The 144,179-nt window shown below is 37.3% G+C and overlaps 2 protein-coding genes across 5 annotated transcripts; both read left to right on the forward strand.

Annotated features, from left to right (window-relative positions):
* The first annotated feature begins 16,594 nt into the window (after nucleotides 1–16,594).
* Nucleotides 16,595–31,600, forward strand: NDUFA5 (NADH:ubiquinone oxidoreductase subunit A5). Its single transcript, XM_006189159.3, has 5 exons — nucleotides 16,595–16,702; nucleotides 17,002–17,046; nucleotides 20,311–20,427; nucleotides 25,185–25,250; nucleotides 27,927–31,600. Exons 1-5 carry the CDS (start codon nucleotides 16,682–16,684, stop codon nucleotides 28,026–28,028), a joined length of 351 nt encoding a protein of 116 aa, XP_006189221.1. The 5' UTR covers nucleotides 16,595–16,681; the 3' UTR covers nucleotides 28,029–31,600.
* Nucleotides 31,601–34,391: 2,791 nt separating this feature from the next.
* IQUB (IQ motif and ubiquitin domain containing) lies at nucleotides 34,392–99,375 on the forward strand. 4 transcript variants are annotated; one of them, XR_004321353.1, is made up of 14 exons: nucleotides 34,394–35,092; nucleotides 40,404–40,819; nucleotides 43,275–43,409; nucleotides 46,418–46,579; nucleotides 46,664–46,836; nucleotides 47,048–47,203; nucleotides 56,177–56,387; nucleotides 65,142–65,317; nucleotides 73,029–73,199; nucleotides 75,510–75,686; nucleotides 81,565–81,813; nucleotides 82,731–82,916; nucleotides 87,350–87,595; nucleotides 99,365–99,375. XR_004321353.1 is itself a non-coding variant. In XM_006189162.3 (13 exons), exons 2-13 carry the CDS (start codon nucleotides 40,408–40,410, stop codon nucleotides 87,530–87,532), a joined length of 2,391 nt encoding a protein of 796 aa, XP_006189224.2. In that variant the 5' UTR covers nucleotides 34,394–35,092; nucleotides 40,404–40,407; the 3' UTR covers nucleotides 87,533–90,880. The 4 variants fall into 4 exon arrangements, 3 of the variants coding, with proteins under 3 accessions (XP_032339483.1, XP_006189224.2, XP_032339484.1); XM_006189162.3 differs by lacking the exon at nucleotides 99,365–99,375 and having other exon boundaries at nucleotides 87,350–90,880; XM_032483592.1 differs by lacking the exons at nucleotides 87,350–87,595; nucleotides 99,365–99,375 and having other exon boundaries at nucleotides 34,392–35,092; nucleotides 82,731–86,947.
* The last annotated feature ends 44,804 nt before the right edge of the window (nucleotides 99,376–144,179 follow it).

The following is a 144,179-nucleotide window of genomic DNA, read 5'->3' on the forward strand; positions in this document are numbered from 1 at the left end:
AATTTTCACATTTCCTTCATTTGGGCTATAACTCAAAAACGGTAAAATCAAGTTGAATTTTGAGGTTTTCTTACAGCATTTTGATGCAACTTGGAACGTCTGGGTGATTTTCTGATCCTGAAGATCTGGACCACCCAGTGCCAGTGAATACTTTCACGAGGGCTTTCTTTTCTGGGTACTAGGGTTACAGCAATGAGTACAACATATCACCAAGTAACTAGCAGATTTGAAGGTAAAATTTACAGAGTTTGCCTTAGATTCGATGTTGGGTATGTGAGAGGGAAGACCAGGGTGGAGACTGAGCAACCAGAAGGACGGAGTTGCCATGAACTAAGATGGAAAAGGTTCCAGAGGGAGCAGGTGTAAGAGAGGAGGAAGAGGAGCTCAGTTTAGAGCGTGGAGAGCTTGAAACACCTGTTAAAGTCCAAGAGGAAAGGTTAAATAAGCAAGTGAATGTGAGTCCATGTCTGGGGGGATGTCTGCGCTAGAAAAACAAGTCAGTGATATGGAAAGCCATGAGGGTAGATGAGCTCACCAAACAAGTACACATAGATATAAAAATAAAGGCATTCAAGGCATGGGCCCCGGGGCTACCCAAAGCTATGAGACAGAGTGCAGCAGGAAGGATCGACTGTATCAAATTCTGCTGCTCGCTCAAGTAAGATGAGGACTAAGAACTCACCGTGGGACTCAGCAACCTTTCAGTCTGTCTTCTGTTCCAGAGTCATCTCACTGACTGCCCAGACTTCAGAGATTTCCCATCTGTGTCCCCCCGCCATGCTTCCCAGTATGAAGGAGAGAGACACAGCGCTCTTACGTTTAGGGGCGTGAAAGCCCATGTACAGCTCCCCTGAATTGAGGAAAGGGACTACCTTTTCCTATGCCTTTTCTCTCTGAAAAGAATCCTTCTCCGCTCATTTGCTTGCCTCATGTTATGAATCAGGGCTGTCAGTGTATAAAAATCAGTGCTTTTAAAGTTTCTATTAGCAACTGCTTTAGAATAAGAAGAATGTCATATAACAGAAACGTAAGTAGAATTGAAAGCTGTCGTATTACAATTTCCTAGAAAATTGTTGAGACCAGGAGGAGCAAGCGGTCAAGGTGGAGGGCAGGACCGTGGTGAGATGACCACAGTCTGGGAGAAATTTGGAGGCTGCTTAGAATTTTGCTGCACTTTATGGTCCTCAATTCCAGCTTCCCCTTAGAGCCCACTTCCCAGGATATCTGCTCCTGTGACAGAAGACCATCAGAAAGGAAAGTCCTGAGATATTCTGAAATGGCTCAGTCTCTTACCGCTCTGGTTCCTTTCTTTCTCAGCTGAAATACTGAATTAGGCCTGGAATTGGATGAGCTTGAATTTCTCTTTTAATATGAAGAATCTATAATGCTATCATTTTATCTTCTATAGCCTGAACATTCCTTACTGTTAAAGCTTCAGATTCTGCTAAAGTGTTTTTGTTTGTGATGCTTACCATAGCTTTGCCTTCTATCTGAATTAGATTCTACAACAGGGGCTAGTCAATTAATTCTTAAATAAGATTTACACTGGTTTCTTTCACGGTCCTGAGTTATCATTTCAGAGCAACCTAGATGAGGTGTATCCCCTCTGAATAGCACTGCCTTCACTCATTTGCGAGGCCTGGGTTTACTTGTTATTATGTGCCTGGTACAATGATAATATTACACTTGGGAGTTCTTACTCTCAATTGATGGAGGAGGAGATGAAGCGATGACCAAAAGAAGGTGACAGTTAGCTTCCAGGAGAAAACAAGAGTGTGTCACTGAGAAGATAAAGGCTTGGGCTAAAACTTGAAGAGTGAGAAAGATTTTTTTTTTATATGTATAATCTGAAAAGGGGAAAAGCATTCCAGGCAGAAAAAAATGCAAATAGGTCTGAGGGGAAATGGCATATGTGGGGGGATCATGAACACTTACTCGAGCTGGTCACAGAATGCACTGCGGAGCCTGTAGTAAAGGAGCAGGGGATTTAGGCAGGAGTTAGAATGTGTAGGGCGTTATGTACTGAACTAGGGAATTCAGGATTCTATTTCTTTCTCGAGGGCAGTGGAGGTGAGAAAGGGCTTTCTCCCTGGGCGAACTGGATGAGCGGTATTCCTCACATGAGTCTCTAAGGGCTGTGTACGTGGTCTGAACATTGTGAACACCCTTTGGATGTTCTGCTATCACCACACCTCACATTCTCACACAGCCTTCCTTCTACAAAGATGTAACCTTCAAACACTTGGAATAAGTCTGGAATAAGTCTGCCCTGCAAGTGTGCTGAGAGTTTGAGAACCGCCGTGGCAAGAGGAAGCCCCGGGAGCACTGTAGGCAAGAAGATGTTGTGATCTGATTTAATAATTTCTACTCCCTCTCCTCATTTCTCAGATGTTTTATCATGAAAAAACATCTGTTCACAGAAGGACACACAGCAATGCCTACCCCAGCACTGCCCAGAATGCTCAGCTGGAGCAGTCAAACGGCTTTTACAGTTTATTCAACATAAATGTCTATCGACAAATGATTGGATAAAGAAGTTGTGGTGTCTATATACAATAGAATACTACTCAGCCATAAAAATATAAAATAATGCCATTTGCAGCAACATGGAGGGGCCTAGAGATTATCATTACTAAGTGACCTAAGTCAGACAGAGATAAATACCATGTATCACTTATATGTGGAATCCAAAAAAAAAATGACAGAGATGAACATCTTTACAAAATAGAAACAGACTCACAGACATAGAAAACAAACTTACAGTTACCAAAGGGGAAAAGGGAGGGGAGGGATAAATTGGAAGTTTGGGATTAGCAGATACAAACTACTGTATATAGAATAGATAAACAAGAAGTTCTTACTATATAGCACAGGGAACTATAGTCAATAGCTTGCAATAGCCTATACTGAAAAAGAATATAAAAATATATATGTATACACACATATATGTATAGGTGAATCACTACGCTGAACACCAGAAACTAACAACATTGTAAATCAACTATACTTCAATAAAAAAGGTTCTTACAGTTTATTAATTTGCATTTGCTTTACCTAAAAAGTTCATTCACATTGTCTTAAATGGTTTGCAGAAATCTTTTGAAAAAAATATCCTTGAAGTTTCATAAATTCTTAAAATCTGTCAGACTTGGGAGTGGCAAAAAGGGAAAAACTAGGCCAACATACATGGTACATTCCCAACTGGACTTAAATAGCAATAAGAGAAATTTTTCATTTTACAAAGGAATTTATTAAATAAGTTCTTGAGTAGCAAGTTATCCTCAAGCAACATGGTTAATTGATGTTAACAACTTTAGCTAATAGATTGCTCAGAAACGTATTTCTCTTTTGTGTAGTGAAGCTCACAGGTTATTTAGAACCAGATAAATAAAAAACGATAAAGATAAAAAATGACAAAAATGTAGTCATGGGACTTAAGTTGGGCAGGAACCCTTCCTTTGGCATGGAGACTAGGTGTCTGGAAAAGAACTTTATTACATGACACAGTTGATGCCAAAGGTATCAAATAGCAAAGTGGTGCTGGTATTTGGCAAATTAATTATTGACAACATTCTGGTTTTAAATTCGAAGCATTAGAAAGTTAATGGAGTTTCTTTGTAGCAGCGGACAGCCCATTAACAGCGTTCTACCACCTAGAATCATGTCCTTGGGGCAGTGTTTAAGTATGCTGTGGAACACTCGTGCTCTGAGACAGAAGCAACACCTCCTCCTCCATGAAGAGCAGAAGGGAGCCTATAGGACAGATACTACCTGGCCATTCATTGATTGGTAAGTAAAGACAATTTCTTTTTTTTTTTATTTAATTTTATTTTACTTTTTATTGAAGTATAGTTGATTTGCAATGTTAGTTTCAGGTGTACAGCAAAGTGATTCAGTTATACAGATATATATATATATATATTTTTTTTTTTTCAGATTCTTTTCCGTTACAGCTTACTGTAAGAAATTGAATACAGTTCCCCGTGCTGTACAGTAGGTCCTTGTTGTTTATCTATTTTTTATATATAGTGCTGTGTATCTGTTAATCCCAGACTCCTAATTTATTCCTCATCCCCCCTTCCCCTTTGGTAACCACAGTTTGTTTTCTACGTCCATGAGTAGCAAAAGCCACTTTTAAACGGAGGTCAGTTCCACTGAAGCAAGCGGAAGCCCTGCCTGCATGAACGACAGCACCACCTAGTGGGCGAACAGTCACACAACCGTAGATGTCTACTGGTTTGCTTTCCACGTTCGTATTTTCAACTACTTTTTTAAGACTTAGGTGTCCATTGTGAATGCATCATTCTCTTCATAGACAGCTTAACCAGATGGCCTTCGACTGAGCCTCAACTCCATGTTTTGGAGTGGTTTGCTGTCTGATGACGGTCAATACTTATTGAGTTCTTATTATAACCAAGCGTCACGCTAAGATCTTTCCTCAGGATTTCTATGTACCCTGCACAAGGATGTTTGAATGAAGGGACCAGGGGACCAAAACTCATCTTCATCTTTACTCATTAATACTGGTGCCCTGGAGGAGGATTTTACCTACCTAAAGAGAGAGTTGAAATTTCCTAGATTGCACGAAGGTGCTGTGTGATGCAGTCCTGGTCCTGTATATGCATTAACTCCCATTTAAACCTCACAACATTCCTGCAAAGTAAGTATTATACTACCATGGTGATGTTCCAAGGAAGAAGTAAGGCTTAGGGGGTTAAGTTAAGTTTGCATGGCTAGTAGGGGCAGAGCTCGGATTTTTACAGTCTTGCCCACATGCTGGAGGCCTCTCAGAAGTGTGAGTGTGAGTGTGTGTGCGCACAGGTGCTTACATGTAGAATCACTGCCCTCCCCATTCCCATACTGGAGCGAGAGATGTTGTGCAGTGTCTTTCCACTACAGAGAAGCCCCTGCTCAATTGGCCCCAAGCAGAGGCAAGCTCAGAGCTGCCCCTGTGCCTGGCAAGTGGGACTGTAACAGTTCCTTTTTCAATGACTCAAGCATCTGAACAAGTAGCCAAACCACAGACACCAATACGGACCCAGGGGCTGCCATGCACCTCAAGACTTCACCTGCTACCTTAGTCTGTTTGCTGTCTGATCAGGCTATGCATGTTTTTCCCTCTGTGTCCTGTTCACACTGTCACCTGTCTCATACCGCATTGCCACTCCCCATTTCTGCCTGTAGAGGTCCTTCTGCTCCTCTAAGACCCAGCTTAAATCTTCCTTCTCCATCTCTAAGAAGTTCTTCCAGTCCTATCAGAGCCCATCTCTTTTTCTCCTTTATTTCCTGATTATGGTGTTTTTTTGTTTGTTTGTTTGTTTGCCTCGAACTGTAATCATGTATGTACATTTCTTACATCAGGTTTTTATTTGTAACCTTTGAGGACACGCGGTGTACCACATGGGATTTGCACAACGTTGCATTCAATAAATGTGAATTGAATTGAAGGCCTGGGGACCTAAACAACAGAAAGAGAGACCTGCAGCTTCACCATATGTTTAAGGTCCTCACCTAAACTAAACATCTAAGTAGGAATTTCAGAATACACGGAAAGACAAGCTGGAAGTCTTAAGGCAAATTTGCAATGCATTCTAAAACATAATAGATTTGTTTTTAATAAAGAACTATTAAATAATTTAATTAGTGTGATTTGCCATAATTAACTCAGCTCTCAAGAGCCGAATGAGTTATAGATTTGCAAACCCCTTGGTACCAGGCAGGTTGGAAACTAGTTCTCAGTTATTTTTAAACTCTCATTTTGGACTATGATTATCTATTAGATTCTCAGGCTAAAGTTAGGCAGTAATTAAGTAGAAGGGAAAAAAACAGAAAGGTCACTCAGGATATTTCTGAGAATATTTATGGCGAATTTATTTTTCATTGACATGAATTGGTGATAAAAAAAAGATTTCAGAGAACCTAACTATTATAACCTCTGTGGTGAATATACAGCAATGCAGAAATTTAACACCAGATATTCATTTAAAAAATAAATCTAAGATCCTTGTTCTTAATCTTAACCAAGAAGATATTTTCATCTAAGATTTTCTTCAGTTAAGCTTTGGAATTATCAAGGAAAACATGCTGTTACTATGAAATCAATGTATTCCAATATAATTGGTAAAATAAATATGACCCACATTTTTCTGTATTGGATAACACCTACTGTAAATACTGTTACTTGATTCTTAACCTTTGGCATATAAAATATCTTACATATTAATTGTGTTATTATAGATTTAGATAAATTAAGAAAAACAAAACTGGATATTTCAGACAGGAAGTAGGAGAAATACGACTTCATAAGTTTCCAGAAAGCAAGGATTCAGTTGCCTGACTGTCTACAAGAGGGAGGGTAGATTATAGCACAGAAAATTCTTACCACGCACACACACATTTCACTGAGAAAGAAAAAGGGTGAGGCATTGAACGAAATTATTGTGGTTCACAGCAGTCTCTCGCATTAGCTCAGATGCTAAAAGAGTGTATATGAAAGATGGCAAAGATTCCTATAATATGGATAAATATAAAGACTGGGTGGTGGTTCCTGCGTCTGGGTCTTTCTCCCCATGCTGTACTTGCAGTAGTCTAGTTAATATACTTCCTGGCTCAGAGCAGGTCCTGCACAATCATTTTGAGTGAATCAATGTACAGTCAACAGCAATATTAAAATTCATATGGAAAATGAAGCTGTTAGATCTTGACCTCAGAAACTGCTGACATGTATAACAAGTCAGCATAAATTCAGATGAGATTTGATACTCACCTATATGAAAAAAAAAAAAGCTGCTAGAGGATTAATTCAGCCAATAAATGACTCGGGTAACTATGACATACGGATTAGCAGTGATGGAGTTCAGGGCAGGAAGCCCCCACTTTGGCATATTGATTATTTTGAATTAAAGTTACATATGAACCAGCTGGTGCAAGAAGGACACGCAAACCCTTCTGTGCTCTCCTGAAAGCAGGAAATGAATCTCCCACGTGAAAGGCGCCCTCCCTGTGCCAGGAGGCGGAGAGACATCCTTATCACCAGCGATATGAAGTTCAGGGCCAAGAAAGCTGTAATAAACAAAACTTGTTACTTCTTTATGCATTTACTACACCAAGTCCAAACCTCTTCGTTTTGTCAATTCTTCACAAATTTATTATTTCTTTGTCCAAAAGGTATAAAAGCTGCCTGCTTTGGTTACTTCTTTGGGCCTCATACTTCTACAACCTCCTGTACATACGAAATTAAATTTTTTTTCCCCTTCTGTTAATCCTCCTTGGTTCAATTTAATTATTAGACCAGCCAAAATAATTAAGAGGCTAGGGAAATTGTTCCCATCTTTGAAAGTAGACAATATATATATTTACTGTAGAGCTAATAATAAAAGAGATGTAGAAATTAGGGTTATAGAACAGAATGTTTATGTTATATGCCCTGATAACATACATATGAGACAATTAACATAAATTTGGGAAAGAAAGGAAAAGAAGGTAAGTGGTATTGATTGCTGTATCTGGTGTAGCTGGGGGTAAAATGATAAAAAGCAAATCTGACATGTTAGATAATGGAAGTATAAAAATGTTTAACATATGAAGGTGGACACTGAGAAAAGTAGTATTTTTTACTAAAATTGGGTGGGAGAGGGAATGTGGAGGAAGCAAGGAAAAAGGAAAAGGGAACATGATAATTTAATCAATTTTTCCTAGTGGGAAACCAACAGGTGCTGTCTAGGAAAATTGGAAACCAAGAGAGTTTTATAATATTGTAGATATAAAGTTAGCCATGAAACAAAAAATAAAGTCGTTTTAAATGTCTGAAGAACTACATAAAAAATAAAAACGGACTGACTAGGAAAAGGTACTTTTAAAAACTACAAAACCCAGAGCAACCATATCTGTCATATTAATAAATGAAAATGAGCTCGCTGTTGATTAAGGGAAAGGATCAATTTGATATATTTATGGTGGATTCTTACCTTTCTTTCCATATTTTTCTCCCTTGTGTGTCTTAAATAGAGCCCAAGGGAGCTGGGAGTTAATAGAGAAGGATGTAAATCCAATAAAGTCTTCAAGACTGAAATAGAAAAATAAAATAAGTCTTGTGGAGGAAAATGAGACTGGAAGTACTTAAGCACATTATAAACTGCCTGTTACTGGATAAGAAATGAATCCATTCTTCAAGGAAAAAATACTGATACAAGGTCTTTTGAACAAAACGCAGTAGGTTAAAGAACTAACTGCCCAGCTATAAGAATGAATTGGTAAATAGAGATTACTAAAAATAAAGGCATAAAAAATAGTGTAGCTTCAAATCGAAGGTGAAAATATGCTTGTGAAAAATAGAGAATAGCTAATGCTCAAGCTCATGAATACTTCTTAGAGCCTGGTTGACTATTTTCCTTCAGTGATCTTTCAGTCTGAAATACTGAAGGTAAAAACAAAATATTGGGGTTTTAAAAAAAAGTTTTATGGTTCTCAAATCCAAGTTTCTTCCATCGCTTGCAATCGCTGATGATTCCCTCATTGCCTTAACAATCTATCAATTGATTTAGGTTTACTTGCAATCAATACCACTTAGGTACACCTACTTTCTGGCTGTCTCTGCAGAAAATGCCATGGGAAAGTAGAATAAATAAAAATCATGTTTTCATGCTCTCAGAATTAGCAAGGAGAAGCAGAAATCAAACTATTTCTTGTTTGAAATAAGAAATGGGTGGACTAAAGTTAGTGGTGGACAATCTGGATGTCCTTTGACAGGTAAATCATTAAACAAACAGTGGTATATCTGTAACATGGAATACTACTCAGCAGTATAAAGGAATGAACTGATACATCCAACAGTCTAGATGAATCTTCAGAGAGTTATGCTGAGTGAGAAAAAGTGAATCCCAAATGGTGCATACTGTATTTATTCATTTATAGAACATTCTCGAAATGGAGAACAGGTTAGTGTTTGCCAGGGGCAAAAGGGGGAGTGAATGTGATGGCAGTGGGGGTCGCTATAAAAAGGCAACATGAGAGATCCTTATGGCTGTGGAAGTGTTCTGTATATTGACCGTATAAATGTTAATATCCTGTATAAATGTTAATATCCCTTCAAAAATTAAAAACCAATGCTAAGTCAAAACTGTTTAGGCTTTCTTTGTATAAATGTAATGAATTGCTCCCAATCTTACTTGACCTTCACTAACCACAGCACATTTTCACCAGCTGTGCTATCGGAGTGGACAGTCCCTTAAGGTCTATGACAATAGTTTAAGCTTTCAGCATGGTCGACAAGGATTTAATTATACCCCATGATAACACACTTTTTCTTAGAGAAAAGCATAATAATAGCAATCATTACTTATTCCTAATTTCTAATTGTCCTAGTTACCCATAGTAAGGCATGTCCATCACATGCTAGTTCTCGTCTGCATCCTCTTGCTTGTAATTTACCAGAGAAATCAATTATACTTAATATGCTTGCCTCTCAGTTTCCTCAAGAGTCTCCCCACCATGTTCCCTACAACCATCTCAGCCACACTGTGCTTGTAAGATATTATGTGAATTCCACTTAGCTTCCCTTTACCACCTTGTTTACTGGCCTCGCGCTACTGTGGGTGCTGATTCCATGTCTTGTTCAGCTGGCTTTTTAATAACGGTGTCCACCTTGCTTCAGCCTGTTCCTTTTCCCTGCTACCCTCCTTCCGCCAGGCATTGCCAGTGACATACTGACTCCCTGTCTCCTTCCTTCTTTTACTGCCCCTTAAGTCGGCCTCATACGTCCTCCAACTATTAAAGATGCATGTGATAATGTTTTAATGTCATGTAAGGTCACATAATCAAGGCCCCCTTATTCTGCTATTTACTGTTGTTAGCAATGACTTTTTAAATGGCAGGTTGGTTCTTTTGGGGTCTTAGCTATTCCTGGGCTAGATTTTTTTTCCTGCTGTCTACATGTATTTGAGGTATTTCAGACCAAACTCTTTTGTGTTGTACTGTTTATTAGGTTTCCTACCAAATGAATTTGCCAGAACACCTAAAAGAAATAAAGTTCTTCATCCCCTCAATGGTATAAGGTTGCCAATATTGTCATTAATATTATCTCTCTATCACCACCTCCTGGCAAACTGCCTGCATGGTTTACGAAGTCATCTTAACTGGCTTTCTATGGAAAACAAAGGCAATTTTAGATACTTTATAATATCTTTATATTATAGGATTATGTTGTAATGGGGAAAGGACAAGTTGCCTGAGTATATGATAAGATCCCTGAGACTTTTTTTTTTACTACATTATATATTACGTATTATATATTTTATAATATTGCAAATAAAATTGAACTTTTCTCAAGAACTCTCAGGAATGAAAGCTATGCTGACCCTGAAATTCAGATTGAAGGTTTCCATGATTAAAGTATTTACTCAGCTTTTCAGAGCACCTGAATTCATAAGCAGGACCCCAACAGAATATTTAAAGGAAGGTTTGAAATTTATACATTAGAAGATATTTTAAAAATTCCACTGTGATGCCTTTATAATATCTTCTGTAGTTTTAATCAGAATTTTTGGAGGCTCCTGTCAATTTTTCTTTATCTTTTGTCATCACTGCAGTAATTCATGTCCATTCCCCCTTCAGTCAGTCCCTAGCATCTTTAAATTTATTCTTTCATTATTCTCTGTTATTACTCTCCAACAGTCTTGCCCAGGGCTACCAGTAAAACGTGACTTTTTTCCAGTTTGCTTTCCTCTGTGGGACTCTTTGGAGTAAGTGGGCTTTGCTGTATTTGAGGGCGAGAGGAAAAGGCAGCTGGAATCACCTAGCAGTCTTTTGTCTTATGAATACTAAAAAAAAAAAAAAAAAAAAAAATCCCCCTCTGGCCCAATGGTTTTGGTCCTGAAATTTACCAAGGACCTTAGGCTCCCATGCGACTTAATACAGTGAACTGCAGTCTTTGGGAAGATGACACGTGGAGTGTCTGTTCGGTACTGGTAGCTGCCGTAGCCCAAAGGTCTTTGCTTTGCTTTGTGTGAGGGTGTTAAACATTGGGTCCTATGACTTTAAATATTCCTTTTTGTTAAACTCATTTGTTTGGTTTTGCTATCTTATTCTTTAGTCTGTAATTTGGCTAATATTTATTTGTTGATGCTAAACTTCTGAAACTCATTTTTTTTTTCTTTAAAAACATTCTTCTGTATGAATTTTCACTTGCCGTGTTGCTAAAGCCAGAACCCTAGAAGCCATTCTTTCATTCGGTCCTTTCCTTTACCTCTCACGTCCGATCTAGTAGTAGAGCTCTTCGGTTTCATTTTCAGATTTTACAATGCATCGGCCCTCTTCCGCTCCCAGCAGGCTTGTTCAAGCCATTATCACTCTTGCTCGGGCTACTGCAATCCTCTCCTAACCATTTCTTTGCTCTGTTCTTTCTCTGCTGCATCCCATCCCTCCACCAGTATCAACTGGAGTTGTCTTTTCAAAGTGTCGATCAGATCTCCTCACAGTTTAAACGTATTTAAACATTCCCATGGAACCATCTTTTCAACTCAGTCCCTGCCACCCTGTTATTCACGCTTCTAACTCCAGTAATAACTCTGGGCAGGCACTTTCCCTCCTCATACTTTCGTGCCTACTGCTCCCTCTTCCTGGATGCTCTAGCTAGTTTTTGTGTGACTCGATCCTTCTCTTCCTTCCTGTCTCAGAACAAATGTCTTCTTCTCAGAAAGGTCTTCTTGCATCCTTTACTAGGTACCCATCTATCATAGTGCAGTGTTCATTCCCTTTGGAGAACAACATTTGGTCATTTTATTTATTCATTGGTTTACTTATTTACTATGTGTCCAACCACTAGAATGCAGCTCTTTGGTGACTGAGACCTGTCAGTCTGCTTCACTTATAGACCCCTAGCATCTACTGCAGCTTCTCATACAAAGTGCATAATCCACATGCATTTGCTTAACAAATGATTATTCCAGTTTTTCTGCTGTTTATCCAGTTTTCAAAAGTGATTATCTGCTTCATCTCCCATGCTGAAGTTCCTTCTCTGCTTTAGCTATGTTGTCTCCCTGCACCCTCATTTTGTCTTGGTTATTTTGTTTCAGTTAATGTGTCATTTTACATTGGATGAGACTAATTAAAAATATAATATTGACATTTATGATATATTTTGACCCTTTTCAATTTGTTTCTTATTTTTAATTGTATCTCCCTATTTCTAAACTCTATTTAGGTACTCATTTTTTAAAATAATTATTGTTTTATTACCATTTTACTCACATATTCTTATTACATGTATGTTAATAAATATTCATTTTAGTCTCATAAAAGTTTCATCTCCTTAAACAAACTTCCTGCCTTTCATCACTTCTTTTCTTGCTTGCTTTTGAATGGGGAGCAGCAGCGTCTGGTACTGGGAAATCCAGCTCGACATGCCCCCATCGACATTGTTAGTGTTCAATTCTCCCAGAGGTTCTGCTTTTCAATAGGGATATTTGTATTTAACCTCAACATTAAACTTAGTCCAAACCTGGATGCGAGTGTCGGATAGCCCCCATTTTCACACATTAGGAAAGTCAAATATGTGGAAGCTGATAGGCACTCTGATAAAACTGAGTAATGGCTTTTTTTTCATCTGAGTTCAGCCCAATTTAGAATGATTTTCTAAAAACCACCATATCAAAAACACTCAATTATCTGGCTAGGCATGTTTTAGAAGTATCCATAACCTAGAGAGAGAAGAAGACAGGAAAAAAATCCAAGTTGTTTTGACCAGGCCTGATATGAATGGAGGCACAAGAGTTGGGTAATATCTGAACGATTAGAATTTTAATATGTCAGTTTGTTCTAAGAATTAACTTGAGTAAAATGATTTTCTTTGTTGCCAAACTGGGAGAGGAAAGAACACTCCTTGAGTAGAGATTACTTTCACCTCTTCTCCCCAACCGTAACAGCTAAGGGGAAACTGACCAAGGCAGTCCGTGTCCCCTCTAGATTTTCAGGAGTGAGCCCTTTCTGTCCCCAAAACTGAGATGCTTTCTTCTTTTTCAGTCATTTGGTCTCATGCCTCCTTCAGGTGAAATTTCCCTCAGCAGAGCTCAAGAGCCTTACATTCTAGGCAAATATCCTAACTGCATACATTTGGTAAGATCCAGCCCTTCAGAAAAGACTCTGTGTCATTAAGAAGCAGTACAGGAGGTCCTAACTCTTCCAGTTAATTAACTGGAGAAAAAAAGACTTCCCTTACTAGATAGGCTGGAGGTCCTACAGATTAAATTGTGTAACACACAAGCTCCAGATTTTAGCTCTAAGTTACCTGGCCTGCTAACTTCATTTGCAGAAGAACTTCCCAACATCTGTCTCCTTCCTGAGAGGATTCCAACAAGGACCCCTTGGGGAACTCTCACCCAACTGAGAATACAGGGCATTTGGTGCCCTGTTACTCACGTTAGGATATTCCCAAATCCCTTTCTGATATCACAGATGCCAGTGTTGATTTCCCTTTGCAGCTAATTCTACTGTCACCAGCCACAGGACACCACTGTCGATCCCACTCCACACAGAGCCCTGCATCTCTGAAAAGGGACTGGCTCAGAAACCCTGCACATTTTCCCACCACAGAGGACTCATTAGCTATGCAGTACCTTAGCCAGGATCAGTTAGGTCTTTTTAGCCATGGTGTCTTTAGTAAATGTGGTAGGGCAGAAGCCTGAACCCAAAGTTACAACCAATGAAAACACATGCATCTTTTATAATCACATGACTCCATGTTCTGGAACACACTCTACAATGACGAAAATTCTTAGAATCTGGAGAGGCAGGGAACGAAGACTGTGACCTCATAAACTTCCATTCATCTAAGTTCCAGTGACTATTTCAGCATTATCTAGTTTGAAAAACAAGGATATTTCCTCCCAGGCCTAATGTAATTTCCTGAATCTAATCTAGTGTTTCTAAGTATATATGTCACCTTTGTAGGAGCAAATGGGTGCATCAGATGGTTTGCTTCAAATCAGTAGTTTCTTTGTATTTATATCTGTGTGCACATCCATGCACGGGTGTCTGTGTATTTTTAAAATGCCATTAACACATGCATATTTGTTACTATTACATTTCCTTTGTCCTGAATTGTAATTGTGGAAGATTTCAATACTAGAAGTTGGAAATTATGATGGAAGTTATGGTAAAGCCTAATTCTTGGGTAATCTCAGCTGGAAAGATTATATCCCCATGGCTCATGTTTCCAGGGGCGGCTATCCTAAGAGAAGAGAGGAGCATTTAATCAAACTCATGTAACACTCAGTGTTACTTTATAGGGTTGCTGTAACAAAATACCACCAACTGAGTGGCTGAAACAGCATAAATAGTATTAGCTCACCCATCTGGAGGCTAGAAGTCCAAGATCAAGGAGGCAGCAGTGTTGATTTCTCCCAAGGGCTAAGAGAGAGAATCCATTCCATGCCTCTCCCCTAACTTCTAGTGGTTTTCTGGAAATCTTTGGTGTTTTTTGGCTTGTGGAAACATCATCCCAATCTTTGTGGGCTTCATCTTTGCTTGACATTCTCCCTGTGTGCATCTCTTTGTGTCCAAATTTCCCCTTTTAATAAGGACACCAGTCATATTGGACAAAGTCTCACTCCAATGACCTCATCTTAACTAATTACATCTTCAATAACCCTATTTCCATATGTGGCCACATTCTGCTGTAGTGGGGGTTAGGACTTCAACATAGGAATTTTGAGGGGGCACAATTCAACCCATCACCCTCAATCACAGGTTTGCATATCTTCAACTAACTATTGTAAAATAATTCCCTGAAGTGATTATACCAATTCACTCTCACCAGCAGTGTATGAGTATTCCTGTTGCTCCACCTCCTTGCTAACACTTGGAACTGTCGGTCCCTAATTTTTGTCCATAAGATGGCAGTAAAATTATAGTTAATTTGCATTTCCTTGTTTAATAGGAGGGGGTGTTGAGTTCTTTTCATGTTTATTTACTGTCTCTGTTTCCATTTCTGTCAATTATCGATTCATTTCTTTTGACTATTTTTGTGTTGTACTCACTGGAAATATATTAACTGGGTGCCCAGTTATGTACCAGGTACTATTTGAGGCACTTGAGATATGGTAAGAAAACATTTCCATCCATATATGGCTTATATTCTAGAAAGGATGATACACAAAAACGATATAAATAAGATAATTAGATAGTATATTAGAAGGTAATAAGGGCTATGAAGAAAATTGAAGCAGAGAAGAGGGTAAGGAGTGTTTTCATGGTGATTTGCAGTTTTAAATCTCGTGGCCAGGGCGGCCCACATTAAGAAGGTAGTATTGTGCAAAGATTTGAAAAAGGTGGGGGAGAGAGCCATCTGCCTGCCTGGTGGAAGGTTTTCCAAGAAAAGGATTAAAAGAGCAGCAACCTGAGTAGGGAGAGGGAACAGGATGTTAGGTCTGGTCTGAGAGGTGAGGGGCAGAGGGGCAGCTTTATAGGACACTGTATGCAGATGGAAGGACTTGGGCTTTTACACCTCGAGTGAAAAATCACAAAAGAACTTTGAGCAAAATATTTTCTAAAAGGATTATTATAGCTACTGGGTTGAGAAAATTAATAGCAAGATAAAAATTAATAACAAAATCCCTTGTGTGGTGCTGTGTTCCATGCACTGAGCTGGGCACTAGACATACATTAACTCATTTACAATATTCCAGAGAGAGAGGCAAGAATGGAAGCAGGAAGATCTGTCCTGGTTATTAGTTCTTCTTTTTACTGATTTATGGAAGTTCCTTTTATATTCTAGGCACCACTTATCTTTTGGTGACTATAAGCAGTTGCAAATATCTTCTCCCATTCTGTAGGTTATTTTAATATTAAGTTATGCCTTTTTCTATTCATATATATATATATTCTCAATTGTGCTCTTTTCCCATTGACTTTTTAAGCAAATGCCCTTTTTAACTCGTCACCCCTCAATTTTTGGTTATATCCTCTTCCCTGCTACCACTGCACTTGGCACAAACCTCTTTTGGAACACTTACCAAATTACCTATTCATGCACGTCTTTGTCATTGGTTCTGTGAAATTCCGGGCTGCAAGATCCTGTCTTACAAATTATGTCCCAGAAACTAATACATAATGGGTGTTCAGGAAATTGTTTAAGAGGTTAAGTGGGAAAAAGCGGTGTGGTCTGGTATCGCTTCGCCTGGGAAAATGAGAAAATGGATGATGTGCTTCAGTGAGTGAAATGAAATACTGAACACCGAACTAACCTTTGCACCTCAGAGATCACTCAGATGAATGCTCCACGACCACCCTCATTTTACTGCAGACTACGCTGTGGCAGGGAGGAATTCGCCAAAGATTAAGCCGAATGCAGGTTCCTAGAGCGACTATATCGGAGATTTTTTGTAATTTGGAGTGTTCCCTTCAACCTTTGGGCAAGTGGTCGGCGTGAGAGGGACAGGAACTGAGATGTAAGACCCTAAGGGAATCCTTTCCCCAAGCGCCGGGTTCAGACACTTGTGCACTCACTACGCATGCGTCAACTTTCCCGGAAGGAATGGGCGGGGCAGAGCCTTGGCCCGGGTGGCGAGCCTCAGGAGGCGGGGCCAAACGTGTTTCCAAGGTGACGGAGAGGCGGCCTCGGCGGTGGATTGAGCGGGTCTGATCGAGGTTCCCAGAGGGCTGCGCGCCCCGGCTGCTCGGTGCTGTCATGGCGGGCGTGCTGAAGAAGGTGAGCCGGGTGGAGGTCACTGACGGAACTTTTCAGATCGTGGGGATGGAGTCAGCGGGTGGGGGGCGCGGGCTTGGCGGCGCTTTTGCGGGACTCATTTTGCTCTGCCATTAGAGGTAACCAGTTTAGTGGCTCCAATCGGAGAGGCTGGAAAAAAGCTCCGAACGAGAGGCGTTGAGAGACCGGTAGCTGGTTTTCGGCCCAGTTTTAGCCAGGACAGTGGTGATTTTGCTTTTCCTTAGCGTGGCGACGCCTGGAATTATAGTAAACAGTGTGAATCGTGTTTTGTTTTTGAACAGACTACTGGCCTTATGGGATTGGCTGTATGTGAGAGTCCACACGAGGTATGTACCTCTTTTTTTTTTCATTCCTGAGTTCCCAAGGAAGGCTAGAACCTTCAGACCTTGTTTCTTGAGAGGTTAACGGGATACGGATAGTTTAATCCAAAATTACAACTCAGCTTGAGCTCTTGAGACAGGAGCGGTATTTAGTCCTTCGTTTATCCGATGCTACTTTTTTTTCCCCTCTATGGTCTCTTTTTCGAACCACTTTTCTTGTTGATTTTTTCCGTGGCATTTTCGTGGCGTCACATTTAGTTTTGTGAGTGCCCTCCCAAATCTATATCTTCATTTTCCACCCTTTCCTCCCTCCTCATCCTTTTCTTAGGTGCTCTAGATTCTATACACTTCCCATTACCGAAGATACCGCTTTAGCGGTTGCTCCCTTTTGTAATCAGTTTTCCCTTCTGGTAGATCTTTCCTGTCAGTATTCAGGCATGCTTGCATCTAAAAAACAAAGTAAACAAAACTTCCCTTGATCCTTCTCCCTCCAATAGTCACGCTATTTCCGTGCTTCCCTTTACAGGTAACTTCAAAGTTATCAATACTTTACCATTCCCTGTTTCTGTTATTCCGCTTTGAAGGCTCTCCAGTCAGGCTTGGCCAGAACTGCTCTTTTCAAGGTCACCATGCTGCTAAATCCAATGGTCATCTCACGTTTCTCATCTTAATTGACTCAGTAGCAGCATTTGACTCATTTGGCACTATATCCATCAAGCACTTTAATTCCTGTACTTCAGGAGTTTTCAGTCTCCTGGTGTTTTTTTCCTGCTTTTTTTTTTTTTTTTTTTTTTTTGCCACATCTTTTTTCTGGCTTATCACTCATATTCCTACTTCTAAATGTTGGAGTTCTAAGACTTTATTCCTGGGTCTTTTCTCTACTTATACTTGCCCTCTCTTGGTGTCTGGACCCAATCTAATGGTTTTAAATACCACCTATTCACTGATAACTCTTGGGTTTCCTTATCAAGCACTGACCTCTCCCTTTATGAAAGTCTTGCATATTTAATTGCTTAGTGGACATCTCCACTTGGATGTCAGCAACCCAAACTTAATATCCAAGTTTGAATTCATGATCTTCTCCCTAAAATCTGCTCTTTGTTCAGGCTTGCTCATGTCAGTTCCATCCTTCTATTCACTCATGTCACAGACCTTGATATCTTTTATTCCTTTCTATTTCTCAGACCCCACATTTAATACTTCAGTAAATTGTCTGGGTTCTACCTTCAAGTTATATCTAGATTTTTATTACCTCCCACCATCTCCTCTGCTACTACCCTATTCTCATCCACCATCATCACTGCTGTGGATAATTGCTTTCACTTCCTAACTGCCTCTCTGTGCTTGTCACTGCCTCAGTTTGATCTTTTTTCAACCAAATTAGAGTCAACCTGTGAAAATGTGAGTCAAGTCATGTGAGTCCTTTCCTCAAACTCTCCAATGGTTTTCCATTTCATTCTGAATAAAGTCCTTACAGTGGCTCTCCAGATTCAACAGACTGTATTCTACTGATTTATCTAGTTTGTTGTCTCTCTCTACTAGAATGTAGGTTTCCATCGAGACAGGGTTGTTTTAGTCTTTTGTTCACTGCTAGAACTATGATTAGCACGTGGTGTGTGCTCAGTAACTAATGTTTGCTGTGTTAATGTCTTGTATTCATTATGCGTTCGTAATGACTCTAGACTCAGTGCCTAAAACTGAACTCCTGATTTCCCCTTTCTAAATCTGTTTCTTCCACTGTAGACTATTTTTATTGATGTGTCAGAGTCTTTCTACTCCCCAGGCTGGGAATTTGAACGTTCCAGTTGATAATTCTCTTACCCTTGTATCTTCATGTTCATTTCAGTGATGAGTTTTGTCGATCCTTTTCTATAACAGCTCTCCATTCTGACCCCTCTTTCTTTTTCCTACTCTTAGTACCACAGTTTAGTCCCTTGCTCTTGTTCATAGAATTGCAGCAAGCTTGTTACTGACCTTCTTCTCTGTTTTTCCTTCATCCAATTCATTTAATTCACTTCTGCCAGGTTAATTTTTCTGAAGCATGCATCTAATCACAATTTTTCTGTATCTTTTAACTGTCCACAGAATAAAGCCCAGATGCTTTAACCTGACATGTGAAACCACTTACAACCTGACTCCCCTTTTCTCCAACCTGATCTCCTAAGCATTTCCTGTGTGTCCTGTATTACAGCCATGTGCTGTCCAATAAAAATATAATGCGAGTCATAAATGTAAACCATGTTTGTAGTTTAAAGTTTTCTAGGAATCACTTTTTTTAATAAAGAAAAAGTTAATTTACTGAACATATCCAAAATATTACCATTTCAATATATAAATCAGTATGAAAATTAATGATATTTTAGTCTTTTTTCATGCTAAATGTTCAAAATTCAGTGTGTATCTACCCGTAACAGTGCATCTTAGTTCAGACTGGTCACATTTCAAGTGCTCAGTGGTCAGATTTGGCTAGTGGCTACTATATTGAACACAGTTCAAGGAAAGTAGAACTGTGTACTAATTCCTTGATAGTTCTTTTATTTTTTTGCCATTTAATTCTTTATATGTATTAATTGTATAAAATTACCTTTTCCAATGTCTTTAAGTGTCCAAGTCCTACCATGCCTCCAGGTCATTCTCAGATGCTGCTTCTTCTTATGGAAACTTCTCTGATATCTGCTTCCCCAATAAAATAATAATGCTAACATTGAAACTTAATGTTTGCTAGATACTGTTCCAAGTTATACAATATCCTATGAAGCAGATATTATTAACATCCCCATTTCAGAACCCAAATCTCTTCCTAGGCTTTTCTAGTGTCATACCCTTTGCTAAAATTAAGAAATGAGGCTAACCCCCCCTACACACACACACGACTCAGATTGTATGTTATCTGACAAGTTCTACATTAGTATAGTAAAATACACTCTGTTATGGAGCATTGTATTCAAATATGTAAACAATGTCTAAATATACAAATTACTTTTTAAGAAAAAAAGATTCTTAGAGGCCCTCAAGGTTGATTTTGTATATTCATATGTATGGTGAGTATATATGAATGAAATTAGGTAGTAGTACCTATAATTTTATTGTATAAACTAAATTAAGCTAAAACAAATTTCAAATTAAATACAGATTAATATAAAATACAAATTAAATACAATTTAAATATAGATATGAATTAAAAAAAATAATCTGTGAGACTTTTTGAAGTATTCCATTAAATCTTTGGTGATATTTTAAGCTGGAAATTTGTATGTTTTGTCTTTTCAGAGGCTAAAAATATTGTATGCAAAGATTCTTGATGTTCTTGGACAAATCCCTAAAAATGCAGCATATAGAAGGTACACAGAACAGATTACAAATGAGAAGTTGAGTATGGTTAAAGCGGTAAGTAGCTGACTTGATTTTGTTTTATTGAATTTATGGTATCCAGTGCAACATTTAACACAAAAATTCAGTTGCTTATTTTTATTCTCATTTCTATTCTCTTTCCTTCCATGCTTTTTCTTTCATCCTTTCTCCCTTTCATTCACCAAACTCCTGTTTACTGAGTACTTGCAATATGCAAGGCACTACTAAATACAGGAGTGAAAGAATAAGATCAAGTCCTTTCCTTAAGTCAGCATGGTAGCTTTCTTTTACATCTCTTACCTATCCAGTCCTTTATTGATTGTTTACTTCTTATCTATAGATACATCAATCTTTATCTCTCTTTTCTAGTTTCAGAGTAGAGAAGAATGAAAACAGAAGAAAAAAAAATGTGTGTTGTATTTAGCAACTGTCAGAAATAACAAGTGCTTTGTTACAGAAAGAAGAGGACTAAGTCTCTTAACTATCAAAAATTATATTGAGCATTGTTATGGACTGAATGTTTGCGTCCCAACCCCCACATTCCTAAATTGAAGCCCTGACCCCCAGTGTGGAGTAATTAAGGTTAATGAGGTCGTAAGAGTGGTGCCCTGATCGGATAGGATTAATGTCCTTAAGAAGAGACTCTAGAGAGTTCATGTTCTTTGCCATGTGAGGACACAGCAAGGTGTCTGTCTGCAAGCCAGGAAGAGAGCTGTCACCAGAAACTGAACCCTGCCACACCTTGATCTTGAACTTTCAGTCTCCAGAACTGTGAGAAAATAAATTTTTGTTCTTTGAGCCACCCAGTCTTTGTATTTTGTTATGGCAGCCCAAGTGGAGGCATACAAACATTTTACAGCTTCTGAATCAAAGGCCCTAGGCAGGCACACAGTAGACTGCTGCTAATGCTTTCATACCAAACTATATTGTACTATTGTTAAATCTGCACAGCAGCAGTTATTTTGTGGACTTTTGTAATTATCCAAAAAAGTGGTCATAAACTCCAAAAGTAACATATACATGCAATAAGTGGTCCTTACATATTTTTCTTATTAGATTACCAAACTCTAGTCCAAAGAGAATTCTTATACTTTCCTTAAGTGTACAGCAAAACAATGCAGTTTGATTTGGAACTTTTCTTCTTATTCTTACAATTCTGGAGGTAATTTACAGATTACAAGTCTTTAAAGGGGAGAGACTTTTCTTTAAGGAAAATGGGCTTATGCATTTTTTCCCATCACAGAGTAAGAAATTGCCCTTTTTCTTTTCATGAGGTGAATCTCTTTAACTCTGTCTTTTATTCTTTCTCTGCTTTCCTTTTCCATAACCTTGTTCCTCTTTAATCATTTCTTCTATTTTTCTTTTTAGCCTCCCATTTTATTATCACTTTCAGATAGCCTCAAAATGTATTTAGCTTCTTATCTTAAAAAAGAAGAAGAAAACCTATCTTTATATTTTCCTTTACTTTTGCCCTATTTCTCTCTCTTCTCTCATAGCCAGTGTCACCCAAAGAAGAGTTCATTGTCATTACTTTCACTTAGTAGTTATAAATTTTTTTCTATGACCTGGGCTGTTTTAATTGCCTTATAACTAATTGGTCTGTGTATGGTTCTATCATATTTCATTATATGCCCCACACCGCCAAGAATTTTCTTTCAATATGTAAATCTAATTGTGATAAGTTTCTGCTTAAAAATCTTTCTACCGTTTCCTGTTCACTGTTTCTCAAAGGCTGAATTTAACGACTTACACTGGGCTGGTTGTGTGAAACTCACCCTAGCTACCTTTACTGTGTGGTTTTGATGTACAGCCAGGCTTGGGCACCACTGGCTTATAGTATTCTTATCCTAGTATGGAAGCCTCCCAAAATCTGGCTCTAAATTTTCTCCTCAATATTATCTTGTCATTTCCTGTTTTGTACACTTCACTTTAGTAATACCAGACTACCGACAGTTATGTGAATTCCATGCAATTTTATTTTTGGTTCCTTTGTATTTTCTCTTCTCTCTCTCTGGAATACCCTTACCTTGTCTGCCTGGCAGTTCTTAGTCTTTAAAACTCATCACTTCTTCTGTGAAGCCTTTTATATCTCCTCTACTAGTCCATAAGCTACTTGTGAATTGCATCCATCTTTATATCCCAAGAATCCGGCTTAGTACCTGGCACTTAATAAGGTCCTTGGAAATGTTTGTTTATCCAAAAGGCTAAATATAAATAGTTTTTAAGAACACCAAGCACTATGTAATAGCTGTATTGCTCTATCCTGTTTTTGGTAAAATTATCACAAATTTTTAATCCCCCATGGAGGCATAGGGTCTTCAATGAATATTATAATGATTATAAAATATCTATTTACTAAGCCTAAAATGGAAGTAAAAGTAAATATTTGTTCAGATTATACTAGGGAGATAGTAATAGCATATTGGTGAAAAGCATTGGTCTGTGGTCTAAAATTTTCATCTCAGCTCTAATACTTATTTGCTGATTTGGCATATTGCCTATTTTCACTGTCTCAATGTCCTCATCTTTAACTTGGGTATAATAATACCTGCCTTGAACACTTTAATTATTAGGACTGAATGGGTAATACATGCACAGTGCTTACCACAGTTGCAAGCATGTAGTGAGCACTCAGTACATGGTGCCTTATCATGCCATTGGTAAATAACAGTCACATTATTGACTCACCTTAAGTAAGACAAATTTTGAATTATTTTCCCAACGTGGGTTTTTTCCTGAGGTTGAAAACCATGTTGAATATTCCTTGCTTTCTTAACCTTCTCCCCTTCTCCCTCGTGGGTCTCTCATAACAATGACCAGCTTCCCTGTTTTGTTATTGATGTTTGGCTTCAAAACTCAGTCACTTTTGAGTTAAACAGTCTTTCTTGAACATGTTCATCTGCTTTTTTTTTTCCCCTCTCTTTTCCAGCTACTTTGTATTTGTTTAAGAAATGCTTATTGAGTGCCTGTCACATGCCACGTATAGTTCTGGGCATGGAAGCTAGTGCTTACAAGGCAATGGACAAAATGTAAAAATACCTGCTTTGGAGATTACACATTAATGATGAGAGGCAAATAAATAAATAAATAAAACAAGTAAGTGAATAAATAAGTACATTCCATAGTATGTTAGAAGATAGTAAATGCAGTGAGGGAAGTTAAAGAAGGAAGAACGGCGTGTCCGAGGGTGATGAGGGATGCTACAGGATGAGTTTCCCTGTGGCTGCTGGAACAGCTTACCACAGTGCTGGTGACTTAAAACATTCACAATTTATTCTCTTACATTTCTGGAAGCCAGAGTCCAAAATCAGAATCAGGGCCCCAAATCAGGGTGTCGGCAGGCCTGCACTCCCTTTGGAGGCTCTAGGATAGAATTCCTTCCTTGCCTCTCCCAGCTCTGGTGGCTTGTGGCCAAATCACAATCAGTCTCTGCCTCTATGGTCACATTACTTTCCCCTCTTCTGTGTGTAGTCTCCCTCTGCCTCTATCTTAATGAGGATACCTATAATTGTATTAAGGGCCCACTCAGATAATCCAGGATAATCTCACCATCCCAGGATCCTTAATCACATTTGCAAAGTGTTTACCATGTAAGGTGGCATTCACAGGTCCCAGGAATTAGTTCATGTATATTTTGTGGGGCATTATTCAGCCTACAACAATATAAATTATCAGAGTGATCCCCGCTAAGAAGATGATGTATGAGTGAAGACTTTGATGGAAGTGAAGGAATAAGCCATACAGATATTTTGGGCCAGCCAGCAGATGCCCTGAGGCAGATGCCAATTCCTGTAGAATATACTCTTTCTCCCTCTTTTGATTCTATTTATAGGCCAAAAACCCACCCTATTTACAAATGCATGTGTATATACAGGGCATGGTTTCTGGCTCTCAAAAAGCTTAGTCTACTACAAAATTAATATGTTGCTGAATATTCTAGGTACCCTATTAACATTTCTTTTTTAAAAACCTTTTATTGAAGAATAATGTACATAAAGAAATGTGCAGAAATCATAACTATGGAACTTGAATTTTCACTAAGTAAATCACACGTCAGCACTAATTCAAAAAAGACGACATTTCTAGAATGCCAAAACCCTCTCTTGTTCCCCTGGAGGTTGCTATCCTCCTAGAGGTAACTACTCTTCTGGCCTCTGACACCACAGGTTCATTTTGTGTAGTTTGGAACTTTTTATAAGTGGAATCATCAATATGTATTTGGTTTCTTTTACTTAATAATATGTTTGAGAGGATCGTCTATGTTGTTGCATGTGGTTGTAGTTTGTTCATTCTCATTGCTCTGTAGTAGTCTATTCTATTAAAATACCATAATTTACTCTATGTATGGCCATTTGGACTGTTTCTAGTTTGGAGCTGTAATTTGTGCTGCTGTGAACATTCTTGAACATGTCATTTGGTTAACGTATTATGCATTTCTGTTTGGTATATACCTAGGAGTGGATTTCTAGATCCTAAGAAAGCATTTATTTTTAATGCTAATGCTTAGGGGGAAATATAGGAAATACTAAGCAAATAAAGTGTTATTTTAGAATCTGTATTTTAGGAAAACCGAGTTAAGCATCATATTCTTACCCTTGTTAAGCATATCAGTAAACATTTAACACTTTTAAGATGGAAAAGCAATAAAATAATAGATAAAATGACTTTCCACCAAATATTTGGTAAAAATTAGCAAGGGTACAGGGAAAGAAAAATTAATTTGTCACAATTAAGTGCTTTTTGTGCTTCTTTGTATAAATATTTTTTTCTTCTCTTTTTCCCTTAAATTATAGGAACCAGATGTTAAAAAATTAGAAGAGCAACTTCAGGGTGGCCAAATAGAAGAGGTGATTCTTCAGGTAAGAAAAAGCTGAATATTCAGATGTTTGGCTTTAAATGTTCAAAGGCACAAGGTATAGAGGTACAAAACTGATATTCCAGAAAGAAAGGAAAACTAAATTTTTAAATTTATATCAACTCATCAAATATAAGACATATAGAAAATACATACTTCTGACATGTGTATGTCATTTATCATTGATTATAATTTGAATTTATGAAGCTTCTGTTGGAAGTTTGGAATTTAATCAGTGTGTTCTTGTTTGCCTTTCCTTAGTTGAAATTAGTAATACAGAATTATTGTTATTGGAATAATTTATGTTTTTAGATACAAATACTTTTATGTATTAAAGAGTTACTATATTTTTAATATAGGAAAACACAGGTCTTTTGGGTCATAAAATTAAAGTGTATTTTTCACTGTTGGTTAAATTTTTAAAATATGTTCTTGTATTTCATGTTGTAAATTATTAACGTTTTTGCTCCATCATTTGTTTTTAGTGTTTTTCTTTTATCTTTCATTTTTTTTTAATGAAAGCTATTAACCTTAAATTTTTGCTATCTTGTCTGTTTATTCTTTTTTAGTCTCTTTGCCTTTTGACTTCAATTGAATATTTTCTCCTTTATGTAGATGTTTTTAATTTTTTATTTGGTCAAATTGCCCTCCCCTTGTCCACCCCCTTTTCAGTCCCACTCTATCCCAGTATTACAAGTTTAGAATGTCTTCCCCTTATAAGGATCTGATAAATATTCAATTCTGTTTCATTTAATTTTTATTTTTTCACATTTTAAAAAGTGTAACCATTTCTTCTTACATTTTCTTACCTTTTATCAAAGTATATAACCAATAGATGTGATATACAAGTTCAAAAGAATTGTTAGATGGCTCTGTTAAAAGAGGAATGGAGCATTCAGATAGCTTTCTAGGCATGTAGACTGTTTCAGTCATTCAAAGACCTATTTTCTTGGCCTTTTATTCATTTGCCAGGTTGAATATGGTACTTGGTATGTTATGGGAACTTGCTGCAGACTTGTTGTCTTCTTCCTGTTCCTCTTTCTTTTCTACCTGATTTCACTTTAATCATGACTTTAGTTTATCTGATATGTTAATTTATCATGCAGTTATACATTAGGGTACATTAGGTATTTTTAAGTTAGCTGTGCAGTTCTCCACATTTTGATGGGCAAAATATTAAGATTAAATTAACTTTAATAATGTTTAATTTAAGCCAATAGATCTAAAATACTATTGAAACATATCATTAATATAATAAATTAAGACAGTTTACTTTTTATTTTAATACCAAGTCTTTAAAATCTGGTGTGTATTTTATACTTGCAGCACATCTGAATTTGCACTAGTTACATTTCATGTGCTCACTCAGTAGGAACATATAGGTAGTGGCTACCATATTGGCAGCCCATTTCTGGAGGTACAATATGTGAGGAATGAGGAAAGAATAGTGTGTTAGAAGCCAGAGAAGAGGGAGTGGATGCTGGGGCTATGTGCCGCTGAGTCCAGCTCCCTGAAGTAGAGCTGGCGTCAGTGATGCTCAGGAGTAGGCACCCTCCCCACCCTGCAATGCCTTGGGGGCATAGAGGAAGTGTGAATGTTTAAGAGATACTGGCCAAAGGGCAGTCAGGGAAACAGCCATCCTTAGGAATATTTTTAATCAGTATTTTCTCATTTCAGCATTAGTAAATACCTCTACCCCCAGATTTCTATTAATCTACTCTTTAACTGATTGTGTATATTTTAGACTGTTGCTGCTAAACATAGGTTGGCTGCTCTGCATCACTGGCACAAATGAGGCATTGCCTTTTAACTAGAGAATATAGCCTCTGATAGGATCTCAGCACCCATTCTGTGTTTTAGTTCCTTCTCTGATGTCCTGACAGGCGTTCAGCAATGTTCTTCTTTTAACTTGGCTAGAGTCATCATAGGCCTTTTTGCTGTAGAAAAAAAATGTGCAGTAAAAGATAGCTAAAATATATTTGTTAAATATGGTATATATTGTGTTTGAAAGGAAAAATTAAATGTAACAATCTGATTAAGGAAAGTGATTCGATTGCTCAATAAACAAATACACCTATTGTATTCTCTTGAATTATTCCATAGATCCCTGTTTTACAAATTGTTTGTCTCAAGTGATTTTAGATCATAAAATCAGTTAAGTGGATTATGACTAGTGGTTCTTTTTTTTTTTTACATTCAGTAGAAAATAGTGTGTGTGACAACTAGTTAAGGTGATGATATTTTTAGTTTTGTTTTAGTTACATGTGTATATTTCTGGATCCCTTAGTAAAATTTTTATTTTTTTTAATGGTGGGCCATGGTAAAATAAAATCTGAAAGCTACTGACATAGTTTGAGACATAATTCTTCAAAGAATTTGTAGTGTAAATTGTGAAACAATTAAAATTGAAAACTCACCAGCTAAACTTTTGAACAATCTAATAGCAAATTTTTGATAAAATAAAAGAACTCAGAAGCTGTCCTTTCTTACTCATGATGATTGTGCAGCTGTGAGAATTAAGGTAATTTAATTAATGATGTTCAGCATTTGATGGTAGAACAGCTTATTAGTTATTAACATGAAAGTAATAGCTCTAATAGTTATACTTCAGTTATTAGCTTTGGTAAATATCTATTAAGCAGTGTAATCAAATGATCTTTTAAAAAATTTTTATTAACAGGCTGAAAATGAACTAAGTCTGGCGAGGAAAATGATACAGTGGAAACCATGGGAGCCTTTAGTGGAAGAGCCTCCTGCCAACCAATGGAAATGGCCAATATAAACATCATTAAGTGACCTGTGTGTTGATGGGAAACTGATGTAATTAAATATTCTGTTATATTAAAAATGTTTCCATATTATTAACATAATCAAGAAAATTGATACCAAACATATTTAGGAGACTTATTAAACTTGGTGAGAATGGTAATAAGGACTTGTGAAACAGTTTTTAATTTATAAAACATTCATTCAGATTATTTCAGAGATGATATTTTTTTAAACAGAGAGGATATGGGGAAGTTTGGAAAGTTAATTGGGAAACTTCCTAGAGATTTTCAATGCAGGGTCCATATTCAAAAGGTGAAGTATTTTTAGTGGTATCTTCACATTGTTTAATTTTTTTTATCCTGAAAAAAAAGAAAAGGTACTTTATTATTATTGTTTGAACAACTTTATAGGTCACTGAAGTGAAATAGTAAGAGTAAAAACCATCAAATTAGAATTTATTGTACAGTTGAGAAAATTTGTTTGGTATTGGAAAGAGTTTTTTTTAATTTATAGAGGTAGTTGGATAAACTTACTTTTTTCTTATTTAAGGAAGTTATCTTTCTGGCCCTTTGCCTTTGTTTTTTGATCAACCAAAGTACATCAAGATAAAGATAGAATTTCTGTAAAAGAAGAGACATTCAGAGTTTCTAAAGTTTCTAAAGACATACAGATAGGCTTGTTTTGAGAACATCTTAGTTGTATGGTTATAACTTCAAAGTGGAATCACTAAGTAGTTTTCACTAATTTCCAATATTAGTGCAGCTAGATATCAAACAAGATAAATGCTGTTCAAAGAAAGAAGCAGTTTGGCAAGTTTAAGGGTAAACAAAAATAAAATTACTTTTTATATGTCCTCACCTTCTAGCCTGCTATCACTTTTAAATATTTGGCTAAATTTGGTATTTCTTACCTTCAAAGATAGTACTTTTGCTTTTTTGTGTGTGTATTTTTACATCTGCATAATGTGTTTTTGCTGTCTCCTGTAACAAAACAGAGCCTTTCAGAATTTTTAGAATGAGTAGAAAATTATATTTTTCTTTTTCTGCAGTATATTTCTCCCTTCATAGAGCTGTAAATTGAATGTTAAATGAATTGGATTGAGTTGCTTTTTAGCAGTCATATTGCAAGAGAAACTTCTTTGGGGAAGTGGGAAAAGCATTAGAGGGAGAGTCAAGTCCAGGGGTTCTCATTCCCATGGTTCCAGCACCATCATGAACTCAGTGACGAAGTGGAGACAAGTTGTCAGTCTCTCAGAATGGCCTGTTTATATCCTTCTCTGTAAAAGGTAAAATGTATGATTTATAACTTCCTTTTCAGTTCTAACCATTGCTTTAATATATAATACATAGTATTTATTAAGGTCAAAACGTATGATCTCAAAGCATGTTTGCATAGATGCTTTCAAGCTAATTTTCTAGCCAACAATTTTTTTCAGGTCCTTTTGGCACATGAAAACAGAAAGGTGGCTTGATACGTACTTTCATCTCCACTTCTCCCATAGTCCTTGGGCGTCTTTTATATTTCACCAACAGAGCTCCTGTGGCTATTAGTAAAAGGGGGCCTTCTATGATGTTTGCGTTAGAAATGCTAGTTGAATAGCAATGCTAGTCACAGTAACAATAATAACTAATGTTTGTAATATTTGCCAGACACTTAGTTCTAAGTATTTGACTGCCGTTACTCGGTGAATCTGCACTACAACCGTAAGAGTGAGGTCCTGCAAATCATCTCCATTTTTCCAGATAAGGAAACGAGAATTCAGTTGTGAGTAGTGCTCCCCTGCAATTAGGCAACATAGGGACCCTGGAGAAACTGAAGCACAAAGACAATGTAATAACACGCCCAATGTCACATAGTAAGACGTGGAGCTAAATTTTGAGCCTAGACAGCCTTGCTCCAGCACTCATTCTCCTAACCATTATATTACTCTTTATGCGTAGCTTGGGGTGCTGTCCCTCCTGCCTGTACTGTATGGGCTGCACCAGAAGAACCTAGATCTGCTTCTTGACTTTTTCTATCAAAGTACCTATAAATAAGAACAAATATGAACAGAAGTAATAAACTGAATTTCATTTTGCATGGAAGTCTTCTTATGGATCATAGGCAGATAATGTCAGGGGGTGGGTGCCTGAAAGGCACTGCTGTGAGGGCCATCATTCTTCTACACTTCCTGTTATTCCGGCTGCCCATGTCATCTTACAGCTGACTTTTTAGGCCTGCAGATGTTTTCCAGGTGCTTCCTATAAACTTCCAGATTAAATTTTCCTGATCTTTTGCAGCTAATTCTTCTGTTTAAAGATCTTCAGTGTTGCTGAGTGGTTTCTAGACTAATTTGAGTAATTTTCAGAATGGCCCATTGCAGTCTCCCTAGGCTCCTCATATGTTTCATTCAAGTTAATCATCATACTCCAGACACCTCAAAAGAAATAGGAGCTAATCAGTTTGAGCTTTGCAAACAAAGAAGAAAGTGGCAGCAAAGTGATGCTCCCTTTGTCCTATCTGTGAACTGAGTGTACAGTATTCCAAGTTTTTGGCATTCTTTCCTTTGGGAAGAAAATGGTTTATATGTAGGATAACTGTACTTTTTCATTCAATATGTAATGATTTTGAGAGTGAAGGGAAGTAGATAAGAATAACAGATATAAACCATGACTATCCTGGACACACAGGATATGGCTCAGCCTGAGGGATGCTCACCTTTTTAGGCCAGGAGCACTTGGGAAGTTGTCTGCCATCTGGATAGAGAGGATGTGATGCCAGCAGAGGCAGCCATCATGTACTTGCAGACCCCAGGTGTCACTGTGCCTCTTCATTCTCCGTTATTCCACCCCTTGGCGCGCTTTCCCTCAGAATTGGGGATGGAAGTTTGTTTTATTTCCTTTTCTAATCCTAAAGTGCAGTTGGAAAAGTGAAGCTAATTGAGCTTTTTTGTTGTTATAATGCAAAGCAGGTTTATTTTCAAAGCAGGGAGGAATAGGATACTAGATAAAAAGGAAAGGAGTCTTCTGTCAAATCTGTCAAGTGGAGATCAAGATTCTTTTTTATATTTTCACTGTAAAAAGGCAGCTTATGTTATTGGGATGCTGGTAGGGGCAGGGCGAGCAAACTGTCAGCCTCTGCACAGGGTCCCTGAGGGCTGTCTGGCCCACCTTTGCAAAGTGGGATGCAGGGCCTCTTCTCCCTGGTTTACCCCACCGGTCAGCCTGCCTCTCACTCAGGTCCAATCTGCTCCCTCAGCTCCACGTGGGTCTTGTCACCAGATTCTTCAGGAGCTACCTTTGGGACCTACTAGGATGGGAAGATGTGCTGTGTTACCTTCAGAAGTTAAGTCTCTACCTGCTGCAGTAGGCTTTTCAAATGGGCATGGCCTAGCAAACATTTACCAAACATTTGCTTTTCTATATCCTTGTGAATTGCCTTCCTCCCCTTTGAAGTCTTAAACCACTACCCGCAACATCCTCTTTTGTCTTTAGCTGAAGATGGTATTTAATGTGAGATTTTCGGCCAATTTGGTGAATGACTCAGTTCTCCTGGCCTCTCCCGTGTTTACGTGTAATTAAAATTTGAATGATTTTCTCTTGTTAATCTGTCTTATGTCAATTTAATTCTTAGACCAGCCAAAAGAACCTAGAAGGGTAGAGGAAAATTTCTTCTTCCCCGATAGAATCAAAGTGGGAACGTGATACAGGAATTGAATTATTGATGGGGACTGGAGTAATTTATTTGAATGTTTTTATTTAGAGATAATAAGCCAAAACTCTCCTTAGTGAAGGAAAATATGAGGAAAATAGTGAATTAGAATAGGCTACCCCTAAGTCCCACTGTCTTATTCAGACAGTAAAAGTTTGTTTCTTATTCATATTACATGTCTAATGAGGGTTGACAGTGCTCAAAAGAATCACACTGATCCAGGCTGAAGATGATGACATTTCAACACATGCTTTCACAGACACAGGGGCAGGGGAAAAGGAATATGGCAAATCACAGATGGAAACAAAAAAGAAACAGAAAGCCAAGGTTAAAACAATTTTTTTTTGGAGTGTGTTAAAGAACTCATTAATTTAGCTTGCCATGCATTGCTAATAATGAGTTTTCGACGTGGTTTCGGTTTATAGTAATAGCTGTTTGTTGTGTGCTTATGTGAAATGTAAGGTAGGTTAGCTTCTTTCCATACATGACTGTAAGTGAAAAGCATTGCAGAGATTCTTTATTGGTATTTCTCACAATCTTCAAATATTAGGTTGATTTCTTTTTCAGGTGAACATTTGAGGCATTTCTAAAGAGAAACATTACTATTTTATGATAGTGTATTTCATTTTACTCTTTTTCTATAATTGGAAGTTTGATTCCTTTTCTCAGGGTGAAACAGGTCCACAATTCCCTATCTAAATTCCAGAGTCCAAAAATGTTTGAAAATAGAAAAGTTTTTCATAACTTATTTATAAGCAAAGCCTGACCTGAATTGAAAGAAGGCTGTTTGTGGTCTTTATCCCACTTTGATGTGAATGTGAATATATTCTGCCCCAGAAGTACTAGTGTATTTGATTCTGAAGTACGTCCCCAAGCCCACTGAAGATGTTACAGGATCATAGGGTATGTGCCCATATTACATGTCAAAAGTCTGAAAAAATCTGAATTTCAAACACATTTGTCCTTTAAGGTTTCAGAAAAGCGGCTATGGATCTGTATTTCCAGTATCTTAACAAGCTCACAAAGGTATTATTATCCAAATTCAGTTCATACATGTAATTTCCAAAGTATAATTTGCAGGTCCTTAGCTTTCTAAATTATTCTTCCAATATGTTTTTCTAATTCATTCATTTACATTAAAATGCATTTTAGCCTAAAGGGAGATATTTTGAAATGCTTGATTTCATAAAGCCACTAGATGGCATCTTTATAAAAATAAAAGCTCTTTAAAAGAAATGTTTACTGTATAAATAAAGGCTGAGATAAATAAAGGTAGATTCTTATTTCATGAGAAATAAAGATAAGTCATTTGGGGCAATAAATCCTGAGAAAAAAATGCATAGGTTTATTGTGAAAAATAAAATGGAAAATGATATTTTAAAATTACTTTTCCACTTTCAGAATTGAGGGTCTTTTTCCTATTGGTTGTTTTCATCTTGCGTTTACATTTTTTAATATAACCAAGCAACTATATGTTTATATGTGTGTGTGTGTGTGTGTGTGTGTGTGTGTGTGTGTGATTTTGATGTGCTAATAACCTTTCTAAGCTGCATAGACTACTTGGGGAGCCTATCAATTAAGTTAGGCTTATATTGTACAATTGAGTTGTATAAGATCACCTCCACAGCAAACTATAAATAAAATATGAACATACAGTATCAAGTCACCTTTTAACATTGTGAAGTACTTAAATTTCTCTACCACCAAGTTTTCTTCCCTCCACCTCCTGCTTCTGTGCCTTAACCTAGTATTTTCATACTGTCCCTAACATGGAGGACAGTGAATGATAAATTTTAAAGAGGAGACCCAGAAAGGTGAATGTTTAAAACCAATGGCATTCTCATTACTAGTAAAATTTGAGAAACACTATGATTTTGGAGATGGGGATGGGGGAGTGTTGGGAAGAACTTGTCTGCACACCTCCAATCACACTTGGTTTATTCATGAAAGACTAATTCTAGTGGTTATCCGAATGCCCTTTGCTCTTCATGAATATGTGGCTTCAGGAAGTGCATTTAAATGCATTTGCTTTTATTTAAAACCCCTTAGTAAAGTCAATTTTATTTGCGACTATAATCCATATTTTATATTGTTCTGGGTAAGAAATATCTATTTTAGTGTGAGATAAAGACTGAAAAAATGACATTGGACATTAGGAAGCTACTGGGGAGATGAGAATGTAATTTCAACAGAATGGTATAAAGGAATGAAGACACTGAACATCATGAAAGAAAAATGAACCTGTCCTATATATGACACAAATTTAAGTTTTATTACTTAGTCTTGTATCCTTTTAGGAGGGTGTCGATTAGGTTTATTTATTTATTTTTTAATGGAGGTACTGGGGATTGAACCCAGGACCTTATGCATGTTAAGGGCACACTCTACCACTAAGTGATACCCTCCCCCCAATCTTACACCCTTTCTAAATAGCAAACTGTGGTAAGTCAAGGGTAGCATAGAATAGTGGTTTAAAATGGAGGCTCTGGAGTCAGACTGCTTGCGTTTATTTCTGGCTCCCCACTAAACCTCTCTGAGCCTTAGTTTCCTCATTAGTAAAAGGAAGCTGATCACAGTTCTTCCTTAATAAAATTGTTGTAAGAATTAAATTAAAAATATATGTAAAGTGTTTAGGAATAAATAATACTTAATAAATGTTACTATTATAAAGCCACATGAAATTTGTTACTACATTTGCAATAGGAACATAATTGATCCTTTCCTTCAATATGTGCTTCTTTAAAAACCATCTCAATTTAAAGAATTTATAGTGATAGGAAAAAGAAAAAACTTTATAATTCAGTGTTTAACAATAGCTTTGCTTCTCCTGACTCAAAGGGGGAATTATTTAATAGCGCCCATCTCCCTTTTCTCTTTGGCTGCCAAGGAGCTAATAGCCAAGTTCCAAATTTAGCAAAAGCAAGTAGGCATCTATTGTTGTACCACTGTGTTCTCCTTGGTCAAGGTCTTCACTCACTTCTTATTTACATTTTCCCTAACCCTTATTTTTCGTATCCCAAAGCGCAAATTGCTTTCATTGTTTGGTTGGGAGAACTGTGCCATTTCGCAAACATAAAGACATCTGAGAGAGCGGCTTCTGTCCAAATCACTTTCGGCTCCAGATAACGAGCGGGTAACAAGCCCCCTCGCCCCGCCCCTCCCCGCGCCTCATTCCTTCTCTCCGCCCCCTCGCCCCTGGTTCCACCCCTCCTCCTCTTTTCCAGCGTGGTCACCGCCTCTTCTCGCGGGAGCGGTGCCCTGTTGGGGACAGGGTGCCAGAACCGTTGCTAGGATACGACCCGTAACCGAGAGTCCGGCGAGTACGGACTCTGCTTACTAGGAGCCTGAGGAACCGCTTCCACCCGAGTTACTGCGTTTCTTAGTCAGGTAGGAGGACAGGTGCTGGCTGCCCTCTGTCGGCCCGACCCCTAGAGCGACCTTGAGCGGGTGGCTGAGGCGCTGGGCTCCGACGGCTGTGTGGGGCGCTGATGCAGCTTGGGCTCTGGGGGCTGTTTGGCCGCTCGGGGATGTTCCACCTTTGCCTACAAACCTGTGCAAAGCATCCCATCTTTCTTGGTTCCTTTTCTGGCTCCAGATCTCTGATTTGGGGTTAGGAAGCAGCAGCATCAAGCTAGGAGGTGTACCTCACTTCCCACGGTAGTAGTATAAAAGCAAGACGGGTGTGTAACCCAGGTCTGGCATTAAAAGACGTTCAGCCCTCCATGGTGACCGTTTTCAGCCTTTAGTAAATAGAGCGCTTTCATACTTTACTCTTTCACTCCTCTCCACCCATGGTCTTTGCTGTACCTCTTAAAAAAACTTAAAAACTCAACAAGACTACTTGGTAGAAGGCAAAACTGGGTCCCTGCCTTAATACTTACACTAATATTCTAGATATAGCAACGAAATTATGCATTGTAGGTGAAAGGGGGATTTTTAAAATATGCAATCATAGTAGAGTGTTTTTTCTTTTTAAACATTTTTTTAAAAAGATTATAACATTTACGCTTGAATGCTTAATACATAAAGTTGATAAAAAGTTCAAACAGTAAAAAGAATGAACAGTGAAAATCTGCTTCCCACCCACGTCCCCCGCCACCTCCCCGCCCTCCACGTCGCCTTCCAGAGGTATTCTATGCATATGCAAATATGTAGTTGTATCTGTAACATTGTTCATCCTGGTATGTGCTTTTGTTGGAGGAGGTCATTGGAAGGACGTGACCCGGTACCCAGGCGGGCAATTGGAGGAGAGGCTCTTTCCCCCTTCCCTGTCCTTGGAATGTACCTTCTGCCCACTGTTGCTGAACCAGGAGATGTGTTATTAAGACCATCTGAACTGTACACGTGACTGAACCCCGTAAAATTCTCATTGACTCTTAAGATTTTGGCAGGTGGATGTTGAGATTTACTGTCTTTAGGCTGCCTCCTTTGTAAGTTTCCCTGCTTGTTAAACCTGCCACCTACAATCTAGAATGGTCTGCCTCTTTCTCCAGTTCTCCCTGCCATCTGTGTGCTGGGCTCAATTTCAGTTTTACTCAGGAAATTATAGAGGATTGTGAACCAAGAGCTTTGTGTTTCCCTTAATTGAACCGTACAGTATGTAGCCTTTAGAACTGGATTCTTCATTGAGCATAATTTAATGGAGAGTCACCCATGTTGTTTCTTGAACTTTTTAAAAACTGAGGTTTTGTTTAGTTTTGTCTCGTTTTACTATTTTTCTCTGTACTGTTCTGACATTTAAAAACTTTATTTCAGTTCTTTTATTGGTGGTTCTTGAAATTTAACCGCTTGTATTTAATTTAACAAAATCTAGCATTACGAATATCATCTCTCTCACTTTTGTAAACAGTATAAGGATTTGATAAGTTTATTCTCATCATTCCCTTCCCAATTGCGTATGATTATTGTCTCATATTTTAATTTTCTGCTGTTATTTTGTGTTGACAATATTTATTTGTTTTTACCCATATGTTTTTGATTTATTTGTTTGCCTATTCTTCTTTCACTTCAGACTAACATGGGACCCATTTTCCCCCTTTTTCAAGTGTATCCTTTAGAAATTTCTTTAGAGCAGTTATCTTGGTGATAACTTATTTGTGAATATTTCCGTTTTTCCTTTTTTTTTTCCTGTTTTTCTTTTTGAAATATAATTTTACTGGGTGCACAGTTCTGGGTTGATAGTTATCCTTCTTTTAATTAGTCCATTATTGCCTTGGCTTCTATTTTTCTGAAGAAATATTTGCAGTGATTTTACTTTTCTTTCCTTTGTATTAATGCCAGCAAATTAATATAATTCAAAACAGTGGATGATACGTCCTGTATCACTGTTTGCTTTCCGGACTTTGTTACTCTCTAATTTAGTTATAATATGTATGTTTATGAATTATTTGTATTTATCCTGTTAGGTATATATATATTTTTAACATTTTTTTATTGATTTATAGTCATTTTACAATGTGTCAAATTCCAGTGTAGAGCACATTTTTTCAGTTATACATGAACATACATATATTCATTGTCACATTTTTTTCTCTGTGAGCTACCATAAGATCTTGTGTATATTTCCCTGTGCTATACAGTATAATCTTGTTTATCTATTCTACAATTTTGAAATCCTGTCTTTCCCTTCCCACCCTCCACCCGCTTGGCAACCACAAGTTTGTATTCTATGTCTATGAGTCTGTTTCTGTTTTGTATTTGTGCTTTGTTTGTTTGTTTTTGTTTTTGTTTTTTTTTAGATTCCACATATGAGCGATCTCATATGGTATTTTTCTTTCTCTTTCTGGCTTACTTCACTTAGAATGACATTCTCCAGGAGCATCCATGTTGCTGCAAATGGCGTTATGTTCTCAGTTTTTATGGCCGAGTAGTATTCCATTGTATAAATATACCACCTCTTCTTTATCCAGTCATCCGTTGATGGGCATTTAGGCTGTCTCCATGTCTTGGCTATTGTAAATAGTGCTGCTATGAACATTGGGGTGCAGGTGTTATCCTGAAGTAGGGTTCCTTCTGGATATATGCCCAGGAGTGGGATTCCTGGGTCGTATGGTAAATCTATCCCTAGTCTTTTGAGGAATCTCCATACTGTTTTCCACAGTGGCTGCACCAAACTGCATTCCCACCAGCAGTGTAGGAGGGTTCCCTTTTCTCCACAGCCTCTCCAGCATTTGTCATTTGTGGATTTTTAAATGATGGCCATTCTGACTGGTGTGAGGTGATACCTCATTGTAGTTTTGATTTGCATTTCTCTGATAATTAGTGATATTGAGCATTTTTTCATGTGCCTATTGATCATTTGTATGTCTTCCTTGGAGAATTGCTTGTTTAGGTCTTTTGCCCATTTTTGGATTGGGTTGTTTGGTTGTTTCTTATTAAGTTGTATGAGCTGCTTATATATTTTGGAGATCAAGCCTTTGTCGGTTTCATTTGCAAAAATTTTCTCCCATTCCGTAGGTTGTCTTTTTGTTTTACTTATGGTTTCCTTTGCTGTGCCAAAGCTTGTAAGTTTCATTAGGTCCCATTGGTTTATTCTTGCTTTTATTTCTATTGCTTGAGTAGACTGTTTGTTCTAGGAGAACATTTTTGAGATGTATGTCAGATAATGTTTTGCCTATATTTTCTTCTAGGAGGTTCATTGTATCTTGTCTTATGTTTAAGTCTTTGATACATTTTGAGTTTATTTTTGTGTATGGTGTAAGGTAGATCCTGTTAGGTATATTTTTATGTTGTGCTTCCTGGACCTGTGGATTCATATTTTTTAAATCAGTTTTGACAAATTTTCAGTCATTATCTTTAAAAATATTTTCTCTCTTCCATCTTACTGTTTTCTTCTGGGACTCCAGTTTGACATATGCTGGATCAGGGGCTGGCAGACTTTTTCTGTAAAGGGCTTCACAGGCTACATGCAGTCTCTGTTGCAGACTCTTCATCGTGTTTTATTTTGACAATACAAAGCTGTTCTTAGCTCACAGGAAGATACATGCTTAGCGGAAAAATATGCCAGACTTTCTTTTCCTCTTTCCCATGACTCTTAATCTCTCATAGTTTTCATATCCTTATCTCTTTGCAACATTCTGTATAAAATCTTTTTATTTCTCTTCCAGCTCTCTTAGCGGATAGAGAGACCCCCAAATTGGGAAGCCCCGCAAACAGGTGGGCAAGCTGCCATCCCTCCCTGCCACCAGATGTAGGTCCTTGTTCGTCGACTGAGAAAGAATTCTCAATAGAGACAGAGGGACAAAGTGAAAAAGAAAGCTGCTTTGTAACTCAGAGAGAGAAGGGAAAAAAACAAAGAAAGAAAGCACTCAAGCAGGGAGCCGTCAGCCAGGTAGCCAGTCGGGACAGCTCCGGCCCCCCAATCGGGCCACGGGGTCTTTTATTGGAAGCCTCTGCCATGCTTACCTTTATTCCGGTGGTGCCAGTCATGTTCTGTTACAGGCCTTCTCCTCTTGAGGAGCTCAGCCCTAAAACAGAAACTTGGGTGGAAAAAAAGAGAACAAAGAAAGAGATACTGAGCTATGTCCTTCGAACTGATGCAGTAGTTGTGGAACATAAAATGTCCTGTTGTACGGCTGTGTCCTTGGAACTAAGGAGCCAGCTGCGGGATGAGAGAAACAACCTGTTTTTTTTTTTTTTTTTTTTTTTTTTTTTTTTAACAGCCTGGCACTTTCTTTCCCTTGATGTTAGTCAGCCAGAGTTAGTAAGCCTGCCTCATCCCCCCTCTCAGCTCTAATGCTGTGTTCATTGAATTCAACTATTATATATTTTTATTCCAGATATTCTTTTTCTTTCTTTTTTAATTTGTCATCTAGTAGCCAGAGAACTTCACTGACTACGGTTAATTTTTTTCTGCATAACGAGCTGTGTTTAGAGTGGAAGTCCCAAACACAGCTTTTCCACCTCACTACTATTCCAAGTTTTAATCTTTTCTATGCTGTTGCCGCAGAAATCGGCCTCAGGCCCATTTCCCCTACCCCTCTTCCGGCTGCCAACTTCTATTGGCGGGCTCCTGGCTGTACCAGCTCCTTGCTGCCCTGCTCCAGCTCCTGCCTCCGAAGCCTGCCTCTGGGCTACTCTGGGCCACCGTGGCCCAGGCTCCCGGGTGCTGTCACACTGTCTCCCAAACCAAAGCTCTTCGTTGCTCAGGCCCTAGTCAGCTCCCAGATCGATCCACATTTGTTTGTTGATATGTTTCTTTTGAGGGCAGAGGTTATCAGTCATCTCTGCTACAATTTGTGAGAACAAAGCTACTAAAAAGAGTGTGTACTTTCCAGCCTATCGTGGCTGTGGACCTGGCAGGTTCCTTGGGGCATCTAATCAGTCGTAGTGCCAGAAGCACGAATCCTGTGCTAGTTCGGTCTTTAGGAAAAAAATTATTGAAAAAGTCCTTTCACAAGGAATTGTTCATTGAGTAAGGAAGAGATGGCGATATATTTTAAAATATTTTTCAATATATTCTTCACAGAAGATTTCTCTCAAACTTATTATGTTTGAGCTTCTCTTTTTGGTACACATTTTTACTTTCTTTTTATTAAAAATTCACCAATGTTTTTACCTAATGCCATTACTAAGATAATACTTCAAAATAATGAGCCACATTGTACTATATTATGAACATTACTGTATACCAGCAATGAACTTGATATTTGGTGTAGGAATTTTATGTGTAGTAAATGCATTTGTTTTTTCAATTCAGGAAAATGTCTGACCAGGAGAAAGGCCCTGATGCTCAGAATGCTGTTGATGCATCAGGAGAAAGAAAGACGATCAATATTCCGGTTCCCTCAGAAAAGGTTCCAGAGTCAGATCAAACTAGAGACAGTGAATCTGAACCAGGACCATCTGCTGGAGGCCAAGAAAGAGGTGCTGAGTTACACAGTGACCAGAGCATTTCAAACCTGGAACTAAATGATGTCGAGCAACTCATGGAAGATGGTACGTCAACCGAACAAGGTTCCTATTCTCCGAGAGACTATGGAGACTCTCTGACCAAGTCTGCGAATGCAGTGCAGTCAGCCAAACAATACACAGAAGACCCTCTGACGTTGCTGGAAAAAATAAAGGCTGGGAAAGAATCTCTGAAAACATCAACGAAAGATGCTTCAGCAACAGGTATTACCTAGGGGTGAGCGGGTGTTTTTTTTCCCCTCATTTTGAAGAATGGTTGCTTTTTCTTGTTTGTTTTTGCTTGAAAATTTGTTTTATACTTGATACTGCTTTCCTCTCCCTTATCCATCAACCTTCTATGACTACAACACTTGAATCTCCTGATCATGTGAGAAGCCCCTCTGCTACTTACTCTGCAGTATCTGCTTTCCCTAAATAAATGGACATCATTAAATTTCAAATTGATATTTATTTTTGCCAAATAGAGTAGGTTTCTGAAGTGTTTAGGGACATATTTTTAGTATAATTATGAGTCTTTTGCATGCCACTTTGGAATTAATCGTACATAGCCAGCAAGCGGTGGGATGGGAGCTGGACTCCATGTTTTCCTCATTTCCTAGCCAGTACTCATTCCATGTATCTTGCGGCTTTTACGTATTTCCGTGTTTCTGCTTGGTGTTAACTTTATATTGAGCTCCAGAAAAATCATTGTTGTATTTCATTATAGGTTAATTTTAAAGACATCAGGCTGATGGCATGGCATGTTGGAGTTATTACTACGCTGTTGGTAACAAATTGGGAGGGGAGCAGCAGGAATTCTTCTTGGATGGTTAACTGACTGCTCCTTCTCCTCCTTGTCCATAAGTTTTGGGAGAGTTTCCATTCAGAGGGTGGAGAACATGGGCTATCATTTAACAGTAACAGCAACTCAGTTTGACTGGCAGAATGTAGTGTTTGAATCCAGTGGAGTCGTTGGTCTTTGTATGGTGTGTCCACACAAGAATGAAAAGGAGAAGGAAGTAATCAAGCCCATTTATACCTAATTGAAGTTATTATCCCTCAGTTTCATTTTTTAGTATAAATTTGAGCTCTGTTTTTTATTTCTGTGATTCTCTGATATTGTAGCTTATAACAAACACACGGTGATTTAAAAAAAAAAAGTGGTCTTGATCCTGTACTTCTTTTGTTTAACTTTATTATTATTTTTAAATTGAAGTACAGTCAATTACAACGTGTCCATTTCTGGTGTACAGCACAATGTTCCAGTCTTGCATATACACACATACATTCGTTTTCATATTTTTTCCATTAAAGGTTATTACAAGATACTGAGCATAGTTCCTGTGCTACACAAAAGAAACTTTTTTTGATCCTGTACTTCTTGAGGCTCACAGACTCCTTAACACACTTTCCCTTCCCAAAGCTTGGGAAGTAGCTGCTATGAAAAGTTTAACATATACTAATCATACAATTTTGAATCCAGGAAACAATTGAAATAGCTTGTGATAATTTAACATTTGTGAGAGTGTCCTCTCTGTTGATAGCTAACTGTGAAAACAAGTTTTAACGAGCTCAAAGGAGCTTGGCATCAACAGAGCCTCCTTAAATTTCATGCTGGCATTACTGATAAATGTCTCATGTAGCTTTATGAAAAGTGTCCTGTCAGGCATCTAGAAACATACAAAACTATTTTGGCCTACAATGTGCACTCTACACTCCATTTTAACTTATTGTATCTTCTTCATTAGAATTTAAAGTCTGTAGATGTGAAAGTTTACCCCATAATTAGTTTTTAAGGACTATATTTCCTTCTTATAATTTATGAACAGATAATCATTTTATAATTATGGTTTTTCTCTATTTTTAATATGTAAGGGTCTTGATTTTTTATTTTATAGAGTTTGGAGTGAGCCACATAGTGTCCATTTTTGTGAAAAGTAGATTTGTACATAGTTATTCCAGATACTTGTAATAAAGTGATCTTCTGTTTTGCGTTTTGCCAACTATAGATATAAATCAACAATGGGAGGAAGAACGGACTTAGATAATCTCTTGTCGTTGCAAGGCCAAGGAAAATTTCCTTTGAAAATTTCCCTCTTGGTTTTTTTTTTTAACTTCATGAATAGTCACTGATTTCCTGATGCATGTAATCAAAACATGCACGTTTTTAAATTCAGATCTCAGGGTCTCCATTTCTAATACTTACTACACAAAAACGCTTGATTTTCTGAGATGTTTCCTATGTTATATCTGAATAATAGATACTAGATATTGTTTAAAATTTTTAAATGATTTAAAAAGAATCTTTAAAGGAGGTTTAGTTTCATTTCCTATTTCTCAGGGTATCCTGGGCGAGGAGGTAACCTCGAACGTGCAGTGATCCTCCAGCAGGCAATGGAAGAGAGACCTGAACTCCGAGTTGGATTTGGGGGAGCAGGCATTGGCTATTAATGTTAATTCTTGAGATAATGGACTGATTTTCAAAGCAAAATGTTGCAACTGAATGTCACTTCTCATAGAAAATGAAAAGTAACTCTTATCACGGAGGTGTGGGAAGACTTGTCAGAAGCAGCCTTATTCTATGTGATTAAAAATTGTCCCATAATTCTCTGTCTGCTTGTGGACTCTAGGTTGCTGACCCTTGCTTTTAATTATGACTCTTTTCTCTTTTTATCTACAGTAAAAATTGTACTTCTTCCAGTGGGCCAGAAAATTATAATGCCCTTTAAAATCGACACCATTTTAAAATACCTCCAGGATCATTTTTCATCCCTGTTAGGTGTCCCACCTTATGTACTGCAGCTGAGAAGTTCAGGTAAGCTGGAGGCTGGTAAACTTATCGAAACTTATTTTGTCTTAACGTGTAAATAATCAGGATCCTTATTGATTAAACTAAATGTCTTGATAATTCCTGCTTGAACATTATATTGTAGTTACACATTTATTCATTCAATGCATTGTTATTGAAGACTTTTGTTCTACATACTTTGCTAACAACTATCAAGAAACATGAAATAAAAGCCCTGTTTTCAAGTTGTTTACAGACTAGGCAGGAAGAAGACAGGTGCAGTGGTTACCACACGATGTGTGAATGTTCTAGTGGAGATGTGCTCAAAAAGCTGTGAGAAGCAGGGAGGAAGGACACTGATCTAGAAAGCTTCATCTAATAAAAATGATAATGCTTGTGCTAAGCCCCAAAGAGGTGAGAAAACCTGGGAATTTGGGGAAGTGGTAAGAAGCTTAGAGAGACCGAAGTAAACTTTATGTGGGGAGTAAGAGGAAATGAAGTTGAAAAAAAAGATGATGAATGAGTGAGTATAGAAGAAGAAGAGGACTGAGAATGGTTTATCAGTCTTCTATACGTTAAGATCAGTTCGCGTTCCCATGATGTTCATGTTCGTTTCTATTCTGTGGTCATACTGAGCAGCCAACCTTATATTAGCCTTGTGTTATGAGAGAATGTAGTCTTTGTAACTGAGAATTAAGCAGAGTAGCATAGCTAAATAAATGTTTCCACAGCATATGAGTGCACAGATCATAATATTTTATTAAAAAATTGGTATTAACTTATAAAAATGCCAAAAAAGTTTCCAGGGAAATAAGACCAATTTTTTTGTGTGTGGGGGGAAATCCTATGTGCTAAAAAGAAGTAAGCCATACCTATTAAGTTCTTCCTCCTTGTCAAATCCGAGAAGAACAATCAGTTCAATCACATAATTATTTCTAGAAAACTGTTGCAGTGAATGTGCTCTAACAGTAAAGATGTTCAAATAGTCAAACAATTGGTTATTAAAGCCTGATTGAGGAAACAGAGCTAAAATTTAAATAGTTATTATAATAATAATGATAAAAGTGATGATGATATTGGTTAATTTGAGCACTTACTGTGTGCCAATCTTCTACAAAATGTTCTGCCTACATCATCACATTATTATTCAGTCCACGTAACAATGCTTTGAGGTAGATATTAACGTTTTTGCGAGAAGCTAAAGCTTGAGGAACTTGTGTAAATTTTCACAGCCTATGAGTGGCAGAGTTTGAACTTAAATATAGGTATGACTCAAAAAAGGGAATTTTAAACTGCTTGGTATTAACTAGAAGGTGAAGTTCAAGATTGGAGAAGAGAGAGCACTTTGAAACTGGAGTAGCTAGCCAGTGGTACCTAAGAATCTGCACTGCCTGAATTTTCTTCTTTATGTGTAACTACCAGGCATCGCCACTGGGTGGCAGGCTTATGTCAGCAGCGCTAGTAAGAGAGCTTGATGCTATGCCAAGCACCCTCTAAGACAGGTACTTTATTCTAGTACTAGAACTGGAGTTTGAGTTTGGGTGGGACCAAGCCTACTGTAGAGACAATCAGAGGGATGAAGAGGACTCTGTATTAGTCTGAAGAGGAATCTTTGTTTTTTATGGCTGTTGTAAAAATTAACAATAAATTTGGTGGCTTAAAATAACACATTTTGTCTCTTACAGTTCTGGAGGCCCAGAATTCTTAATCAGTTTCACTGCATAAAGAAAATCAAGGCGTCAGCAGGGCTGTTCTCCTTCTGGAGGTTCTGGGAAAGCTTCTTTGCCTTTTCCAGCTTCTAGAGTTGCATTCCTTGCATTCTTGGGCTTATGGCATCTTGCTCATCTTCGAAGCCGACAACATAGCATCTTTAACTCTCTCTCTGTTTCTGTCATATTATCTTCTCTGTAATCAAATCTCCCTCTTCCTTCCTCCTATAAAGGCACTTATGATTACATTTAGAGCCCACCTGGATAATCCAGGGTAATCTACACATCTCAAAATTCTTAATAAAATCTGCAGTCACTTTTGCTGTATAAGGTAACATTCATAGATTCTGGGTTATTAGGACATGGATATATTTTAGGGACATTTTCAACCTACCAGAAAACCCAGAAAATTTTAATTTTTTTAAATTAAGAATTTAGGGTGAAATTGAAACTCAAAAGATTTTTGAGTGTGCTTTGAACATAGTTCATATAGACTAGTGGTATCTGTTATATTTCTAAGAATGAGTAAGACAAACTTTTGCGATGTTCAAATTCCTAATTGTAATTTAAGAAGACCATATATTGGAAGATTGACACAGATTCTATCAATAAACTTTCCATTATACAAAACAGCAGCAAGTAACATTGTTCATATTTCTGTATGCCTTGCAGAATGTAGAAATAAAATAATGGTCAAATTATAGAATAAACCAATGGGGTTATAAGTTGAAGCAATACAACATAAAAGTAACTTGATGTACACTTTTTTTCAGCAAATAAGCTGAGGCTTGACTCCGCCTTGGCAAGAATTAATTTATATGAATTTCTGATTATAGAAACAGACAAAAGAAGGGATTCTTTAGAACTCTGAGTGTATACTTTTCTACCCTTGCAGAGAGTGGTGTGTATTAAAATAATCAGGCTTTCCCTGATGCTGGAATTGTCTTGTGCTTACATATAACACATTGTAATTTTTCTAGAGATTCACCGTTTAGCATACGGTTTTGCTCATATTATAGAATGTGTTTTTTATTTTCAAGTGTTCAGAGTTGCGTGGTTATTGCATATTTGTATTTCTGATGAATTGAGAGTTGTAGCTTTACTTCACTTATAATGATGAATTCCTGCTCAGGAGTATCACTTTAACATTTTCCATTGTGGCGTTTTCTGTACTAACATTATAGCAAGCGGTGGACACCATTAATACTCTGGTAATTAAACAATATGCATTCATGTAACCACCTTTGGTGTTTGCCATTCCTGAAAAGGAGTACATATAGTCATTTCTTTGTCATAATACTTTTTATAATTTTCTCTCATTTTTAGGAGTGATTCTTAAAAATAATGAGACATTGCTACAACATGGAGTTAAGCCCCAGGATGTTGTACAAGTGGAAATCTTTTCTTTACAGCCAGATCTATATCCACTCAAAAGAATAACTGGATTAAATGATGTCCCTCAAATCATAACTGTCAGAGTACAAACTGGTTAGTAATTTGATATCTTTTAGATAAAGTATTTTTGAGTACCTTTGTAGTACCTTTTATTCAGTCTTGGTTTTATCTCCTCAGGCATTGATCTGTACCAGGAAGTGGGTGTTGAGATTATAAAATCTGATTTTCACAAACCATTTCTTGGTGGATTCAGGCATAAAACAACAGGAATAGAATATCACAATGCTGGAACACAAACTTTACCTAAAAAAATTCTTGAAAAACAGAATGCATTTTGTAGGGATACCCAGGTAATATTTTTATTTTTCCATGTAGATTTTTGAAGCTGCAGAATCAACAAATACTGTATTGTGTATCTCTCTAAAATTAAAAATATTCTAAGGAATTATAATTTTATAAAATAAAAAAGAGTATTCACTTAAATGTGTAGGAAAATATGCTCTCTACTCTTGATGTGTATATAATGAATACTTATTTAAATTTTTTATGTTTATATTTTAGACAGTTTTTGAGAAAAGAAAGCTCCAACAAACTGCAAATACAACATCTACACAGATGACTAAAATTGGTGTGTATGTATCAAATATGACTGATAAACTGGTAACACCAGGAAAATATTTTTCAGCAGCAGAATACCATGCTCAAAGACTAGAGGCGGTAAGATAACTTTTATTATAAGTGAATATTAAAAATTAGGTATTTGAGCTTCTTTTTCTGGTGTGTCTGTGTGTGTTTCCCTACGCCACACTTGCATGTGAAAGAAAAAATTACTCTTAACACTCATTAGAGATGGTAAGGCAGGCTTTATTCAAAAGGGGCTACTACAATGGAGTTTTATATTTTGTAGTAGAGAAGAGAGATTGGGCTCAGCTTTGAATACAGGGAAAAGAGGGAAGTTATAGCCAAGGAGCAGGGTAGGGGTCAGTGGATGGAAAATTACTAAGAGAAAACATCTGGAATAAGGGAGGATTCTAGCTAAACCAGCTTAGCAGGATTTTTGCTGAAGGCAGGCCAGAATGATTAGTCATCATCTGAAACATGGTGCAAGATGAAGAACCCGATGGAATATCAAGGGTGATCAGATTTTGAGGGTAGGGATTCTGGTTAAACTGACTTAGCAGGACGCTTGCTAAAACTGAACAATGCAGAGATGAACACAGAATCCTAAAAATCAAGGCTTAGTTGTAAAAGAGCTCAAAGGAGCCTGATTAGAATTTGATCAAGGAAAGAATCTTTGTCAGTGTGAGTCATTTTTTATTGGGAGTAAAAGCAGCCTTTATCTCCAGTGTGTCCCCCCACCTCCCCTCCTCAGTGTGAGGAACTGGAACGCTAAATGCAACCAGTCCTTCCCTTTCCCTTAGGGAATTCCAGGGACTGTGTGTTGCCATTGGGCACTATTAGCTTTGTCCCCTCTGTCCCTTGGCTTCAGTCCCTCTGTCCTTTGGCCTTAACCCTTGTGACAGAATCACCTATGGAGCTTTCCAGAGTAATTGAAATCAAAAGGATATTAACATCTATTTTCTCTGATACTAATAAAGCCACTCCGTCACTTTTACGTTACTGTTTGCGTGGTCTGTTTTTATCCTTTTACTTTTACCCTATTTGAGTCTTTCAATCTGGAATATATTTCTTTTAGACAGCATGTAGTTGGATCTTGTTTTTTTTATCCAGTCTGACAATCTCTGCTTTTGATTGGAGTGTTTAATACATTTATATTTAATGTAATTATTGATAAAGTTGGATTATATCAGCCATTTTGCTGTTTGCTTTCTATGTGTTGTGTGTCCCACTTGTTCTCCTATTCTTTTAATGCCTTCTTTTATATTAAATAGATATTTTCTAGTACCATTTTAATTCTTCTGTTTTTTTAAATTTAGAACTTTTATTTTCTATACAATGTATACTTTTAAAAAAATATACAATTCAATGATTTTTTATTATATCAATAGTTATGCAACCATTACCACAATGAATTTTACAACATTTTCATCATCCCCAAAGAAATCCCACACCTAAAGCAGCCACTCCCTATTTCCCTTCAATCCTTTCTGCTTTAGGCAACTGCTGATCTACTTTCTGCCTCTATTGATTTGCCTATTTTGGTTATTTCATATACATGGAATCATACAATGTATAGTCTTTTGTGACTGGTTTCTTTTACTTATCATAATGCTTTCTAGGCTCATCCATGTTGTAACATGTATCAATACTTCATTCCTTTATATTGCAAATAATATTCCTTTGTAAATACACAACTGTATATAAACACACTGAAGGTATGCCAATATATACCACATTTTGCTTGTCTTTGTCCATTTATCAGTTGATGGACATTTGAGTTGTTTCCACTTACTGGTTATTAGGAATAGAGTTCCTGTAAACATTCATGTTCAAGTTTTTCATATGGACATGTGTTTTCACTTCTCTTAAGTATGTGCCCAGGAATGTAATTGCTTGATTGTCTGGTAACTCTTTTTAATCTTTTTAAGGAACTGCTGGACTGTTTTCCAGAGCAGCTGCACCATTTTATGTCTCACCAGCAGTGTATAAGGATCCCAGTTTCTCCACATCCTTATCAACACTTCTTATTGTCTGTCTTTTTGATTATAGCCATCCTAGTGAGTGTGAAGTGGTATCTTATTCTGGTTTTGATTTGCATAACCTGATGGCTAATGCCACTGAGTATTTTTCATGTGCTTATTAACAACTTGTATATATTCTCTGAGAAATGTATATTCAGATACTTTGCCCATTTTTAATGGAGTTATCTTTTTTATTGCTTTATTGTTTACAAAACTTTTTCTTAGTTATTTCCTAAGTGGTTGCTCTATGTGTAGTTCAGGGATTAGAATATACACATCCATTTATAGCAAAAAAGTTTACATTACTACTAACTGAAATGCAATAAAGTATTGAAACCGTGCTCCAGTGGAACTCCAGTTTTATTCCTTCTCCTTTGTGCTGTCATTGTCATACAAATGTGTGCATTCTTTTCATGTTCTAAGCCCCATAATTCCTTTTATAATTATTGCTTTTATGTAATTCATTTTTAAATAAGAGTAGAAAAAAGGAAAATATATTTATACAGTCTTTTATATTTACCTACATAGTTATATTTTCTACTGCTGTTTATTTCATTTGGGTTAAAATTAACATCTAATGTCTTTTTCTTTCAGTTTGAAGAATTCCCTTTAGTATTTGTATGTGGTTGCTTGCTTGATGGTGTCCTGAAGGCCTCTGAGTCTCTGTTCCTTTATTTTTTTCTCTCCAAAGTGGATAATTTCTAATAATATATCATCAAGTTTATTATTCTTTCTTTTGTCAGTTCAGATCTTCTGCTGAGTCTGTTTTTTGTATTCTCGTTTCAGTTACTGTACTGTTAAACCCCCAAATTTCCATTTGGTTCTTTAAAAAAAAAATTCTGTCTCTTCATTGATATTCTCTCACCATAAATTTTAAACAAAAACGTATTCCGTATCTAACCCTAACCATAGTCAATATGGTATTTTCCTTCTGTTTTTCCAAATGGCGTTAATCGTATAAAAAAAATGTAGAAAATTCATCACTTAGTTTTTTCTTTTTCTTACTTTGGAGACAACTGTACATGGAACTTTAAAGAAGCTTTTTGTACACTTAACATTATATCACAAGCATTTCTCTACCTTTCATTATTTATTAAAAACATTTTAATGGCACCATATTTTTCTACAATGTAAACAGCATATTTAATTACTTTCCTTTGTAGGACATATAGACATGTTTTCATCAAAGTCTTAATGATATATAAATTGTAGTGTGCATTTAAAAAATACTTTGGCAGGAGATATTAGAAGTTGAATTACTAGGGCAGAAATGACGACTTTTTAAAATATTGTACCAAATTTACACCCGTAAACCATTTATAAGAGCCCCTTCCACACTGACTTCACCAATAGTACATATTATTTTTCAAATTTTTTGTCATCTTATAGATATTACATATATTTCATATTTTTTGTCAGCCTATCACTCATACTTAATGATACCTTTCATTATAATTAAATTTATTAATAGTCCCCTTTATGGTTTTGCATTTTATATATTGTTATGGAAGGCTGTATCACCCCCCCCAGTCATAAATATAACTTTCTTTTATAGTTTATGTGTTGGGGGTACTTAATCTGGACTTTTTCAATGATATGAAGAAGAGTTATAATTTTTTTCTCAAATGTAATGCCAGTTGCAAAGTACTATGAGTATTCAAGTTTGTTCTCTCCACAGTAATTTAATGTATACTGAATTTTCATTTATACATACATCTGTTTCTGATTTCTCCATTCTCTCATTTATGTATATGTCTTTTTCTCTCTGTCAGTAACGTATTGTTTTAATTATTACTGCTTTATAATATGTTTTGAGAACTGGCACATTAGGTTCTATCTCACTGTTCTTCCTTTTTTAAGACTGTCTTGATTATTAATGCAAAATTTTCTTCCGTATAAATTTTAAAGTCAGCTTGCAGTTTTCATGAAAAGTTGAAGCTCTTGATCTGAAGTACACTGATCAGTTAGGGAAAAATTGACACCTTTATCCTATTAAACATTAGGGATGTCAGTTAAACATGACATATGAAGCATGTGCATTTTGTCTCTGCTACCTCCTAGTATCGTTTTGCTGCACGTAAAAAGAACTGATGGCAGTGACTTTGTATTTTGTATGACAGGAAACCTGGAGCTAGACTGTTGTTCTGGCCCAGTGAGCCTAGGACCTTGAGAGAGGAGTCTGTAGCCTTAGTCTTTTAACTCATTGCACTGCAACCAGGGGAACCACAGGACTAACCCTGTAGCTGACTATCAGTGCCTCTAATTAGTTCAGCCTGAAGAGGTTTTACCTTTTCAGTCCAAAACTAATTTTCACCGAAGGAAAAGATGGAGTTATTGTAGACTTTTGAGGAAGAGTGAAGTTTTGGTGAAATTTAAGTGAGCAGTATCTTGATTGTCTCAGGGTAAAACAGGGTTGTGTATAAATGGGTCAGGTTTGGACTGAGATGTGGGCCAGAGTCCTGTTCCTTTGGTAACAGAGTTAGCAGAGAGATGTGGAATCTTGTTTCTTCTCTGAAGTTCAGCATGTTGGTAGTAAATCAATTCTCTTTGTCAAAGTAACCTCGATCCTTCAGGCAAGAGTGAGATGTTTCATTCTTAATGATCTAATTTTAGACAACAAAGTTTCTGATAGATTATGATTTTAGAGAACAAAGTTTCTCCGTGAATAAGAAGATAGTATTTACTCAAAGAAAGGGGTTGGTACGATATTTTATAGCTGCAGAATGTCCTTGGGAGAAATGCTATTTCCTGCTAATTTTGTAGCTGACTTTATTAGGGCCTGTTACTCCAGCCTGATACATTCTTGTTTTCTTAGTCCAAACTAATTTTTAATTTCTTACTGTATGGGGTCTGGCTGGTGGCTCTGTGATGTCATCAGGAACCTGAATTCCTTTTACTTTTCCTCTCTATTAATCTCATCATGAGTTTAGTTACTTTGTTATGATAAAATGGTTAATCAGCCTTCAGCATAGTGTTTGCATTCTGCAAGAAGGGAGAAGCTCAGGGGGCATGTCCCATACGTGGCATTCAAGAATTTTCCCTGAAAGCCCTACCCAGGGATTCAACTTACATCTCTTTGGCCTGAACTGGGTCATGTGACTATCCTGGCCACCAGTATGTGATAAATACATTTCTAAAGTTTCACATCGTTGCTCCTCAATAAGACTGAGATTTTTCTTAGCAACGAAGTAGGAGGGAGTAGATATTAGGTGGCAGAATGGACAACAGTACGCTATACTACAGCACTTTCCAAACTTCAATAAAATGATGTTAAGGGAATAAGAGAAGTATAAACATACAGGAACAAAGAATATCTGAGAAAAGAGAAGGGTAAATGTCATTTGAGTTTTTAAAGTTGTAAAGCAGATGGAGAAGTGTTAATGTGACTTACTTGAGCAGAGAAAGTGAAAATAAATGCCTGCCAGGGAGAATGGCATCAAGAACCAAATCAGTTTGCCCCAAGAATCCCGGAGAGTGAATTGGAGATTGAGCCATAAACAGAGAGATTGGTTAAAGGCTAGGATAAGGAGTAAATTTCCATTTTAGTAAGTTCTGCTTTAATCTTGATTGATTCCTTTCTCTTTGTATTATGTTTATTTTATTCTTGAGCTTCTTGAGTTCGATGCTTAGTATTTATTTTAAATCTTTCTCATAGTAAGCAAGATTATATTATGTGTGACTACTGATATTTTTGTACTCATTCCTGCCATCTTATTTTGGTTTTTGTTTATTATTCATTCTTGCTGTTTGTTTATTCTTTTACTAAGCTTCCTTTTTTTTTCCTTTGGTTTGACCAAACTTTTTAATTTTTTTATTCTTTCATAGTTCAGAAGTAGGTATTTTGTTTCTATTTTTCAAGTGGTAACTTATAAAAATTTTTAATGCACTTAATCAGGCTCTCTGTCTTTTCCATGAACAAATCAATGACCCTAGCAGGCTCTTTTTCATTTCCTGCTTCTCCTCTCTCATTCCTCCCAGCCAGTGAGGATTTGATCTGGAATTACAGTTACATGTATATTACATAATTATAATTTACTGCATAACTATAACTTCAGATTGTTTTATATATTTATATGGATATAATATGTAGAATTTTTTTTCAAATAATACATATTTAGCCCTAATAATTTTTTGAAAGTTTTTGCTCACTTCTTTAATTCTTTCCCTTTAATTTATTGTTCTTGTTGGAATATATTCTCTAAGTAATTATTTCAGAGATTATGCCTGGGAGGTGAGCCATCTAAGGCTCATTGAATGAACCTTACTCGGGTTTTGGTTTGAGTGGGTGTAGAAGGTTAGATCCAAACTTATTTTCAAAATGGTTTTCTTTTATAACTTCAAAGCTGTTTTTAATTAAAACTCTGATGTCAGTGGGATTCTCAGCTCTTTGTTTCCTCTTCCTGGGAGCTTTCAGGGTCTTCACTTTATCCTTAGTAATCTTACTGTGATGTGCTTGAGACTTGGGGATGGATCCTTTCTGAGAGCTCATGTCTTTCTTCAGTTTTGGGAAATTTTCTATGAAATTTTGAGCATTTTCTCGAATCCAGTTTTCTTCATTCTGTCTGGAACTTGTAGCAGACATATTTTGGAATGTCTGCATTCGTCTTCCATATCTCTTAATATTCCTCCATTCTTTCTAATTTTTATGACCTTTTACCCTGCATTCCAAAAGATTTTCCTGTCTAAGTTTCTTGCTTGCTAGTTCCCTCGTAGGCTCTGCACATTCTGCAGAACAGCCTACAATAAACTACTAGTTACTGGCTGATGTCCATTCTTCCCATTGTAGTAAAACTTTGGCTGGGCCGCACCACTGAAGGCCGCATTTCACAACTCTTTTCTGTGTTGGTGAGGCCAGAGGACTAAGGCCTGGAAAAGGGGATGAGGGAGCTGATGTGTTCCCCTTCTGGACATTGTTCTTAAAGTGACTGGGTGGTAATTCTTTTGTCTTTTCCCCTCTCTACTGGCTGGAAGATGGGAAGTGGACCAGCCACTGGGACACAGGAGTAGGAAGCCACTTGGTGAGTAAGGCAGAGCTTCCTACTAGCCCCAAGCCGTTTGCCAGTCCCTGAGCCAGTCCCTGGATTACCATGCGAGAAGGGAAAAACTGTTGTTTAAACAACTGTGTTTTAGTATCTTTACAAGTTCAACAAATTTAATAACACCCAAGCTAAACACATTGTACTGATATTTTAAATTTCAAAACCAAAAATTTTGTCACAGTATTTTGTTGGTTCTTTTTTTAAAAAAAATTTTTATTTGTCTATTATTGTACTACTAAATTATTATTATTTTTACTTTTGGTGGGGCAGGTAACTAGGTTTATTTATTTTTGGAGGAGGTACTGGAGATGGAGCCCAGTACCTCGGGCACGCTAGGCCTGCACTCTGCCACCTGAACTAGTCCCTCCTCCCCGGTCCTTTGATGTTGATTGAATAGCCTTTCCTTTCTCTCTGAAAATACTCGCTCTGTCCAGTTTGGCTTTGTTGTTCTTTTGTTTTGCTTTAGTCTGGAAGAGTGGCTCTAAAACCTTAGTGTGCATCAGAGCACCTAGAGAGCCTGTAATACGCAGAATCCGTACTCCCCCCCGAACCTCTGATTCAGTAGCTCTGGGGTGGGGCCTGGGAATTTGCACAACAGTTTTCCAGATGCTGCTGCCGCTGGTGGTCTGGCCGTCATGCTTTGAGAACCTCTGTTCTAGTAATTCTGTTTCACACAAATGTAAGTTCTAAGTGACCGAGGAGCCTTTTATTTTGTTGCCTCTTCTCAAATGTTTGGTTATTCTTGGATATGAACCCAGAGTATTTGAAATTCCAGATGTCCCACGTGCTACAAAGTATTTGGTTGTGATAGTCTTACCCCAGCGGCTTTAGGGGACGGGCAAGACTTGATTCTGGAAGAGAGCTAGTTTTCTGGAGAGGGGGCTTTTATTCATCCTGGGTGTCACCAGCCTTGTGGGACACTAACCACACTTGCCTAGAGGCAAATACCTCTGCTGCTCTTTACCTAAATTGTCTTAGAGAGCCTGTCCCTTTTGCAAAGGGGAAAGCAGTCACTTTGTTAGTTGCCCTAAAACCCCTTCCTGCAAACCAGTTTGCGAGGCACTTCTGGGTTTTCTAGCTTCCTCTCCAGTGCATGACTAGATAGATTCCTTCTTCAATTTATTCCGCCTGTCTCCTTTCTTGAGGGGACTCTTCAAACTTCCTGTTCTGTTGGAGGACTCCTGCAGTATGGTCCAATATGTTTATTGATTTCTGTTTATGTGCTTTTTCTGTAATTATTAGGGATCAGGCTGAGGGGAAGGGCTGTGTCAGCACGTTCTCTGCCCTCAATCTTGGCCTAGCCTCTCCATGTTTTTCCTTTTTAAAAAAAAAATGAGTTTAGGAAATAAAAGGAAGAACTCTCTCAGTTACATTGCAAGCTTTTTGAGGATCTGGTACTATACTGTGTCTTTAAACACATATATTTTCCTCCTAATTTAATATATACTTGTTTGCTTTGGTGGTTTCTACACATAACCTACCTGCTGAGTGGTTAGTAGATTACATTTTTAAAAAGATATGAGCATAGCTAATGACAGTTAAGATAAAGTAGAGATAACTAATATTTATAACAATAACAGTATTCATCAAAATGTACCAGGCTTGAGCTAAGCCCTTCATATGCGTACTACTATTATCACTATTTTGCAGATGAGGGTCCTAAAGCACAGAGATGGCAAGTAACTTACCCCAAATCAAACAGCTAGTGAGGAGCAGAGGGAAGATTTAAACTCAGTTTTACTCCGGAGCCTGTGCTCTTAAGCGTCATACTAACTGCCTCCTATGATGGTGTACCTGCAGCTTGAGATTTCAAAGTCAGATGGCTGGAGTGCCTTACCTGTGACTTTTGTATTGTAATGTATGTGAGAGTACCTGGCATAGAGCTAAAATTTGACTCTCAGCATTTTTTAGTAGTTATTGAATTGGAATAGAAATAATCATTGTTGCCTTTTATTGTCTTAATAAAGTTGATGATAGACACTTTTTATTTCCTTTTAATTTACCTGTAGGTAATAGTGCTACAGACTTACTACAGACAATGGCATGCTAAAGCCGTGGTAGAAAGTTTAAGAAGACAGAAAATGTTAAGGTTGCAGTGGGAGGCACAGGAAGAACTAAGGAAGATAAAAGAAAAAGAAGAGTGGATGAAATTGGACTATCACCGGAGGCATAATCCTCAAACAAAAGAAGATTTCGAACTTCTTTATAATGCACTAGAACGTAAGTTTGAAATAGGCTTTGCATAAAATATTAATTTTATAACTTCATTAGTAGAAAAAACAGGTTTACTAAAGACAAAAGGAAGACTGTTATTTTAGGAGGATGTCTTGGGAATCTGGACTAGAGAATTTAAGGTGAATAATGTCTTACATTTGAGGATGGAATTAAGACTGAAATGAAATTGAAAGTGCTCTTATATTAACAGTGGGTAAATAAGATGTGAATACTGCTCTGTGCCTTATTCAGTTTTAGTATATTATTTCATTTGATCTTCGTTCCTGTGAGGTAAAAAGAGAAAGTATTGTCCAGTCTGGTTCTCTGATAGTCTTGGGAATTTGTGAACTCAGAGTTGAACTGTCTTGAATCCCTCAGCCCTGCATCCTGTCTCTGATTCTGCTCTTTAGAGGAAAGGCTTGGCAATACCTTCCTATTCCCCTCCATTAATGACTCTGTGTGTGTGTGTGTGTGTGTGTGTGTGTGTGTATAATGTATATGTATTATATATATTAAATATAACATATAGGTATGTATGTATGTACGTGCACTGTCCACCCATTTGACTTCTGTGCCTCATTTCTTCCACAGGATGTGTGCTAGTCACTGACACAGTTACCCGCAGTTACTTGAACAAGCCAATCACTCCCTCCTTTGGGCAGTAGGTACACTGTTCTTCCTGAAGCTTTTCCCCAATGCCCACCTTGCAGTCTCAGCTTCAGTGTCACCTACTCAAAGGCTTTTGTGAACTGACGATACCACCTGGGTATCCTGTTATCATCTGAGGGTTCTCACTGCACCCCAGATTTTTCATTTATAACGCCACACTTTGTAACAGTACATTTTTTGTTTAAGACTTTCACCGCTGGAGTATAAGCTCCGTAAGGGAATAGTGATGTATTTGTTCTTTGGATGATCTCTCATTTTCTGTGCTTAGCTCACATGCCCCACAAAAGGTGGCAGATGAGTGAGCAAGTGAGTGAAGGGCGACCCGAGGGCGTGGTGATGCAGCTCTCCAGCTTCTGCTCTCCCAGGAACGGCTCTGAAGTGGGAGTAACTGGAGCAGATGCCAGAAAGTGAAGTTGGGCTCTTGTGATGACATAGAAGAATTAAAAAAAAATGTTAATATCCTCAATTTTTTTTTAGTTGGACAGATTTTCATCCACAGAAATAATAGTCTCTGAATTCTCTATGATTATTCATGATGTTAACTTTAACTTTGCTTCTTTGTATACTATTTGTTTGTGGTGGTGTTTGTGTTCTGTTACCTGTCTCTCCCTTTCTAATCCAATACAGTTTTAGGTGTCAGATATCGGTCTGTTTAAATAGCTGTGTGACAGCACGCTGTTCACTGAAGAGGATACAATTAAACACTAGGTCTTACAAGCAACATTAATACATTTATCTATTTGATAAGGCGCAAAATTGAGTGGCTTTAGGAACGTGGCAGCGTTTGAGGTAATAGTTACACCTGTTTCTGAGGCTCGTATGTCCACTCTCCCTTTCTCCTAATCATTGACCTCAGCAAATACTATCTGTTTTACTTTGGACGTCACTTCTATTTCCATTTTCTCTCAGTTGAAAACAAAGTTTGTTTCTCAGGGTAGTAGTTAAACAGAGAGCACTGTTAGCAAGGTGTCTGTGAAAGGTCTCATTGACAAGTATTAAACTAAAGTTCTATCAGAGCAGAGTTCTATTCAAATAATCTTCCAAATTCACATAGGAGTAAACCAGAGGGTATCATTGTTATTTTGTTTAGTTAACAAGCAGCTGTGCAAACTAGTAGAAACTATGCTCAGTGAAGTTCTACTATTTCTACTTATGAGTGATATTAACTTGGATAAGTTACTCCCTTCTCCTAGGCTTCAGTTTCTTTATCTATGAAAAGACTTAATAATTTCTGGCACGTCTACTTCAGAGGGCTTTATAAAGTGAAAAATACAAAATATTACATTTATGAAAGTACTTAAAAGTGCAAAGACGTATATATATATGTTACTATTTACTAAGGTAAATAATTTTATGCATATTTTCTATATTAAAGTAGAACAGATATATTTTTTATGTTTACAACATGATTTATATGAAAGAAAATGAAAACAAAATTTTACATAAAAGAGAGATCTCTTAGTTTCCTTCCAGCCCTAAAATTCTAAATTAGAGCTCTAAGAATAATATTTTTTAAAGGTCTGATTTGTGGTAGTTAAAGTTCAAGTTCACAAGCTCAGTAATTTATACAGCTCTTCTATTTGATAGTTTTCATTCCACATTCTTCACGCCAGTCTTTGAAACTGCTGCCCTCTTGTGGCTCATAGTGACAATTACATAGTTTGAATTACAGCTAATCCTAATACAAAGTTTAACTTTTCCTCAGTAATAACAGCAAAATGGTACCAATTTAAGAAAATGAATTTAACTATATACTGCATCAAAGAAAATTTGTCTCCAAACAATAATGTTAGATTTTTATGTCTTTTTTTTTTTCTTATAGCAATATGTTGAGGGTGACTTCTTCTATTGATCTAAATTGTTTCTCTCATCTCAGACTCAACACAGGAGTCATCGTCTTTAGGAAACCTCTCTCGACAGCATGAATTGGGCTTGGAGCCTCTTTTCCCTGCCCTGTAATTCTCTGTTCACACCGTTCTCTTAACTGTCCGTGTCTGTACCTCGGTTTCTGATAGAACCTTGCTTATCGTGTCTAATGGATGTTTGCTGAATTGGATCTTCTACCCTTTGACTTGTTTTGACAAAAGTCAAAAAGTCAAGCCAGGTGGTTTCTGACTTGTCTCTAATTATTACTTCGATCTCAGAGTACCTTGACTTCTAGCTTCTGGAGACTCCCTGGCCCCATCCATTGACAGATCTGGCCCTGGGGTTTCGGTCTGAATCTTTCTTGGTTCTTTCCATTCAAGCTTCCAGCAAATGCATATAAACTGCCAGTGGTGGACAAAATATTGTATGTTCTGCTATTTCTCGTTTGGAAATTGCAAGTTTAGATCTGAGAAATTATAGAAAGTGTATGGACTTTATATACTAGTACCATCCTTTCATTTTACAGTTCCATTTACAGTTTCATTTATAGTTTATAGTATAGAACTTCAGACCCTGGAAATTAGATAATTTATCCAAGAGGATAAGTTAAGGATATAAATATATTCTTTCAAATGAACCAATTCCTTTAATATCTTTTTCTTTTAAAATATTGGTGGTTATTGACATCTGTTATGGGTTGAATTGTGTTCCTCCCAAATTCATATGTTGAAGTTCTAGCCTTTGGTACTTCAGAATGTGACTGTATTTGGAGATAGGGCCTTTAAAGAAGTAATGAAGAAAAAATGAGGTCTAATGGGTGGACCCTAATCTAGTATGATGGTGTCCTCATGAGAAGAGGAGATTACAACACAGACACACATGGAGTGAAGATCACGAGGAGGCACTGGAAGAAGATGACCACTTACAAGCCCAGGAGAGAGGTGCTCAGGAGAATCTAATCCTGCCATCACCTTAATCTTGAACTTCTATCCTTCAGAACTGTGAGGAAATTAATTTTTGTTGTTTATGTCACCCAGTCTGTGGTAGCTTTATGGCAGCCCTCGCAAACTAATATAGAATTCCAAATTTTTTTTGTTTTAATTATCATTCTCAGGGAATATATATTTTATGAAAGGGAAGAATCTCTCATTTTTCTCAGTGTCTTCCCTGTATAGTTCTGGAAACTGTCAAATCAGATATAAAATCAGTTTTGTTCACCTGCTCCTGGTTCCTGTGCTTTTCTGTTCCATTTTGGTAGTTGGGTCGTGGCATTTGTCTGATGCCATGTTCTGTCCCTGACTCTAGACTTACAGGGAGGTTGTTCATCTAATGGAGAATTTTACTAGAATTATTTTCATTTTTAATTACCTTCATTGAGTTGTTTCCTTTTTAAAAGTCATACTAACAATGTAAGCAAAATGTAGGATCTGAGCTTATATGACATATATGTGCCCCCTGATTCACCCAGGACTGAAGTGTTAGTCTAGCAGACCAGTATATTGGTTTCTGAAGTTGTTGGCAGAATAGCATAAATAATATCCTAGTGGCCTAAATATATTACTGGTTACAAAGTTTTCTAATGTAAAACTGGGAAGTAAAATAGGCTTACTAATATCATTCAGTTTTTATTTGCTTTCTGGGAGCATCCTTATAATCCCATGAGGTAAATATTCTCAGTTATTATTTCCATAAGTAAGCAATTTTCTTCTTCATTCGTATACTGCCTTTTGGTATATGGATATTGTCAAATTTTTAAAAGTTTTTTGGTTGGTAAAACTACTCTTAAATGATACACTCATCAATCTTGGATTTTCTGGACTTTCATAGCATATTTTAGCTCTTAAATTTACAACCCTTTTGCTGAAAACAATTTAGCGTTTAAATTTACGAATCCTTTTTGAGCAGACCAAGCTGTACTGTGTCTGAATAATGTGTTCTTGGTAAGGGTCAGAATGGATTCTTGTAAAGAACGTGAGCAGCAAGTCCTTGACCTGATCACGGTGATTTCAAATCGAAATTTGAGAGGAGGAAGAAACAATCTGATAAAACTAGATATCATGAAAGGTAGTGGTTATAACAAGAGGGCCAGAAACAACACTTAAGGCTTCAGATATTTACCTTTCGATGAAGAGTGTTAAAATAAACTGGAAATTTTAGTAGAAGGAGGAAAATATAATTTATAATTATATAAATTATATATAAATGTAATGTATTCTGAAACATCCCTGCAACACATTGAGAAAGTAATCATGCCTGGAATATAACAATGGGAGAGTACATTTTACTTGATTGAATCATACCTGATACAAGATAAGAGGAAGTAATCTTATGTCAAGAGGAGATGTACCCAAAGGAAGTATTTAAACCTAATGGTGAAACATGTCAAGCTTTTGGGTAATGAGAGGCAGAAATTCTGCCCTAGTGGAAGGATTTTACAGTCTGTCCAACCAGGGAGAGGCAAGGGGACATGCTCGCTCCTTCAAAAAGGCATTGCGCTCTCTCACTTTTGTATGTACCATCAAACCTTATAGAGTTCCTTTCAGATGATAATTGCTCAAAAATTGTAGTTGAGTGTTTTGAATTGGCAAAGAAATGATAGGGTTTTGGCAAATATAATAACCAGATAAGGGAACTAGGATTTTTGAAGTTCAGAGAAAAAAACAGGTTTGATTCTACGGCCAGAGCACAGCTCATGAGGCTCTGAAACTTCATTATTCTGACAATAAAATAATAAATCACCTCCATGTAAAAGGAAAGAATTAGATGGCTAATTAAGCCATTAAGTAAAAATGGCTCTCCAGTAGTAAACCAACTAATAAGTTCACATTGAAAAGGAATGTGATAAATGTCAAAAGACTAAAGTGACTCTGGGGAATATTTGTTCAGAATAAAGAACAGTAGGTCACTGTTTCAACCTTTGTTTTGCTTCCGTGTTCTCTATGAAGAGCAGAGAACAAACATGGCTTCGGTGAGTTCAGGTTCCCAGTCCGACTCTATATGCCAGGGGATCTGAGCCACACTGGTCTCGCACATAATCATGGAGCATGGGAGCCAGAAGACATGGCCTTCCAGAGAAGGCCGGTGATTACCTGTCTCAAACATTACAGCTTTTTATAAGTCTGCCCCGCTCCCTGCCCCGGGACACACTTTTCATAGGTGCCTGATTTGAATTTGAGGCTTACTTTGAAAATATACTTTACCACAATGTTTGTTACATCTTATGCATTTTGATATTAGCATTGTTTTTTCTTTCTTTCTTTGATGGTTGACAGTCATACCTTTTACTTCTTATTTGATTAAAATGTTATTGTTGATAGCATTTTTTACATTTTCAAGAGGTTGGGAACATTCTTAAACTTTTGTAATTAATTGTAGTTTGTACTGTGTCAAAAATGCAGTTTTCAATTTTTCTGATTTGGGGGATTTTTGTTTTCTTCCATTCCTACTCCTAGAATTTATATAAATTTAACTATTTCATAGCAATTTGAAAATAAGATATATTTTCAGCTTTTGGCTTTCAAAGCTTGATGCGTATTAATTAGTTTAAATTTGCTAATCATAGTGTGTCAATATGCTAATGCTTTTAATTCTTCTTTACTTGGCTGTCATAGATTAACTCATTTGTATTTCATTTATGTTTATATGCTATAAAATATACTCACCACAGTAGTATTTATAACTAATAGAAGTTTTGTTTTATATACGTTGCTGGGATGTGATTTTCAATATAAACACTTATGACAGCCATACCTTTCATCATAAAATTGTCTTTTACTCCAAGGACTGAATTTTGATTGTTCCCCCTCCATTTTCAATATATTAATATTGCTGCTTCTGCTTTTTTTGTTCATATTTACCAACCTTTTTATATCATATTTACCAACCTTTTTATATTTAACTTTAATCTTTGATGTCACTTTATTTTAATGTGCTCCCTGAAAACATCATATCATTGGTTTTTTAAAAAATTTTAGTTTTGTTTTCAGTCAAAAATTTAACCATTTCATATTTTAAAGATAATTATTAGACTTAATTTTGCTTCTCTAATCTAGTTTTATGCTTTCTGTTTCTAATTTTTTTTGTCTTTTTCTTCATAAACATTTGTGACTGTTAATCCTGTATTGATTTGAAATGTAGGCATTCTTCTTTCATTCCTTCTTAAAGTTTTTCAAAGACGTTCTTAAAACATGAGAAGCTATCAAATGGATTCATAGCCTACCCTTTTCTCTAGCTCTGAGTCCATGAATTAAGGTTTACTGTCCTTTGCTACAGCGTCCATTTCTGAGATGAGACAGACAGCAACAGTTTGGGTGATGGCATTGGTGCCTCTTTGAGTGTCTTCCAGTAGTGTCTGTGCTATACCTTAAGGAGATTCCCCCAAGATTCTACATATGAATCACACCTCTCTCTGATTTCCAGTACTGATTCTGGTCTCTCCCTGTTCTCCTCTATTTCATATTTCTTGTATTATTTCAATAAGAATTTAGGAGGAGGCAATGAGCAGTCTGTATATAAACCTCCATCTTGTCAGAAATTTGGTATGCCATATTTAAAAGAGCTGCTTGGCCTGGATGGGACATGAAGTTATGCCAAATAATGTGCAGTTTAAGAAAGGGAAGTGTTTTTTCTGGAAAAGAGAAAAACTAAGTGGAATGTGACAGCTGTCTTCGATATCCGCAGGGATGCCATGTGGTGTAAAGAATAGGCTGACTCTGCTTTGACTCATAGGCTGGTACCAGGACCAGGACCGAATTCAGCCTGTCCAGGCTGCTGGGAGGAGGATGCTGTCTTAAATGGGGAGGGGTGTTGAACTATTTAACTTCTTTGTTTTTTGAACAATTTTTTAATTGAAGTATAGTCGATTTACAATGCTGTGTTAATTTCTGGTGTACAGCATAGTGAGTCATATATATATATATATATATATTCCTTTTCATATTCTTTTCCATTATATGCTGTTACAAGATATTGAATATAGTTCAAACTATTTAATTTCTAAGTTTCTTTTCAGCACTAATTTTCCTTTATTGTAAATAAGTTAGACATTTTTGAAATGTGGGATATAAAACAGTTTTCTTCCCTTAATTTAGCATATATAAGAATTGAATGGGACACTTGTTAAAATAAATGTATCTGAGCCCAGAAATTTTGACTTCTTTAAGTTTGGAGTAGGACCTAGTAATGAGTATTTTCTGAGGTTAGTTTTGAGAATAATCTTCAGGTAAATTGAGTTTATAAAAATACTATTCTTTGGCATTTTATGGTTTGGTCCTAGGATGTATTTCATGCAACACATTCTTTATTAATAGTAGCCAACGCTTTAAAATATTATGAATATTATTTTATCATAATTCATTAGTTTGAGGAAGTGTAAAAGTAATTACTTTATAACACTTGCTAATATAATTAGGGTTTTGTAAATAAGTGGAAGATGGTACTAAAAGTGCTAGTAGTGAAGAAAACAGTTGAAGCCAACAGTTCTAAATAAAACTGTGTCACGCTGGGTACTGGGGGAAGCAGATACCAAGGTGGAGTTTGAAGTGAGAAATAAAGGGAAGACCGAGCAGGGAAAGGACATGAGAGTCTCCTTTCAGACTGAGATGTGGGTTGTTGCCTGTGAAGCTGACAGAGAGGAGAGAGGGTGAGGGATGGAAAGCCTCAAAGAGACAGAGCTCGGAGGGAGTCTCAGTCAGCCCACTGGTCAGCTCCGATACAAAGACTGACCCCAGGAGAGACCACTGCTGGCCCTTGGTACCCCACTGGCTCTCAGTCATTGACTGGGCGCTTAGTGGGGAGAGTGTGGCCTGTGCTCCAGAGTGGCGGCAGATCCGAAGTGCTGTAGCTGGGACTGTCAGCCTCCTGAACTCCTAGCAGCAGGCACTGCCTTGGAGGGAGATCTGAGCAGTACGTGTTCATAGGTGCCACACATCCAGGCCACATTTTTTTCAACACTGGGGTGTGTGCATGCTCACTTGGAGGCATAATTTGACATTATCCGTACTGATGTACTATGGACTCTTCTTTTATCGCTTTAAGTCACTTAGCTTCTGTTTCATCCTGTTTTTTGGGGATATCACGTGTACAATATGAATGATTCTATTCAAGTCTAATTTTATTTAAAGTGATATAAAAATAAAATACTGCTTGTCAGGATGTGATAGTAAAAAATGCTCTGGAAAGATGTGGGATTTAAAAACTCAAGAGTCTTTCATGTTATTGCTCTAGTCTGGCGGCAAGAAGAACTTGCACGCATTAACCAATCTTTCACTGGAGCTGAAAGGAAAGCTGCTTTGTGTCAACTTCTGGAGAAAGAGACCCAGATAATTGCTTCCATTGGGAGACATAGATACATCGCTTATATGGCGAACCAGAAAGCACTAATACAAACTTTTTTGGATCAGGTTAGTGAAGTAACAATTATTTAAATATGAATGCATCCTGAGTTAAAAAATGTAGAATAATGAACTGAAGAGACTTATATCGTAAGAATTTGCATGAATTTTGTGGAGCATTTCGGTGATGTGTTTATTTAAATTTCGCATGTATTTTTTTTTCTTATACAGCTTTAGATTTTTGCTGCAGCCTAGAATAACAATTGACCAGTAATATGGAATTAACATGCTGTTAACAAAAGAGATTTGTCCATGACGGAAAAAGTGAAGACACCTTCCTTGTGACTCTGTTCATTTAGATTTAGGCTGGTTGTAGAAATTGGATGAATTCCACACCCTGATAAAATGTAGTCTTGAAGTCACAAAATGCCTGGATCTGGGGTGCCCCAGAGTAAACAACCTGGAGAAAATAGCATAGACTAGTGTTTCTGCTTTTGCTCACCAGGTCATTAGCTGACTGGAAATTTCTGATTAAAAAGATGTAAGATTATTGAAAACCATGAAAACATACAATTAAGGGAAAAACTAATTACCCTTTCATGGTGAAATTGCCTGTTTGATATTGACTAGCTTGTTTCCATAGTGACCAGTTTCCTTTTATGCACTTGATCTTTCCAAGCAATTAAAAGCCAATCCAGCCGTGAGAAGAAAAGGGATGGAGTTCTTTAAGATATTCACCTGTCATGATTTTAGTTGTATGATGCTTATTCTGTGAGAACATCTGTTCTTAAAAACCGTATTTTTGTGATACTATAAATGCGCTCCTCTCATCTCACTTACACGCTCTCCTGTTTGATCTCAGTTTTTCTTGTGGCTTTACCCTGCATCCTGGAACTCCCTACGGTTCCAGCCAGACTTCTCTTGGGAGCTTCCAAGTCATAGCTAATTGCCTACTATCACTGCTCTTTGGATGTCTCAAGAGTACACCTCCAGTTGACAGGTCAACCCCTAAACCATATCATCTAACCATTCCTTGGCTCCTCACCTCTAAGCTCGTCCTCTGCTGTACCACTCACATAGTTTATCTCTATGAAGATTTCCTCATCTCCTCAGTTGCTTCAGGCAGAAACCTGGGCGCTATTCTTGATGTCCTGTTTAGCCGCCAGACTGTTCTATTACTTGAATAATCTCTGTTCTTTACTTCTTCCTTTTCAAACCCACCACCACTGCCTACAGGGAAGTGGCTCTGCCGTGGCACCTTGATAACCTTGCCTGTATCCACACAGGCTGTGTCAGCAAAGACTTGAACCGCAGCTAATCTGAGTCTTGGCAGAACGCCTTGCGGTCCTGCTGGAGCATGAGAGGATGAGAAGTATCTGAGGAGGCGTTATGCATCAGCTCCCCTCTCTGGCTTTCCTGTGTCCCCTGGGAGGCCGTCATGAGACAGGTCTTATCTTGTGTGTGTGAGCTGGACACTGATTGAATTGAATCTGGATTTCCTTCCCATCTGGATTATTTTATGTCTCTGAATTAGGCTGTTGACCTCCAGTCTCACTTCTCAGTTCCCTCCTCCATCACCCATACTGCAGCTAAAGTGATCCCATTAAACACGGCTCTGCCCCTACCCGCCTCGCCGCCCTCAGGGAATGAAAATTTCTGTAATGGACTCTTGGCTCACCTCACCCGTCCCACTGTTGTCTCACCGTCATCTCTCCTCGCACAGGACAGCCACACTGTTCCAGCGATGCTCAGTTCCTTGCATGTCTCAGGGGGGCCACGCGCACTCAGTGCTTTTACGTCTGGTGTGCCCTCTACCGGAACATCCTTTCTTTCCTCAGTAGCCAGCCACCCCCCCCAAAAACAAGCACAGGTGCCCCTTCTGGGAAGCACTGCTGATGCCCCTGCTTTAGCCTGTTCCGCATGCTTTCCTAAGACTCTGCGTCGCTTCTGCCTTTGTACCCAGTGATCAGTTTTTATTACGGCTACTTATATGAGTGAATCCTTCCTAGATTCTGAGCTTCTTACGGCAAGAGCTACCTTTTATTTCTGTATCCTCATATCCTAGCGCAGTGCTTAACACAGAGCATCAATACATGCTTGTGGAGGAAGGTAGAGAGGAAAAACAAGGGATAGAAATAATGGTTGGGTAATTTTATATTTCAGGTATTATCAAGAAATTATGCAACATAGATAAAGTCATTTCAAATTCTTGAATATCTTCGTTCTAGGAAAGATGAGTACTACTATAAGGAAGCCATAATAGTCATACTTCTGCAGGGTGATTCTTTAAACTAAACGTATTCCTTTAGCAAGTTGCTTTATCTTGAATCCAGCTTCCTCACTGGACACTGTGTTCCTTATGTGTCTGATTGTTATTCTTACCAACCAGCGTGGACCAGGGGGCACAGGAGTGTCTGGAGGAGCTAGAGGCCTCTGAGGTGCTAATGGACAGGGAAGATGGGTGGCACCTGCCTTCCTTATTTAAGGCTGGACCTTCTACAGGGTTTCCTACTTGTTCTTGATCTGCCGCTCTGTTCCCTATAAACTATTTTAAATTCTTGTTGCAAATATTTATACAATGTCTATTCTTCATTATGCTTTTACACCCCCGACTTCTGGTCTCATGTCTAGCATTGTCTCTAAACATTTTTTGAATCATAGTGAGGCCAAAGGTAGATCAAGTCCTGCCATATAAAGTGACTCTGGGGCCAGCTGATGACCATTGCCCCCTGTCATGGAGCAGAGCACTCTAAGAATTTCCTTAAATCTCACCAAATAAGGAGATGGGGAAATTTTGTTCACAAGAATTCCTAGGAGGGAGGAAGATTTGTTTTTGTTTTCTGGTGTTTTTTTTTTTTTTTTGGAAGTGGGGTAAATAATTTGATAAATTTTGAGGTAGAATCTGAGACCCAGAAAGGTCCTGAGTATAGGAAGAATTGCTCTATGCCAGGAAAATGGGCGTTTTTGAGTATTTCTAGGAGAGAGGGAGGGAGGAAACAGTTGGAAGGCAACGAGGTGCAGTGTGGCTTCTTTAATTGTATTACTAAATAAATGAAGTATTAAGTGTAAGAAGATTCGTTCTGGTCAGAGGAGAGGGAACAAGAGCAGTGACTGGACCTTAATGTCCAGACTGATGCAGGGCAGCACACAAAGATGCAAGACCAGAAGGTTGAAGGGAGGATGGAAAAGCTGGCCACAAGAGCTTGTGGGTTCACAAGAAATCAAGGCACGGCTTTGTGTGGGCCGTACGTTTTAGACTTGGGGTTCTGAACCCTTGTTCACCCCAGCTGATATGCCAGTTAATCTCACCAATGCCCAGGCTAAGATTTAGAGGAAATGGACACTTTAGCTAATATGAGGAAATTTTAAATCAGTTTTGACCAAAGTGTTATACAGGGCAAGAAAAACACCACCACAGACTGGGACAACTACACTTGACATCAATCCCAGTCCATTATATAGTCTCATTAGTCCAGTCTTTAAAAATATTGGCTAACAGTGACTTTTGGGCTGCTTCTAACCTGTTATAGTAAACTTTAAAATCTTTGTTATTCTAATACATAATCATTTTAATCACCTTTCTGTATATAATGCCATACTAAATATCATAGAAAACAATTAAGATAGACTTTATAGTTAGTCTTCTGTTGTAAATACTTATCAAGGTCTGTTCCTTTTTATGCCTGTCTCCTCCCCTCACCATGCCTTGCATTGCCTCCAGTATTCAGGAGTCAGTGTTGATTTCATGAAACTTGGAGTAACTTATTCTACAGTTTTTTTTATTACTGGGGAAAAATAGCTTGTAATTAATCCCTGAGGCTAAATAAAGCCAGAGTTTTTTTCAAATGTTAACACTAACAACCAGAACCATGATGCAGATTTTAAGATCCAGATTTAGGACGAGAACATGTAGGTATGTAAAGAGATTATTTACTTCCCTGTAATTGGGAAATAACTTTGGAGAATAAAATTTTATGGTTTGGTTTTAGTTTAACTTCATTTTATCTAACTATTATGTCATGTACTGAGCTAATATTTTATTTTTTATCTTCTCATCCTGAATATAGAATTTCTCTGAGTAATGAGTCATATTATTTTAAGTTAGTCCAATCAAGGCACTGAACTAATCAGTTGTTATGAATTTGATATTAAGCCTTCATTCTCCTTAAAAGTCTTAATCTAAAGATTTTTGAAGCATTAATTAAATAATTTGCAAATTAATCCATCAAACATGGTCATCCACAGGTTGTCAAATGTTAAAACCTCACAAGTAGACAAAGGTGAAGAAATTCGGGTCAAGAAATTTGAATGAAAAATCATAAGCCAGTTTCTAATATAGCCTGGGTGCTCCTTACCCAAACTGTGTAAGGAGACCATTTGAATTTCTGCAAGAGGTTTCCCCTAGAGTCAAGGCCATTTATTTCCTTGCGTCTCTTTGATTCGCCCACCACTTGTCACAATCACAGGCTACAAAACTGCAATCTGCCTTAGCTGTGTCTGTTAATTTTTTTTCTCCTTACTCAGGTGGCCAACAGCTAATGGGATAGAAAAATGCAACCAGCTCTGGGGCTCTCTGAGCACCACAGTACACAGGCACGTGCTCTGTGGATGAACAAAGCCCCTTTGCTGGGCAAAAGAAAAGTTGATCAGTACCCAGTAGCTTTGGAGGGGTTATGTGGTTCTTAATTTGTGCCTTTAGGGACTAGAGTATTAATTTAGGAGAAAGAAAAGGCCTCCTCTTACAGCACAGTCATTTCTTCTATTTTATGGAGGCTTGCCGCGCTCAAGGTTTTTGTTGTCTCTCCACCTTCCCTTCCTTGAAATGTGTCTTCCTGCTGTTCTTCTGTCTCTCTCCTCCAGAGTCTATGCTGCCTCATTTGTTGGCAGCTAAATGGAATTTATTATGCTCCTGCTTTCTGAAGCAGTTTTAAGAACATGATTGTTGTACATCTCTTATTACAGCCAAAGCATTCAAAGAAAAAAAGGAATAGAAAAGAGAAATAAGCAAAGTTGACATTTTCCTGCATCAGAGTTTAAAAAAAAAACAAGAAACCCACCTTAAGGCCTGAAATCAAAGAAGCTTAGACTTGAAGACCAAGTTATTAGTGTTGGCAGAAATAAATCCAAATATAAAAACTGCTTTGCCAAACAGATTTTTTTTATATCTTTTCAGTGCTTATGCTAGGGAACTCAGACTTCAAATCTAGGAATCTTTGATTATATCACTCAGTTTCCTTTAATCTGGTTTACTCCTGGTTAGTCTTCAGGTTTTAGCTTATGTACTGTTTTCATTTCACCAGTTAAACCCTTCATAGCAACCTTTAGTTACCTATTTACCTGCACCATCAAGCATAATCACCCTTTATTTTAATTACTTTTTAAAAAATCTTTCCATCCCGTTAGACTTAAGAATTTTTGAAATCAGGATAGTATTTTATCTAGCACACTGTCCAATATATAGTAAACACAATAAATATTTGTTGATTGAATAAATACAGAACTACATGAGAAATTTATCTTATAATCTTTTGGAAGAAATAGAATTAACAAACATTATGATAAATATATATGTAACAATTTGTATCCAAATTGCATTTCCCTGAGTGATTGAAATAGAGATACTATATACTTTGTGTGTGTGCATGTGTTTGTTTTTACAAGTACAATAGGACTTCAGATAATAGTGATTTCAGTGATTTGAAACCATAGTGTTAGGAATCTATATGGAGAAGGTAGGATTTAAGTTAAAAATTGAGGAGTGGGAAGGATATGAATGTTGAGTATATTTAGAAAAAAATCCAAGGTATGACTATATCCTCTTACCTTAGATGGGGCTAAAAACATGGAAGGAAGGTAGAATTAAGTCAATACAACAGTTGAAAAAACACAATCAAGTAGATGAAGTAAGCATTTCATTAAAAGGCTGTTATACTGAGATTATTACAAATGAAATAGTTTACCAGCTTGCAGAGCTAAAGGTATTGTCCACATTACTGGAAGAAAGGAAATTACACTTAATAGAGCCACCCTCAGAAAGCCTGCATACAAAGATTGCCCTTAGACTTTAGAATATTGCAAAATGAAACAGCCTAAGATTGCTTATTCCTTAAAACTTTTAAAAAGAGCTTTGCAACAAACATTAGATCTCAGTAACACTCTGAGGCCTACCACAGACAAGGCTGTATCCATTCAAAAACAATGTTTTAAAAATTTCTAAGTGATAATTAAATGATAAAATATTTTCTTACTATTTTCCTACTATAATCCTTAATAAATTTTATTAATTCTGTCAGTCTGCTAGTGAACTCTACATTATTTAATATTAGATTTATGCTCTGAAAATATAAATTAATCATAGGGCTGCAGTTTCTCATTTGCTGGATTGAAACTAGACCCTGAGGATCTAAAGTTTCTGATGAAGATTCCTGGCTCTGCACAACGTTCATTTTAGCTTTGATCAGAAAATGATGCCATTACTTTGAACACATATCATGTATAGTTGTTGCTAAATGGTAGCTTTGCAGTTTTCAATGTAATTTAGCTAATATGAAATGTAAAAATTTAAAGGTAAATTGAGACTAAAGGTTTCTCATAAGGCTGTCATACTAAATGCAGCCTTATTTCTCTGTTTGGCTACTCTAACTCCTGATGATTTGTTCCAATACATCGGCTTCTATTTAAACTTTAATTATATCAAATCTAAGATTTAAATGGTTACAAGTATGTGGCGATTATAAATTGGACTGCAGGTCTCCAAAGCAATTACCAATCAGCCTACAAATAATACAGCATTTGGCCAGTTCGTGGTCGTGAGCAACGTACCCTCCTTTCTGATAGATTATAATCTGGGAAAGAAACTGAGCAGCTTTATACCTTAAAGTAGAAGGGAAAATAGTGAGTTTTCACTATAATATTTCTAGGTCGATGAATCTTCTCCTGAAGTCTCAGTAGGAGGGAACAAAAACCGTGGCAAACACAGTCTTAGTCACTGTTAAAGATTGTACTGGGGTCCCTGAGCCAGCAGAGCTTACTCCACTTCCTGTCTCTCAATTCTTAGCCTGGGAGTCCTCAGAGGAGCTTCAGGGCAAGTGAACACCATCTTGGACCCTCAGGTTGAGAGGCAGGCTAGGTTGGGAGGCACCAAGCCAGATTTGGAAATAGGAAGTGAAAATCTTAGCCATCACCAGGGAGGCAGGGACCACAGCCCCGCTAAGGTAGCTAAACACAGCTATTTCACTATGGACATCTGCTTTGTGAAGAACTGTGAACTTGTTATAGATTTATTTTTTGCAGAAAACAAAACCATAATTAAAAGAGTCCCGTTTTGCCTTATCTGTAGGTCTAATGCTTTGAGGATTGTAGCAAGTGTTCCACAAAGGTTGTCCTCAATTGGCAAAGCATGATCAAGACACATTCATACAACTCAATATGATTGAACTAAATAAGTTGTTTTTAGCATTCTAAATAGCATACTTTTTTTTTTCCCCAAGGTGGGTAATGAGTTATTTCATAAACCCGTCAAATTCTCCATCATACTAGTTAGGGAAAATTAGTAGCAAATTCTGAATCCTGAGGATTCAGGATTATTTGCATGTTTATAACCTGAAGCTCTCTCGTATTTTTTTTTCCTAAAATGTTTTACTTTCCCATGGCCTTAAAATTCTTCAATCAATTTGTGATATTCATAAAGCTCATGATAGTAAGGTTAACTTACAGTAGAAGAAACAAAATTACTTTTGAACCTTTAACTGATAATTATAAACATAATATTATTTTTAAGTGTTCAGCTCCAAAGATGTGGAGAAGATTTGATGGCAAAATAATTGAGATGGATACACAGTTCACCATCAGAGCCAGAGAGCTGCAAAGCATCTATGAATGCATTATGCTGAAAAACATCTCTCAAGATGAGAGGCTGGATGTACTCTTAACGCTTAAACATACTGTAAAGGTATGTCAACTTTCTCTTAGTTTGGGGGTATCATAACCACTGTCAATAAAAAGAATTGAATACTAAAATGAGATGTTTTGTATTAAGTAATTATAAAGATATTAATAAATGTTTATATGTATGAATTTTATTTTGTCAACAACTATATTGTTTGGGTATAATTTGGGGAGATATGATTTATGCATTAATGTTTATCTAAAAATTTTCAAACTATATATTATGACACACAAATATAGCACAATGAAAATTCCCCATGTAAATATATCCTCAGCTTTGCAATGAATGCAGATATATATATAGCATGAAATTAATGCTCAACTTAGTTCAATACAATAGCAATTACTGTCTATATATTTTGACAAAATTTTATTTTTAGCAATTTTAAAGCAGCATTAGTGTAAGTATTTTTATCTCTTTTCCCTCATCATTAGTTAGTTTAAGATGCAATAAGTAGTTGAGCAAATGGTTCTTATTGGAAGGTAAGTCGGTCTCCATGGGTCTCTCACATTTCTGCCCCGTCTTGAGAGCAGAGACATGGACTTAATTAAGCATTGATGACCTTTGCTCTGGACTGCCTTTTCAAGGATGTTTGTCTAGTGACTATGCCTTTGAAGATAGACATAGTTAAGAAGAGAGGGAGAAGCAGAAGTTCCAGAGGTAGGAAATAAGAATATCTGCAGATGTCAGTAAAAAGAACAGATTGGAAAAAAAGAGAGTGCAGGACCATTAGCTGGTTAATGAAAAAAGTCAAAGGATGGACTCAAAAAAGATAAGTTATGCATTGCTTAATACACTAATATATCCATCTATGCATTTATTTAACAATATTTTGATGGAAGTTAAGGCCTTTGAGCATAACTTGAATTCTGGCTCTACTCATTATGGCTGCACAACCTTAGATAAGTTATTTAATATTTCTGAAAACCAGTTTTATCATTTGTAAAATTACTTGCTTTGAGGACATAAAGATATGTATATATAAATATATATATGTATATGCACACACATATATATATAAATATAAATAAAAATATAATTTATACATCTCAATGTTTACAAATAGGGAGTCCTCAGTAAATAATGGGTAATATTTTTATGACAATTATTAATACCAGTGAATCTGAAACTCGAGTATACACCAGAGTCATCTGGAGAGCTTGAAAGAGAGAGAGAGACAGAGAGAGAAACAGGAGGGGAGAAAGGGAGACAATATGAGGCTAAATGAGTTAAGAATGGTATCTAAGGCTCCATTTCTGAGCAGCTAAATTAGAATCTCAAGTGTGAGGGCAGTGTTAAAATCTTTTAAAATCTCCTCAGGTCATTCTAATGTGCCTTCAGGGTCAAAAACCACTGATGTAGACTCTTGTATTAGCTATGTCAAGTGTGTATTACAAAGAACAGAAGAGCACTATTTTACAGTTACTGACTTTCCCTTCTGACTTCTTTATTCAAACGATGTTTCTTATAGTCCCTTCTTGAGCAGTTGGAACAGCTTCCATTTTATTACTTTTAAATCCTCTACCTTAATGACTTCAGCTCTTACCTGGGCTTTCTTATTCAACAGCATTTATTTCTATTACTTTATTACAAACTATTGTGAATTATATAAAAATGCAGAAAAAACATATAAAATTTATATGTACAGTCTAGCAAATATAAAACCACCAACATGTGACCACTCTCTGGCTTAAAAACAGGACATTGCCAACATCCTCCTTTCTCTTCATATTCATAATTCACCCTCTGGTCCCCTAAAAGTGACCACCATACTGGCTCTCATGGTCATCATTTCCTTGATTTTTCTTCATAATTTTACCACCTCTGTATACATTTCTAAATAATATAGTATTGTGTTGCTTATTTTTAGATCTTATTTAAATGGAATGATACTGTATTTTTTTTGTGCCTTGATTTGCTCAACATTAATTTGTAAGATTTAAGCCTATTATTGTATATAGCTGTAGTTCATTCATTTCCATATATTAGATAATATACTATTATATGAATAAGTTATCACTTATTTATGTAATCAGTTTATTTATGGATATTTGGTTGTTTCTGATTTCGAGCTTCTGTGAACAATGACTGCATGCACATTTCTCCAAAGCACTCAAGAGTAGAATTGCTGGATTGTAACTTATGCATATCTTAAACTCTACTAGATAATGTCAAATTTTTTTCCAAATTAGTTGTACCAATTTATACTTCTATCATTAGTGTTTCATTACTTTTGGAATTTTCAGTTTGGGTGGTAATTTCAACTTAGTGATATTTAAAATTCTATACCGACTATGTTTGTGTTTTGGACAGGAACATGCATGTAAACTGACTCAGGAAATTCTAGAATTGATTGACAGGGAGGTTGACCTTATGATGAGAGGAGTCAAACATCATAACCTTGAAGGACTCAGGAAAAGGATTGCAACACTCTTCTTTCATTACATCAGAACACCTTTGTTTAATCCAGAAGTTGCAAGACACCTTAAGGTACCACTCTACTTTTTTTTTCCTGTATTACTTTATCAGAATTTTAAAATGTGCTAGAGTAAGTTGAAGTATATTCAAATTTTGCTTTAATGCTTTACTAGGGGTCCACATGGAAGACCATCTTATTGGTAAAATTGCCTTTGAATGATATTTTTTATGTTGATAAATTAGTCATTTAACTTTGTCTGTCCGTGTTTCCAACCTTGAATTCTCTCCTGCTCTCTGAAGCAAATTTCCAGTTGGAAACTGTGCCGTTTGAATGCATCGTAATTTCTCACACCTTCATGCTTTTGCACATACTGCAGCTTCTACCTGGAATGCTGTCCCCTTCTTCAACCAGCCAACTCTTCTTGATTTTCTAAGACACAACTCACATGTACCCTCTTTCATTAGGCCTCAGAGAGAGTTAAACTCTTCATTTCTGAGATTCTACATGTACCTATTTGTGTCCTTTTATACTACTTACCACATAGTTACAGTTATTACTGAACAGATCCATGTAGATACCCTGTGAGAACTTCAAATGTGACATGTATGTGAATTAAACTGCCTTTTCCACCTCCAATATGCTTAGGCTTCTGTAAGCAATTTTCTCTCTATAAAGCCAAGATAAGTGTGTTATTGCCTTCTTACTTTGCAAAACTATTTAAAATACTTTTAATAACGTTTTTTGGGGGGTTTACTAAAGAACTTGAAATAGTGTTTTATTCCAATGATTATTTTTAGAGTAGTAATCTATTTAAGAAGCTGATTTAACATCTATTTTGCTTTTTTTAAGCATAAACAATATCAATATTTAGTAAAAGTTTTTAGAAAAATTAAAGTTGTTGAATTTTTATTCTTTCTTTTTAAAATTTAATTGTTTTGCAGGAGAATATTAAAATACAACAAAAGTTCAAGAGAAAAGTTGCCCACTGAATTATTTCTTATTTGCATCAATGTTTTATTTTTCCAAGATACCTTTTGGTCCTCAATAGGCTTAGTTTATATATACTTGGAGTAGTATAATAGAATTTAATATTTTACACATTCACATAATGTTATACCATTTATTCACTTTTTAAATTTACCTTTGATAAAATTCAGTCTTTCTGGTGAGTTCTGACAAATGCAGAGTCATGTAGTCAATGGCCAACAGAGCAATTAAGATAAAAAATGATCTTATCACTTCCCCTAAATTCCCTCATCCTGCTACTTGTAATCAACCCTTCCAGTGGCTGCCTAACCCTTGACAAACCCTGATCTGCATTTTATTTCTGTACTTAACCTAACTCAGAGTGTCATAGAAATGGAACTGTGCTCCGTGCACAAGCACACCAGGTTTTATTGTACTTCGCTTTATATCACTTTGCAGATACTGTGTTTTTACTAGCTGAAGGCTGTGGCAACCGTATCAAGAAAGTCTGTTTGCACCATTTTTCCAACAGCATTTGCTCACTTCATGTCTGTGTGTCACATTTTGGTAATTCTCGGAATATTTCAAAAATTTTCATTATAATTATATTTGTTATGGTGATCTGTGATCATTGATCTTTGAAGTTACTATGGTAATTGTTTTGGGGCATCATGAACCTCACTCATATAAGATGGAGATCTTAACTGATAAATATAGATATGTTCTGACTGCTCCACCAACCATCTCTTTCCTTCTCCTCCAGCCTCTCTATTCCCTGAGACACAACATTATTGAAATTAGGCCAATTAAAAACCGTACAACAACCTCTAAGTGTTCAAGTGAAAGCGTTGTACACCTCTCCCTTTAAGTCACAAGCTAGAAATGATTAAACTTAGTGAGGAGGTCATGTCCAAAGCTGAGCTAAGCCAAAAGTTAGGCCTCTTGCACCAGTTAGCCAACTTGTGAATGCAAAGGAAAAGTTCTTGAAGGAAATTAAAAGTGCTCCTGCAGTGCACACATGAGAGATAAGAAAGTGAAACAGCCTTACTGTTAATATGGAGAAGGTTTGAGTTGTCTGGATAGAAGATCAAACCAGCCACAATATTCCCTTAAGTGAAGCTTGGTCCAGAGCAAGGCCCTAACTCTCTTTAGTTTTATAAAGGCTGAGAGAGGTGAAGAAGCTGCAGAAGAGAACTTTGAAGCTAGCAGAGGTTGGCTCATGAGGTTTAGGGAAAGAAGCCGTCTCCATAATATTAAAGTGCAAGGTGTGATAGCAAGTTCTGATGTAGAAGGCTGCAGCGAGTTATCCAGAAGATCCAGCCAAGATAATCAATGAAGGTGGCTACACTAAATGACAGATTTTCTGTGTAGATGAAATGACCTTGTATTGGAAGAAGAGACTTTTACAGCTAGAGAGAAGCAGTCAATGCCTGGCTTCAAAGCCTCAAAGGACAGGCTGACTCTCTTGTTTGGGGACTAATGCAGCTGGTGACTTTAAGATGAAGCCAGTGCTCATGTACTATTCTGAAAAATTCTAGGGCCCTTAAAAATTATGCCCAACCTACTCTGCCTGTGCTTTATAAATGGAACAGCAAAGTCTGCATGACAGCACATCTCTTTCCAACCATGGCTTAGTGCATATTTTAAGCCCACATGTGGAAACCTACTTCTCAGAAAAAAAAATTCCATTCAAATTATTACTGCTTACTGACAATGAACCTGGTCACTCAAAAGCTCTGATGGAGATATACGATGAGATGAATGTTGTTTTCATACCTGTTAACACAACATTGTTCTGCAGCCTGTGGATTAAGCAGTAATTTTGACTTTCAAGTCGTATTATTTAAGAAATACATTTCGTGAAGAGGTATGGCCAAGATAGCAGAGTAGGAAGATCCTGAGCTCACCTCTTCCCACCAAAATTACAGCTGTTTACAGAGCAGCGATCTATGAGAACAACCTGAAGATAATCAAAAAAGATTTTCCACCACTAAAGATAATAAAGAAGGAATCACAATGAGGTGGGTAGGAGGGGCCGAGACGTAGTATAGTCAAGATCCACACCCCCGGGTAGATGATCCACAAAATGGGAGGGTGATCACGATTGCAGAGGTGCTTCCCAAAGGGTGAGGGGTCTGAACCCAGTCAGGCTCCCCAGCCCGGGAGTTCTGCATCAGGAGGACGTGTCCCCAGAATGTCTGGCTTTGAAGGCCACCAGGGCTGGCATATGGAAAAGCTGGAGGGCTGCACTGTAGGAAACAGAAACTTTGCTCTTAAAGGGTGTGCACAAAATCTCACAGCTACCCCGAACTTCAGCAACCAGCACTCTGATCAGCTGTCAGCCATCAAGGAGAGCAAGACCTCCGCCAGGAAAAAAGGAGGCTTAGGTGAAGCTTAGCATTTTCTAGCAATAAAGTATTTTAAAATTAAGGTATGTACATTTTTTGAGAGATAATGCTGTTGCACGTTTAGCAGACTACAGAGTAGCATAAATGTAAGTTTTATTTGCACTGGGAAACAAAAAAATCAACGTGACTTGCTTTATTGTGATATTCACTTTATTGGTGTGGAATTGAACCCGCGATATCTCCAAGGTGTGCCTGTAGTCTTTTTTTTTTTTTTTTTTTTTTGGTTTCCTTCATTTAACTTACTGCATTTGATATTCACTCATTTTATTTAGTGTTTCATTAGTTTGTTGTTACAAATGAATAATATTTTTATGATCTGGATGTACCAGAGTATTTATAGTTGTAGGACATTGGGTTATTTAGAGCTTTGGGCTTTTGTGAATAAAGTCACTGCAAACTCTCAATTGTGAGTTTTTGTGTAAATTGGTTGTTTTGGGTTAAATATCTAGGAAGTAGGATCGTTGAGTCATATGGTAAATGCACATTTACCTTTATAAGAGACTGCCAGAAATTTTCCCAAGTTGCTTGTACCATGTTGCACCCCCATCTGCAGTGTATGAGAGTTCCAGGTGCTTTGCATCCTTGTCAGTACTTGGTATTGTCAGTTTTTATTTTAATTTTGGAATTCTAATAGGTGTGCTGTAGTATCCCATTATATTTTAATCTGAATTTTCCTAATGAGTAATTAAGCATCTTTTCATGCATTTTTTGGCATCTGTATATCTTTTTGGTGAAGTGTCTGGACATATCTTTTGCCACCTCCTATTTCTTCAGTTGAGTTGTTTATATTCTGATTATTGAATTTTGAAAATTCTTTGTATATTTTGCACATAAGTCCTTTGTAAAATACGTGATTTACACATATTTTCTCAGTCTGTGGCTTGCCTTTTCATTCTCTTAACAGCATTTCTAACTGAGCAGAAGTTTTTTATTTTGATACAGTTCAATTTATTCATTTGTAAAATGGATCATGCTTGTTATTGCTTGTTTTGTACTTGAGAAAATTTTTGGAAGATTTAATATTGTTAAAATGCCCATATTACCAAAAGTGATCTACAGATTCAGTGCAATCCCTATCAAAATTTCAATGACATTTGTCATAGAGATAGAAAAAAAAAAGGTCCTAAAATTTGTATGGAAACACAAAGGACTCGAAATAGTCAAAGCAATCTTGAGAAAGAAAAACAAAGCTGGAGGCATCATACTTCCTGATTTCAAACTATATTACAAAGCTATAGTAATCAAACCTTTATAGTGTTGGCATAAAAACAGACACATGGATCAATGGAACAGAATAGAGAGCCCAGAAATAAACCCGTACTTATATGGTCAATTAATTTACAACAAAAAGGAGCCAAGAATACACAATGGGGAAAGGACAATCTCTTTAAAAAATGGTCTTGGAAAAACTGGACAGCCACTGGCAAAAAATGAAACTGGTCTCTTATCTCACTCCACATACAAAAATCAACTCAAAATGGATTAAGGATTTAAATGTAAGACCTGAAACTGTAAAACTGTTAGAAGAAAACACAGGGAAAAAGTTTCTTGACATTGGTCTTGGCAGCATCACCAAAAGCAAAGGCAACAAAAGCAAAAAGAGACAAATGGGATTGCCTCAACCTGAAAAGCTTCTGCACAGCAAAGGAAACAATTCAACAAAACAAAAGGTGACCTGTAGGACGGGAGAGAATATTTGCAAAGCATGTATCCGATGAGTTAATATCCAAGACAACAGGTACAACTCAATAGCAAAATAATTTTAATTCAATTTAAAAATGGTCAAAAGAATAAACATTTTCCCAAAAGAGACATACAAATGGCCTTACATGTGAAAAAGCTCATTATTACTAGCCATCAGAGAAATACAAATGAAAACCACAGTGAAATATCATGTCACCAATGTTAAAATGTCTGTTATCAAAAAGACAAAAGATAAGTGTTGGCAAGGAGGGAAAAAAGGACACCTTGTGCACTGTTGGTGGAAATGTAAATTGGTACCACCATTATGGAGGTTCCTCAAAAAATTAAAAATTGAACTATTATATAATTCAGAATTTCACATTTTGAAAATTGATCATTGAGCCAATCCAAATTTATCGTTAAGATGAATAAAATGAGAACAACGCTCGATTTTGTGGGCTTTTATTTATATGTGAATCTAGCTATTGCCTGTAAGAGTAATTAACACAGCATAGCACTAAAGATCAAAAAATCTAAATTCTTCTTAAGAAGTGCCAAAAGTGCTTGTGAGGTTTTCTTACTATTGCAACTCAAAGCCTCTACCCACTCATTTTTTTTTCAGTCAGTTTATTTTCTAGGTGATTTTACCACATATATCTAAAAGTTGATGAATAATAGAGATTTTTAATATTTTGGAAGGGTAAATGAATACTGCTTGAAATTTAAGTTTTGTGTAGAGTAGGAAGTTAAGGGGAAAATACGACTTTAAAATTAACTGACTTTTTAATCTCATTCTAAGATGTTAGCCCTCAGTACTTCTGTCAGTTAGCATTTGGCCTGGCTATTATACTTTCTTTTCTTTTCTTTTTTTTTTTTTTTTTTTACTATTTAGGTCCCTCAAGACCCATTGAAGTTTTATAAGAAGATTTACTTTTGCCATAGTTGCCAGCTCTATTTGCCTTCTACAGAGTTCTCTGTATCATCCACCTCACACCGCATTTACCGGTGTCGTCACTGCATTAACCTTGACAATGAGACTCGAAAGCGAGAATCATTTTTGAAGTACAAATGTTTACTTCAACGACTCTACTATTCAGAAGCTGATTATGAAGATGATTCTAAAATTGCTTTCCTGATGCAGGTATGATCTGTAGACATGGCCAATCATGGATGAAGTTTATCCATTGATTTTACAGAAAAGATTTCTCCTTTCCCACCCAAACCTTTCAAAGTAATGGTTCTTCGTTCTGTGTTTATTCTTTGTGACGCTGGCCCCTCTGGCAATTCTAAGTTTATATATGCAGACCTCCTGATAAAAAGTCATTTCAAGAGCTTTAGCTAGTCTGGTTTAAATTCTGAAAACAGTTTCTAAACAGTTATTTCCCTCTTTATTTTTTTCATTAAAACAACAAAGTTTTTTAATAACACCAAGTGAATTGCTTATTCTTTATTAAGTCTTAATTTCCTAACTTGTAAAATGGGAAGAAAATGACCTGTGATAACCCTGAGGACAAGATGATAGTTACTAATGAATTTTGAAAGGTACTTAATACCATGTAAATATAAAATCAAATTAGCATACTGGAAGAAGTATACACAGCTGAGTCTGGGTTAAAGATGCAGTCATGACTGAGATTGGTAACATAGTTTGGGCAGAATGAACAGAGATTTGGTGAAAAATAAGGAACTGTGTGCACTGAAAACCTCATGAATAAGGTGTATACTCAGTATGAATTGTTTTCTCAGTAATACAATAATCTTGAGGAAATTTTTTTAACATTTTTATTGATTTATAATCATTTTACAATGTTGTGTCAAATTCCAGTGTAGAGCACATTTTTTCAGTTATACATGAACATATATATATTCATTGTCACATTTTTTTCTCTGTGAGCTACCATAAGATCTTGTATATATTTCCCTGTGCTATACAATATAATCTTGTTTATCTATTCTACAATTTTGAAATCCCAGTCTATCCCTTCCCATCCCCACCCCCTTGAAGAAATTTTACATTTAGAAGAAAACATTCTTTTTCACAAATGTCTTGACATCCAGCTGGAAGATATTCAGTACCTGACGGAGAACATCTGGGCATCCCAGTCGGCGCTCAGTGCCAGGAACGATCTCAACGATCTGGTCATGGTCAGATGGGATAAGTCCTTGGAATGGTCGCCCTGGAACTGCATTCTTCTTACCAAAGATGAAGGCGCAACTCATCTCAAGCTGCAGAGTATGGAAGAGGTAGGAAACTTTATTTGGGACCCTAATTTGATCATTGGAATTATTAGAGATAACTTGAGTGCCGTGCATAATTTAAATACTTCCATTAGATTAAGAAACAGAGAACCTGTGGATAACTTACATAACAAAATACCAGGGATGGTATGTATGGCAGAGATTAAAATTAAAAGGACACTAAGGCACACAAAAGGTGAAGATAAGATATCTGAAAGTCTTACAAGTACCTAACGTGATACCACATCCTCCTAATGACAGCAAGTTCAAGCACATTAGTTCCATAGTAAATTCCACAAGAGCAGGGATATTGTAACACCTGACAACAGTGTCACAGACTAGTGATTTAATAAGTATTTGTTGAATGAATAAATGAATATTATCACTAGGTAGGTAATAGGGAAACTAGAATCTGGCCATCTTTGATTAATCATCAGAAAAGCACACTAAGTTCTCAAATAAATTGTGTTCATAATTTTGTGCTCTAACTGGCAATCATACTGATGGGGTAGGGTTCTGAGGCTCCGTTTTTCATTTGCTTCCAGCTACCTTGGAGTGGGGAAAGCACTGCAAAAATTAAATACCATTTAATTTCAGTACCTTGCAAGATGCAATCTGTATGACATTTTGATGAACAGAATTGAGGGGCCCTTGATGCGTTCCCAGAGAGCTCCGTTTATACTAAGCAAACCTGTGATCCCTGCAGCTGATGCTGTTCTCTGCCTTCCGTTTTTTAAACTGCTGTACTTTCATTCCATGCAAGATGTCAGCTAAGGGAAAATAAGGAAATGACTTCAAATATAGTAGCCATTTTGAATCATGTTTTTTCCCCGGCCTATGTTCTTATTGGGAAGGGGAAGGTGTGAAGAGGAGAAACTAGCTAAATTTTTAGCTTTTTTGAATAATTTTCTAGTAGAAGCCAGGCTAAGAAAAATTTCACTCTAGGGATTGAAAGAAAGGGCAACAAGAAATTGAAACTATGTTAAATATTATATTTAGTAAACTAAGCTGCCTTATAAATATTTAATCACTGGAAGCATAGCCAATACTAGCAATATCATTTCATCTAGGACCCATAGTGGGATTGAAGTTCATTCCCAAAGCTGATATTCCACTGCTTCTTCAATTAATCCACACAACTCCCTTTGTGTATTTAACCAAATTACTGCAGTATCAAATTAAATGTTCTATTCACATGCATTTCTAATTTCAGGAAGCTGATCTTACTGAATTTTTGTAAACAGAGCTCCATTTACACTAAGCAAGCCTACTATAAGTAAAGAAATGACTTCAAATATAACTGTCATTTCAGACAAACTGAAATAAATTTGCCTTTTTATGGTTTGGGGCTGGTGTGCTGTTTTAAGTATTAATATTCAATCTAGTTAAAGAATAGTTTATTCAGCCTAGTTAAAGAATAGTTTATGTCTTGTGGCAAGTTAAAGCATTTCCAGAGTTTCCTAAGTACATAGAGATATTTGCTTTCTCAGTAAGTAAAAAAAATATGCAAAAGTTAAAATAATCTTGACTCCTTGCAATCACAACACAAATTGTAGGAAAAGCATGGAAAAAGACTTCTGTTCTTTGAACTGTATGTGAGGCAGATCAATTTCTCATGATGTGTATATTGGCCAAAGTAGGACAACAGTGGATTTAAAGTCAGGAGGCCTGACCCAGTATTTTCCCATTTCTGTCACTAACAAACTGCAGGATATTAAAACCTGCCTTCTTGGCTTCATAAATTTTTATAAGGGTTAACTAAAAACGTGGAATCAGTAAGAGGATCAGAGCAGCCCTAGCTTTGAATTCTGGCTCTATCTAGGAGCTGGGAGAAGTTGGGCAAGTTTGTTAATGTCTCAATTGCCTGGTTTTCTCATCTATAAAGGGGATAATGGGTACTGGACATTTTCCCACATTATATTATTCTTTAAGAATTACTTATTGTTCCTTTTATTTATGTTCCATAATGTGCTATTCCCATCTTTAATGATCACTTTTTGGCTTATTTTTGCCCTTTGAAATCTGTAAAGTTCTATATATGTATTATCTAACGTTGTATAACAGAAATGTGTTAGTGTTTCTTGAATGAAATGTGGGCTAAGAAGTGGTGGAATAAAGTTAGATTAGTTCAAAGGATGAGTATTTTGACCTGGTGAATTTGTCTGTAGAGAGGAAACTTTTTTTAATTGAAGTATAGTTAATTTACAGTATTATTTTAGTTTCAGGTGTACAACATAGTGATTCAATATTTGTACTGATTATCCTCCACTTAAAGTTATTATAAAACAATGGCTATATTTACCTATGCTGTACAATATATCCATGTTGCTTACCTATTTGATACACAGTAGTTTGTGTCTCAATGCCATACTCCTGTCTTGCCCTGCACCCACTTTCTTCCCCCCACTGGTAACCATTAGTTTGTTCTCTATATCTGTGAGTCTGTTTCTGTTTTATTATATACATTTGTTTGTTTTATTTTTTAGATTCCACATATAAGTGAAAAGTATTTGTCTTTCTCTGTCTGACTAATTTCCTAAGCATAATACTTACTCTCTAGGTCCACCCATATTGTTGCTAATGGCAGAATTCCATTCTTTTTTTTCATTGCTGAATAATAAACACGTATACACCATAGGGAGGAAACTTAAAGATAAGCCCAGGATACGTCTACATAATGCTTTCTGTAAGAATAAGGAGCCTTTGGCTGCTTTTCTCCAGGGCTTTCTTTACTTGACTTGACATTGTGGAGGGGTATTTAGTCAGGGGATGTCTTAACTTTCAGGAAACAAGTTGTAGAAGTAGGTATCCTTAATATTTGTGATTTGATTGAAAAGAAGAGTCGATTAAGATTAATAAAGAAAATAGATGGCTTTTATTAATTCAATCAGAATTTACTTTTGAATGTGCCACATACTGTGCTTAGTGCTTGGGAAAAAACAAGAAAATCTAATGGACACAATTCTTTATTGTTTTAGTTGCATTTAAGTTTAGCTGCAAATAGCAGAGTCAGCAATTTATAATAACTTAATCAAATAGGGGGTCAGTTGTCTTATGAAACAAGAAGCCCAGAGGTTAGCAGCTGGAGGCTTGTATGGTAGCTTTCCAGTGCTCTCAGAAACCCAGGCTCCCTAATTTCTTCCTCAGCCGTTATTTAACCTTTGGCTTTAATCCTAATGCTTGTGTACTCGTTTGGAGATAAGATAGCTACTTCATCTCCTGCATAATACCCACCTTCTGGATATGGCAAAGCCTAAAGGTACTTAACAGATGAGTCTTCCCACTTCTAAAAAACTTTCTTATAAGCTTTATCTAATGGCTTCTATTAAAAATATATACATATATAAATATATTGTGTATATATAAATATCTATCTATCTGCCAGAAACTTGTCATATGGCCTTCTCTAGCTATAATAAAGGCTAAGAAAACTGAGCATGTCGCAAAATACAGAATCAGGCCCCTATATAAAATCAATCCTCTAAATATAGAATGGAAGAGAGAATGAATATTGAGTTTGGCAACTAGCAGTGTGCCCCTTTCATTAGAAAACAGACTGTCTTACCATGAATAACTGAAAAATTGTGCTGAACACTGGAATTTGACACAACATTGTAAAATGATTATAAATCAATAAAAAATGTTAAAAAAAAAAAGAAAACAGACTGTCTTATAATGTGGCAAAGCTGTGTAACAACGTTCAAAGTGCTGTTATAGCTGTAGAGAGACAAGAAGCCTAAAAATTAATTAAGAGCAGCTAAAAACGGAAAGGCACAAAAACTTAACAGAGGCAAGAAGGTCATTTTCTGTTTGGAAAACAGAAGAGAGATGGTGCAGGAACTCATATCTAAGACAGTAAAAAGGGTGACCAAAGAGAAGTTTGCATTGTCACAACACCATTGTGATCTCTATTTTGAACTCTGGAAAGATGGAGGAAAGGACTAATTTTAGGAAAAAAATCAAGTTGGTAATTATATCAGTATTGACATAGATTTGAAGAGAACCAAGGTGACAAGAGCATTCACACAGAAATACTGGTTGAATATTTGCCTTATGGTGCCAAGAGACACATATATGAAGAAGACCTAGGTTGAATCTTTGAGGAATTTTCCTTATTATCTATGGAAGAGACTCGCAAGCAGATAGTGAAATTCAAGGCAGAATGAACTGAATATTGCAATTAAAATACATGAAAGGGCTTGCAAGCATGGAAGAAGGAGGGATTCATTTGGATTTAAAGAGGTCAGAGAGAGAATCGAGAGGCTTCCAGGTTAAAGCGTCGTAAAAGCTGAACTCTGAAAGATGATGGACAAAGTAAGAAAAAAAATGTGTTCTGGTCAGAGAGAACTGAGAAGCAAAGGCACTGAGGCATAAAAGTGTTTTTATTTGGAAAATATATCTGTGACATTTAATAGAATTTGATTTTCTTTTCTTTTCAGGGATATGAACCCTTGTTTATTCACAAGATCAAACACAAACATTTCCTGGCTAAGAACTATTTTTCTCAAATTCCACTGCTGGCTGCATTTTTACTTGATGATGGTGAAGTAGATGAGATCAGAAAGAATCATCAGACAGACACCACACCTAAGATTATAGAAATCCAGAGGCCTAGCCCTTAGAAGATCCAGGAGTATTTTTTGATGATCAGCATTTTTGTCCACTGCTAATAGAGTAATACGGAGGTCACACAATATGGAAATAGAATTTTATCTTTTTGTTGATTTTAATCGTTTTTCATATTGTCATAAGTTGTATGAAGAGAACTTTCCTATATAAACCCTTTACTGTTAGACAGTTAGTGCTAAATTTAAGTACAATTTTGTTCCCAAAATTAATATTTTAAAGTGAAGAGAACGTTTTATTTTACTTATTTTTCATATTAAATTTTTTAAAAATGTCAGGTACACTATAGTTAAAATCAACAGAAAAACAAAAGTTAGGCTTATCTTTCAACTCATATTTATTTTAGATAAAATGTAGTTAAAGGAGAATAATCAGTATATGGATGAGAGGAGACATTATAGAATTCTCCTTCATGAAAATCCTTACAGGTAGGATAAAAGATGCTATGTTTTAATATAAATATTTGAATCTTCACATTTTAGCTTCATCTTCCATTCTTCTCAAAATTTCAATGGAAAAACTGAAACTATTTATAAACAAACAAAATGTACATTCCATGCTGGAAGACAGGATAAATATCTTTTGTTCTATGGTAGAAAACCCCCCAATGGGGCAATAAGGAACTCTGTAAGAAGAATAAACTTGGTCAAGTAAACTTTAACAATTCCTTTCCCTAATAAACCAAAAGAATAGCCTTGACCACATGCATGGCAGGGACCCACAATGATGAACAGGATAATGAGTCAGTCTTAACAAAATTGGCAGCACATTCAAAATAGGATGATTCAAGGAGAGTTTACTTTAAAGGGATTTTTTTAATAAAGCCTGGGCAGAGTGTAGGGAAACTGAGGGAACAGTGTAGGAACCTGGGCTCAGTATTAGGTAAGCTGTCTCTACCCTAATCTCCAATGAATCTGGGGAGGGAGAGGCCTGGGAACCTGGACAGACTGTAAAGAAGATAACGGGGGAGGACCAGTGACCAGCTGTCAGGGCCCAGATGATCTCATGAGCCTGACAGACAAACACTCTGATCTCATCTTCTCCCTTCCTCCAGTCTCCTGCTTGGATTTCCAGCTGGCAGAACCCAGAAGGAAACCAGAAAAGACAGAATTCTGTGGACACAATTCATACAGCTTCAGGGCAAAGATCAAAGGAGATAAGAGGGAGTGGGTCTGGCTGGCTCAGGAGAAGATATCCAGCTGAGAGAGAATTAAAAGTGAAAATGAAGATCTGTAATTCAAGTAGTAGTATTTCAACACACAACATAATTATGTATGTGTGTATGTATAGAGAGAGAATTCTCCCAATTCCAGTCAGCAGTTAGCAAGGCTGTTCTCTCAAGCTTAGTGATCAAGGAAACAAGGAATTCAATCTAAATATTAATATTTGTTTTACAAAATATTTTCCAACACTTTAACAACATATTTTCTAGGATGTCCACAGTGGTTTTACTTGGCAAATGCATGGCACGTGGATATTTAAGGAGCTAAACATCAAAAAGGGAAGTGCTATAAAGCCGCCATTATTTTCAAATTTTCATAGACAATTCAGATGTTCTGGGAACTTTCTAAACAGTAAATTACAGATAGGATTAGATTGGGGACCATTCTGATCACTGATAAAAAGGTTAAGATTTAACACAGACAAAAGTGGGTTTACACTGGAAGGACAATGAGCAGAGTTTCACAAGACAGTTCAGGAGAATCCCCTAGCTCGGAGTAGGAAGGGCTGGGGAGGCAGGCAGTGAGAGGGCAATAGTCAGACAGAGGCAAATGAAGGACACTGAGAATTCCTTTATTGACCTCGGAGTGAAGCATCTGACTAGATGGCATTTGCTTACAGTGATAGAAGACTGTGGAGCACAGCTGAGAGGGGCAGGACAACCAGAACAGTTGAATCACATATGAAAAGGGACAGCATCTTAATTTAGGGCTGGGAGAATAACCACAAAGAGGGGAAAAAAAAACCAAAACAGCGCAACGACAGACTTTCTTTAATAAAGTCAGCTCTTCTGGTAAACTCTTTTCTATCTTGCTAGAACTCCAATTCTCATTTTTCACAGATATCCAAAAATCCACAGCATAAGGGGTTGGAGGAGATGTCAGCAGAGGGGAAGTCAGGTTGTTACTCCTAGAATCCTAGCTCCAGGATATTGGGAAGCAGCTAGTTAAGAAGTTAAGTTCCTCTCTGCCTTCAGAGTATCTGCATTCCTCTAGTTTAGAACCTCATGGACACACCTACTCTGGCCCACTAACAAATGAAACTGTGGAAGATGTTCCTTCTTTCTCCTTTAGGGAGACTGTATGATATGGATAAAGGCCTAAACAGTAGAGCAGAATGAAATTTTATATCCCAATATTGCAAAAACCAACTGACAAAGAATAGCCACCATATATTTAAAGATTCAAAAATCAAAAGAAAGATCCTTTTGAGGACTGGAAACAAATATTCGTTTAACAAATCTCTTAATTATGTTAAGGATATTTGATAGCATTTTTCATCCTTTGGGAGAAGATGATACTGGGAAAAGTTGCTATTACATAAAATAAACAATTGCTGAATTACAAAAAACCCCCACCTTGGTGGCAATGAAGAGCAGATTTGGTACTTGAAAGCTAAAACAGAAATTTGGTGGATGAGCTCAAGAGAGGGTCCCCTTGAAGTCAGAGGAAAAGTCAAAGAAATGAGGTAGATAAACAAAAATAATAAGTTTAACAGCTTTGCTCTGTCTACGCTAGAAATAACACAAGCCAATAATGGAGTAGAAGAGGAGAAACTACTAGCAAAGAGAGATTTAAAGCTCATTTTCCTAAGCTGAAAAGGCACAGAATCTTAGCTGTATAAAGAGTCTACCAAATACTGGAAGAATTAACATAGAGAGACAGACACACATAGACACAACGTCATGACATTTCTGGATTTCAAAAATATTGACCAAATTCTATAAGCACTCAAGTTGGAGGGGAAAAGCTGCAAGAAAAAAGTAGCAACAGCGTGGATTTCTCTTCCTCAATGCTAAATGCCAGAAGATGAGGGAGGAACATTTCTATCGAAGAATTTTGAATTTTGAGGGTTAAAAAATGACCTGAGGATTTTTTCTTTCTGAAGTCAACAGAAAGACACTGTTAGGCAGAAGCATCTCATCAGTCTACGTGTGCCCACTCTACTCAGCTCCCTCGAAATGGTGGGGTCAAGTCTGGATGTGAGCTTGTACATGAAAAATGGCTGTGAGCACGACAACTTCAAGATCCTTTCTAAATGATCCTCACTTGTATGTTATGACACAATGTAATGGACAAAAATAATTTTTCAAATAAAAATCTATTTGCAAAAAAAAAAAAAAATCTGAATCCGTGAAAAAAAAATACCCTGAGTATTCTAACTAAACATCTGCTGTATGAAGGTTCAGAGGGATAAAAGTGTTCCAAATCTTTTTAAGGGGAGAAGAGTTAATAGAAATGTAGGTAAGAAAGTAGATACTCAAATACTCAATTTAAAAATTTAAAAGCAACTAAAAAAATTTAAAGGCAACTGCTAGCAGAATGAAAATGGAATTATAAACTCCATATTTCTAGAGAGGAAAAGAGACCAATAACAAACTTAAGAACTATTATGAAATAAGGTTTTTGTTTGTTTTGTTTTTTAGGTTAATAGAAAGAAAGTACATATAAGAGAAAAACAAGATTAAAAATATCAGTGCATAAATTTGAGTAAATCAAAACTCTAGTAAAGTATAATTATTCTTGTATGGTATCAAATGAGTGAACTAGATGCTGTGTACCAGATATGTACCCAAACAAAATGACATGTAAAGATATTTAGTAAAACTGTATCAGTCATAATGCAGACAACAGAAAATTGGTGGCAATATTAATATCAAGGATGAAATTGAGAATATAGCAGAGCAGAAGAAATTATTTTGATAAATTATTATTCACAATATAAATGACTAATTAATCGTTATGTTAGGTTTGAAATTAGGTTTAAAACAAAAAGTCAGTTGGGAAACAGTTCTCCGTAGGCTTCTAATGTTTCTGCATGTCTTTTGAGCAGAGCTACTTAGTTCTCTTTTTTTCCAAGGAATGTGTATAACAAGCAGCTTTGAAGATAGAGATAGTGTTTACTATCTCCTGTAAAATGTTCAGAGCCTCTAAGCCCAGCATCCTCTGTCTGTAAAGCAGCTCACTGTGTGTGTGTGTCACGTGGACTTGGTGTCATCCTGAGGGAATTAGGGCAAAATCCTGATACTCTGATTGCTGTTTCTGTGAACAATAAGTTGTGCTTTATCTCTGACCCATGAGTCTTGTGTCTTCTGCTATCATTTATGAAGTCGTGGCACCAAACTTGCTAGCTTGCAATTAGAGTGGCACCTCAGACACTTCTTGATTCTTTATATGGATATCCTTAGAAATGAAGAAAAAAAAAAGTGAGTCAAGAGGTAGAAAATGCTGTTTCTCTTTCTCTCCCCAGGAACACTGGGTGATTGATTGCAATTCTCCACCCTCTTGAAGTGAGACGGGATTATGTAACATGCTTTGCCCAATGGAAAGCAAGTAGAATTATCTTGTTTCACTTCTGAGCATTGAAGCAATGAATGATTCTAAATCTACTAGTTATTCTGCTTTGAAGAAATAGAAGAAGAGTGACCACTTCTCAACTTGTGAGGGCAGCATGTCCTTGATATCAAAATTTAACAAGGAGAGTACGAGAAAAAACATGCTAGGCCTATTGCACTATGAATATAGATGCAAAAATCCTAAACACAATAATAGAAAACCAAATCCAAAAAATATATGAAAAGATGAAAGCACATGGCTTTTTCTGGATACTCATCATGTACCTGTTCAGCGCTGCCCTTCCCTTCCCTTCTCTGGTCCGTGCCCTTAGGAGGCTGACCCTTAGCCCGGCATCCATGTGTGCATAGCCTCCCTCAGCTGGATTTGGTCAGTAGGAAGCATCAGCAGGAAATTTGAGGTCTGAAAGAAAGAGGTTGGGATATTTATTCCCCTGGCTTCTCCCATCTGCTTTTTGGCCTATTTTTGTCAAGTGACTGCTTTTCTCTGCCTAAGACCACAGCTCCGGTTGGATGGTCATCCCTCCTACTCTACAACTCTTTGAATTCTGGGACTCATTCCTTTTCTTTACTGCTTCAGCTTATTGGTGATAATGGCTTTCCTTTGTAGCTAGGTTACAGTGCTTCACTTTTTTATGTACTTAAACAGTGTCCTCTCCCTTTGTAAACAGTCCTTTTACTAAATACTTCTTAAATAAACCAGGTCCTGCTGGACCCTGAACAAAACAGTAATAGGTACCAGGAGTGGTCCCAGCAAACGGACTTTTGAATATAATCCTAGGCTTGGGCTGCTCACATACTTGAGGACCATTTGGGTACCCTCCTCATGGGAAATGGGACACTGGTAATATGAGCATGTGGTAGCATCATGATTACTCAAAATATCACCAGTGGAGGCAGATGGAGGATAAGCACAGGGAGCTCAAATGGCTCCGGCAATTAGTTTGATGACAAAGATTGCGACATAAGATGGTTATTTCTTACACTAGAAAGAGTGCATAAAGAAAAGGATAAATTGGAAGCCTTGACTGTCCAATACATACCTGGCCAGAAATTGCAGAAAGCCCTTAAGACAACTCTACAGAAATTACTTATATCCTGTATATATAGGGAAGATGTGGCTAAAAATTAGTCTGGAGCCTGACTGTAAGGTTTAAAGAGGTGTCTTGTCATTGAGACGTGCACCCAGGTAAGCTCTCATGCTAAGGTGAGGAAGAACAAGGTATGGTCCGGTCTGAGTTAGCCTGTATATTGAAGGAGTTGCAGGATCATGTCAATTTTTACTGAGAGTCAGGGAAATATGTATAAGAATTTATTGTAAAGGTATTAGACTAAAAAGGATTTAAAAAGATATCAAGCCAAGTTTATGTTCTTGCCTAGCATTCAGGATTTCATGTGTTGTCTTGTGGCCCTGAGAATTGCTCTATGTGTTAACGGAAGCCTAAACTTGAAAGTAGCCTGTATCAATGAGCTTGAAATGCCTGAACTTCCCTGGAAAACATTATTCAGGAAGATGGGTTATTGGAGTGCATCTGTTATGTGCAGCTTTCTCAGACAACTCTTAAAGGTGTGTCTTCTCCACAAGAGGGTCTTCACCAAGCCATTAATAAATGCATTCATAAGTGGATTACCAGCATCCTTGAAAAACTCTGTAGTATCTCTTCTAGTAAATGACTCATGTCATTTACTAGAGGTCTGTGCCCTGGGGAAAAAACAAACAGCAGATCTTCTAGGGGCTCTCAGATAATGGCCTCTGAAAGGACAGAGGTTTCTGCTCCAGCAGGTTGTGATTCTCTGTATTTGCCTTTCATTCTGTCCCATATGGGGGGTTAGTGGTTTGTCCTGTGACCTCACATCTCTTCTGGATCTTAGAAGAGTTGTTGATTTTTCAGTTTGTTTAGCTTTTTACTTGTTAGGGCGGAGGGGTGACTTCTAAGCTTTCACATGCTGGACTGGAAACCAGAAGTCTTCAGCATGCTCTTGCCTTGGAGAGAATTTGTTAATCCTTTTTCCAGCTTAAAGTTAATGCATTGCATATTTTAAAAAACACTTCTTATATTGCACAACATCTAATACACTTAAAAATAGATTAAAATGTTATCAGTGACTGTTAATTTTAAAACATACACCTATATTCAATTTTCAGTCTTAGTGATTCAGGAGGAAATATTTCCATTACAGTCCCCATAAATGTACACAATTACATAAATATGCATTCATGTAATCAGGAAAGGAAAATACATACTGAACTATGAACCTGTCGAATCTGAACAGTTTGTGATAATTACAGAGTCAAAGTCTGCTTTTTTCATAAGAACTTGTGGACAGCTGTTGCAAGATGTTTGTGATACATAAACTGCATTTGAGATTCTTCTCTCCCACATACGATACAGCATTAAATTACAGTCTCAACAAATACATACTAAGAGTGATTGTTCTCAGATTCTAGAGAGCTGACATTTTTACACTGTGTCAAAACTGAAATTAAGAGCATATCAAAAGTGAATTCAGCAATGTTTAATCATCGCTGATTCAAGTGACTTGGCGTGAAGATTAATGTAGGGGATGCAAACACAAATCGGTCTGAACAGAGGATAAAGTTTTGCACAAGTCAGAAGTCTATTTTTCCTGACTCTCCAACGAAACAGTGTTCTGGAGTTTGATATTTCATGTCAGTATTGGACTTGTGAATTGAATTAGGTACAAGAACAAGTAATTGAAAGAAGGAAATTGGGTTATTTCTTCCTCATAGCTCTTCAAATTGTTCTCAGCTCTACCTATAGGCCTATCCCTCTGAGAGATGCTGGAAATCCCCCCTGGTTCTCTTTTCTACCTTCACTCCCTGCTCCTGCTTATTCCAATCCGGTGTGTTTTTCTAGGTCAGTCCAACTGTACCTCATTCATTCATTCGCTAATTTATCCAACATTTATTTATTCCTTGAGTTTAATGTGAATTAGTTATTATGCCTTGAGGGCATGATGACAAGTAAAGTGCTATCCATGCCCTCAAGGAACCCATGTAGACAGACAGACAAATAATTGCTATCTTTCTGTGCCTCCTCATCTATACAGTGAGGTTGGCATTATTTCAGCTATAGGATCGTTAAAAATTAGAGTGTGTTTATAAAACATGTGAGACACAGGAAGTGTTAAATATTTGTTTAATGAAGGATTAATGTGTGTTTGCTCTAAGTGTTTAAGACTCCATGATCCTCTTTATTTTATTCTTTCATACGCAACATGTTGACAGGAGACACGCGCAATTAGGTTTATCCTTCACTGACTGGGCATTGTCTTAGTGGCCTACGTGGTTATTAACTGTACAGTAGTGACATGGCACTGTGGGAATTTGTCCAAAGCCATTGTATCCTAATTTGATCCAAGTGTCATCCCTTATCCTCACCGTCTCCTTTTACTATACGTGAAAACCGTTCAAAAGAGACAGAACTCTACTTCCTGGAGGTGGAAGTTTCAGGTGTATAAAGTGTGAACAGCTACTGCTGATACCTCACAGCTGTGAATTTTACAAGTATTCAAGAGGTTATTATGAACTTTCCAAAGCACTTTCTCAGGGAAAAAAAAAAATACTTCCCCAACTTTACAAGAGCTTTATCTGCAAATGGATTGCTCTGTCTCTCTCCTCCCACTCAGCTTGGCTTCCTGCTAAAGCTTGTGTTTGGCAGCTTCCAACGGTCTTCCTAACCTGCATTTATCCTTCCCAAATTAGAGGCAGCTGGGCAATTTTAGGAAGACAACAACTCACTAATTCTCTCTTTTCTAATTTGTAAAGCCAGTAATTCTCTCAAACTTGGGGAGACTGATTTGGCTTTGAAACAAAGAACTGTGTGCGGTCTTGAACTTTTTAGGCTTTATAATTTTTCAGATATTCTCTAGGAGTGTGAAAGTTTTAAAAATACCAATTATTAGAATAAAAAAATTTATATATTGTGATAGCTTTATTCTCCTTACCTGTTTTTAAGTTGTTGCAAATAAAATCAACTAGAGTTGGTCTCCCAGTATGAATAAGAAACTATTTAATTTTTATTACGCATAGCAAGTGGCCAGGAAAAAAATCCCTGAGCTGAAAAAAATTTTAAATTGCTTTCTAATACAGAATAAAAAATTCTTATTGCTAAACAAAACCCCTTACTGTTTTATATTAACAATGTATTTTTCAGTTGTTTTCTTTGGACAAAATTTCAGAGATATTAATTATTTTTAGCACATTATTATTTGAACTAGCAGGTTTTGATCTGCCTTTCAGATCGTCTTTTCCTTGTGAATAACTCTTAAGGAAAAACTTTATCACGTAAGCCAAAATGCCACATACCAGTCAGGCTCCCTTCATGAGTTACGGAAGTGCAGAGAAGGAAAGCAGTCTTGGGTATTTGGGTATCATAATAATACTTTGTTTTAAAGACACCAATACACTAATAAAAACATTATGATAAGAAATAGCAAATATAGCCGTGTTATTCTTTTAACAAAAGCTGTATTTTACAAGATGCAAATCTGGCAACCTATGACTCACAAAAAGAATCCCGAATTCCCCCAATATACCTGTAATTTTTATTTGCAATGGTTGAAGTGTTCATAAGGAATTAATTTTTATTGCATAATTTTATTGTTGAAGTAAAATTTGCAAACAGTAGAATACATAGATCCTAAATGTATAATTCAATGGATTTCAAAACATGTGTATGCCTGTATAACCAATATGACAATCACGTTAAAAAACATTGATATTACCTCAGAAAGTACTTTTGTGGCCCGTTGTAGTCAGTTCCCACCCACCAAACACAATCACCAGTCTGATTTGTCACCAAAGATAAGCACTGTCAGTTCTCATGTTTTATAAAGGACTCTTTTCTGCTTGGCTTCTTCTGCTCAATATAATATTTTCAAGATTCACTGATGTTGTTGGATGTCTCAGCAGTTTGTTGATATTTATTGTTGGATGATATTTTATTTGGATTATTTCCAGTTTTTTTTTGGCTCTTATAAATAAGCTGCCATGAACTTTCTTTTATCACGCCTTTTAATGGATATATGCTTTCATTTCTACTGAGTAAATATCTAGAATTGAAATTACTGGGTTGTAGAATAGGTGTATCTTTGACTTTAGCAGAAAATGCTAAACAGTTTTCCAAAACTGGTTGTGTTATTTCACACCCTCACCAACAACCTATAAGAATTTTTATTTGCTCTGTATCCTCACCAGCAGTTGGTGGTGTAGACTTTCTATCATTTTGGTGGATGTTACGTGCATCTCATTGTAGTTTTAATTTGCATTTCCCTGGCGACTAATGGTGTTGAACACTCCTCATGTTCATATTGATCATTCTGATGAGTTCTGTTGGAATGTGTTTTTTCAAGTGTTTTGCCCATTCATTAATTGAGTTGTTTTTCTTATTATTTAGGTGTAAGTGTTCTTTATAAATTCTGGATACAAGCTTTTGTTAGATACGTATATTGTGAATATTTTTCTCTAGCTCTCTGTTTAATTTTATTAATGGTGTGTTTTCATGACTAACAGGTTTTAACTTGTTACAGTCCCATTAATCAATGTTTCTCCAGTGGTCAATGCTTTTGTGGTTCTAAAAAAAGCTTGCCTTCCCCAAAGTTGAGCAGATATTATTTCCTTCTACTTTGTAGTTTAAACTTTACATTTAGGTCCTTGATCCATCTTGAATTAATTTTTGTATGTTATGTGAGATAAGGATTGATTAAAAATTTTTTTAATATGGATATCTAGTTGTTTCAGCACCATTTGTTGAAAAGGATATCTTTTCCTCTTCTTTTATTGGTGCCTTCATTGATTTTCTCTGTTGTTTTCTCTCTGTTTCATTAATACCTACTTTTACTTGTATTAATTCAGTATTTCTATTTACATTGGGTTAATTTGCTTATCTTTTCCTAGTTTCTTCAAGTGAAACTTAGAGCACTGATTTAAAATCTTTTTTCTGTTTTCATAGAAACATTTCGTGCTATAAATTTCACTCTAGGCAGTGCTTTAGCTATATTCAACAAATCTAATATGTTGCAGTTGTAGTATAGTTTTATTTTATAAAAAATGCAGAATGATCAAGTGCTATTCATTGAATAAAATCAATATTTTCAAGATAAGTATTCAGTCACATGTCTTTTATATATTTGACTCTATGCATATATAATATTCCTCAGATCCATACATAAGCTAAAGGCACATTTCTGAGAAGAAAAGTTTGAGGCAGGTTTTTATTCCTATGCAATTATATGTGTAATGCATAATTTGACTTTGGGCATAAAAATTATTTCCTCTAAAATAATATGTAAGTATATCAGATTGACTCAATGTATTAGGTTTTAAAACTACTCAGTCTAAGAAATAAGGGTGTTCACTCAAACTAGATTTATTTTAAGTAGTTTACTCATCTATGAAATCTGGATGATGAATGTTTTCAACTGTGCAAACCACTCTGAGATTTCTGTCTTCTTTCTCTCTCATGTTCTTTTTCTGTTCTCTGAATTGTTCTGATGGTGTATTATGAATAAGGCTAAATATGCCTCTGAGAAGTTCGTATTTATTGAAAAAGATTGACCACATTCCCGGGAAGGGGTGCCAATCAGGAAACTAAACAATGCACTGTGTGCAGAGGTCTGTATTTTCATTGGCCAGCATTGCTCACGTAGAGAAATGCAGCCACACTTCACCTGTCTGAAGCAGGCATGCTTATGAGCATTTCTGACTTTAATATTACCCACAGTCTGTTTGTCTCATATGCACGCACGTTATCTAGAGGAATGTGACTGATTCCACAGGTTGGACAGGAAATCTAACTTACAATTTTATAGCGTTCCCATACGTGTCGTTTAGGCTGGAATGTATGTGCATACCACAGCTAAAGAATTAGAAGGTGTCATTGAAAGGTACTGCAGAATATTAGAAAAGACTTTGGTTTTGGTCCTGATACTGCATTTTACCCTGTATTTATTTTGGATAAGTGACTTAATTTCTCCATCCTTACAATGAACCATTTAGCCCAGATAATCTCTATGGTGCTTTCATCTCCAGAATTTTAGGTCTGCAGTAAACACAAACCAGATGAGAATTTGGATAGGCTCAGGAGGCTAACATCTGAAATGTTTTGTCAGTGTTCTTCAGCAGTGGTTGCTGATCCCTCTCCCAAACTGCACCACAAGGGAACTTTCTCTGGATTCTTCCCAAGCATCTCAGCGAGTGCCTTGTGGGGTTTATGGAGGAACAGTGAGAAAGAGATTGGAAGACCTTGTATCTCTGGATAATCTGGCCTTCAAGAGCTTCACACCATCATATTAGCCTAGACTCATCCCTTTGTAATTCATTTAATTTTTTCAGCTGACTCTATTGGTGTCTGTGGTTTCCGACGTCATCAGCCACAGATAAGCAAGTACTTCTCCCTGCAGCCACCTGTCCTCAGATTTCTGGTCATTTGGTTTGCCCTGTGCCCTCAGTCCTCTGACTGGTTAAGGAAACTTGGTAATCTGATGCTATTCTAGCTTTTCTTTGTTGCAATAGTGGGAGTGATGCTCCTTCCAGTTTCCAAGGTGAAACTGATACAATAGCAATTGGATATTCTTCATCAACTACTTAAACATTCTTGCAACTATGATGCATACATTATATTTTCACACTCCTGCTTCCCTTACAGAACTTTATCTTGAGCTAATTAATATATGTTAATGCCTGAAATTCTTCTGTTGATCACAGTCATACTTCTATGCAACAAAACATTTATGTAAACTGGAATTTCAGTTTTTTGGTGATGTCGTTTAATTCCTTAAACTGGTGAATTGTATGCTAAAAAGCATATAGAGTTCCCTCTTTAAAAATAATTTTTATTGATATATCAGTTGGTGACTCAGATAGATTCTTCCTTAATTTTGTGCAAGGCAAAGAACTGAAAACCACCCGGCTTACAGTAGGATTTGTTCAGTCATTATAATCATTTATTTTCCTAATTCTGATAATTAGTAAGACTTGCCGAATGATTTATTAATTATATCAATTGTTTTTTTGTTTTTCACTTAGAGACTTTTTAAGACTTTTTCATTTTTTAACCCAATATGCCAATCTATAAAAATTAAAATATTGTTAATTTTAAGAGACTTTTGCCAATACAACATTTTGGTTAAGAATGCCTTTTATTGTATTACATATTTTAAATATATTCTTTTCAAAACTCAAGACTACAGATTATAGATTTAACTCATTCAACTTGTGACAGCTCTGGATCACGTCACTCAGCTCTCTTGGCTAATACCCCCCTTGCTGCTCCTTGGATCCACCCCTGGGTTTGCACTGAGGCTGTATTTTCCTTGTGCTGCTCACATCCAGTAGCGGGGATAGCGGTGCCAGCCCATTCCTGTGAATAGAGGTCCCTCGAATAGGCAGTTTTGACTCAGGGCTCTCCATATCCATGGTCAAAACTCTGAGAACTGCTTTGCAGCCTGCGGCTCTTCCTACCCTATTCTTCCTGCTCCTCTCCTTTTGTAGGTGTCAGAATCACACAGTAATCTGAAGGCTATCTTGCCAATTCTTTCTCCTTCCTTTTTCTCCATAGATTTTTTTTTTCCCTAGTGAATCTCTTGCATGTTTGATTGTGTCTTGACATGTGCTTCTTAGAGGACCTGAGGTCCCATAAATTTCTGCATAATATCTGCTGTATAATATAATTAGTAAAGCCAATCCTCAGAGTCAGCATAATCAGTCAAATTAGACTTCACTTCTGTCAGAAAGTCTGGCTCCTTCAGTTTACATAAACATTTACATAAATATGAATTTTCAGACTATAATAAAAATGCCTAAGATAAATTATGGAATATATCTCATAAAAGATTACTAAAAGCAGTCAATTCAAGATTGAAATGATGTAATTAATACTAATGTAACTACTGTAAGTTTTGGGAAGGTTTTAGAGACAATAATAAATGTATATGTTATTATTCATTACTTATTTTAATAATGCATTATATGAATATCTAATATAATTTATTTATGAGGCAAAGAGGATGCTAAAGGGCATAGTATTCCTTAAGCAAATCGGTGTGCATTCATATATTAGACTGTGATGTTTAGCTTGGGGAATAATTAAAAAAGAATTATGTTTGAAAAGTCAGAAATAACTCCATTTTTTTTTTGGATGTTAATATTAAGCTTTTCCTATGCATAACAAAAGAAAGAAAGTATCACTACTAAAAACTAATTGACCCAGTAGTTACTGTGTGTTTTTATGTATATTAACAGAATATGGTAAATATTAAACATATTATAAGGTGAATTAAAAAGTTGGAATGAAGATTTTATTATATATACTACATATAATGTATATATACATATGTGAGACTTGTGTGTATGTCTATATACATTTTATTATATAAGTTGACAAAATAGGTTCTTTTTTCTATATATATTTGTTTTCATATTCTTTTTCATTAAAGGTTATTAAAAGATATTGAATATAGTTCCCTGTGCTATACAAAAGAAATTTGTGTTTCACCTATTTTTATATATAGTGGTTAACATTTGCAAATCTCAAACTCCCAAATTTATTCCTTCCCACCCTCTTTCCGCTGGTAACCATAAGACTGTTTACTATGTCTGAATCTGTATTGTAGATGAGTTCATTAGTATCCTCTTTTTTCCTTTTTTTTTTTTTCTTTTTTAGATTCCACATATGAGTGATATATGGTACTTTTCTTTCTCTTTCTGGCTTACTTCACTTAGAATGACAATCTCTAGGTGCATCCATGTTGCTGCAAATGGCATTATTTTATTATTTTTTTTAATCACTGAATGGTATTTCATTGTGTAAATATACCATGACTTCTTTATCCAGTCATCTGTTAATAGACATGCAGGTTGTTTCCATGTCTTGGCTATTGTACACAGTGCTGCTCTGAACATTGGGGTGTATGTATCTTTTCGAATTAAGAGTTCCCTCTGGATATATGCCCAGGAGTTCCCTCCAGATACATAAGCCCAGGAGTGGGATTGCTGGATCATATGGTAAGTCAGTTTTTTGAGGAATCTCCATATTGTTTTCCATAAAGGCTGCACCAAACTACATTTCCACCAGCAGTGTAGGAGGGTTCCTTTTTCTCCTCACTCTGTCCAGCATTTGTCGTTTGTGGACTTTTTGATGATGGCCACACTGACTGGTGTGAGCTGATAGCTCATTGTAGTTTTGATTTGCTTTCTCTGATAATCAGCAATATTGAGCATTTTTTTCATGTGCCTATTGACCATTTGTATGTCTTTATTGGAGAATTGCTCGTTTAAGTCTTCTGCCCATTTTTGGATTAGTTTTTTTTTTTTTAATTAAGGTGTATGAGCTGTTTATATATTCTGGAAATTAAGCCCTTGTCAGTCGCATCATTTGCAAATATTTTCTCCCATTCCCTAGGTTGTTGTTTTGTTTTACTTACAGTTTCCTTTGCTGTGCAAAAGCTTATTAATTTAATTAGGTCCCGTTTGTTCATTTTTGTTTTTGTTTCTATTGCCTGGGTAGACTGCCCTAGGAGAACATCGGTAAGATTTAGGTCAGAGAATGTTTTGCCTATGTTTTCTTCTAGGAGGTTTATCATGTCTTGCCTTATGTTTAAGTCTTTAAGCCATTTTGAGTTTATTTTTGTGTAAGGTATGAGGGAGTGTCCTAACTTCATTGATTTACATGCAGCTGTCCAGTTTTTCCCAACACCACTTGCTGAAGAGACTATCTTTTCTCCATTGTATATTCTTGTCTCCTTTGTTGAAGATTAATTGACCATAGGTCTGTAGGTTTATTTCTGGGCTCTCTATTCTGTTCCATTGATCCACCTGTCTGTTTTTGTGTTGATACCACACTGTATTGGTTACTGTAACTCTGTAGTCAAAATAGATTCTTAATTGTATTACTTTATTGTATGCTTTAATTTTACCAAGTTTAGATGACATCACATTTAATTTGCACCTGCAGGTTTTATTTGTTGTAATTAGAACGATGGGTACTTCTTGTTCTTTGGTTACTAGGAGGTATTTTTCATTTCACCTCATAACCCATTCTGTGGATGAATATTGACAAAAATGGAAAAGAAATACTCAAACTTAAGGAAAAAAATCCATGTTCAGCCTTTATATTTTTCTTTAATCTTATCTATGTGCTTTACTTACATCTTCTTTAGTAATTAATTCTTTTTTTTTAAATTTTATTGCTTTTTCTGGTTTTTTGGTGGTTTTTTGGAGGAGGGTGATTAGTTTTATTTATTTTTAATGGAAGCATGGGGGATTGAACCCAGGACCTCGTGCATGCTAAGCACACACTCCACCGTTGAGCTAAACCCTCCCCCCAGTAATTAATCCTTTGATAATAGTTTAAATATGGAGAGATTAAGTTGTAAAAGGGAAATCATCACTCTGAGTAAACATGTTCTACAATATATCAAATTTTAGATCATCCTAACAAATACCCAATTTCTTCATACTTATCTCAGACCGCTGTAAGATACAGGAAGACAGGAAGCTTTTATTAAGATAGGCTTAATGTACTCTCATTACTCGTTAAATGAGGTTCCCCAAAATAGCATTTGCAATTGCCCCTTACTTTGTTAATTTGAAAGCTGCTACCCCTTGGAACAATGTACCATAGTGAGATACCTAATAACTAAGTGTATGACTTGTGGTAGGAGATGGGATATTGTCAGACGGGAGATGGGAAATAGAATGTAGTCAATGTTAGGAAATATTGTGAATGAATGTTGGAAGTATGAGAATTAATTCCATTTAAACTATTGGTGTCCTTACATCCCTTAAAGGTCCTCCGGTGCCCTCTCTGCCCCAGGGCCACGTAGTCCTTAGGCTGAAGATTGCTCACTTTGCCGTCCTTTGTTATACTATTTCTGGCTCTTATCTCCCCTTGTATAAAAGTTCTGGGGCCATCTTCTGTAGACATTTGAGCTTGTAAATCTGTAGTACAGTCAGAGGTAGCAGGAGAAAAAGAAAAAAGGAGCCAAAGAGATTAAAGAAGAGGAAATGAGAAAAAGGAAAGGTGCAAATATTTATCTATCTATTTATAAAGAGAGATTGCACACTCACACTCACAAGGATGAAGAGGATACATTAATGATAAGAAAACAGAAATAATATAATACTCAGTACTTTTAAAAGTACGTGGTTGAGATAGCTGTTTTGCATTCTGATGTGAATCTTTCACTTTGAAATAAGCTTTGATCCAGCTGTTCCCAAGCAGTGGATTCACTGAAATCACCAAGGAGGCTTTAAAAAATTGAAGTCCAATCCTTTTCTAGACTTACTGAATCAGAATTTCTGGAGTAGAATCCTGGATTATCTGGAGGCACCTGAACAACAGCCTATGGTTTATGAGTATTATTACCCCCTCATAAGGCACCTTCAGGATCCAGGAAACTTGAAACACAATATGAGGACATTGAGGGATGATAACAGAGAAGGGAAGAAATACAATCCCCAGCAGTTAGAAAATAGAAAATGATAAAGCTTCCTTTTGTGGGCATATTTAAGGAAAAGAACAAGAAGAGACCTATGTGAATGCAGACCACCCTCAATTTCTGAGTTTTGGGGAATAGAGAAGAGGAAGGATGAAATGGGTGTGTAGGGCTCTAGAGGGACTGGCTGACCAGGGCACAGTGCACAAGGGTCTGGAAACCGCAGCCAGAATGAGAGAGGAGACCGGGGGGTGAACCATGCTAGCAGCAAACTCTGTCCATTTCGTGTCCATTACTTTCATAAACATGTCTGGACCTAGATGGCCCTCAAGATTCTGCCTCTCATCTTTTTAAGTCTTCATCCCGGAGAGAGATGAAGTGGTCATCGGGACCCAGCCCCCTCTCTGCTGCACCCAAGTCACTGCTTCTAGCGTCTCTCTGTCTTCTGTCCTCCACTCGCTCCCAGACACCACTTAGCACTCACAACTTTCCCCTGTCATTTCAGATTTCTTCCCAATAACGTTCACCATCTGCTAGCTTTCTCTTCCGTGGTGAGTCTTGTTCCTTTCATAATCAACAGAGGTGAATTCTTGTTACCTGTCCCTTAACTGGGGAATGAGTTAGTTAATGGGAAGAGCACTGGAAATAGGCTAGTGATCAAGTGCGTTTTCCTATCCCCCTCCCCTCCTCAAAAGGAAGTAGTGAACATAGGAGTGAGTATGGATTTCAAAATGCTTTCACTAATGAAACCCCAGCACCTTCGCTTGTTAACCATTCCACATTTCTACTAGTGCTCCCTGCTGGGAACTTCCCGTTACTTAACCATCCTTCTTCATGTCATAGATCAGGCCTGTATCTTTGTTCCATTGCGAAGGAAGATGGAAAACCACTTTTTGGTATAACAACCTCTCATTTGATACCTAGAAAAGTCACAGTTAACTTTTTTACCTGATGTTCATTCTTTTTTTCCACAGGCATTATATAAAATTTGAAATTCTTTATACAGGGACACAGCACAGAAATCTTATTTCACTCCACTCCCTTTAACTTCAGCTTTACTGCGTGGGAGGTGCCACAAGGCAGTTTCCCCCAAGGCCATTCTCGATTTCAGGTGACAAAACACAGGCCACCCTCTGTAGGTATACTGACTCATGCCTCCTATTTCTTCTCAAATCCAAGTCTGTAGTCGGCACCTCTGTAAATTCCCCTCTTTGAAACTAAATGTTCAGAAAGGATATCTGAACTGATGTGAGGCTAAGTTTTTTTCAGCACAAGTAATATCTCACACCTCTATTTCACTATTCTTCATTCCAACTATTAAAATTCATAGCAACAAACTCTGTGAACACTGGTTCTGTGTGGGCTGGAGGTAACTTTAGGCCTTAATAGAGGATGTCACTCACAAGGAAAGATAATTTAAGGATGGTCTCTTTGCATTTGAATTTTAAAGCACTGCAGCAGGAAGAAAGGAATGTTGCCAGTGTAAATTTATGTATGGATATGGCTTTTGAAAAGTATCTTTAGAATCAACATATGGATCACAGAGATTCTATAATAAGCTTGGATAATGAAAGATCACTTATTTTTATTTCAGTTTATTTTTAAAGATGAATTTTAATATCCACAAGGGCCAAAACTATGTTTCTACAGGAGAAAGACATGTATGGTAACTCAAAAGCTTGAAACCAATTTCTCCTACCAAACAAAGTTGTAAGATCATCTCATGTGATCCTTGGGAAAACAGTATTAAGTCGACGAAGTCTACACAGTGGCCATAATCTGTAAGACTAATCTTTTTATTTTGTTGGTAGATTCTTTCCCAGATAGGACAGAAGTAATACTACGAAGTTAATTTTGACACATATAGACATAGAAAAAAGTTAATAAACAGTGAAATGTTAAGATCATTTATCATAGTATTAGATAATATGACTATGTAAAAACTCACAGAACTGTCCACTGCAAAGAGAGAATTTTACTGTATGTAAACAAAATAAAATTGACTATGGTGTGGAAGGAACTAAAGATTGAAGGTAGATTGTGACAGATGATTTTAATTATATTTCAGATGAATGGCATAATCACACCAAAGAGGGTGGGAATGAAAGGAACTGACTTAAGTAACTTTGAAAAGCAGTGTTTTGATTGCATAATGTACAGTAGAGACAAAATTACTAAACACAATCACTGAACACTGCTTGGCATATGTATTTCCTACAGGAGCATGGGTTAGCAATACTGAAACTATTTTATACGTGAGCTAGAACTGAACGAACAAGGTAATCTGTTGTATATAATGTTAGCAAGGGTTCCTCACTATTGGAGAAAGACATTACAAATAAGCAAAGAGGGAAGGCTAGAACTAAACCCTGTGGCACTGAATTGGAGTGAGAGATATCAATGCAAACTCATGTTTTAAAATATGCAAGAAGTAGAGACAGAAATAAATATGTATTTGTGCATATGTGTAGGCAAGTGTATATACACATATTTCTTAGCTCTGTCCCCTGAAAGGGCCTACCCCAGTAGCAGTGAGCACACCTACTGCCTAGATCTTTGTTTCCAAATATCTTTCCCCATAAAAAGAACAAGGTCCCTTGGAGAAGTGGTTGATTCCAGGGCTGGGGAAGGTAAAATACAAGATAAGCCTGGAATATTTCATAGTTCCAGAAAGTATAAAAGGGCAAAGTGATAGAAGCTTGTCAAGAGAAATTAGACACCAACCTGAAGGAACTCCTAATGACTAAAGCTGGAAAAATTTGAGAAGCAAAATAAACAGTGGTCATTTAAATTAGAATCTGTGATGGTTAATTTTATGTGTCAAGTTGGCTCCGCCATACTGCCCAGATATTTGGTCAGACATTATTCTGGATGTTTCTGTTAAGGTGGTTTTGGATGAGCTTAAGCAGATTACTTTCCATAATGTGAATAGACCTTATCCAATAAGTTGAAGTCCTGAATATAGAACAAAAACTGACTTCCCTGAACAAGAAGGAATTCTGCAAGCTGACTGCTTTTGGGCTCAGACTACAACTCTTGCCTGGGTCTCCAGCCTGTTGGCCCTTCCTGTAGATTTTAGGCTCACACCTCCACAATAGTGTGAGTTAATTCCTTAAGACCCCCTCTCTCTTTTTCATTGTACACACACACATACACGCACACACACACACAAAAATACACGAACATATAATGTGTGTATATTCACATATGTATATGTGTATATGTACATCCTGTTCATTCTCTCTGGAGAACCCTTGACTAACCCAAAGAAAAAGATAAATGTCCATGAGTCTGTACTAATATAAATAAACAGAGGGAAAAGGATAAGTATGCATTACAAAAGAATTCCAATTAATAAATGAAGAAGGGATGAGGGAAATAGAAAAGTCACCATTAGAACACTAGAGTAATATTTGTGGGCAAGATCCATCTGTGGATACTCAATAAGTGAAACGGTATACTTAGACAGTCTCATAGCATATGTATTAATTATAATGACATACTAGCAACTTCAGAGGGAGAAAGCTGACAGATGGTAGTTGGTACCTTAACCAAATGATGAAGGTTAACGTCACTAACGACATATTGGAATCGTGTGATCATGGAGCCCGCTGATGTGATGCGATGAGAAGGGCTCATCATCTCTGGAATTCTCCCACGAATTCATGACTTCTGTCTTACGTGAGATAACTTCAGACCAACTCAAATTGAGGGACATTCTATAAAATACTTGGCCAGGACTCCGCCAAAGTGTCAAGATACTGAAGGATGAGGAAAGACCAAGGAACTGTCACAGATTGGAGGAGCTCAGGGGACATGGCAGTTAAATGTAATGTGGTAGAACCCTAGAATAGAGAAGGGGAAAACTGGGGCAATCCAGATAAGTCTGTCATTATTGTATTACGTATTGTATTATGTACTGTATTACATAGTATTAGTTAATAGCTTTTTAGTAATATTAATTTTTTAGTTTTGATAATTATACCACAATTATGTAGGATAAGAACATTTGGAGAAGTTGGGGGAAGGGCACAGAGAAGTCTCTGTACTGTCTTTGAATCTTTTCTGAAAGCCTAAAATGTCAATATAAAATGCTGAAAAGTTACAAGCATGTTTAAAATCCTTCAGGTGCCTTAAAGGGAATGATGTGAGTTTTATTTAGAACTTAGTACTTACATTATGCTAGAGAGTATATCATTTCAACTGTTTAAACATATGACAGAATTTTTTAGATTTCAACATAAAAGTGTGCAAGAGGCACAAGGTTTTCAGGATTCCTTTAGGGGGTCTTTGAGCAAAGGCACTTGAAGTCTACTCATCTGCGTGACTTGTCATACGTTGTTTTAGCTCACCAGGCCCGCCATTTCAAGGCACATTTATTTGGGTGGCTTGGGGTAGCTGGGAGAGGTTATTTTGAAGATGTAATGCAGTCATAAACCACACCTGGGCCCCTCTGCTGTGCCAGGCAAGTGACATGAACGAGTGAAGCTGACCAGGTCTAAGAATGACAACAGTGCAAGTACGCTGAGTGACGGTGACCGACACTAAGCCGCAGCGTCTGGCGGACGGTAGGAGCTGAGCTGGAGTGTGCGTGCGCCATCTAAGGAGGGCAGCTGCTACTCAAGGCCTGGAGGCCCGAAGCTCCGACCTGTCTAGAGGAGCTGGATGGTGTACGTTTACGTGAACACTCCCGGACTTTAAGTGTTGAAAGATAACTGAAAACTTTTCAGATACTGTGCAGGCCAAACCAAGCACATCTGCTTGTCTTTGTTTTTCTTTCTTCCGTCTTCCCTTGTTCCTTTTCCTTTCTCATACCTCCCGTACCTCCTAGGTAGCCAGTATAGAACTAAAAGGTAGAGATTTTTAATATTTGTGTAATTTTCTGTAGTCCTTGTTCTTACTTTCAAGAGCAATTTGTAGAGTTAAAAACACAGGAAAACAAAATCAAAATATGGAAACTTGCTTGAATTTTACTTGTAAGAAATCTTTTAATAATTTTATTCATTGATTAAAAAATTCACCATGACTTTAATAAGAAGAAGAATAAAAAGCTAATTGAGTATTTTCTAGTGTGAAACATCATTCTGTGTGGTATCATATGGACTGAATCATTTAATTCTCAAAACAATTCTGTGAAACAGGTTTTGTTATTAACTCATTCTGCAAATAAGGAAGCAAAGACTTAATGAGGCTAAACTATTTAGTAAAACAACAGAGCTGTATGTCTCTAGAGCCATGCTCTAATTGTGACACTGAGCAAGATGACAGTCCTACAGGGCAGAGTTGCCAGATAAAACACAGAATGTCCAGTTAAATTTGTATGTGTATTTGCTATACTTTTATTTGCTAAATCCAGCTAGTCTACTATAGGGGTAATTCTCTGGCTTTTGTATGCCCCAGTGCATTTAGCAAAAGGCAGAGAGTTCAAGAGAACTTTCACTAAACCAGAAAAATTACGTATTATGCATCTGTTCTAGTAAACCTTCTTCATCCTCATCAACATGCCTTTTCATACTCAAAAGCTTTAAAGTGCAGCAAAATAGAACAGAACATGGTGAAATTCATTAGCGGTGTTTTAATTTCACTTTTATGTGTGCTTATCTATATAACTTAAATGATTACATCATTAAGATGATTATTGCAACAGTAGCTGTTTGTTTTATGTTTCAGCAAAGTTACGAAGCCCTGCTGGCTTCCCACTTCCCAGTCTGGATTCCCTGATGTCCTTCTTTGTGTCTCACATTGTGAATAAATTTAGAGAATCTATGTGCTGGCGCTCCAGTTAAGTAAGCAGCCAGGAAAGCCAACTTCTTAGGCCAAGGAGGGGCATCTGGGTCCTGCTTCACATTTATGTGGAATATACATCTTTTTCTCGGCAAGGCCTCAAGAAAAACAAGCCTGGGTTCCGAGGTCAGGGAGACAGAGGGAGGGAGTGAGAGTGTTGGGTCAGGGCTTCGGAGGAGCAAAAGACGGGGTGATCAATGGGGAGAAGTTCTTCAGGAAGGAGAAAGGCAGAGCCCTCAGTACAGCAGGGGAGCAGCTGTTTGAGTGGTGCTTGTTGTTTGCCAGGCTGACTCAGATTCCAAGCTTTGTTCTCTTTCTTGTGTTGATTTTACTTGCCATGTCATCATTCTAATTTTAATCCCCCCTCTCCTGTTTTTCTCTTTGGAACTGATCACTTTTTGCTACATGTGTCTCCAAGAGATTTCCCTGCAGTTATTGTGGGAGACAGTGATTGGGAAGGGAGGATGGGCAGGGGATTTCACAAGTTAGTCATTCAATCAGACTTCTGGGATATTTTTATCTTTAGCATAATTTATTCTGTTTAGAAGCAAATGCCTCCTTTTTAAAATTTTGTTATTTTTATTTTTTTTTAGGCTCAAGTTTGAAGTGAGATTCTTTAGAGCTCCCCTCTTGCAAGTGTCATCAGTATAGCAAAAGCATTTCCTGCTGAATCTAAAAGCCACAGTTACTTCCCGAAGGGGCAGTGCTAGGCAAAATTCAGAACCTGGAAAAAATTGATTGGGGCTTCCTTTTATCCTCCCATGTATTCATCCATTCTGGTGGCACTTCTCTGACCTCAAACACAAGGGCCTGATTCCCTCATACCACATCCTTTTTCCCACCAGGGTGCTCTCTTCAGGTCTTCACCCTTTTCTCCTACTTGTCAATTCATTTGTTCATTCAATTATGTATTAATTCATTTTGCAAGTAATTATTGAGTATCTACTGTGTACTTGTGTGTTCTAGGTGCTGAGGTACAGCACAGTGGTGAATAAAGCAATGTCCTTGTCTCTTTGTGTGTGGGGGGGGGTAGGGGAGACAAACAATGTATAAGTAATACAATGTCAATATATATGTATATAACGTATAAGTGTATAAGTACGTATAAGTGTAAGTACAGTCGTCCCTCAGTATCCAGGACCCTTGTGGATACCCAAATCCACAGATACTCAAGTCACTTATGCAAAATGGCTAATACAGTCAGCCCCCCGGAACCCATGGAATGGAAGTATATTTACTTTTAAATACAAAAGTATAAATATGTAATGTCGGCTAGAGATAAATCTCGTTAAGAAAAGTTAATCAAGGTTAGAAGGGAGAAGCTCTATTAGTAACAGTCGTCAGGAAAGTTTTCTTTGATGAGGTGATATTTGAGCGGCAACCTATTTGAAGCAAAGGAGTAATCGAGGCGGATACCTGGAGGTGGAGAGTTCTGGGCACAGGGGACAATAAGAGACCACACTGAGGGTGGAACAGCGAGAAGGCCACTGTGGGAGGAGATGATGTCCAAGTGGTAGGCAGGGTCTGGTTCACATAGGGCCTTGTAAAGACATTGGGATTCCTTTTGGTGTAAGGGGAGGCCACTGGAGGGCTTGAGATCCAGAAAAGTAACAAGGTGAAACTGATATTGTGAAACTGTTCAATAGTACTTCTCAAACCCACCAATTTTTTTTTTTCACTGATCTGTAACTTTGCCTATACTATTTCTTCTGCCCTCTAGTGTTCTCACTCACCCGCCTCAATGCCTCCATTGCATTCTGTACACACATCTGTTATGCCTCTTTACAGTGCACTCTATTTATTAGGGGATTATCTCAATTGTGAAGGTGCAGACGAAGCCATGGGTGTTCGTGCCCTATCCACAGAAGTTAAAACAATGCGTGTCTCCCATTCCTTATCCGACTGTTGAGTGGATGAATGAATGATGTTGTGTTTTGGCTTCCTGTTTCACTATGAAGTAAAGTTTCACATGAGAAAATCCCTTTAACTCCGAAGATTGGCTTAATGGTGTACCACATGAACTTGGCTTTTATTTATTTTTCTAGTAAGCAGAGTTTAAAAGCTAGCTAGAGTCAATAGCCTACTTTACTGTGTGTTATTCTCTAAGAAAACCATTTTTTCCTTGACACTATGTACAATTTTTAATGGGCATTTTTTACTTGTATTATCCAGAGCTGTTAAGATACAAGCCTGTTTTAATGGTATCATTCCTACTTCATTATTTTCTTCTTAAAAATCTCTAAGCGTGCCAGGTGCTGTCTGCTAGTACTCAACCACAACCCCTCTCTTCCATGTGTGCTTCTGTTTCCAGAAAGACTGAAACCACTGTCTTTGATTCCTTTGAGGGCTGGGTTTCAGACAGGTGTAGGAGGAATGTAAGAAAAATTAGAAGGCGGGAGGAAGGGAAGCAGGCAGTGTTCCGCTACAGGCTCTGAAATTCAGAAAGACATAGTGAGGAGGATTTACTTCAGAAGAGTGGAAAAGTCTGCTGAAATGCGGAGACTTTTTCCTAGCGTATGAATCATCTGTAACCTATAAATCCACAGTTTAGCAGTTCTAATGTTAACAATTACAATTCTAAGTAGGAAGACAAAAGAGCAGGTTCATATTAGAGTGGAACATTTACATGTTCACGGAGCACAGCATGACGGTTTGATTTACATATATTGTGCAAGGACTACCACAGGAGGTTCAGCTAACATCCACCTTCTCTTGTGGATACATTCAAAAGAAAAGAATAAAGGAAAATATTCTCCTTGTGTTGAAGACTCTTAGGATTTACTCTCTTAACAACTTTCCTATGTGTCATACAGCGGTGTTAACTATAGTCATCATGTTGTACATTACATTCCTAGTATTTATTTATCTTATAACTGGAAATTTGTACCCTTTGACCACGGTTACCTATTGCTCTCAACTTTTACTTCCTGCCTCTGGCAACCAGCAATCTGTTCTTGCTATCTGTGAGTTCAGGGTTGTTTTTGGGTTCCACATATAATTGGAATCATATGGTACTTGTTTTTCTCTGACTTATTTCACTTAGCATAACGCCCTCAAGAACAATCCATATTGTTGCAAATGGTAAGATTTCCTTCTTTTTTATGGGTGAATAATATTCCATTGCATAGATATATATACCACATCTTTATCCATTCATCCATCGATAGACACTTAAGTTACTTCCATGTCTTGGCTATTATAAAATAAAGCTTCAATGAACATGGGGTTGCCTATATCTTTCTGAAATAGTGTTTTTGTTTCTTTCAAATAAATACCCAGAAGTGGAATTGATGGGTCATAGGGTAGTTCTACTTTTAATTTTTTGAGGAGCCTCCATAATGTTTTTTTATAGTGATTACACCAATTTACATCCCCACCCACAGTGAACAAGGATTCCCTTCTCTCCACATTTTCACCAACACTAGTTATTTCTTGTCATTTATAGTAGCCATTCTAACAGGTGTGAGGTGCTATCTCATTGTGATTTTAATTTGCATTTCCATGATGATTAGTGATGTTGACCATCTGTTCATGTACCTGTTAGCCATCCATATGTCTTCTCTGGGAAAATGTCTATTTGAATCCTCTGCCTATTTTTTAATCAGATTGTTTGGTCTTTTTGCTATTGAGTTGTATGAGTTTATATATTTTGGATATTAACCCCTTATCAAATATATGATTTGCACATATTTTCTCCCATTCAATAGGTTGCCTTTTTAACTGAGGTTTTAAAATGGAGTTTGAATTTTATCAAATTTTTTTCACAAATCATATGATTTTTCTCCTTCTTGTAATATGATGAATATGTTACTGGATTCCCAACACTAAATCACCTTACATTCCTGTAGTGTACTGAAGTTGGTCATTATATATTTTTAATATGTTTTCCAAGTGTCCCTGCTAGTCATTTAAGATTTTTGTGCCAGTTTTGTAAAAGATGTCTGTAATTTTTGTCCAATTTTTAATATATTTTGACATAAGTGTTAACCTGCTTCGTAAAAATAGGTTTTCTTTTTTTTCTAGGATTTAGAATAATTTTAATTAACTATGTAGACGTAGGTTTTTCATGACCCTGCAAATAACTTACCCAGGTCCGAAAGTCAGCAGTTCAACAGTTAGAAATTCCAAGAGGAGCTTTTCAGATGTCAGATTGATAGCTCAGAGAGGCTAGATGGTTGGCATAAGATCATAAAGGACGGTGGCGCTGTCTTATGGCTGCTTTGCTGTAATAAAGCAACCTTAAGAACAAGACAGGTTAAATGAAACCAGATTTCTTTTTTTTTCCAGTGCATTTTTATAAAGACAGTAAATAAGCCCAGTTGATTTCTGATAGAAATTATTGACAAAAGAGTTAACGACACCCAACGGCATACAAATCACGCATGGTGCTCAGAGTGGAGCTGCCAGTGTGTGCAAAATGCTGAACACTTTATTTTGTATGTGTTGTACTGATTTATATTATCTTCAAACACAGATATGACCACAGCTAGACAGAGTTTACTGAGAGATTTATGTTATAAACAACGGACACGTCTTATGTCTTGCAGACATTCTTGCTTCCTGGATTCCATCCTGGGCAAACTCTGGGTTAATGATGGGAACCAGTCTTGGCTCTGCTCCTTTTTCACTTCTCCAATGCTATGCTGCTCCCCACTCTTCTTTCCATATGTCCCGGCAAATGCTGTAATTGGGTTGATGGCGATGTGCATGTGGTATCTTGCCTAAAATGAAAGCCTAAAATACATCCCGAAAAAAGTCACAATAACAACACTTTGGGCGTCGCGAAGGGGACAGATATTGCTGGGAGGAGGGCCGCACTTTTTTTATAGCTACAGAGCACCTTTCTCTGGGGCCAACACTATGTTCCTCCCCAACACACCATGTGCCAGTGACTCCAAATGCTCCTTTGTGACAGAATAACAGAAGCGCTGGTCCTCGAGGCTGTGATCACCCTTGCTGTAATTGCTCTTGTTATGGTCCACTCAGCGCCATCGACAATATTCTTCTTCCTGATGGGAAAGAGCTTTCACGGGCATGTAGAGGTTCTGCTCTGTGCTGCTTCCAGAGTCTCATGTTTATATGCCAAGTCCCCAGTCTCTGACCCCACGGTAGCTGGGCTGAACGGAGAAGGGCCTGGGCGATGTAGGTCCTGACTTGGCCCTGACACCAAACCTCTGAGTTGGGTCAGTGTTCATTGTTGCTGCTTTTCTCTAGGGTGAACAGGGCGTTTCTTATTAATTCAGAATCATTTCCCCAGTCACTAATTTTCTTGCAGGGAATAAATTCCTTTTTTTTTTTTCCTGCTTATTTCCCATATATTTTTAGTTTTTAAAGAAAAGCTGATCTATACATACTGTGATTCAGACTCCCTCCATTTGGCTGCACGCACCGGGGATCCCTATATAACGCACCCTGGAGAGATCTACGTCACAGGACAAGGCTCGCTGCCCTCAGGGTCTGCCCCTTGAGGCTGAGACCAGTAGCTAGTCCACTGAGTAAAGGAGACTTCTCTGGGAATTCCATAATACAGTCCGCTGGGAGCTTTGGGACTTACAGAACAGATCCATTTGAGCAAGCCCACTCCCCTGAACCTGTGATCCCTTTTCATACTCTGCCAGAACATTTCTGGGACTGTGACCCATTTAGTGGGAGCTAACACTTTCCCAAGTGTCTAAGAGCCTTCCCAGCAGTGCTGCAGGACTGGGGCTCTTGCCAGGACATTAGATCTTGTCTCACAGGAGAGTGCCCCCGTATTGATAAACTCTGCCTTTTCCAGCCTTACTTTTTTGCCACCCTTCATGCAGCCCCATCAGCATCTCTCCCGGCATGCTTTCGTGGCTCCAACTGGTAGAGCCTGGGGCCTGTAGCTCCTTCAGAGTAAACTCTGAGGAACGGAAATAATACAGAGATGAGGAATGAGCTGTGAAAGAATCCAGTCCCTTGCATTTTCAGGAAGAGCCTAGCGCCATCATCAGACACAGTGGGGGAATTCTGGAATGCAAAACATACCACAAATGCTGTCCTGCCTTGAGACAGGGGGTGGAGCTTTTAGACTCCCGTCCAATCAGACTCCACAGGTTAAAGATTCAGTCCTACAAGACTGCCCGTAGCACCCCGCCTCCCCCCAACTTCAAATGCAGATCTTGAAAGCCCAGGTTGTTACCTGTGCTTCTGACTGACTGGCTACAGATCAGTGGTTCCAAAGACCGCTCCTTGGGCTTCAGTTGCAAGTCCAGTTGTTATCTGTGCTTCTGACTGACTGTCTATAAATCAACCATTCCCACGACCCGCAGCTTGGGTTCCATTAATTTGCTAGAACGGCTCACAGATTCAGGAAGCCCATTTACTCACTAGATTACCAGTTTATTGCAAAATATATTAAAGGATACAAATCAACAGCCAGATGAAGAGATACACAGGGCTAGGTATGTGGGAAGGGGCATAGAGATTCCATGCCCTCTTGAGGTGCACCAGTCTCCCAGCATCTCCATGTGTTCAATAACTTAGAATCATTCTAAATCCTCTCCTTGTGGGTTTTTATAATGGTTTTCCTACATAGGCACAATTGATTAAATAATTGGCCATTGATGATTGACTTAATCTCCAGCTCCTCCCCCCTCCCTGGAGGTGGAGTGGGAGATGGGGCCGAGGGTGGGGGGGACAACCAAAAGTCCCAACCCTTTAATCGTATTCTAGGTTCTACTGGCAACCAACTCCCATCCTAAGACACTTTCCCAAGGTCACCTCATTAACATAAGAAAAGACACATTTATGCTCTCACCACTTAGGAAATTCCATGTGTTTTAGGAGCTATGTACCAGAAACAGGGATGAAGATCAAATATACATTTTTAAAATATTGTCAAAAACCAAACTCTGCACAGCAAGTAAAACAAAGCTGAAAGATGAGTTCGTTGCAAGGTTTCAATCTGCAAGCTAGGAAACTCAAGGCAATGGGGGCAATGAGTTTTGAGTCACAGATTTAGGGATTTTTTGCGGTAAATGCAGAGGTCATTAGATTTAGGAATCATCAAAAATATATGGAAACAAGGAAACAGGAACTGAAGGTAAGGAAAGAGGGCTAAGTGCAGAATCCTGAAGAGTCTAACAGAGGCTTGAAAACAGGGTAGAAGAACTGGGAACAAAGAGGAAATCTAAACTCTGTTTTGATCTCTTTATGAATTAGAACACAAATATTAAATGTATCTGTCTTCCTAATGACAGCTTTTGCATTTTCATTGCCAACTGGGAAAACATTAATTTTTCAGGCCTTTTTTTTTTTTTTTCCCATATCTGGAAGTTTTATTTGTGACCTCAGCTGTTCTCACATCTATACTTAGAATCAGCATATTAAAGTGCTCAGTTTTAGAGGCTGCAGTGCAATGGATAAGGGCATATGTGCCTAGTCAGAACTGAGGTTTCAAACCCCAGTTTTGCTACTTACCTGACTGGGTGCCAGGGAAAGTTACTTCAGTTTATTGCATGATGTTTTTTTGCAACTTCAACACAGAGATGCAAAATGCTACATGAAACACTAGGCGTTATGTCTGGTGCTTTGTAAGCATTCAGTGTAATTCTTGAAGTTGTTATTCTTACTACAGGGAAATATAATATTCAGAATAAGCCATTAATTCCTTTCACTGCTTGAGTAGAATTTCCATGGAGTTAAGTGAATTTTAAATCTAGTCTCTATCATTTAGAAAAGGATGGCCAATACAGTGCACATTTCAATTTGTACAATGACATTTAAAAATCATTCTGTCTCTGAGTACGTATCTACAAAAATTTTAAAGGAAATGTTTTCTATAAAATTTCTCTCTAAAAGTTCATAGTGTATTGTAGAAAAAGGGATGCATCAGAAATACACTGAAATATATTGTGAGATAATGAATGCTTCAATATAGTGCTTTTCTTTTTCTATTACTGGACATTTTCAAAAAAGGTTGTGGCTAATTATTATGTCTATAGAGAAATTCTGAGAACCATAGTTATAGCATTAACTAGAAGTGTTCTATTATCTGCCACAGTAAATCTTCAACTTTGGGAATAGCTAAATGTGTATAATTGCTAGTTTATTTGCAGTTCATTAAGGAAACATTAACCTTCATTTCATAAAGGACATACAACAAAGCATGAGTGGAACGTGTCTCTGACCAGCTTTCATGCAGAATTCCTACAATACATTTTATTTTATTAATACATGGTAGGTGTTTTTTTGTTTGTTTTGTTTTTTATGATTTTGTAGTTTGGAAAGACCATTTTTTAAAGTAACCAGAGCTGTCCTTCTAATCTGGGTGATGATTTTGTCTTTTTAAAATGATACTGACAGCTCATGCAGCAAAGGCAAGAAATTTCAAAAGACATTCAGTAACATTTAAATTAATCATTTCTCTTTAGTCTGCTATAGTCCAGTGGGTTTTAAAAATAATAATTTTAGAGTTGAATTGTAAAAATTATGCTTGACTGACAAATGAAATCTCACTTAAGCTTGTGATTGATGGAAAATAAAACACATTAGAATTTCATTCTGAAGTAATTCTTCTTCGCAATTTTTAGCCAAACTCAACTGCCAGCATGGTTTTTTAGGTTACATAACACGAACTGTGAAAGTGACCCTCTCTTCCCAAGACACATAATTCCAAATATTCACAAGTCCCTAAAATTTTTATTTGTTTTATTTCTACCAAAGCAAGGACTTCAGGTTTGCCAAAATAAGACCAGTCTTACTTCTGGGTGAATGAAGGCAAAGACATTAATTCTGAAAGCTGAAAAATTTACTATGACTTAATATAAGGAATTCTTTAGAGTTGATGCCTTCACATAGATCTAATGGATCACATACTCACAGGACTATTTGTACTAAGGAGAACTGATACTTGGCTCAACAGCTCCATTCCAAGATTGTTGACACACCAGTTGGCATTTGAAGGAATCAACTTGCTATTTCGTGTTGGTTCATGGGTAAAGTAAAACACTTGATGTAGCTGCAATTCAGTGCACATCTTTAGGCTTAATGGTTGAGTGACCAGTAGACTTTTGGCTCTTCGGTCAAAAATCACCAGTGTTTTGGCAGAGAGAACACTCGTCTGGCTACTAACGCCCCGAATGGTCATCTGTTGGTGAGCATACATGAAGGCTCCAGCTTACGTGTGTCTTTAACTCAGTCTCTCCTCACTCATGTTGGTAACTTCTCTAGGCCACTGATAGAACATCATTGCAGAGGTCTGCATGCCTCCCACTGCTTGCTGGGAATTGGAAGCTGAATCTCTATCAGCCTGAGTAGCATATATGACCTCGTATGACCTCGTAACTGGAGCTTTAGCTATTTAATGTAAGTATTGTGAGAACAAAATAGGTGAGAATGTCAAGAAGTAGGATGAGGAACAAGCATACGAAATGCTTGTAGAGGAGAGACTCAGAGGAAGGTTTAACATTTCCTCGCTTTCCGTATCTTGAGCTTGTGTACATCAATAATACATATTTGTTGAGTTCTTTCTAATAATGCCAGGTACTTGCACTATTTTATGCCCCTTGAAAACCCTGTGAAATAGAGAATATTATTATCTTGTTCAATTGGTGAGGAATCTGACACTTAGGAAGTTAAGTGAATTGCCAAGGTGACACGGCTAGTAAGTAATGAAACCATATTGGCTCCTACCCACTCACTCCAGAGGTCAGCTTTGGTGCTGCAAACCTAGATTATGCGATGGGAAGGGCACCCCTGGGGCTGTGTAAATGGCAGCCCTTCCACTCTGCTCTATTGCCCTGGGCGAAGGGAAGGATGGACTTAACCTTAAGGCTCATTTTGTTCTCTGTTGCATGACCTTGAACGGTAAGTAGTCTCTGTTATTGATGCTCTAAGGCCCTTAAGGAAAGGGAAGGGAAGATTGTTTCACACTTTTGTTGCTCCTGTTTAGTGCAAGTCTGGGTTTTATAGGGCACTGCCAGGTTGATTTATATTCTTTCCTGCAATAAAAAAAAAAAAAAGGAAGAAAAATGTTATTTAAAAAGGAAAGATCCTTAAAGTCTGTGGGAAATGAATAGGATTTAAAAAGGTTAAATTTTTCCTCTTTTGACATTTTCTGTTATGCTGACATTTTCTGTAGTGTTTGGTTGGGGATGAGACCTTTTCTGTTTTGCTTTGTTTATATTTATCCTAAACAAATCAAGCTCTTTGTTTTAAAACTATTTCTATTGTTTTTCCTTTTCTGCTTTGTAAGGAGCATGTCTCCCCAAGAAAACACTAAATCGCTTTTATTTGGTTCAAGTTTAAAACACAGTTGTTGAAACGACTTATGCTGGTTTTCTTTGTTTAAAAAATTTACATTGGAAATATATGTATCCCAGAAGAGAAACGAAGGAATCCCTCGTTTAAAGGATGTTAAGTATTTAAATTCTGGAAAAAAAAAAACAACCCACAATTATATGAACACTAAAGTTATGTTTATGCAACATAGGCAGTTTTTTTTTAAATTTTGGTAGGCAGGATGGATCATTTAGGCCAAAACTCTCCTTTAGTATTTAAAAAAAAAATCAGCATAACATTTCACCAAAGAGCACAAGTGAAGGTGTCCCAACTCAGACTGCAAGGCTTGCCCGCCACATTTCAGTGAGTCCATGTGTTACTAAGTTGATTCCTGTGAGGACCAGTTTGTGCATAATGGCTTGACTACAGTTTTTCAGAGCATTATAAAATTTTAAGAATTGGAGGGACTCTTAGCTGGTTTTGGCCTCTCCATCAAGTAAAACACACTCTTTCTGTCCTTTCTTTTAAACATGGCATTCTACATATTACAACAGAGAAAATCTCCCATATGGTCTTCCCCTTGCATAAAGCCATCGGCCCCTATTTTTGTTTCCTGGGCCTGCCATAGTAAAGTACCGCAAACAGGGCGGCTTCAAACAACCAAAACATACTCTGTCACAGTTCAGGAAGCCAGAAGTCCAAAGTCAAAATGTCAGCGTGGCTGGATCCTTCCGGAGGCTCTGAGAGACTGTCTGTTCACTCCTTGTTGCTTCTGTAGGTTGCCGCAGGCAACAACCTCGGTGTTCCCTGCCTTGTAGATGCCTAACTTCCATCTCTGCCTCTGTTTTCACAGGCCTTTCTCCCCTGTGTGTGCTTTGTCCCAGTTTTTCCTCTTCTTACAAGGACACCCGTCATTGGATTAGGACATGATAATCTAGTATTTCCTCATTTTAATTTGATCACATCTGCAAAGACACCATTTCCAAATAAAGTCACATTCACAGATACTGGCGTTGGGACATCAACATATCCTTTTGGGGGTGGGGGGGTGGCAAAATTCACCCCACACTAGCACAACTATGCATATTAGAAGTGCAAGTCGTGCACTAGGACAGAGTCCACGCTTCAGTGGACAGGCAGTGAAATTCAATTTGTGCATTACTTCCATTATTGTGAATCTTGAAGGACTGGTTGAATATTTTGTTTTTATAGAATATTGACTTGAAATTGTTCAGCTGCAGATTGATACATGAAAATCTTATGCATCATATAGTGGTTTCATGTTATTGGTATTTGTTGTCATACGATTTAAAAGCTGGAATTTTGGTGGTCTGAGTAGTTTGTAGGCACTACGTGAGGAAATTAAACGCTAGTCACGAGAGCAAACAGAGGAAACAGACTGGGATTGGGGAAGGAGGCTGAAGCTTGGCACTGAGGGGTCTTTGTGACTTCACTCTTGGGCATGGACAGCCCCACTCTGGTGTTTTATTTCTGCATCTAGTGATGGGCTGACATGCCTGGATGAGAACTTCTATACATCCTCAGCCAACATATAGTCAAGTGCCCAGTGGATCATTGGGGAGTCTACATGAAGAACAGAGGTCTGCTATTAGGGCTAGGGTCTGTCTGGACAATAGGGCAAGGAGAACAGGGTGGGAGGGTCCGATTGGCATAAAAGCTATGTCAGTAAAGAGCTGAGCAGTGGATTCCCTGGGAAAATAAATCACTGAAGAAGGATGAAAAGTTCTCTAACCAGGACCCTAAATGTCATGTGGGAATACTCATGGTCAGGCATTGTAAAGCTGTTGAGAGACCATAGCTTTCTTGGTGAAGGGAAATATCTACAAATTTTCCTACACTGTCAGTTAAAATGTAATCTAACATGCATTGGCTCATGTGCCTATGTGTTTGGGAATTGGGGGCAGTTTGCTGGACTCCAGTAAAAAGATTTTCCCCAGGTATCTGAGGGGAGCCTTGTGCCAAGGAAAGTGTTTCACTCAAGTGAAGTGGCCTGGGTCTTTTGTACCAAGGTCAAATCAAGCATGTATGCCACTCTTTGAAAGGCCTAAAATTGCAAAATTTCACATAAATTTTTCATATGTACTTTTTTTGGGATGAAGTTTCCTTACTTTTAACTGATAGCCAAAGGGCTCTAAGACATAGAAAAGGCTAAAAACATCTAATTTATGGGAACAGCAATTACCTGACCTCTAACTAGTCCTATTTTTCTGTCCCTTATCTCTTGCCAGTTTCCTTTGAGTTGGCTGAACACAGTGAGATTTGTTGTACTCGGGACTTTTGTTCCACGTGGATTACTTCCCTTTCTCTCCCTGGCGTCTTTCCTCCCAGCCTCACTCTCCATGGGATCCTTCTCAGACTCCCAGTCTGAGCTTAAATTTCATCTCTTTGGCTTTCCCATCTAAGCTAGACTCCACTTTTGTATTATTTTCTGCTCAGCTTCCCATTTATTTCCTCTAAAACACTTATCAAAATGTGTACGTAATTTATTTTTCGTCTGTCTCCCAAAAGGCAATGATCTTGTCTTATTTCCTTTCAAATTCCAAGTGCCAGCCACAGTGCTCAGACATGATAGGTGTTCAGGAAATATCCGTTGAAGACAAAATACAAGGGGAACACCCTCTAACATGGAATAAGAACCTAAAGATCACTAGATTTCAACTCATGATCAAGAAGACATTTCCAGGTAGTAGTTATTTTCTGCTACGTTAGCAATTGTTTGTGCTGATAAAATCAGCGACTGTGTTCATAATTAGAGCTTAATTTACCTCTGCAAAAGAAATGGGGTTTCTTAAATTTTCACTTTTTAAATAAATTCAGATATTAGCAACCAGTGAAGCAAACTCTAAACCGAAATGAAAATTAGGGAAATTTTTCTTCCATCTGATATAATAGAAGAACCCAAATACTTCTTGTTACCAGTGTTCCTATTTCTGGGACACATAGAAACATGATGTATTCCGTTCCTCCTTCACATGTCAATAATCTCAAACCTACTGTGTATCATCACCTCGCAGAGCAGTGGACTCACAAGAGGGGGCTCAGGACACACTGACTTCATGCTCAGTTCAATGACAGGTTTCGATGGCTAAGCCTATCTTTCTTTTCTTTTCTTTTTTGAAGAGGAACCTATACCCACAAATATCAGTCTAATTTTCAATAGTGGTTCTAATTTACTTTTAAATTTCCGTGGATAGTCAGGGTATGTGGAGCTATATATCTTTGTACTTACCTGACTTCATTAAAAAAAAACTTCCTTTCTGCACAGCAAAGGAAACCAGAAGTAAAACAAGAAGAAAACCTACGGAATGGGAGAAAATTTTTGCAAGTGAAACCGACAAAGGCTTGATCTCCAGAATATATAAGCAGCTCATATGACTCAATAAAAAAAAATTCCTTAGCAGTCCCTTTCAGGAAAGTGTTAACAGTGAAGGATTTCACTATTCATCCAGGGCAGTTTTAAAACTCAGGACAGTTGTCACTGATGTAATAGCATTTCTGTTTAAGCAACAGAAAGCTTGCTTTCTACAGATCTCATGTAAAAATATATTGTAAGGCACATCAGAAAGGACTAAGTTAAAGCTTGATTATCCAAGGAATATTTCACAAAAAGATTTTTCTCCAGCCCATTGCTTTAAGAAATGTCCCAATTTTTTCAGTCAAAGAGGCCTCAACAAATTGCCAAATTTGCTTAGGTTTTAGCTGTATGTAGACTTCTAGGTTCAATAAAATAGTTTAAAAGCAGGTTTTATATTTTTTCATGACCTAATTTTCTATGGATAATATGAGGAACTACATTTAAAGAATTAAAAATAATACTGTTTTTCTAACAAAAAGTACCAGACAATCATTACAGAGAATCTTAACGTATAAACAAAATTAAAAAAAAAATGCTCTAATAAAGCTTTGATGAACATCCTTTTGGTGAAATACTTTTACCCATTTTGAGTTATTTATTCAGAGTAAATTCTCAGTATGTTTAAATTTTCAAGTGTATTATGCATGTTTAAAACTATTTATTGATATTAAATTATTATGAATAAATCAAATGTGATTTTTAAAAAATAAGTAGCCTAAACTATTAAGATAAGGAATAAAGACAAAGTATGAAAAAATGTCAAGGGTGACTTATTCCTAAAAATATTAACCTGGAAAAAATAAAATAAGACAACTCAGTCCTATGGGTCATATTAATTTAGTTACCTCATGATTATCTTCAAGTTCCATTAGGGCTAAGATTTTTGATAGTTTTGTTCACTGCTTATTTCCTGTGCCCAAAATAATATCTGCCATATATTAATTCTAAAAAATAGTTTGTTGAATGAGTTAATCAGGAAAATATGATAAAACTATGGTTTGTATACAGTGTATAGCCCCCTTTGGCAGTGTAAATCTAAATAATCAAAATATTTATTCAGTAGCTCTTGGGTTTGGAGCCGACAGATATTTGCTTCTAGTTTACATATGAGGAAACCAGGGTTCTTTGGTTTTTCTTGCTCTGATTGTCCAGCAAAAGTAAGAACAGAACTGACCCACTCAAATGAGAAATGGGTCACAAATCTGCTATGATATTTATTAGACAAAGATATCTAAACTTGAGATCTATAATTTAGACATGACTTACTAGGAAGGGATTCTTGAAACAAGTTTAAAGAAACTCACCGAAGCTCTTTACGTGTAATGTTACACTTGGACTTGATTGCTGTGCATTCTGGGTTACTTTTGCTAATTTGACTGCTTTCTCATTTAGTTTCTACACTGAGTAGCCTCTATGTTTATTTATATTTTCTGCTTAGTTTGGATGAAGATCATTTTTAATGATATCTCCCCTGTGTTCTGATGAGTATTAACCACTTAGTAAATGCCATTTCAGATTTGTTGAACCAAAAGTTAGCCCCATAGCAGATGATCTCTGCTAACAAGTTTCCCAAAGTCTCATCTTGTGTGTATTCAGCCAAGCCCAATAACCCACGTTCAGTCTCTCTGCAGACTTCTGCCTGTCCTCCACCAATATAGCTCTGGTGGCTTCCCTTTAGATGTCAACCCCTTCAGCAGCTCGGATCTTCAATTTCTGCCTCCTTAACGTCCATCACTCATTTTAGAGTCCTCTTAGAGTCCACCTCCTTGAGCCAAAGTAGAAAAGTAACCTCCAGGCAGAAATTCAGGGCTATCTTGAGGCTCACATTGTGTATTCTTCTTCTTGGAGAATTAATAGTCCCCTGCTGCCTGTTATTCAGTCCCTGAAAAAGGCTCCCCTGTGTATTTTGTGCAGTTAAATAGTTTACAGTGTAAGAGGCAATGATCCTCGTACCAGTTCTGTCAAGTCCAGAAGCAGAGGTCCTTTTAATTTTTACTATGTTTTCTTCATCATATTCTTCTTTTTTTTGTCCTGGCTTTTGCTTGATTGAGTAAAATTATTTTATTATTCTTTTTTTAATGTGATTTGAAATCTTCATTCTATTTCTATTAAACTAATGGTCATTTTAAAGAAACAAATATTTTTGACTAATATTTGAACTTTTTCAAACAACATCAATAATTAAAGTGTACCTATTAAATTGTTCCCTCCAAGAATGTGGTCATGAATACGTATTAGATAAGAAGCATCTGTTCATCTCAAATAGATGAACAAAAGGGAACTGGCACTGCTGTGCATAATAATATTAGGCTGTTATCTTGTGAGTTATGGACTTTGCACTTCTTTTCTTTTTAAGGAAAATACTTTCTTCAATATTATACTGACTGAATTCCACCCCCTTCCTTTAGAGGTGTATGTCTGTCTGTGTTTAAAGAGTAGCTTCCTGTTGATTATCTTGGAAGGATGAGAAAGATTATCTTCTATTTTCTTAACACTAGTAGAGAAAGTTGGAAGATACTAAGCCTTGGACAGTTATCTCATTTAATCCTCAAAACTGACCTGTGAGGACGACACAAGTACTGTCTCCATTTTACAGATGGGGAAATAGAGTTTGGAGAGATTAAGTTAACTTGGTCATGCTCACATGTATAGTAAGGGAAACATCGGTATTCAAATCCTGAAAAATCAAGTGTCTGATTTTAGATCCTACGTTCCTATACTTTCTGAGTAAGCCAAATACGTTGAGTATCAATATGCAGGCCAAATGACACAGCCCATAGCACAGCCCCAGGGAAAGACAGCGTTAATTCCGGAAGTGCAGATTGGCGAATGGATTAGCGTAATCAAGAAGTTCCAGTTGAAGACATGAAAAATCATCTCTCATAACCAAGTTGATTTAGCATAAAAAATAATTGATAAGGAAGGTATAAAGTGTGAAAGTACCAGTTAAATCTCTCCTCTATCATTAATAGCTTCCTTGCTTCAGAATTGCATGGAAGAGAGTGTTCTTACTATATGGAAGTTCATAGAGATTGCATGGAGTTTGGGGCTGGGCAGATGTTTGTGTGGCCTCTTAAACGTGCTTTTTTGATGTTATTGTTTGTGAATTAATTAGAATAAAGTGATTTTCTTTAGAAAAAAAAATAGCACATTGGAATTTTATAACTCCATAAAGTAAATAGAGGGTGTTTTCTAAAGGCAAGGTGAACTGGGCATTCTGCTTTCTGTCTTCCAAAACAGTAGGAAACTCCTTCTTGCCACTTAAAAATATGAAGTAAGTCAAGGCCATTTATGAGCATAACATCCTGGGCATGTGAGGTCTAGAAAATAGATACCTGTTGTATCAGGACTAAGGCCATCTAATAGTTTTGTCCTGGGCAACTCAAGGGAGGCTCTCTCTTTAAAGATATTTTCAAAGTACACAGTGTTTTATGGGAAAAAAAGAGGATAAGAAATGTCACATATTAAAATGTTTTTTGACAGGTGCATTTAAAGTCTTCTCTAACCTCCTGCCCTCTCAGTGTGTTTACATGACAACTTCCTTGAATAAATACTTAGTCTAGAGGCTATTCTGGAAAGCAGGGGTCCCTGATACACTTGGTAACTATAGTTACAGTTGTCTCTTCTTTTCCTGGAATGTAAAATAATATTTCATCATCTCAGAAGTCATTTTGAAAGCCTTAATGAGATAAACACTCATTTTTCCAGGTGATACTCCTACTGTTGAGTGCTAGTCGTAATTTCCTCTGCTCAATGATAAAAGTGATGTCTAGCTGTAAAGTGGAGGCAGGATGTGAATGCTAACATCTTACAATGTGGAGAACAAATCAATTAATTAAAAAAAGTACTCCTTAGGAAAATGTTTTTCCCCTCTTCATTAAAAATAAAATAACAAATTTATTTAATTACTGATTATTCCAAAAGCTACTTCCAGACAATGATTATATGGAATTTTAATTGGCTAATCCATATAAACTTGGCAAAACACTGGTACAAAACTGTTTTTTTAAAATGTTCACTAAAAATTGAAGCGTTTCTCCCAGCTCAGAGAAGCAAGTTGCAACAAATAGAAGAGATGGGAAATTAATCCTGTGGCTTGGTAAGGTGCATCACACCCTTCCCACCCTACTGTCTCTTGTGGGGTGAGATTCTCCTCTATCGCTGCAGAAGAGGTTAACAGAACTTTTCTTATCTCTCTAGTTATTTGTGAGAGAGCATTTATGAGGAGATTAAAACTTTTACTCCCTTAGTTATATTAAAAGCCATATCTTTAGTACAGTAGAAACACTTCAATAAGTATCCTTTAAAATAGATTTGTCAATCTTCCTTATTATGTCAAAATTATGCTATTTTCTTCCAAAGAGAGTACTAGATATGCCAAGCAGAACTCTTCTCCAACTTCTCATCCACACGCATTGCTGGGGGCTGCGACTCAAGCCCACCTAGGGCTGCGAAGCTGATCTATGTGGATTCCAGATGACTTCCTGTTTCGATTCTGGTGTGAACACAATGAATACCAAAAACAAAACAAAACAAAACAAAAACGCACTGACAAGGACACAGGAAATAATTTGAGTGCAAATTTGACTTGTTAAGCAAAATTTTCTTATTCTGTTCTTTCACATCATCTTCAGAATTGATTTCCTAATGAATTCTGAGCCTTCCCCCCCTTTAGTGGTGCCCCCGACTCCAGGCGCTAGAGGGACTGCTTACGTTTAGCAACATCTTTGGAAGAAATAAATGTTTGATGATTTGGCCAATTATTTCTTCCAATTTCTTTCCTTATTTAGAAAATATTCTTCATCATCTTTGGCTTGGCTATCAGTTAAATAAATTTGTTTGGTTTTGTTTCCTTGGTAGAGGAATTGGTAGTAGAGGTGTAAGAAAGTGGAACTAATTTTGGGACTTTAAAAGAGAACCAAATCAGTGGCTCTCAAGTATGCCAGGTCCAGTACCCCTTTTGAAAGAATATTTGGTTCCCTTGGCAACCAGCCCCCATCCTTAGGTGCTTTCCAAAAGTCACCTCCTTAAGATAAACCCCATAGTGATAAAAGGGCTTGTTATGAATAACAAGACACCCATTTCACCTTTATGGCTCTGAAGTTTTTCCAGAAACTGAGGACTAGAGACCAAATATTGTAACAAAAAATGCTTCCATTCCTCTTGTAGCTCAGGAAATTCCAAAGGTTTTGGAAGCTAATGAGCTAGTAACCATGAATGAAGACCAAATATATATGAGAAATATATGTTGGTTATCTAAATGGCCAAAGCTGTATGTGAGAAACCAAACTCTGCACACCAAGTAAAATAAAGCTGCAAGGTGAATTTATTGCAAGGATTTCAACCTGCAAGCTGGGAAACTCATGGCCATGGGAGCAATGAGTTCCCAGCTGTTTACAGACTAAAGGGTTTTTATGGAGCAAATGAGGAAGTTATTTGACTTTTTCAGCTAACTGGTTGCCTTGTGGTCTTCTTTTTTGTTCAGGGCTGCTGACCTAGGGGAATGAGGAAGTCCAGAGATGGTGTGAAGACATTTGGCATTTATGGATTGACTGGTGTCCACTGCTGACTTCTGAGAAGAGCTGTAAATTTCTACAAATGGTGTTAGGTAAGGTTAAGCTTTGCTTTCCTTTTATGCACTTGTAGTGCCAACTCCATTTTGTTCCCAACATAAGTGACTCCATTTTAGTTGTTGTTCTACATATACCTCTTTTTTTCCCTACATATGTTTCTTATAAATCACAATGTCATCCTTAGCAAAGTGGTAGGTCATAATAACAACACCCTCTGCAAATCTTCAAATCTGATCACTTCTGGGATTCATGTTCTACGTATCTTGGGAATGGAAAAGTGGATATTTGGTGGATAGTGGTGGAGGTATGTGGTAGTTATGTTACTGAACCAAACGTGAGTGTACGGTGAAGCCAATCTACTGACATCAAGTTGTGGTGAAGGAAACTATATTGCAAGGTGCCATACAAGGATTCCAGGGCAGCTAGTGCTCAGAAAGCCTGAACTCCCCAATGGGTTTCAGCCAAGCATTTTTAAAGGGAAGGTGAAGGAGGGGAAGTCCCAGTGTATGTGATCAGCTTGTGCGCAGTTCTCTGATTGTTTGATGTTGAGGTAACAGGGTGGTGTCATAGGGGTTAACATGATCAGTCCTTAGGCACTGGTAGGTCTGGGGGCTCCGTGCTCATGACCATCAAGTAATTTCTTCAATTTGGTGGCAATTTAAGCATCTGTAAAACAACTTAGGAAATATGCATCAAATACTATTATTACTGTGTCCAAACTTGTTCTGCTCACTGCACAGCAGGCCATAAATCGGGAGACGAGGTGTTGGGGCAAGGAATAACGACCTTATTTGGAAAGCCAGCAGACCAGGGAGATAGGGGGCTAATGTCCTAGAGAACCGTCTCACCCAAGCCAAAATTCAGGCTCCTTTTAATACTAAGAAGGGGAGTGGATGTGGTTGGTTGCTGCAGACTTCTTGGTGTTGGAATCCTTTGTTCTTGCAGCTTCCGTGTAGATCAGGTCATGATGTTCCTGTAAACCTCCAACAAGACAAATGTTGTTCTCTGTTCTGCAACTTTTTATCTCTATACGAATGGAGAAGTGTTATACCCTTAAAGGTTAGAGTCTTGAGAATGGACTATCCTGTATATTTTCAGGCTATAGGCAACGTTCTTTTACAAAAGGTGAGAACCAATATGTCTAAGCACAGGAAACAGAGCACAGGGTTAGAGGCAAAGGAACAGATCTAATATGGAGTCAGATTTGTTCTTGCCTATTACACTGTTACCGAGGCACTTCAGAGAGAAGCTAAAGCAGAGGAAGTGGAGGAAGGGTCTGTCCTGGAAAGGCCCCGTGGGGTCCTGCTCAGTTATAGTTATGTAGGATTCTACCAAAACGGTGTCTCTCATGAATTCAATCAGAGAAGCATTGATTCTAAAAGCTGTAAGTTCTCTATTGTTAAAATGTGTGCCCAGCGTAAGCTTCAGTAGTCAGTTCCTGGAAATCAAGATCCTGTGTGGCATCTGACACCATCTTATTCATTTATAAATGTCAAAGTAACACTTTGAGGGTATTATGATTACTAATGAGCTCTAAGTAACATTTCTTCAAGTTATTTAAATCTCATCAGTAGCTTGTTTGTTTATTTGTTTAAATCTCAGTAGTAGCTAATTCATTTCATTAACTGCAATTTTCCGGGATGGTCTTTTGGTAGCTTATGAGTATAGAAATATGAAATTTCCCTAAAGTGTTATAAATAAATTTATGTCTTTCATGACTGACACATGATCTTTAATGTTAACTGGGTAGCTAATAAAAGTCCTAGATAGACTCATAAAAATAAGTGAAGATTAGAAAAATGAGACATGTAGGAAAAGATTAAGGAATCATTCAGGGAAACTGAGAGTCATTTTGCTGATAATCTTAACTTTGCTGATAATGAAATATGGAGAATGCTGGTGAGTTATTGTTCTTCATAAAGAATAGAAGGAAGAGTGAATAAAGTGTTATTTGTAGCACTTGAATGGGTTAGAAGTTCCAGCCAGTTGGAAAATATTAAGACTTGTTTTGGAAATAAAAGCAGTTTGGAATTGTTCTTTCTGGATTAAGACAGGATAATTTCCTCATTTGTTTGCTGTGATCTAGGACAGGTTAACCAAAGCACATGGACAAATCTGACAGCTTTAATACAGTTTAGTCAACTGTTGGAAGTTGGAAACCCTCTGTCGTTCTTAGAACCGCCTCTGGAGGTCAGGGTTGAGGCATGGTGCAGGGCTAACCTTCCTGGTCACTCACTATCTTTTCAGTCAGAACTTTTGGTTCTCCGTCTGGTATCATTCATAAGCTCTAAATTTGTTTACTCCCAAAATGTAAATTAACTAATAAGCTAATATGCAGCATTCTCTTATTGGATATTTGAAGATATATTTAATTCATACATTGAAGTAAGTGTCTATTAATTTCTGTTAAGATAAAGAAGTTAGGACTCTAAGAACATTTCAAAAATCTATTTAGACCTTGATATATGTAAGGACTTGTAAAATAACATGTATTAAAAATGAAGGTACCTCAACTTTAAAATAATAGGATCATTTTAAGTTTTCTCATGCTCCAAAAAATTTAGGATTGCAATAATTCTCTTAATTCAAAAGCATTTGAAAGCTCTCCAAAAATTTTTTAAATCATTTGGAACAAGACAGAATAATTTACCATTATTATTGTACTTTAGTGTTTTATCATCTTCAGTTCAGTGGATGGCAGGCAGCCAAAAGATGCACTCCCCATAGATCCTCCTGAACATCCTCAGTCCAGAATTAAATGGCTAGTGAAGGCCAGAACCAGAAAAGGGGAAATCAGAGGAAAGTCCATCTAAGACCTCTTTACCAATTTTTGGAGCCACAATCTTTCCTATTCTCCAGTTATTTACTGCTTACTTTAAAAAAAAATTTTTTTTAAATGATGCTCCCAGAAATCCTTGAATGTTTTGTGAAACTATGAAAGGTAGTCTTTTTAACATCCGAATGAAATTTGCTATATTTAATTATATATCATGTGATAGTGGTACTTGAGCTGCTTCCAAATATTACTCAGAAAGAAAGAGTATGCCGTGGTAATTCTGGCAAGGCCCAGACTTTTCCTACCCCTTCAATCCCTTCCCCCATTCCTACCCTCACTCCCAAGTCTCCTGTACCATTTTCTCCGTGAAGCCTTCTCAAAGGCCACCATGTGAATTTCACCACTCCTTGCTGGATTCTCCCACTGAACCTTGTATGAACCTCTACTAAATCTCACTCAGTGGCATGTTCTTAAGTTCTTCCATGTTCCTAAAATTTATAATTACAGACAGCATGGTGAGAGAGGATATTCAAAACATTTAAACACCAGTAAGGCATAGGTGTCGACCAATCAGAATGGAAACCAGCTTTAAATAACACTGGCTGATAAGAACAAGGTCTATGAGCTCTTCAAGGGCAAGGCTCTTGTTGCATTTGATTTGATATTTTTAACACCTCACACAATACTTGACTTATAGTTGATCTATAAATGTTTTTTATGAGTGAATGAATGAGATATCAAGAAAAGTTATGCATCGGTTACAGGGAGAGTCCTGAAATCTTAGTGGTGGCTTCAGGATTCCCTAGCATCATTTAACTTTAGACATTAATTTAGCTTGAGGTAAACGAGTTGTCCTTTGTACTAGATGATCCTAATGACACACAGGACCTATGTGTTGAGTTGTCCCCATAGGCCAATTGCCCTGAGCCATCTGCTCTCTCTCAGACTTTCCTGCTGTAGTTTTGAGGAACAGAACGGGTTAATTAAATTGGATTTGTGGAAGAAGAAATAGTAGACAAACCAATATCCTAAATAGAAAGTCTATGATGCCATTTAAAATATAACCTATAGCTAATTGTTTAAAAGATATTAAAATAAATGTTTTGAAAATTACCATACCTCATAAGTTATTTTCACATATGATGGGATACATACTAGATGGGAGTCATTCTTCATTTAATGTTGATCTATTGTGGAAAAAGATTCTTTAGATACAATTTGGAACTATTTAAAATGAAGAAATACATGCACTTACCACAGGTTAGCAACTCTTCAGAGCCTTTTTTTTTTTTTCAAACCTAAACGTAGAGTACATGTCAACCTGGTTTCCAGCTGTCTTTGCTCTGTCTTGTGAGCTGGGATGGCTTCGTTCCAGTCCCCTTTTTTGTAGCAGCTGAAACTTCCTGCTCAGCAGAGTGGTGCTTCCTTTTCTCCTACCCCAAACAGGTTCATAAACTCCTCAAACACACGTCCAACTGAATAGATTCAGTTGCTCATATTAGACTAACTCTGAGGAATAAAGGAAGTCTGAGGCCAACAGTAGTCAGTTTGAACTTAACTAAACCTAAGCGAAAAATAATTGTTTGCCTGTCTTTCTGAGTGAGGAAACCAGAGAGGATTAAAGGGCATGAGTTGTGTACATCCGTGCGAGTTAAAATGGAGAGAAGGGTGGGGCCATAGAGAGTTCTAAATCTACAGCGATGGTCCCAGTATACTCCTGGGGCACAATGAGATGGCAGGCAAATCTTAAAACTTCTCATAAACCTTTTATCTTCAGAAATATTAAGCATTTTGTTTAATCACCACTGAAGTATCACCTGGATCCAAAATTCTACAGTTTTTAAAATGGCAATTGACCATAGGTTTTGGTCATTGAGAGTAAGCAAGTTATGAATTAAGCGTGTCCTGCCTGCCCCAGGGCCTCGGACTGGGCTTTTTTAACCCCAAATGCCCAAAATATTTGTATTGCAATAGCTGTTATCTCTTTTTCCCACAGAGAGTCCTTATCAGTCCAGAAATGGGAGGCCCATAATATTTTGGAAGTTACTCTCTTTCATTTCCTGATTGATTTCAGGGCACTGTCCCCTTCTAAAATGATGCCTGGCACATGTTATTAAAATTTACTGGACTACAAAAAAAAATTTACTGGGCTACACATTTGCTTAAGACATTGGTGTAAATATTGTGAGTGAATCATTTTTCCAAAAGTGAGACCAAGACAATAGAAATTAGTCCTAAACATGCATGTAAAAAAAGATGAAAGTAATGATGCTTAATCTTTAAAAATTAGCATTTACTGTGGTAACAAGGCAAGTTCCAAGTGAAAGAGAGAGTTGCTTTTCAGAGCCTGAGTCTCACAGAGTGTCTGCTTAAAGATGGGCTGATTACATATCCTGCAGTTTGCAGATTCTGAAATGCAATTTTCACATTTTAGTCAGGAGTAAGTAAGTACTGGAAGATTGAGTCATGCTGAAGGATTTATTTATATATAATAATGCCAGTTTACTAATTACAAAATAACAAAAATAATGAGAAATTGACTAGGATCCCATGAAGCTGGACAGTAAATGGTGTTTCTTATAGGTACAAAATAAAATCAATATTAGAAGACCTCTTAGTAGCTATACTGTTATAGAGTGGGGAGTCAAACAGTCTCCTGGGACAATTAAAATAATCATTAAAATTGAGACGTACTATCCCCTCTCTTCATTATAGGACTTTATTTCTAAGGAAAATTATCCAGTCCCCTAGACAGGGATGGAAACAGACTGGTAAATTTTTAGTACTGAATTTTTATATTTAGAATGACTTAGTCACCAAAAATTTTAGCCCTTATAGTACTGTACTTTCTCTTTTTCCCAAGATCATAGTTCTCCCAAGTTAATTATATTTCAGAATGCTTTATTTTTTTTTTATAAAGCACCAGAAATCACTTGTTAAGATTTAGGATTTATAGCTGTGTGAGCAACCTGTTTACAAATCTTTACCTTGGAGGATTATTTCTCTAGGAAGTGTCAAATCCAATCATGTTTATGCTGGGTATAGTGTTTTCTTACCAGTGTTTATATTGGCACCTTATTTTGGATATAAAACTCTTATGTAGGTTTATAGATGTAAACTAAGATTGATTATACCAGGCAAATAGCTTAATGACTACATAGCAACCCAAGTATTTGTTGTAAATTCTGATTTATGTAATTTAAATGGCAACCTTAGTTTAGTCTTCCATTTTTTTTCCCCCACATTTTCTCCAAGGTGGCATTTTTCTATAAGACTCAATTTGTCTGTTTTATATACTGGGGCCTCAAATACATTGAAGTCTCAGTTTTCAGTATTTATTAAGGGTCAGTAATTGTGCAATGCAGTGAAAACTTGAAGATACAGTCAAAGTACATTTCTTTTTAATTAGGCAGATTGAGTCATATGTAAAATACTGAGACATTTGAAGTGTCTAGAATGAATTATTTTTAACTAATTTAAGCAAGGTAGCTCAGCTCTTTTTTTTTTTTTTTTTTGCTTTTTTTTTTGACTAAAATAAAGAACTTGAACAAAGGTCAAGCTAGGTCCCTTGTTAAAAATATTAATTGTATTCATTTTTTAAAGTAAAATAAAATAAATAAAGAAACTGTCCTAAGAAAGTTTGGTTTAGGAACCATTGTCCTAAGACATGGCCTGAGGAAGAGTATATAGTAAGCACTCCTTTGTAAGTGATTTTTGTGATCTTCTTTAAGATAGCTCCATAGCCTAACTTGATGGCTAATACTGCCAGCAAAAGTAACTCCCTGTAACTATTAGAGCATAGTTTTTATCTGGGAGAGCTGATACTTAAGTTTGAATTTTCCCAGGAAAGAGCAGAGGACTGCGAATGGGGAAATAGGACTGGTGAGTTTTGAAAGGAAAAGAATGAAAGTAAAAGATCTTGAGCATAAAATTATCCTTCACAGTGGATGTGGGGCTTTGGCAGCTAGAGACACTCGGTGAACAGTGGGACATGTGTAAAAGTACCAAAAAACGAGAAAGGGGTGCAAAAAGAGTGGAGTAAGGTTTTCCCACTTGCCTAGATCCACATATCCTTATGCATCTGGGAGTTGGGCTCCCGCCCATGTGCTTTAATATGTAAGACCTTTGAAAGTCCTCGACCAAAAATATCTCTTTTAACTTTTCTCCATAGTTACCTGAAATTCTCATTGTATTTATTTTTTGGGGTAGGGGGTAAAAGCAAGAGTGATTCTACCCTCACTTTCTAATCAGCCTGTAAGCATCTTGTTAACGAGAACTGTATCCTAATTCTCTGAACCCCTACACAGTGCCTAACAGTGATGCTTACAGGTGACCTCTACATGTGAGGGAAGAATGGGGCATCTTCATTTCTACCTGTTGAGACCTCAGTTGGTATTAGTGTAGCCCAGGGGCACCAAGAAAGAAGTGCAGCCTCAGGAGAGGGGCACTGAGAGAGCAGGGTGTGGGGAACCTTGAGCCACTGGCCGGCTCTCAGTTTTGTAGGTGGAGGGAGGTTAATCATAGAAATGTTTTGTTGACCAGGGACTCTATGAGAATCTTGCATTGTCTTTCTGAAGACGGTCTAATAAGAAAAGTGGGGTCTTTAGGGGGAAGAAAACCCACATGGAATTGATTCCCAGCTGTGGGATTTTGCAGAAGTAACCTCTCACCTTTAGTTCCTGATCTGTAAAATGGGATGAGACAGTAACTATCGTGGCCTCATGGAACCGAATTTTCTCTCTAACTACTAGTGATTATGTCTGGCCAAGTCAACACTTGTGTTCACCTCTTTTATTGCTCCTCACTTCCCAGCCATTCCCTATGAGACATCTCCCTACCCCGCCTGTTTATATGGGTCAGGGATTAGCACAGTAAAGTTTATTGTTTCAAGCTATATAGCTAGAAAAGCATCTATTGTTTTTTAATTAAGGAAAAATCCTGGCCACCTTTAGATTTTTCTTTCAAATCACTTGAAGGTAAACATCAACTCGGCTATGGACAAATTCCAAATTGATGCAGCCTGATTTGAAATCTTATTCTAGGTCCTTAAACTACATTTGCAAATCTAGTTCCGTATGCCATTTTGCAGTTGACATCCATTGGAATACATCTGAGTACAATTTTCAAAGTTACAATTTGCAGAATTACAATAGGGCAGAAAGATTTTGTTGTTACTCCTTAGATTTGCTGATTATACAGGAGCTAGATTCTTGGCTGTACAATGAGGAGTGAAGTAAAGTGGTAGGTTATCTTTTTTTTTTTTCTCCATGATCTAATCTCTGCATGTTGCATATTACTGCTTTTTGTAGTGTTCTTCTTGCTTCTGGTATTTTAAAGTATCTTTTAACATTTCAGTTGATGTTGTATACTGAACAGATGTCTTAAATTATTTGTGCATGGTGTTCAGAGAAACCTAAAAAGAATTAATTTTGAAAATAATTATTTTTAGCTTTTCCAAAGCTTGGTAAAGCGCTTTCTCCACTTTTTTTTTCCTTTCCACTGTAATGTTCTTGAGCTCATCTTTTCAGGTTGATATGTTGCCTCATATCTATATTAAATTCACTAGAGTAAGGCCTTGAGTACATTCATCAAACGTCCAATTTGGCGATAACCAAGTTAACGAGTAGCATTTGTTATTAATTATATCAATAAAAAAATCATAATTTTACAACTCTGGTTTGAGCCTAATAGAGCAGGAGATTTGAGGGGTGAATATTCACAGGCAATTAATGGCTCGCCCTTTGGAAAAAATGCTAAAAATCATTTTAATAGCCTCTTTGCATCCTAACCAGACTTCAGTCAAATCAAACCATCTCTGGCTAGACAAAATGTAATTGGTTCCTCAAAATTAAATCCAATGAACTTGTCTCTGCAGAAGGTCAAGTGATGTATTTCTTTCTCATGAAAGAAAACTGTTTTTCATTTAATGCATCAGTTAGTAAAAAGGTGTTTTAGTATCCTGTTTGGATTCTGGTTTTTTTATGACTGCATATTAAAGTAACCATCTTGCCAACATGCAAATGGTATCCTAACTGAACGCGGCTTGGATGAAAGCGATGATGAAAGGGCCAGAGAGACTTATCAGCTACGCTGTTACGCCTGGGAAGTGGAAAATCACTGAGCTACCAGAATCTTCCTCTGTTTTATGTTTATGTAACTCGTAAAAATGAAAAATATGATATTTTCTCCTTTTTTAACAAGGAGACAGTCAAAGAATCTTATAGAATCTTAGATTTTGGTATCTCCTTTTTTGGTGCAAGAGTCAGAAACCCCAGGTTTTTAAAGGAATGTAAAAGAGAAAAAGGGAGAAGGAAAGGGAGGGAGGGAAGATGGGGAAAGAGGACAGACAGACAGACAGACCAGAGAGCGATACCTATCTTTGTCATGACGGGGAATGGAGTAATGTTCGTTGAAAGCATCTTACCAAATGCCACTAGACTCCTTGCATGTTTCAAGGCATTCAATCCTTTGAGGTATGTCTTATCTTCAATTTAGAGTTAAAGAAACAAAAGCTTAGTGAGGTTCCAGACAGCTGTCCAAGACTACAGGCTACCAGTGGTGAGCCTCATATCTTACTGACTTTGAAGCCCGTGAGCTTTTCACTGTGTCACTCTAGCCCAAGGACATGTGGCATCTCATTTTTGGAAAGGAAAACCCATTCCAATCTTACTAAAATGAAATTTTAATATGCCATCATTACTTTCTAGCCTAACTGAGAAGTTGATTAGGTTTTAAATATAATGAAGATGAAGGTGATGAAGATTGCCGTTCCTTGGTAGATATATGTTTGGTGTATGGTTTGTGTGTGCATTTATTTCTTTGGTGAACTAAGTTTCAGTGTCTTACAGAAAATGACCACTTGTCTGCTAGACTTTGCAGATGTTCTCATCTGAGCTGGTTGGAGTGATTGTCTTCTCTCCCTGTTCCTCCTATTTTTGTCCATAGATAATAGGCTCCCTCTCTAAGGATAAGAGAAGCTGCAGATGATCAGGAGTGTTATAAAGTTCACTATCTTAAATAAAGCTTCTAGTGGCCAAGGCAAAAGGTCTCCAATGAGATGAGCTGAGCCAGCTCAGAGGATAGTGCAGTGGTCTGAAGGTCCTAGGGCAAGGAGATTCTCCACATGGTCTAGTTGGTGGCACCTGGGCCCTGAGACTCAGTTATGTGTGTATATGTGTGTGTATATATGTATATATATTTTTTTTTAATTACAATGTATTTCACACACCATAAAATTTACCTTTTTGAATTATACAATTGAGTGGCATTTAGTATATTCAAGAGGCTGTAAAACCATCATCAGTATTGAATTCCAGAATATTTTTATCACCCCCAAAGGAAACTCTGTTACTCACTAGCAATCACTTTTCATTCCCCATCCCCCCAGTCCCTTACAACCTGGATTCTACTTTAGGCCTCTACAGCTTTGCCTCTTCAGCTGCGTTTTATATGCAGTTACAAGATGACACACTTGATGGCATTTTCTGTTACTCCCGCTGAGACACTGAGCATCCAGTCGGTTGTTTCCCAGGACATTCAGTGAGGGATCCAGTAATTTCCCCAAACCCACACTTTCAGATGTATCCAGCCTCAGTTCAGGCATGAGGATTACATTTTCCCCTGGGGTTTGTAAACTTCCTCTGGACTCCCTGAGTTGTAGACATTAAAAGCAATAGGAAGTCAATTAAGTTTGAGCTTTAACTAGAAATGTCTAGCCTGAAATGCGCTCCCATAAGCAAATGTTATTCCATAGGCCCACTACATCAGTCTGGTTTTTCTCTTTGCTCTTGAATTTCATCTCTCCAATCATCATTTGTATGTATTTAGTATCTCGAAAAGACCTTTGAATCCCTTGAAATCAGTTGCCTCAGCCAGAAATCCAAGAATCACCTTAGATCTTATTTCTTCATATTTTTATTCTGCTTCCTCTTCCGCACCAGTAACCCATTACTACCAGATTCTGTAGATTTTAACCACCCACGGAACCATCTTGTCTGCTGCCTCCTCCATCTCTGGGTTCCCTGCCACTGTTAGAGGCTCATCAACATGGAGCTGTTGTGATGACTGGACTGCAGGTGCTTCTCTTCTGGTCTCCCCTCTTGCCTCACTTCATTATCCTCTACGATGCTCCCAAGTGGTCCTCTACTAACATAAATCTCTTTATACCCCATCTGTCATCCTAAAATTCTCAAAAATCTTTCCACAGTTTTCAGAGTGAAGGTCAGAACAACTACTTCCTTCCTAGTCTGATCTTAGGCTCACCTGGCGCAATTTCCCGCTTGTGCCCTTTCCTGCTCCCACATGAAATGGGGAGCCCTGAATGTGTCCCTCAGCTCTGGGTTTATGTCCCTGCACATACCTTTGCACTGCCTAGAACATTATTTTCTACTGTATTCTTCTACCCCCACCCTTGTCTGGAATGTGGCCCTTTTTGGACTGAGACTGTCTAATTCATTCATCTCTACCCCAAGCACTCTCTCTGTTTCTCTGCCACAGCACTTCACACATTTTCCTCACTGCCCCAGGATATCAATGCTACTCTCAGTGTCTCCAATTCTATTGTAAATGTATTGAAATCACAGATTTCTAATCCATAGCAGCTAGTATAATATGTAAGTACCTAGTTAGTGTCAGTTAAATAGAAAAAAGGAAAGAAAAAGAAATAAAGAAAATAAAGAGCAACAGAACCCAAATGCTGCTTGTCTCCATGTGTGGCATTAACTTATAATGGGATTCAGCCCCTTTCCCTTAAAGCCTATCCAAGCCAGAAATCGTAAGTGAATAAAACAAGTCTTATATTGTTATTTGGAGGACTTTTGGAGGACACAGAGAGGTTTTATAAAACACAAAGCACTTGGTAAACTTCATAAAAGTCCGTATTTGACCTTTTAGTTTTTCTCCTCCACTCCGAAAAGACATGGCAATTCATAATGTACATAGATGGAACAACACGACATCAAACAAAATGCATGAGGTAAAAACCGATAGAACTGCAAAGAAAAGTAGATTAACCCACTATTATAAACGGAGATGTCAACTCTCCTTGACCAGAAACAGACTGACCCAGCAGGCAGGACATCGGTTGGATCATAGTTGAGCTCAACACTAGCATCAATCAGCTGGGTATAATGGACGTCTGTGGAGCACTGCATCCAACAACAGCAGAAGGCATGTTCTTCTCAGGTGCACATGGAATATTCACCAAGACAGACCACATTCTGGGCCATAAAACACACCTTAACACATTTAAAAGAACAGAAATCCTACAGATCATAATGGAATTAAACTAGAAGTCAATAACAGAAGATAAGTGGAAATTCCCAAAATACTTGGTGATTAAATAACATGCTTCTAAATAACATACGGATCAAAGAAGAAATTTCAAGAGAAATTTAAAAATGTTTTCAACTAAATGAAAATAAACGTACAACTTATCAATATTTGGGGATGCAGAGAAAGCAGTGCTTAGAGGGAAATTTATAACATTGAATGCATTTATCAGTAAGAAGTAGATCAATTCATACCATGGAATTTGGGGAAAAGTCAGAGCTTAAAGGCACCTATTACTGCATAAGACTGGGATGAGACAAGTGCTGAAAACAAAAAGAACTGGTCAAAAATCTCTGAGAGGCAATCAGACCTAATGTTCCTTTCTTCTATCCCCTGTAGCCCAACCCTACAAAGAAACGGGAAATTTCCTTTGAAGAGATTAAATCTCGAAAACACTGGGGATAACACCAGACAAGGAGAGCTGTTGTAATAAAATGATAAATGATAAGGAGATGATAAAGACTGTGTGGGAAAGTGAACCCCTCCCCCAGTGCTCCTTGCTGTGTGAGCACTCAGAGTCAGGTATATGCTTCCCCTGTTCCCGGGATGAACATTACAGAATTCTTCTCTGGAGAAGCTGAAGTTCTCCAAAGAAAAGACTTGTGGATACTGTCCTGGCAGGAGAGCAGATTCACGCTAGATGCTTCAGATGAGGAGACATTAATGGAGGAACTACTTACAGCCCGTACATGTACAAATGAGGGGTTATGAGTCATGTAGCAGCTAGCAACAATAGGAAGCTGTTATCTCCCCAGGGCTGAAGGGACAATGGAGAAATAGAAGCCACTGAGAAGTATGGCAGTGGAGCAAAGCCCTCAGAGTTCCAGATGCTGCTAGAGACTCTTGCTGAGTAGGGAGGGAGTTGGGGAGGGGATACCCTGACCTTTGTCGTCCTGTCACCAGCACCCTCCTAGTGTCTGCCCAACCGCCCTTGTTTAGGGAGCCCAGGTGTGTAGTTCCCAAGACACAAATCGGGACAGAGAACGGAGAAGAGATGTAATGGTGGGGGGAGTGCATATACAGAATATCTAGCCAAGACACTGACATTTGGAGGTCCTCTAATGAAACCTCTGTGCTCTGATTTTAACCTCCTAGAAGTCTGCTTATAGTGGACTTCCAAGTAGCTCTTTTAGTGCCACATCCTGCCAACAGCAGGGAGGGGGGCAGAGCAAGAGGAAACCTAACCAGGGAGCCTTGAGTAGGCAGGAGGCAGGGGGTGGGAACAGAGAGGCTGAGTTCGGGTCACTAAGATGAGGAAGAGCGGAGGCATCAGAGCTGTATGACAGGATGTGCATGAAGACAAGTCCCTCATTCCTGTTGTTATGTCTTGGGGGGTCCTTGCCATCTGTCGTTCCAAATAGCGTGGGATTAGCCAGATGGAATAATGTTCTTGAAAGGAAGGACCACTGGAACAGGGAGTGGTCATTTTTTATAACTTAGTGTGCAGATCATGAGTTTAATTCATCCATAAGGGAAAGGAAAGGAAAGTGGAGATCGGTAGATATGTTTTTAAAACAGGAGCAGCCTGTGGTTGAACAGACGGTGAGTGGCTGCTTCTCTGAGAACATCCCAGACCTGGAGACTGAGCTGTCTCTCTGGCAGCTCTGCCCAAGACCTGCTGTTGTTTTCACTTTTTGATGTCTTTGTTCAAACCATATGGTGTAGGAACAGTACATATTTGTAAATAAATAGACTGTGAGTCTAGAGTCCTTCTGTCTGTGTGACTTGTTTTCATCTCAGATTTATCAGTCTCTTGGAGGAAAAGATGGACTTGAATCTAGAAAACTTGGGACCCTTAGAGAGCCTATAAGAAAATTTTTCAGTGTTTGCTTGCATATTTGATATAATGCTAAAACTCAGCGTGACGGAGTATTGTACAATTCGGAGCTTTGATTTTGCTCTGTTTTACTTTCAATAGTCGAAGGGATTTCTAGAATGAGTGTAATCATTCATGTCCTTTTATAATTACTCCTTTGAGAAGATTTTCAGTAATTTTGAATTTAATTTTATGTTTTTGTTTACTTAAGATACCTTGGCTCTGGGTAGCTTTTGAAGATGTTAAAACAAGAACCTTCATGAAGGCAAAAGGGAGTGCCGGACAGCACAGGGGAGGCTGGGTTAGACCTTCTGCCGTCTCAGACACTGCAAGCTCTTGGCAAAGTCTTTCTTTTCTGTCTTTCTTTTTTTTGTCTTTGTTTTTGTTTTTTTGAGTGCTGAGTGATTAAAGCTGACTAATCTGATAAACTAATAATCAATCTGCTCACAGGAGAAGATAAAAGGCCCAAAGAGGAAAAGATCTCCCCTGTAAGTTACCCCCTGGCAGTCACATCTGAGCTGAGTACTGTTGTCCTCATCTCATACATACTGTTTGGAGTGTCATCACATTAAGCCTGACTCTGAGAAACCTGTGCTTTCCTCTGGTGTGCTTCAGGCATCCCCCAGAGAGCTCAGGGGCTCCTTGGTTTCGTCTGGGTCCTAGTTTGGGTACTGCCCCGCTTTTCCTTTCTTCGGGGATTTGGTTATGCAG

This window comes from Camelus ferus, chromosome 7 (assembly GCF_009834535.1).
Source record: "Camelus ferus isolate YT-003-E chromosome 7, BCGSAC_Cfer_1.0, whole genome shotgun sequence".
NCBI lineage: Eukaryota > Metazoa > Chordata > Mammalia > Artiodactyla > Camelidae > Camelus > Camelus ferus.

What these genes read in the sequence shown, in the direction of transcription:
- NDUFA5 (XM_006189159.3), top strand. Translation starts at nt 16,682, where the DNA reads ATGGCGGGCGTGCTGAAGAAG. An exon ending in TATGTGAGAGTCCACACGAG is followed by an intron (nt 17,047 to 20,310) that starts GTATGTACCTCT and finishes TTGTCTTTTCAG; the next exon opens with AGGCTAAAAATATTGTATGC. An exon ending in AGTTGAGTATGGTTAAAGCG is followed by an intron (nt 20,428 to 25,184) that starts GTAAGTAGCTGA and finishes CTTAAATTATAG; the next exon opens with GAACCAGATGTTAAAAAATT.
- IQUB (XM_032483592.1), top strand. Translation starts at nt 40,408, where the DNA reads ATGTCTGACCAGGAGAAAGGCCCTGATGCTCAGAATGCTGTTGATGCA. An exon ending in AACTGTCAGAGTACAAACTG is followed by an intron (nt 46,580 to 46,663) that starts GTTAGTAATTTG and finishes TTATCTCCTCAG; the next exon opens with GCATTGATCTGTACCAGGAA. An exon ending in TACAAACTTTTTTGGATCAG is followed by an intron (nt 65,318 to 73,028) that starts GTTAGTGAAGTA and finishes ATTATTTTTAAG; the next exon opens with TGTTCAGCTCCAAAGATGTG.